General features: G+C 47.8%; 4 protein-coding genes across 9 annotated transcripts in view; 1 reads left to right on the plus strand and 3 right to left on the minus strand.

Moving 5' to 3' along the window:
- The first annotated feature begins 9,293 nt into the window (after positions 1–9,293).
- On the plus strand, positions 9,294–74,896 carry Bcorl1 (BCL6 corepressor like 1). 5 transcript variants are annotated; one of them, XM_052170889.1, is made up of 15 exons: positions 9,294–9,414; positions 10,723–10,807; positions 30,524–30,653; positions 36,134–36,224; positions 36,482–39,763; positions 44,144–44,309; positions 45,747–45,827; positions 47,719–48,105; positions 53,259–53,482; positions 58,188–58,409; positions 60,919–61,085; positions 62,163–62,308; positions 67,492–67,569; positions 68,611–68,761; positions 72,760–74,896. In XM_052170889.1, the coding sequence occupies exons 3-15, from the start codon at positions 30,568–30,570 to the stop codon at positions 73,040–73,042; spliced, it is 5,364 nt and encodes a 1,787-aa protein (XP_052026849.1). In that variant the 5' UTR covers positions 9,294–9,414; positions 10,723–10,807; positions 30,524–30,567; the 3' UTR covers positions 73,043–74,896. The 5 variants fall into 5 exon arrangements, with proteins under 5 accessions (XP_052026849.1, XP_052026850.1, XP_052026851.1 ...); XM_052170890.1 differs by lacking the exon at positions 9,294–9,414 and adding an exon at positions 10,037–10,173; XM_052170891.1 differs by lacking the exons at positions 9,294–9,414; positions 10,723–10,807 and adding an exon at positions 11,672–11,835.
- Positions 13,075–13,677, minus strand: LOC127674675 (proline-rich protein 2-like). Its single transcript, XM_052170333.1, has one exon. The coding sequence runs from the start codon at positions 13,675–13,677 to the stop codon at positions 13,075–13,077; it is 603 nt and encodes a 200-aa protein (XP_052026293.1).
- Positions 74,897–77,692: 2,796 nt separating the features above from the next.
- On the minus strand, positions 77,693–120,159 carry Elf4 (E74 like ETS transcription factor 4). Of its 2 annotated transcripts, none has more exons than XM_052170419.1 (9): positions 119,718–120,159; positions 90,555–90,828; positions 87,423–87,594; positions 86,995–87,087; positions 85,387–85,581; positions 84,580–84,663; positions 84,302–84,494; positions 83,322–83,699; positions 77,693–82,104 (listed from the first exon to the last, which is right to left on the minus strand). In XM_052170419.1, the coding sequence occupies exons 2-9, from the start codon at positions 90,624–90,626 to the stop codon at positions 81,321–81,323; spliced, it is 1,971 nt and encodes a 656-aa protein (XP_052026379.1). In that variant the 5' UTR covers positions 90,627–90,828; positions 119,718–120,159; the 3' UTR covers positions 77,693–81,320. The 2 variants fall into 2 exon arrangements, with proteins under 2 accessions (XP_052026379.1, XP_052026380.1); XM_052170420.1 differs by lacking the exon at positions 119,718–120,159 and adding an exon at positions 119,387–119,603.
- Positions 120,160–138,964: 18,805 nt separating this feature from the next.
- Positions 138,965–141,769, minus strand: part of Aifm1 (apoptosis inducing factor mitochondria associated 1) — a 39,703-nt gene continuing 36,898 nt past the window's right edge. The window contains exons 15-16 of the mRNA XM_052170742.1: positions 139,555–139,751; positions 138,965–139,214 (exon numbers count right to left, since the gene is read on the minus strand). Coding sequence (XP_052026702.1) covers positions 139,143–139,214; positions 139,555–139,751 — 269 coding nt within the window. The 3' untranslated portion in view covers positions 138,965–139,142. The remainder of the gene's footprint in view (positions 139,215–139,554; positions 139,752–141,769) is intronic.

Consider the following 141,769-nt stretch of genomic DNA (forward strand, 5'->3'; position numbering starts at 1 on the left):
GAGTAGAGGCGGAGAATCATGAGTTTGAAGCCATTCTCTGCTACATAGAAAGTTCCAGCAGGTCAGCTTAGGATACTGGAAGTTAAGACTGTCTCAGACAACAGCAGCAGCAGCAGCAGCACCTCCCAAACCTAGATAGAACCATTGCCACAAAAAGAAAAATGGAAGCACTTAAACATATGGAAGTTGAAGATTCACTTTCTTACATACACTCTCAATACAATGCTTTTGTCAATATTTTTTAGTACCTTTATGGGAAAGAGGTAGTAATTTTGGAATTTACCAAGTAGATCAAGTTGGCCTCGAACTGATAGATCTGTTTACCTATCTCTACCTTCTCAGTGTTAGGATTAAAGTTGTGTGCCACCACATTTGATTAAATAGTATTTTTGATTAAAAAGTCTTGGTCAGTTTTATTTCATTTCTACTGCCAAAAAAATTACCTTTCTTATTTAAAAAAAAAAATGAGTCAGAGAGATGGTTCAACGGTTAAGAATACTTCCTAACCTCTCAGAGTACCCAGTATCTGAGGCAGGTGGCTCAAAATTGCCCATGACTCCAGCTCCAGGGGATCGTATTGAATGACCTCTTCTAGGTATTTGTGCACGTGTGTGTGCATGCATGTGTGCATACACACACATACACACTCAAATATAAAAATAAATCTGAATAAAACAAATTTTATTATTGTTACTATTATTATTTTTCTTTTTTGTTTTGTATTATTATTATTATTATTAGTAGTAGTAGTAGTATGTGGGGGTGTGTGGGGTGTATGTGTGTGTGTGAATGCAGGTGCATGTGGACCTCAGAGCATAACATTTGGGAGTCTGCCCTCCTGGGGCTCAAACTCAGGTCATCATGCTTCATGCACCTGTCATCTTGACAATCCCACTGTTCTGTTCTTTTTCTTCTTTCTTTCTAAGAAAATTTTACTTTTATTTTTAATTGTGTGCATGTGTGTGGGTATGTGCATGTGAGTGTAAGTGCCAGTGGAGTCCAGGCGAAGGTGCTGGATCCTTTGGAGCTTGGAGGTAGGTGTGAGCAGCCTGGTATGGTTGTGGGCTCTGGGAACCCAACTTTCCAACTTTGAGCCTTTGCAAGAGCAAAAGATCATAAGCACTGCTATCCTCTGAGCTATTTCTCTTTTTTTGTTTTGTTTTGTTTTGGAGACAGGGTTTCTCTGTGTAGCCCCGGCTGTCCTGAAACTCACTCTGTAGACCAGGCTGGCCTCGAACTCAGAAATCTGTCTGCCTCTGCCTCCCAAGTGCTGGATTACAGGCGTGCGCCACAACTGCCCGGCCTGAGCTATTTCTCTAACTCCTCCTTTCTTTGGCTTTTTTATTCTTGAGACAGAGTCTCACTATCTAGTCCTGGCTGGCTTGGCTTGGAACTTACTATGTAGACCAGGCTGGCCTAGAATTCATGAAGAGCTGATCACCTGTTTCCTGAGTAATGGGATAAAAGATGTGTACCACTACATGCAGCACATCTTTTCCTTTATGTCCAGGCTGTGTCTATCCCTATGCTCAAATAAAGCATAAGTTCTACATTATGAGCACCTTAGTATTTCATGTATATGAGTGTTGTGCTTGAATGTGTGTGAGTCACATTCATGACTGGTGGCTAGAACAGGATGTGGCATTCCCTGGCATTGGAGTTACAGACTGTTGTGAACCACTGTATGGATGCTGGGAATCGAACCCCAGTCCTCTGGAAGAGCAACCAGAGCTCTTAATGGCTGAGCCAATTCTCTAGTTCTCCATGACTCCCTGTTCTTGTAGAGTACCTGGGTTTGAATCCCAGCATAAACATGGCTGATTATAACTATTCCTATCCCCTCTTCCAGGGAATTTGACCCACTCTTTCTGACCTCCTTGGGCATTAGGAAAGCATGTTGTGCACATACATACATTTCTCACACACATATTAAATAAAATAATTATCTATTTTTTAAAGACAGGGTCTCTCTTTGTAGCCATGGTTGTCCTGGAACTTGCTCCATAGACCAGGCTAGCTTCAAACTCATAGATCTGCCTACCTCTGTCTCCTGAGTGCTGAGATAAAAGGTGTGTGCCCGCCCCATTTTTTTTTTTTACAAGAATATCATGGGCCAGTTGTGGTGGTATAGGACTTTAATCCCAGCACTCAGGAGGCAGAGGCAGGCGGAGCTTTTTGTGTTAAAGATGAGTCTGATCGGGCTGGAGAGATGGCTCAGAGGTTAAGAGCACTGACTCCTCTTCCTGAGGTCCTGAGTTCAAATCCCAGCAACCATATGGTGGCTCACAACCATCTGTTTAATGAGATCTGACACCCTCTTCTGATGTGTCTGGAGACAGCTACAGTGTACTCACATACATACAATAAATAAATAAATCTAAAAAAAAAAAAAGATGAGTCTGATCTACAGGGAAAGTTCCAGTCTAGCCAAGGCAACATAGTAAGACTATATCACAAAACTATCATGGGATGTCTAGTGCCTTCCAGCCTATGTTTTCAGTGCTTGAAGACCAAAACCACATTTGATTCTTATTAGTTTACATTGTCAAGATGAGGGAACTGAGGCTTAGAGAAGAGTTCAATATTCAAGATGTTATCGCCAATGAACGGCAGAGTTAAAATTCAAAAACATACCTGTATTGTTGTTTAAGGTCAGAGATTGAGTGTGTAATCACTAACAGGAAGAGAAAGCCTCAAAGAGACTCAGTGAATAAGTGTACTTCCTGTTCATTCCAGAGGATCTGGGTTTGGTTTCCAGCATCCACATAAGGTGTTCACAACCACCTGTAACTCCAGTTCTAGGAGATCCAATTCCATTTTCTGAACTTGAGCATGTGCGCACGCGCGCGCACACACATCTTTTAAAAAAGAAACAGACACAGAGCAAGATGGAAGCAGGATTGCATTCAGGAGTCTTCAGGGAAGTGGTGCTGACTGCATACCTTTAATTCCCTTTAATTTGGGAAGCAGAAGCAGGAGGATCTCTGTAAGTTTGAGGCCAGCATGGTCTACAGAGTGAGTTCCAGGACACCCGGGGCTACACAGAGAAACCCTTTACCCAAAAACCTTTATAAAAAGAGTTCAGAGGTTATTTTCAGCCTGGGTATTGTAAGACCCTGTTTCAAAACAAATTAAAACAACAGAACAAACAAACAAGCAAAACCCTAAAAGAGCCCAACCTTTAAAAAGGGAGGCCTGGTGTAGAAGTCAGCTCTCTCGCTCTAAGGCAGGGAAATGAACTAGGTCTCACCCATTCATCTACTTAACAAGCATGAGTTAGTTAAAGTCTCATTGCCAAAGCAAGAGCTGGTGAGGGGAGAGGAAGAGAGCCGATACCCAAATGAGAAATGCTGGTGCTTCTTCATTCAAAGACTTTGTTTTTATTTTTTTGGATTTACAGGCGTGCGCCACCACCGCCCGGCTTGTTTTTATTTTTTAATTTTACTGTTTCACTTTACATCCGGCTCACTGCCCCACTCCTGGTCTCCTGCTCCAACAATCCATCCCCCCTCCCCCTCCACTTCTCTGAGCAGGTGGAAGCCCCCTGGATATCCCCCCACCTTCCCACAAAGTCTCTGCAAGGCTAGGTGCTTCCTCTCCCACTGAGGATAGACAAGGCAGCCCAGCTAGAAAAACATATTCCACAGATAGGCAACAGTTTTTGCGATAGCCACTCCCCGTTCCTGCTCCAGTTGTTCAGGACCCACACGAAGACCAAGCTTCACATCTGCTACGTGTATGTGGGGAGGCCTAGGTCCAGCCTGTGTTTGCTCTTTGGTTGGTGGTTCAGACTCTGAGAGCCCTGAGGGTCCGGGTTAGTTGAGTCTGTTGATCTTCCTGTGGAGTTCCTATCCCCTTCAGGGCTGCAATCCTTCCCCCTACTCTTCCAAAAGAGTCCCCAAGCTCAGTCCACTGTTTGGCTGTAGGTGTCTGCATCTGTCCAAGTCAGCTGCTGGGTGGAGCCTCTCAGAGGACAGCCACGCTAGCCAAAGACTTTTCAGACTTATTTGGAAAAATAAGCATAGACAAGGGCTAACCAAGAGGACAAGGTAGGAATGGTGGCAGCGGCCTATCAGGGGCAGCTCTTGGAAGAGCAGTGTGAAAGAGAGCCTGAGAGAAATTGCAAGAAGCCAAACACAAGTGCATGATCAGCCTAAGGGGTGCCAAGAAGTCCAGGTTTGCTCCAAATGGGGGGCTTGGGAGGAATATGGGAAGGAAACCAGAAGCTAGTTAAGAGAACTAGCCAGGTGAAGGCTCATAGACTTTGTCTTGGGAGTAGGCAGGACTAGCGTTTGCAGAGCATCCATCATTTCTTCCCCCCCCCAAGATTTATTTAATTTTTTAAAATTCTATCTATATGTATATGACTCTGAGCATGTGGGTGCTGGTGCCAGAAGAGATCAGAAGACAGGGTTTGATCCTCTGGAGCTGGAGTCGTAGAAGGTTGTAACCGCCTGCGTGGTTGTTGGAGGCTGAATTTGGGTCCTCTGCAAAAGTAGCATGCACTCCTAATTGCTGAGCCATCACTCTAAGCCCCATCTTTTATCTTTAGCACTATGTGTTTTTAGGTGTGTTTTGTGAGTTTTTAATTTTTTTGTTTGTTTGCTTGTTTATGTTTGGAGACAGGGTTTCTCCGTGCAGCCCAGGCTGTTCTGTCAACTTTGTAGACCAGACTGGCCTTGAATTCAGAAATCCACCTGCTTCTTTCTGCCTCTGAGTGCTGAGATCAAAGAAAGAAAGGTATGTACCACTAAGCCCAGCAGGTGTTTTTTTTTTCTGACACTATCTCTAGCTCAGATGGGGGCAATACATTCCTGCTTCAACCTCCTGAATGTTGGGATCACAAAGCTGCGCTACAAGGTTTAGCTTGATTAAGAACCATGTTAAATCTGGATTAAATGTACATGCCTTTAACCAGACCACTTGGGAGGCAGAGGCAGGAGGTTCTCTGTGAGTTAGAAGCCAGCCTGTTCTACACACTGAGTTCAAGACCAAGCAGGATGACACAATGAGACTTTATTTCAACAGCAACAATAAAAACAAACGAACAAACAAGACCCATTTTGTTAATCTAGTTTTAGGGAAGATGGGGAATGCTTTAATCTCTGCATTTGGAGGGCAGAGGCAGGCAGGTCTGTGAGTTCGAGGCCAGCCTAGCCTACACAGTGGCCAAACAGGACCTGTACAGTGAGATTGTCTCAAAACAAACAAACAAAACCAACAAAATAAAACAAAAAACAAAGAACCCACAACTTGTTTTAGGGGTAATGGGGAGTGGTAAGTGGATTGCTTGCTTGCCCTGGCAAGGCCTCTGAGGTGATCTTAGCCTTCTTCCCCATTTTCCCCACTGTGGTAACAAAATCTAGAAAGTTGGTTACAGAGCTAACTTTAACCAGACATGCTGTCTCACTGTTTCGGCTAGGGGCGCTGAGAGGGTAGAGGCCAGGCCTTCCTCAGGCGGGTTCCAGGTTTGTCCATTCCATGCAGCCCTCGGGGCCTGCTCCTGGAGGAAGTCTGCAAGCCTTAAGCTTGCTTGCACCTGGCTTTGTTATTTGTTACTTGCCGAGATTTGCAAATGACAAATAGGGTAAGGAAGCCTCCCCAATCCCACCGGCCCCTGGAACATAAAACAGACCGGGATGGAATGCTGGATGAGAACGAATGTGAAACATGGGCAGAACATACTTTGGAGAGAAAGGAGGACGAAGAGAAGGAAGAGTGAAATACTGAAGAACACTGATACATCAACACCCACTAAGGCTTCTTCTGTCCCTTTCCCTTCCTTGATCCCCTTCAACCAGGGTGACTTAGAATGAACTGTTGTGCTGTCCTGAGACACCGCTTTTTGCACTGGACTCCATCTTCAATTGGCTGAGGTGCTCAACAGGAAGGGGCAACCAGAAGCTCCCGTTTTTGCTTCGTTCTGATAATTCTAAAAATCTCAATCAGTAGGATTCTTTTTTTGTCATATGGCTATGCTGTTTTACTAGAGAGACAAGGCTTTTGATTGCAGAACAAAGCAGAGAATTAACATAATTATCCTTGTGGATTTAGTCCAAGGTTGGTTTGGAGCCTGAATTACCCAGGGACCCTCAGAAGCCCTGCTTTGTCTGCTTAAGCATCAGGAGGGCAGGGCCCAGGCTGGTATTGTTCCTAGGTCTCTGTGCCACACCTAGGTAGCCTGTGGGGGGTCACTGCTGATAATGACTCTTGCATGAGTGCAGCGGCTTACAGTGCCCATAGGTTGTCTCTGTGAAGATAATACAGCATGCACATTGGTTTCTGTATTTTAGAGATGGGGGAAGGGAGACATAATAAAGTACATGAATCAGACTGGGGCTACTTCTTGGTCAAATATTAGGGTTTGCTTGAACCACCGCTACTTATCAACCAGCTAGGGCTTGGCTCTGGTTTTTAGACTTCTCCTAAACAATCTTCTTTATATTGTACCCACATCTCTGAGTGTCCTGACCCTCTCCGAGTGTCTGGTTCAGTAGATGTTAGGCATGGCAGAATTGAGAAAGTCAATTTTCCCGAAAAAGGCTGTTTTGGCATTTAACAAAAGTGTTGTAATATACTGAACAGAACTATGGATGTGGGGTCAGGACTATTGGAATTCCTGGCTCCGAAACTCACTCTGTGACCTTGAGCAAGCCACTAGTAGAGGCTTAAGAGACTCAGTTTCCTCAATAACAGAACCAAGAACTGTAGTGAGAAACAAATAGAATCACATAAGGGCATTGTAAACAGTCTGATGCTATACAAAGGTAAGGTATTTTTATTATGGTTATGTTATGGTGCTAGCCTCAAATAAAATAATCATTGTTATCTACCTTTAAAGGTTTCCCACAGCTCTCCCCACACTGATCCTTGGTTCCCCATCATCTCCTGTAGGGCAGGAAGTCTGGCCTCCAACAGGAAAGGACTCAAAAAAAAAAAAAAAAAAGCTCCAGGTTTACCCAGGGAACAACCGTCTTTCCCCCAAACTTTATTCCGCCAGATAAATGATGCAGCCAAATGGTAAGAGACAGACTAGTGAAAACTGATGTGTTTAAAAATCCATTTCAGAGCCGGGTGGTGGCGGCGCACGCCTTTAACCCCAGCACTCTGGGAGGTAGAGGCAGGCAGATTTCTGATTTCGAGGCCAGCCTGGTCTACAGAGTGAGTTCCAGGACAGCCAGGGCTACACAGAGAAACCCTGTCTCTAAAAAACCAAAAAAAAAAAAAAAAAAAAAAAAAAAAATCCATTTCCGTTTCAAAATGAGTAACCCTAAGGTCCTAAGTAAGGCCTTAAGAGTAGTACCAATTTAGTAATTACCAGAATAATTAAAATCAGCAAAGACAGGCAACTTAAAGCAGGGTCTGCAATAGCAAGCCACATGGAGGTGATTTCCCTGTTAAGCAACGTATATTGAGTTCATATGTTGATTAATTCAAACATATTTCTGAATCGTCATTTTTGCTTGATGCAAAACATTTTTTAAATGTGTGTGTGTGTGTGTGTGTGTATATACATTGGAGGGTAGTGTGGCCAAGCAAAATAACTAGTAAGGAGATGCCCAAAGCAAACTAATAGGATGACCCTACTGTATCTACATTGCTCAGTGTTGAGAGTGTGGAGGACAGGCGATCGGGGTACTAACACTAACAGCAGATCTCGACAATAGCAAAACCAATCGAGCCTTAGCTGCTCTCATACACAGACTGGGTGAGGGAAACAACAGGCAGGTCTCAACTGCCATCCATGAAGACTTCACAAAGAAGAAGAAACACCTCCTCCGTCTCTCTCTCTCTCTTTCTTGTTGATTTTTTGGATTTGTTTTTTTTTTTTGTTTTTTGTTTTTTGTTTTTTTTGAGACAGGGTTTCTCTGTGTAGCCCTGGCTGTCCTGGAGCTCACTCTGTAGACCAGGCTGGCCTCGAACTCAGAAATCTGCCTGCCTCTGTCTCCCAGAGTGCTGGGATTACAGGCGTGCACCCTGCTAACACTCCCTATCTCAAAGATGGAACCTCTGGGCCTAGAGGGGTGAGAACGGGAGTTAGAGGTGGGGTAGGGTGAAGAGAAAGACATTAATCCTGTAGGGTTTCCTTCTAGTTCCAATGACCCTCTCTGGCTTCCTTAGCATAGATAAATATATACTAAATAATATCAATATGTCTGGACATAGAGATTATTTTTCCAAGTTCCTGTTATTTCACATTCTGTTTAGAATCCTCTAGGAACTGTTGGGCATGTCTCCTGATATCCTCTGGGTAGAGACAATACCTTGGAAGTCCTCACCACCAGATCAGGATTGGAGCTGCTAAGAAACAACCCAAGAGTGAGGGCGAGTCAGCCAGCAGCTTCACCTCCGCAAAGCCTCTCTCCTTGAAGTTAATGTAAAGTCATCAGAGTTTTCGAACGTGGACCACAAGCTTCTAAGCCCTTCAAGTCCCTGGGATGGCCGGCGATATAAACACAGGAAGGATTTATTCCCTTGGCCTGGCAGGCGGTCGTTAGGGTAAAGGGGAAGGGTCAGGGGACTCAGATTGGTGTCTCAAGAGCCCAGAGGAAAAGCAGGCAGAAACCAAGCCCTCGGTCCTTCTAGGCAGGTTTTCCTCTGCAAAGTCTTGCAAGCTTCCCTCTTTATAGACCTTTCGTTCCTTCCTCCCTCCGGTCTCCCCGCCAACCCAGATGCCTCCACACCCAAGCAAGTGATATCCACTGAGGGTGACCCAAGGTTTTGGCAGCCTAGGAGGTTTGCCACGAAGAGTGGGCCGAGCGGGAGTCGCAAGGCGAGGCGGTGAGGACCTGGCATTTTTTTTCTTGCCCTAGCACCTGTCCCACTTCAGCGCCCGGGCTAGGGCTGCGCCTGAGCGCGGCCTCGGTGCTGGAGCGCCAGAACCACGCGCGGAGGTCGCCAAGGGTGGGGAAGTGGGGGGGCCCCGGAGGAAGGGCGGGGTGTCTGGCGGGGGGCGTTCCCCTCAGGCGAGACCCCCGCCCTCCTACATAGACCGAGTCAAAAAAAAAAAAAAGAAAGAAAAGAAAAAAAAACCGGGGAGAGCGTGTTACACATCAACCAGGAGCGAAAACGATCGCTCTCCGACCCCGAACGGCGTTGCAGCACCCCCCCTCCTGGAGCGGAGGGCTGGCTGGGGAAGGTGGCTCCGTTCTTCCCCCGTGGCCAGTGCGGGGTCTGCGGCTGCCCAACGAGGTTCCGGCTTCCCCGGGGCTGGTAGGGGGGAGCCCCGAGAACTGCAGGCCCGCCCCCTTCTTCCTCCTCCTTCCCCTCCTCCCCCACGTGTCCTCCGGGAGCCCAGCGGCCTGATCCCAGCACCCCCCTCCCTGCCACCTCCCTCCTACTCCCGCTTCGCCCGCTTCCCGGGCGGTGTGGAGAAGAGCAAAGTTGCGACAGCAGCCAGGGGGCTCTGCCCAGGTGAAGGGGGCGCTGTGACGGGGGCGGGAACGGCGTGGCCCTGCGGCGGGGGTTGGGGGGGGAGGATAAAGAAACTTGCTTTTCGCAGCCCCCACCCTGCGCGGGTTCGGGTCTTGCGTGAACCGAGCCCTCGTGGAGACGCTGCAACGTCGCCAGGACCGAGGCCGGCACCCAGAGCCGGACCCAGATCTGGACCGCGCGCTCCGGCGAGCTGCCGAGGGCAGGCAGGCCGGCACCCGGGCAAGGGCGGGGTGGGTGACCGTGCACCGGACCGAACCGCGGACTCCGGCGGCGTGGGCGCGGGACGAACCGGGACCGGGCCGAGTTGGGTGGCGAAGTAGGACGTGGATTCGGGGGGCGGGGCGCAGCGGGAGGGGGGAGAGCAGGCCCGGCCCGGCTGGCCTGGGCGTGGGGGCGGGGGGCGAGTTCGGGGCACTTGCTGGGCTCTGGACCGAGCGCTAGGGCGGGGCGGCGCTAGGGGCTGGGCCCGGTCGGGAGGAGAGGGCGAGGGGAGGGAGGGCAGGGGGTGGAGTAGGGGCGTGGAGTTGCAAGCGGGGTCTGGCCTCGGCCGGGGGCGAAGGTAGATCTGCGGGGCCGAAAGCGGAGGAGGGAGGGAGGCCCGAGGCAGCGCGGCGGCGGCGGCAGCGGCGGCGGCGGCGGCGGCGGCGGCGAAGGCCAGCTTCCGCGGAGTTTGTGCCCGGGCTTCCTAGCTGGGCTCCGGTCGCCTCTCGCGCACAAATGGGGTTAGGGGACTGACTGGTAAGCAACTCCCAGTGTTGGACGGGCTTCCCTGGCGATTCCCGGAAAACCGAGGGAAGTCGCCGTCTGCAATATGCCGCACCCCCCCCCCCCCACCTCTTAGCATCTGGATTCTGATCTTCGGGGACGACGGACCCTTCCCCACCACAATCCTTCCACTCTTCTAGCACCCCTTCCGTTTCCCTCTTTTCCTTGGCATAGTGGTATGCTTTTGAGGGGTGGAAGGCGTCGAGGGTTGCACTTTCCTTCCCTTGGGGACAGCCTAGTTTGTGTTTTATTCCTGCCAGGTAACGTTGCCTGGAATGGTGTGGACCTTGGGGTTTAGATAATTTAAGCCTCCCCCCCCCCCCAAGCTCTTTCGATGACTTTTAAGAAAAGGGACGGATCCCCTGGATTTTCATGACCAGAACGGGGTTTGAGGACTGGGACTTACTCTTCCGCTTACTTCCAGAACCAACCTCGTTCCTATGAACCATTTCTGTGGGGACTCGAACGTGGAGGGTGGGATACGGGAGCATTAATGTGCATTGCTTCTCTGTCTTCCCACAGGACCAGCGTGGCGAAGGACAGCTAGTGTAGTGTCAGAGGAAAAGTAGACACTAGTCCAACTACGGCCGCCCCCACTAATACTTCGGTAAGGGAGACACCACTAAGGGGGATGCTGGTGTGTTGGGGCCCAGTATAAGAGTACGGGTAGGTAGTCACCCCCAGAGGACTCTTTCCTGGTGGGGAAAGGCGAGCCCCTGCTTCAGGGAGGGGAAGGGTTCTGGGGAAGGAGATGGAGGGTGGCGACGACGGAGGGGGGGTGCGGGAAGAATGGAAGAGTCACACCCTGCTTGCAAGGGGAGCCTCCCTTAGGCTCCTGGGAAAAGGGACTGAATACGTGTGCTCTGTGGTACCAGGGCAGGGGAGATCTGGGGATGGTTCAAAGAGTGATTTGCACACTGGTCTGGCACTAGTGGCCTGAGAAAGTCAAGTCGGGGCATAAGGTGGAGAACGTTGGAAGGAACGTAGACAACCAACCCTCTGGCCTCAGTGCCCAGATCATTTCCCTTCCTCAACCTCCCTCCTAAGGGGCATGGGGTGAGGGGCGTGGAGCTCTTGGAGCCCCATGGATTGAATGCCTCCGCCTTTCTTGGGAGTCTATCATTTTTGCCCAGCTTGCTACAGCTACCACTGCCTCCTTCTCTGGAATCTGCTCGGTTCTCTCTGCGATCCCCTCCTCCTCCTCCCCCTCCCTCCTCCTCCTCCTTCCCCCTCCCCTCCCAGTGTCACCGGGGCTGCTTGGCTCTGCCCCCTTCGCCGCCGCTTGCTCCCAGCTTTAGTCCCTCCTTCTCTTGCTTGCTCCCTCCCTTCGCCTCCTCCTCCCCATCCCCCCCCTCGCCTAGGCCGCATTCTGGGAGTTGTAGTCTCTTGCAGCGCCGGCTGGCGCCGCCCGCGAACAAGGCTGGACTCGACTTCCCGTCGAGCTCTGCGACCGGCACCCACTCCACCAGGCTTCGCTCACACACACAGACACACACACACCGCTCTCCCCCTCACTCTTTCGCTCGCCGCGGCGCTGCCAGTGTGTGGCTCTGTCTCTCCTCCGCTTTGCTGAGCCCTCCCTTCTTCCTCTCAGTTCCTAGAGTCCGACCGCCGCCGCCTTGAGAGGAGAAGGAGGTCGGTAGCGATAAGGGGCGGAGGGGGGCATCGGATGCCGGCAGTGTTAGGCGGGTGGTGGTTCTAAGAGGGTGAGAGGGAGCTCGGGTGGCGGCCTTAGCCTCCCTGCGGAGCCGACCCGGGAACAGGTGCGTCTTTTTTCTCTCTTCCCCAGCCCCTCCACCCCTTTCGACTCCCCGGCTTTTTCCTATTCCCCCACCCGCTTCTTTCTATCCTAAGCCTTTCCCCAACCCTGTCCGTCCCTCTTCCTTTAGCTTCTCAGCTTGCCCCCCGGGGGCGCCGTCCTCTTCGTGTCCCCGGACGTAGAGCTCTCAGGAGCTCTCTCTGTCCTCGCCCCTCCCTTCGGGACAGCTCCCCTCCACGTCTCACCTTCGTACCCCATCCCAGACCTGCCCTATCCCCCTTCTCGACCTCCTTCTCTTTTAGCCAGGTGAGACTTGTTCACCAGGATCCAAGACAGTCTTCCCCTCGGCTGGGCGGGGGTCTCCATGGAAACGGGGGTCTGTAGATCCTGGGTGGGGGGGGGAACCCTAGGAATTACCCCTCTACAGAAAAGGAGGTGGAGGCTATGGTCTTGGAAGTACCTGGCCCCAAACCCTGATCCGAGGATCCGACGATCCGAAGGGAACCTGGCCAACAGGGCAGGGCGAAAAGGGGCTTGTTATTTTGGGGGGGGGGGTGTCCGTGACGAAGTGTTGAAGAGACCGGGAGAAAATGCCCTCCAACCTTAGAGGTGGAGGTGCGACGGGTGCTCTCTCAGGGGTGCTTTCTCCTCTTTTCTGGGGTGCAGGAACCGTGGGGTAAGGGGTACCCCTAGGTGGCGGTGGGGCCTGGGTTCGGGAGTGGGAGTGCTGTGATGGGGGCAGGGGTAATTATCCGAGTCCCTGGAAAAAAGGCGGGGGATGACTTCGGAGCTCCCAGGCTCCGCTGCCCTCGCTGTAGGGGCGGGGGCTACCGGGGCTAGGCGAGGCGGGGAAGGTGCTCAAATTGAAGAAGGATGAGATGGGGGCAATTCATACTGGCCCCGGCAAGCCTGGTGGGAGACCCAGCTGGCTTGTAAGCCCTCAACCCGCTTCGCGCCAGGCCTGGAGACTAGGGGTCTGGGAGGAAAGCAGAGGGCTGGAAAGGAGGGAGGCTCCGGTTACGGGGCCGGATTTCGGGATCAGGGGCAATCCCCTGGCCCTTGGAAAGGGAGGGAGAGGGATGGCCGCGAACCCCACAGGGTTCCCCCACCCTGCTTCATAAGGGGCGTGAGGAATGGACAGCAGGCCCCGCGGAGGTGGATTCAAGCGGATCGTGGCCAGGGAGTGGGGGGGGGTTAGTGGTGGTCTTCGGGGGGAGTAGTCCGGCGGCGGGGCGGGCGGGCGGGGCGTGGGGCTCCGGCGGGCGGCGGGGCGGGGCCCGGGCGGCGCTGCTGCCGCTGCCGCCGCCGCCGCCGCTGCTGCTCCTGCTGGGGCCGCCGCCACCGTTGCTGCCGCCGTCGCCGCCGCGGCTTCTGGGCGGGGAACCGAGGCCAAAGAGAGTCCCGTGCCGGGGCAGAGGGCGCAGGCAGCGCACGGTGGGGAGGGGGGCTTTCTGCGGGCGGGGGCAGGCTGGGGGTGGAGTCCCCGACGGGGGGCGGTACGAGCTAGGACGACGAAGAAGAGGAGCCCCGGGGGCCCGGTGCGTGGAGGACGAGGTGCTGGGAGAAGGAAGGGGGGGTGGGTCCCGCGACGGGCCTCGTGGGCTTGGCTCCCGGAGGTTCTGCTTCGGGACGAAGCCTTGCGGGGGCGCCCAGAGGCCAGGAAAGGGATAGAGGGGTGAACTGGACGGTGGAGGGGGCCCTCCTCGCTGGGGTCCCATGGAGAGGAAGGCTGGGCCAGAGGGACGTCCGGGCAAGGCTGGGAGGAGTCGGCCGCGCCAAGGCTGGGGTTTTCGTGTTCTACGGGTGCAGGAGATTGTTGTATCGAAAGATGTGGTCGAGGGGAAAGGCGGGAGGGAAGCACGCTGCAAACCCAGGAGGCCCAACACCACAGGCCGTTGGGGGTGCCCTTCTGTTCCGCTCAAGCTTCCCCTCTCCTCCCCATTAGAAGCACTGTGTTTTTGTTGCATTGTTTTGAAAATTTCAAGGTTGCCTGATCAAACTGTCGACGTGGTGATACTTTCTTCTTCTCGCTGTTTTCTCGAGTAGACAGTAAGGGCAGGCTTCACTTGACGAGCATTCTTCTAGCCCAGCGTTTTGGGGGCTCTGTGCATGCATGTGCGAAGGGGGCTTGTAAAGCAAGGCACAGACGAATATTCTCAAGGCGATTTGGAGGTCGTCCCTATGACACTGGGTAGAGGGCAGTTGCAGATAGCTTTGGTCAGACTTCTGGGGTACACTTGAAGCCTTCAAGTGTTAGTCCCATGCCTCTTTCAACTTAGAAGACTGTTTCTCAGAATTACACTGCAGAAACGTTTCATGGGGAAAGAAATGGGGCATGAATTTGGAGTTGGGAGTTGATTAGGTTCATAATAAAATTCTAAGCATGGATGGGAGTTACCATTTTAATGGTCAGCTAGTGCTGTTCTGTTTAGTATGTCTTGTCCTTGAATGTTGGTAGCAAGGGGAGACTGTGGGTGGCATAGTTAAAGCTAAGTTTGGGCAGAGTTTTAGAGTTGAGTGGGATGTCACCTGGTGGTACTGAAGATGACAGTCTGTAGGAAAGAAACTTACAAGATTCCACTGGGGATTAAAGGAGATAATCCCATTCCAAGAATCACCCAGAGGCTCCAAAAGGAAGTGAAAGGTTGAGAAGGAACCTGTAAAATTTTGACAGAAGCAAAAGTAGCAAGCCAAATGGAGGCAGCCACAGGGGATGCCATGAGCCAAGTTAAAAGAATCCAAAGTTCCATTATGCACTTGAGGATTGTCGTGGGCATCTTGAGTAGTTCATTTGGATATTGGTAGCAGGTAGTCTTTGCACCTGAGGAGATTATCTTGCGGTGGATCTGGGAGACAGGAGCCACAGGGCTAGACACAAAAGCTCACTAAAATGGACTTTGTTAGCGGATTTTTACGCTAACACACTTAAGTGCAGGCATTAATGAAGAGAGGCACTCGGAAGAAATAAAATATACTCTTGTGGGTATGGACTAATCAAGGGAAAGTCACTCTTAAACTGACTTTTGAAAGTCTGACTCTTGATGAGCACAGACCTTTAATCCCAGTACTCAGTGGGCAGAGGCAGGTGAATCTCTTGAGTTAAAGCCCAGCTTGGTCTACAGAGTAAGTTCCAGGATGGCTAGGGCTACACAGAGAAACCCTGTCTTGAAACCCTCTGAATCTCTTACTAGCTTTGCAGGGACAGTATGTAGGTTCCTTTTCATTCTGACTCTGAGATGAAGAGAGCCTAGGTGATACAGGAAGGGAAGGGATGCAGAAGTCTGGCTTGGATAGACTAGTTCTGTAAAACAGCAACAAGGAAGGGATGACTAATTGTTGGGATAGGGCAGGAGAAAGCTAAGTGAGTCCTAGCCAGCTTTGCTGTTGGAGTCAAGTTTTCAAAGTAGGGAGAAGTTGTAGGAGAAATAGGGCTGTAGCAAGGGCACTCTTCTGGATCTGGCTTTTTTTTTTTTTTTTTTTTATTTGCCAGGACTGGTAGAGAGGATGTGTGGTATCCTGGAGATTCCTTCCTTCCTTCCTTCCTTTTCCTTTTTTGTTTTTTTTTTCTTTGTCTTTGAGACAGGGTTTCTCTGTGTGGCCCTGGCTGTCCTGGAACTCACTCTGTAGATCAGGCTGGCCTCCAACTCAGAAATCTACCTGCCTCTGCCTCCCAAGTGCTGGGATTAAAGGTGTGTGCCACCAACTCCCGGCTTGTTTTGCTTTTTGTGTGCGTGTGTGTGTGTGTGTGTGTGTGTGTGTGTGTGTGTGTGTGTGTGATATCTCCTTTGGTTTCTTTCTTTTTTTTTTTCTTTTTTTTATTCGATATATTTTTTATTTACATTTCAAATGATTTCCCCTTTTCTAGCCCCCCACTCCCCGAAAGTCCCGTAAGCCCCCTTCTCTCCCCCTGTTCTCCCACCCACCCCTTCCCACTTCCCCGTTCTGGTATTGCCGAATACTGCTTCACTGAGTCTTTCCAGAACAAGGGGCCACTCCTCTTTTCTTCTTGTACCTCATTTGATGTGTGGATTATGTTTTGGGTATTCCAGTTTTCTACGTTAATGTCCACTTATTAGTGAGTGCATACCATGATTGATCTTTTGAGACTGGGTTACCTCACTTAGAATGATGTTCTCTAGCTCCATCCATTTGCCTAAGAATTTCATGAATGAGACAGGGTTTCTCCTTGTAGCTGTCCTGGAACTCAGTCTGTAGATCAGGCTTGCCTCAACTCAGAAATCCACCTACCTCTACCTCCTAAGTGCTGGGATTAAAGGCCTTGTGGTGTGTCACCACTGCCCAGCTAGATCCCTTTCTTTCTTACTGGCTTAGACGCTCTTGGGAAGCAAAGGAGGTTTCTCTGGGGGTGTATATCTGAGCCGTGTTCATGATGCAGTTCACTACCCAGGCAAGTAAATGCTTGGTGAAGGTGGCAGAGGATCTCAAGCCATGATTAATCTGTGCTGTGAGCTTTAGGGAGGAGCTTTGCTGAGAGAAACAGAATCATAGGGCAAAGGAGTTTTACCACCAGAAAGAAGGAAAGCAAAAGAAGTCAGGAGGAGGGGACCATTGGGCAGTGAATGGGGGAACATGAAGATGAGCATCATTGTTCCCATGTGAGGTCTAAGGAGAAAGCAGTAAGTTGAAACCTCCAGGGTAATGTTTTCCAAAGAAAGTTTGAAGAACCCTTGGGGCTCTTTACAGTTCAGTACTGGAATTGCTAAGGCTGGAGTAAAAAAGAAGATCTTGGATAGAAATAGGCTAGGAAGAAACTGGCATTTAGAAAGAAATATAAATATATTTATCCATAAAGAAGGAGAAGTAGTATCCATATTAAGAATTTAAAATGTACAATATGGACTGGGCCTGTAAAATGCTTGCCTGGAACATGTGATGGCCTGAGTTGAAGCCTTAGCATTGAAACAGAAAAAAAAAATACCTAGCTGGGCAGTGGTGGCACACACCTGTGATCCCACTACTTTGGGAGGCAGAGGCAGGCGGATTTCTGAGTTCGAGGTCAGCCTCGTCTACAGAGTGAGTTCCAGGACAGCCAGGTCTATACAGAGAAACCCTGTCTTGAAAAAAACCAAATCCAAAAAACAAAACAAAACAAAAAACAAACAAACAAAAAAAAAAAAACCAACCCTACATTGTAAAAGAAAAGGAGACAAAGAATTACAGTAGAGAGGCATTTAGATGCTGGTCAAATCTGGGATTGAGGAGTGTAAAGATTAATTTTTGATAGCCACTACTGTGGGAGGATCCAAGAAACAGAATAGCTGGAATTAAACTGAAACATTTCTTAGGCAATCCGGATGAATATAAAGATTCTGAATGGGAAAGGGGAGTCTGTCCCAAATGAATGGAGAATAGGAGAAAGTGGGAATACACCAGTTTTTCCAGTCTGTAAGCTAGAGGAATCCTAGATATAAGGAGGTAAGCGATAGGAATTCCAGAGCAAACAAACAGGTTAAAGAACAGGAACCTGAGAGCCTTGGGCCAGAACTGAACGATCCAGTTAAGGGCACCAAAAAGAGACTAATCAGGATTTGACTGGACTACGCTTACACTGGTTTGTGAATTCTAGGTGGAGCTATCTGGGATGAATTGGGTCGGCTGTTAGATGTATAGAGCTTTCCTGGGGTCAACTAGCCTCTGCGAAGCCATGCAGGACTTCCGTGTTAAATTTGGATGGGAACATGAACACTAGAGGGGAATGGAGAAACTAGGGAGAATGAAACTTGTTACTAATTGGACAGGAAGGGGGTGAAAACACTGATGTCTGTGTGGAGGAAGGGAGGGCACTTCGATCAGAGGTAGGTTATTAGAAAGGAAATTTCTTAATGTTAGCATTGGAAGTCAGTCCGAGTTTGTGTCTGCTTGAATCTTTAGTGCCAAGATAGCTAAAGAGGGAGGAAATAAGTAATCTACCTTTCTGTCACTAGGGGATTCTAGGGCAGTATTTTATATGAGCTCTTTATATGAGCCAGGCATTATTCATGCCAGTCTGTAAAATGTAGGAAATCATCCTCTTTCTAAATAATATCCTTTCCTGCTGTTCATAACTTTAAAATGGTCTTTTATGTTAAAAATGTTCTCTTAGTGAACTAAAGTTGTGTTCTGGTCAAGACCAAAACCTAACGCTGTTTCTGCCTCCAAAATTCCAGTAAGCTCTTGCAGTATTTTTTTTTTTTAAAGCAGAAGCAACTCTTTCCTCATAAAGCATATAACAATTGATCATTTTTTTAGCAGAGTAAGTGTAGATTTGTTAAGGAACAATGAGAAAAACTTCGGAGTATGTGTATATGGGGGGAGGGGCAGGGAACAATACCCTGGTAGGTTGACTATTTATTCTGGTGTGTGTATGTATATGTTTGGGGGGGGGGCGGAGGAAGGCTATACAGATCAGACTGGCCTTGAACTCACAGAGATCTGCCTGCTTCTGCCTCTGCCTTCCAAGTGCTTGGATAAGAATGGGTGCTACTATGCCTACCCCCTTTTTAAAGAAAACTGCAGGTCTAGTGTCAAGGTTGTGTTTTCCCCTTTGTTGGTAGATGAATTGTGATGAAGTCGGAAGATGTGGCTTGTTATTTGTAAAATGCAGTGATTTTCAGATTTCCCCAGTAGAGGTAAATAAGGCAAGATGTGGCTTTATTTGGATTTAAGGATTTTTAACTTGGGCTAAAGATTTGGGAAGGACTGAATTCTCTGTACCAGCAGCTTTGGGTTTGAGGCATTGTTACTATCTTCTAAGAAACAAAATTTGCTTACCTCATTACTAAGATATATCTTAGTGTTGATTTCATTTAAAGGTACAGTGGAATTTTGCCAATGCAAGGGTATGAGGACACCAAGGAGATCTTTATTTTTCTGAGTTCTGTGAAATGTATAATACACAGATATGATCCCAGGGAGGAGAGTGACTGAGTGCTTGGATCTCTGAGACGGTTGAATATATTTTCACATGAAGAGTCTTCACTCAGTTGAACTTGGTTCTGCCCAGGTGGGCTTGCAGCCTAACTAATCTCCTTTGGAGACAGAGCTGTATCCAGTCCTTGTTCTTCAACTTCCTAATAGTATGGCAGGAAAAAAAGTCACTAACTTTCTTGAGCCTCAGTGTTCTCATCTAGACTAGGGAGATGATACTAATATCATGGGATGGTTAGAATTCTATAAAATAAAATGAATATAGGAACTGCTAAGGTATTTAACAAATGGAATATATTTTTAGAACTAAAATTTCTTGTGTCTTATGACATTACTTACTATATACAAAGCAGAATGAAACCAAAAATTCATTCTGCTACCCACCCCTCACATCTTAGCCCTTTGTGTTTTTTCTCTATAATTCTTTTTTTATTAGTAGACATTCAGGGTTTATTGCATGGTAGGAAGTAATACCTTAACACAATGCTGCATCTGCCTCATGTGGATTTGGTAGCTGGCTTTTACAGTTGTGCCATGACACTGCCCATTCTTTCTGGACAGAAACTGAAGTCTGCATATCCCATTGAACCCTTAAGGGATCTTTTGCACCAGAGGTATCAAGTTCCCTGAAGCTGCGTGATGTGGGTGCTGGGAACTTAGCTAGGGTTCTCTGTAAGGACAATATATACTTTTAACCACCGAGCCATGTCTCCAGCCCCAAATATTGCTTTCAGTAAAGGACTGCTGTGTTGGTGTTTTATGGCTAGTTAAGCTTTCTAGCTATCTCTGGCAATGCTACGGAAGCTGATAGAACCTGGAGCTGATGTGCTTCGATGATAAAGATACTCATCAATGATTGAATGAGAGAGAATAATACTGAAGAAACCTCTGGGTTCCCCAAACCAAACTTTCTGGGCAAAGGAAAAACAGTGGCCTTCAAAGTAGATCTCTTCTCTGCAGCTGGAGTGGACTTTGGTGTCAACAGTTTGGGTCTCTGTTGCCAATACAGGGAGAGACTGAGGACAGGCCACTTGAAAACAGCAGATTGGCTGACAAATTATCAGTTTTCTGTTTGACTTAGAAAATGCATTATTATCTACCTGTCCTCTACTCCTGAGATTTACCTGCCTATTTTTATTCTGTTTAGGCAAATATTATGGCTGTTCCCTGAGCACACATCTACTGGTAGTCCATAAGTCACCTGGGTTTTAAAGGTAGCTGTGGATGCAGCACACAGAGATAGTCGGGAGTCGATTTTATTATTTTGCTTGGCGCAATTTTCGTTGAGTTCTGTGTTTCTCCTTATAGTAGAAATAAAGCAGGAATAGAGTTGAAGTGAGAGCAAGCCAGTAAAAGAAAGACTTGCATGCAGTGCTGTTTTGTTTTGTTTATTTGGTGTGTGTGCGTGCACGTGAATGAACATGTGTGTACACGTGCATGACAGCTTGCAGGAGTTGGCGCTCTCCTCCCACCATGTGGGTCCCAGAGATTAAATTCAGGTCATGAGGCTTGGTTGCAAGTGCATCTCACTGGCCATGTTTTGTTTTGCTTTTGAGACAAGGTCTCATTGTATTGCTCAGGCTAGTCTTGAACTTGTGGGTTCAAGTGATCTTCCTGCCTCAGTCTCCTGAGTGACTGGGACTGCAGGTATGCAGCATTGCGCCAGACTTAAATATTTCTACTTGGGTACCTGGTCTCTGTATGATATAGAAAAAGGGTGGATTTCTCTAGTAGTTTATTTTAGCAAGCTATTTATTGAGCCTACATTGTGTGCCTTATATTATGCTCGACCTTATTGGAAGGGGGCTAGTAAATCTATGGATGGGTAGTAGAATGAGTCATATGGAGTTTGCATACTGTGTAATGAGAGGGATAAAAATAAAATAATAGCTTCAAATGAATTATATCCATAATCTATGTAGTCATAGCAGAGTCTCATCTTCAGATAAAAGAACAGAAAAAGTAATCTGATAATGGTGTCTCCAAATATTCATGTGCATTTATGATCTAGGAGAGGTTTACAGAAGCAAAACTTAGATGAGGAGGAATCTTCTTTACATGGAAAAGTCCATATCATAAGTACAGTATACTAAATGTTTTCAGGGTCCTGCTGAAGACCAAGATGGAGGAAAGCCAGCTCTTATTTTTGGATTAACAGAAATTAGAAATCTCACAAAATGTTTCTATCTACGGAGACGCCTTGCTGAAGTTAGCTTTGCTGATTGATTTCATAATACTGTAATACTGACTTAAGTTTTGTAGGTATCTGTGACATGTAGAAATTGCACAAAAACTTTTAAAGGATTTATCCCCTCTCTTTCTCTCTGTCTCTGTTTGCCTCTGTATGTGTATATATGAGTGCAATGGTGTGTGTGTGTGTGTGCATGTGTGTGTACATGTGTGCAGTGCCTACAGAGAACAGAAAAATCGTTGGACTCCCTTGAGATGTAGTTACCAGGCAGTTGTGAGCCACTTGACATAGGTACTGAGAACCAAACTCCAGTCCTCTGGAAGAGCAGAGCAGGGAGTATTCTTAACTGCTAAGTCATCTTTCTAGCCCCAGCTGTATAAAATCTTATAGCTGGATCCTAACTATAGTATAAAGTTATTAATACAATGACATTTTTTTCTTAATATAATGATATATTTTTTGTAAATAGAGCAAATCAGTTTCTTTTACTATGGGAAAAGAAAATGAATAATATTTGAATAGTAAGGGGAAAAATCAAAGCAGAGTATAGATAAACTAAAGCAATCTGATGGCATGAAAATGTAAGTAAACCATGAAAACTTTTCTTTTGGTTCACTTCATCCTCAAAATATATTACCTCTGGTCTCTGCAAGTGCTTCTGTGTTATACTCAGTTCTCAATTGGCAATACATTCTTGAGGTGGCTGGGAAATGGAGAAGGGCAGTGTTTTTTTTGTTTTTTTGAGATAGGGTTTCTCTGTAAGTTCCGGCTGTGCTGGAACTTAGTCTCTAGACCAGGCTGGCCTCGAACTCAGATATCCACCTGCCTCTGCCTCTCAAGTGCTGGGATTAAAGGCGTGCACCGCCACTGCCCAGCTTGGAGAAAGGCAGTGTGCTCTTAAGGTTTCTACCACAGATTAGGCTGAGGGTCCTGTAATACATCACTGTTCCAGGTGATGGAACAGTGGTTAGAGGGCTCTAATACTGCTGTTATCTGATTACATTCATCTTCTTTCTCCTCTTCTTCCACTTTTCCTTTTTGAGACGGGGTCTCACTATGTGTTACAAGCTGTCTCTGAACCAACTGCATAGCCCAGGCTAGCATGAAACTAAGGATCCCCCTGCCTAACCTTCCTAAGTTCTAGGTTTATACTTTCACACCTACGTCATGAATAGATTATGGATGTTACTAAATATCAAGTCACCTCTAAAAACATGGTGTTTAGCACCTACAGTAGTGAAGAGATCAAAAGGGTGTATACAATAGTTAGAATTCCATGTTAGTGTTCTCAGGAGCTCTGTGGAAAATCGTAAGCCTTGACCATCTAGTTACTGAGGTGACTGTCCAGCCTCCCAAGGTAACTACTTTGGAGGTAACTAAATTCATCAAATGAGTAAGCTCTCATGTGTTTAATAGACAGTTAACATTCCTTTGTATCCAGTCTCATAAATGTTTATAGGCACATGTTTTAAGCATGGTAGTAACCAAGGAGTCTATGAAGATATCCATGCTAGAATCATATACAGGTAATTTCTTAGTCTTCTTGTTAAATACAAGAATTATATCTTGGAAGAGAATGGAGTATCCCTTAAGTCTGATCTTGTATGATAAACACTAGTGGAAATATTCAGAGTAAGAGAAAGAAAAAACAAACTTAAGTGAGCCAGAAAATGTTAGAATAGATTTAGTTAGATAAAATGGACAGTAAAAAAAAAGGTGTTACATTCTTGAGTAGATTGTTTCTGGTTGATCCTTGTGGTGTGTGTGTGTGCGCGCGCACGCTATCACATGGTGGTAGAAGAACCTGGTCTGTATGATGGAAAGCACAGAAAAGCAATTGGGACATTTCCATGTCACTCAAATTTCAGGGATGATAGGTGATTAGTAGCTACAGAAGATGAGGGGATATAGGTATGGGGGGGGGGCAGGTAGCAGAATACAAGAATGTTCATCCATGGGAAATCACTAAACCAGAACATTTTCAATGAAGGAAAACATTCTCATTGGGGTTAAAGTTTGGGGTATGTAATTAAATAGGGGAACACAAGTGTTAATATCCTGTTCAATACACAAAGAAGGAGGCAGAAAAGTGATGCTGCTTTTCCCAAAGTGAGCTGGTAGGGTAACCTTTCCTTTGCCTTTTTAAAGTTTGCTTCTTATAGGAGTATTACCCAAAGTTCTGCATTTCTATCAGAACAGTAGGACCCAAAGTTTCTTCATTAGTCACCACTGGCCCAACCCTCCTCCTTAAACTGTCTACTGGCCACACCTATAATCTCAAGGACAGATTTAGGGCCAGACTTCAAGATGAATATTTTCTGGTTGTTTCTTTTTTTTTTTAAGTCATAATTGCTTCCAGGTCACAGGTCACTAAGCAATGTGGGCCAAAAGGAGTCTAAAAGAGTACTGTCAGACTTTTTACCTGAGACCCTGTCCTGATGGTGTTATGCAATGGTTAAAGAGTCTGTTTATGGCCTGTGTGTCTACTGCCACCTTTGCTCATCACTAATTGGGTCTTTGGTCACAAAGGGAGGGAATGAAGATTTCGATAGTTTCGAGGTTAGAAACTTTAAAAACACCATCTATGCTGGGTATGGTGGATTGTGTTTGTAACCAAAGCACATTGAAAGCTAAGAAATGAAGATTGCTGTGAGACCAGCCTGGGCTACATAGTATGGATAACAAGCTAAACTTGAATCCATATCAAAATGCTGTTTCCAAAATCAACAAGCAAGCCAGGTGAGGTGGTGCATACCTGCAATGCTAACACTCCTAGTAATTCAGGGCCAGAGTCAGCTCTATATTTTGGGGCCAGCCTGAGTATTGTGAAACTCCATCTCAAAACAAAACAAAAAAAGACCTCAAGTCGGTAAACAAGCAAAAACCCATTATCTACTTTCCTGTAAAATATTTGTCAGATTCTTGCTCTGTTACTTTTCTCTTTTGCTTTTTCGTTTATTTGTTTTGTTTTTGAAACAGGGTTTCTCTATATAGCCCTCGCTGTCCTGGCACTTAAGCTGTAGACCAGGCTGGCCTTGAATTTAGAGGTCCCTATCACTGCCTCCCAAATGCTGGGATTAAAAGTGCTGAACACCATAGCTTGGCTGTCCTTTGGCTTTTAATTGTTGTGGAATCTACTTTTGTCATCTTCCTTTCAAAACAGAATTCTTCCCTTTTGTAAAATCTTTGTATTTTAGGGCTGCTTATCTCTTGTTAGCGATGCTCCCAACTTGGGGCATAACCCGTTATATAGAACCTCTTCTTCCATGTTTTGATAACTATTCTTTTTAAGCTTTTCTAAAATGCTGCAGTGCTTCCCCACAGTATTTCAGTTTGGCCCACGATGGTGACATCTTTCAGGTTCCCCTATTTCATTTTTCCCATTTGGTTGCTGTGTGTCATGTTGTGGGCCTCTCTTTCAGTCCTTCTTTCCATGCTCTAGCGTCTAGCACATTGTCATTGCTTTCACAGTTCTTTCTTTTCTTTTCTTTTCTTTTCTTTTCTTTTCTTTTCTTTTCTTTTCTTTTCTTTTCTTTTCCTTTCTTTCTTTCTTTCTTTCTTTCTTTCTTTCTTTCTTTCTTTCTTTCTTTCTTTCTTTCTTTCTTTCTTTCTTTCTTTCTTTCTTTGTTTTCAGCTCTCTACATCGCGGATTTCCTTCTACCCATTCAGTTTCAGCTTAGCTGTTCTTTTCACCATTTTAACCATGTTACTGGTTTTCCCTGTTCTAGTGCGGTCATTATGGCAGACCATGCACGCCATTCAGCCTTCTTGCTAGACACTTTCCTAGGATCTCAGTCCGTCTCTGCTGCTGTCTACACAAGCATCCTGAAAGGCTAAGTTCTATTTTTCCTCAGGCACACTCACTGCTTTGAGCGTGTGGAACATGTGTTCTTCTTTGTCCTTACCATGAGTTAGATGAGACTTTTTGAGTGACTTCGACCAAAGTGAAGATAGTTTACAGTGGTCCCACTCATTGCTTTCCAAGCAGTGACAGCATTTGAGTCTTGGGTCACGCAGCTTATTCCTAACAATCACATTGTTGCGACACCTGGGAAAACCCTTTGAGGTATTTCATATCCCTGTGCCTGTGATTTCTGGGTCACTTGGGATTACCAGGTTTCTTCCAAGTTCCTTTTCAGAACTCTACCTTCACTTGTGGGCAGAGAAAGAGCGAAGTAGGAAGAGAATGACAATCTCATTGTGGGTATACCGAGTGGAAGTGCGTGCATCGTGTGTTCATAAGGTTTTTCTTTTCTGCTCACCTCCCCTGTCTACCCCATAGTGAGCTAGATAATGAGTGATTGCTACCTGGATTGGACGGGATGAAACAAAACAAAATCCTAGGCTTACTGAATCAGAATGTGTGGAGCTGAGACCTAAGATATTATTTGGAAGCAGCTCTTCAGGGATCTTGGCTTGGGAAACACTGGTTTGCATTGACTGTTCTGGTCCCGACTACTCCTTTGCCAGCGGAAGCCTGTTTTCTAGTGCAGCGTTGGATGCTCCCATTGGCTTTTTCTCTTGCTACATGAATCTTGCCTTCTTATGTAGGCCACTTAGTTCAGTGTCCTGCTTGTGTGTCTGCTGTTTTCTACCCCTTGAGCACAAAGACTACTGTTAATTAGCAACAGTGGACTTCAGATGGTCAGGAGTACCGCTCTGATAAAATCATGAAAAAAGTTACAAGGCCAAGATTTAACAGGATGCTCAATTTTCAAGATTTCATGAGGGCTAGAGTGAAGGTTCAGTGGTCAAGAGGAACGTTACTATTCTTACAGAGGACAGAATTTGATTTCCAGCACCCAAATCAGGTGGCCTATAGTGACTTTTCTAACTCCAGCTTCAGGGATCCAACACCTTCTGGTGTCTGCACACACACACACACACACACACACACACACACACACGCACACACACACACACGCACACACACACACTTAGAAATAGTGAAAGTAAATTTTAAAAAAGATTTTCGGAAAGCAAAGGCATCTCTAGGTTGTTACACACTACATCACGAACGTGTTTGACTTTAGCTTCCGTTTTATTTGTTTTGCTTCTACCTTTCCTTTCATGTTTTGTTGGGCCTAAAAGCTCTTTATCTAGGGGATGTTTGGTCTATTGCTGTTTCCAAACACTGAGAATCCCCCTTTGACTTCTGTCCTGGACCTGCAAACAACTTATCTCTTCAACACAGAACAGAAATAATTCTGAGTGAAAAATCATGTGGTTGGACTGGGTCCTGGTGGTGCAAACCTTTAATCCCAGCAGTAGGGAGGTAGAGGCAGTTGGATCTCTAAGAGAAGGTTTTCTGTGTAGTCCTGGTTGTTCTGGAACTTGCTTTATAGACCAGGCTGGTTTTGAATTCAAAGAGATCTGCCTGCCTCTGCCTCCTGAGTGCTGGGATTAAAGCCATGTACTACATCATGTCCTTATGTAGCCCATCAGTGTCCTTATGTAGCCTGAGCTGGCCTTGAACTCTCAGTCCCTTTTGAATTACATGTACCACTAAGCCTAGTGAATAGGGTCTTTGTTAAAAACATTTCTAAAGCTGGGCAGTGGTGATGCGTGACTCTCCAAATACTGAAAAGTGACCACATAGTAAGGATCTTACTTTTCTTCCTAATAAACGAGAAAGCTAGACATGTTATAGCCACTGAAAAGAAAAAGTCAAAAATCAAACATATATGTAGAGTCAAGGAATTGGATGTCAATGGAAGTAAAACTGATTTTTCCATAGTGAGGTGGAGGTGGGGGCAGGAGGTCAATCGCAACTTTATGACACCATGGCAGGATTTGTATGTCCACCAGTTCCTTGCCGTTTACAGAGGGGTAAAGTAGGGCAAAGATGGTGAACGGAGGTGGAATTCAGCAACTTTGAGCAAAGTGCACTATATAGATGTGTGGATTTTTTTTTTAATAGTAAGCAAGCATGGTAGGTACTTCTTCATTTTGGTTCATTTTGCTTCTGATGATTTCTCAGGGTCATCACCTCAGTTCTCATCAAGAATTCAGTCCCATATGACATGTATTTACTGAGTCCTTACTATGTGTAAAGTATTACAGAGGAGCCAGAGACCAGGAAAAAAAAAGAATGTTATTCCTTAACCTCAGTAGCTGATCCTGTACTGGAGAGACACATGTGCCAGGTCCCCAGCTAACTCACAGCAGAGGATAGCCAGTGCTAGGCTAGAGGAAAGAAGGAAGAAAAGAGAAGGCAGAGGAGAAAAACGGATGAAAGAGGAGAAGCAGAAAGGGAGGGGTTAACGGTTCTTGGGCTGAGGATAGGGGAATGACACAATGACATTTGAGCTATGCACAGGGATGGTAGCTGGGGAAGAAGGGATGGGGGGGGGGAGGGGGGAACTATCTCAGAGTGAAGAAGTAGCAGAGTCCTGAAAGTAGGTGGCCAGGAATTGGGGGTGACACAGATGGCAGGCAAAGGGCCAGATGTAGCAGAAGAGAAGCTTGCAGTGGAGGTTTGAGGCAAGAACCTGAGGGCCCTGAAGGCTGTCCTAAGAATTCTACCTTGACTGCTACCTTGATTCTGATGGCTTTTGACGGGAATAGGGAGGTCTGATCAAAGCAGTGTTTCAGAAGATGAATTGGCCGTGGAATCAAGCGATGGGAGGCTAAGAGAGTAGTTAAGAGACCAGTATAATGTTCCTGGGGTGAGATGATGAAGACCTGTACCAGGGCAGTGGCACGAGGGGCAGAAAGAGAGAAGGAATTGGCTTTATCAAGACTTGACTCCTGATTTCTTCTGGGTAATGGGGAGAGGAGTTGAAGAAATTTCAAGTGAGGGGACAGTAGTGCTGGCAACTGAGGAAGCACGCTGTGGCTGGGCATGGCAGAGGGGCTGCAGAGTACATTTATGGGGACAGATAATGAGTCCACTCTGAGATCTCTTGGATCTGAGAGGCTTGGTGGACATCCAGGTAACTGCAAGTTGCTGGCATCTGAAATTCTACTCTGGGCCTATGGAGAGAAGTCAGGGTTAGGGATGTACATATGAGAGTGACCAGTTCATCTAGGGGTGAACTGACTTTGTGAGAGCTAAGAGATGCAGAGGGTAAGGGTTGCATACACAGCAGGGAGCGACACGGAAAGAGACCCAGAAGGAAGCAAGCAAGATGGGCAGAAAGATGGCAGAGGGAGATGGAGGCAGGGGCTTGATGGAGAAGTGAGGGTGGGAAAGACTGGAAGGGGAAGCAAGAGGGAGGCAAGAATGAGAGAGAGAGACTGAAGAGGAACCAGGGAAGTGAGGAGGGGAAGACACAGGAAGGGGGGCCTGGAAGAGAGGCAGGAAGGGAAATTGGAAGAGGCTGTGCTCAGAGCGTTCCCAGAAAAGGGAAGGGAGCACAAGACACCCGAGAGAAGGATTGGCCAGAGAAATGAGGAGAGGGAGAAAGAGAGCACGGAGAGAGGAGAGATCGAGAGAGAAGAATAAGAAAAGAGGAAGGAGGGAGAGGTGGTAAGAGAAGGAAGGATTAAGGTGAAGGCTCATTTTCAGTGAACACCCAGGTTTCTCGGGGAGATAACAGGAGGACCATGTACAGAGGAACCAGGCAGCACTAAGCCAGGAAAGGCTGGAGAAGGGATGTATAAAGCAAAGGGGTGAGCGGCAGCTGACTGTCACCATGCAGAGACCCACAGCCAGACAGTAGACCAAGCTCCAGAAGTCTTGGGGATGAGTTGGGGAAAGGGTTGGGGGGATGGGGAGCCCCGAATCTGCTGGGCTGCTTTGTTTTGCCTCAGCAGGAGAAGAGGCACCTATTCCTTCAATGACTTGATGTGCCAGGGTTGGGTGATCCCCAGGGGGAACCTCCCCATTCTCAGAGATGAAGGCGAGGGGGCAACATGAAGGGGGACTGGGAGGAGGTGGCTGCGATTGGGATGTAAAGTGAATAAAGTAATTAATGGAAAAATACAAATAATTTCAATTAAAAAAGAAAAAGAAAAAAGAAAACAAAGAAGGGTAAGGACAAGAGAGCCTGTTGGCTGCCACAGAGATGGGGTTGATTCCTCTCTGCTTGCTGCTCTTCCTTTGCCACCTTCCCTGAATCCAGCCAGGATGACCTCCTGGCTCTTCCTTGATCTGAGCAGGCAGCCTCCTCCTGCTTTGAGAACTTTTCTTTCTTTCTAGACATGTAGACCTCTCATTCCTTCACACCCTTTAGGATGTTGAAATGATTCCCTCTTGGGGAGGCCTGTGTTGATCGCCTGATTGTGAATCATAGCGCCTCCACTCTTCCCCTCCCCCCTCACACACACTGTCCCAGGCTCTTTAGTGTGCCCTGTGTAGCTTGGAATGTCCTATAACACAGACCACTCTAATGTGCTTGTTGCCCTTGTTACTGTCTCTAGAATGCAAGTGCTGTGCAGGTACAAATTTTGTTAGGTTTTGTTAGTTCTTGAATTCCTAGGACAAATGTTTGTTGAGTAAGTAAGTGAATTATGTTGAGTATGAACAATTTGTGAAAATTGAAAGGCTAAATGGAGCAAATCTCTGATGTGACTGTACCTTACTTACTATGACTTCTTTGGAACACAGAACAGCAGACAAGTCTGGTCACCATAGGGTTTTGTTCAGTTAAAATTGATTGGCTGAATGATGATTTTAGCTAATAGGCTAACACAACAGGCTCACTGGATAAAGCTGTTTCTCCTGCTCTCTTTTTCTGTCGAAGATGAAGTGGTTGTGTGATGATTGTCAGTAGCAAGAACTGGACATTGGCTCATGAAGGGCTCAGTAAGTCATGATGGGAACAGACAGATTAATAGGAAAGGACAAGGACAGAAATGTGTGTTTCTTGATGGAGGCTTGCTTTTGTTCATTTGTTTGTAGCCAGAGTACAAAGGGTATGGCACCTAATTTGGCGGGAACTTTCTACACCTTCCATACAACCAACTTGGAAGCAGAGCAGAGTACTTCAGAAAGGCTTATAAAGAAAATGTGTGCTTCGTCTGGGGAGCTTAACTCGGCCGTGGAACTCAGATCCTCCCTACCCGTGCATTAGCGAGCAGGAGCAGAAGAAGACCCCTAGTTGTCTTTTACTTTACTTGCTGCTCAGGTGTGGACGCAGCACTCTAACTGGACTTGCTTAGGCTAAATGTATATAGAAAATACACTGTCCCTCAACTGCACGCAGCGGGTTAAACTTCCTCAAACCTTCAAGCATATGTGTCTCTGACGATAATTTAAAAATCACTCAGAGTGATTGACAGTGTCCTCATCTCCATCCTGAAATGTGGGTTCCTAGAAAGCTGCTGTGAACTTCTCCTTATTTGGACCTCCATTCACCATAGCAGGCTGGCTTGTGAGAGCGAGCACTTTAGCACTTTGACGCAATGATTCCCTTCATTTAAATGGTTTGGCGTAAAAGATGGTTAAGGCAGCTAGTTGTACTTGTTCTCAGCTGTAACTTTTTGGTACTCTTTTCCCCCAGGGGGAGTGGCCACAGCAGATCCTATCTGGTGGTGAGTGGCTGTCATGATCTCTACAGCACCGCTCTACAGCGGCGTGCACAACTGGACCAGTTCTGACCGGATTCGCATGTGTGGCATCAACGAGGAGAGGTAAGGTTATAAAGGTGGCATCCTTAGGTAAGCTGTACCTAGTCCCAGGTTAGGAGTTGGACCTGGGGACAAGATTCTTGTTTGTTTCTGATTTTCCTAAAATATGGGGTCACCTGCTCTATCACACTGTCCCTGTTCCACTGAAGATGAAGAAGCTATCAGATGACGTTTGCCACCTAGTATTATCTGTCTAGTGATAAATACCTCTAACATTGTAGAATGAAGAAAAGCTCTGATGCTTGTAATTTCTGTTTCTTATGAAGTTTGGTGTTCAAAAGTTCGTGTAAGATGTTTTCAGTTCTTGTCTACGGCTAAGAAGAAAGTTGGTCGCATCATGTAACTTTATGGTGGGGCTGGTCATCAGGAAGCTGTCAAAACATGTCAGGAAGTCTTAGGACATATCAAAGGAAAATGAGATTTCTGGTCATAACTTTAAAATTCAGAGTTAGTGATGCCTGCCTGGTTTGTGTGTGTCTGTGTGTGTGTGTGTGTGTGTTTCAGTTTTCTGATATTTGTTGTCCAAGAGAGGCCTTTTTAAAATTTTATATCATACCAAGGCTGTCCAGTTGCCCTTCAGAGTTTGTATTTTCCTCTTACACTCCTTGGCCAACTTTCTCTGTATGGCTGTTATGAGGTATCTTCAAACTTCAAGAGATTGTTCTGCCATCCTATTGGTGTTTTAATTCATTTAAACTCAAACATGCCAGAGGAATTCCGATTGGACTCTCCCCTCCAATTTAAGATTGGCAGTCTTTAAAAAGAAAAAAAAAAGACCCTGGTTTAGGTCTGTTAAGATGGTTCACTGGATAAAATTGTTTGCCTCAAAGCCTGACAACCGGAGTTAGGTCCCCAGAACCCACTAAGTGTAAGAGGAGAAATGAGTCCCACAGCTGTCCTCTGCTGTCCACAATCACACATAACAGTGCCACCTTACACCCAAAATAAGCAAATGAAAGTAAAAAAAAAAAAAGATCCACAGTTTCTCAAGTAATTCTTAAACATATTCGTATGTCGGGAGAGGTAATGTCGATAGTTTTGAAGAGAAAAAGAAACTCTTTGTTTTTATATTCTGTGTGTGTGTGTGTGTGTGTGTGTGTGTGTCACTAGGGATAGAATACTGGGACTCATGAGTGCTAAGTATGTTCTATACCTCTGAGCTACACCTTCAGCTTCATGTTTTTATAAAAGTCATTTTTTCTTTCCCTAGCTAGAGACGTGTTTAATTGTCTGAGGTGAAGGTTAGGAGAATAGACTTTTTTATTTTCTTAATCCATTATCATGTGATAGATTAATGGTCCGTGTACTAAGGAATGTGTTAGAGGTGGACTTAAAAATGGAATTTAAGTTTAGAATACAAACATCAAAACTAATGAAAAGAAGATGAAATTCTTCTGACATACAGCAGAAAAAAAGTATTTTCCTTTGTATGTGAGGTCTGTTCTTAGAACATTGTAGGAGATGATCTTGGCAAGGTAGGGCGGTCAGTGGACATGGTTTGTGAGCATGCACTGACAGGCTGTCTGACAGTTTCAAGAAGTTGAGGCTGATGTAGATCTGTGGGCCCAAGCCTTCAGGAGGCTAGTGCACAGGCAAACCGTGCTTACTCACATGTATAATCCCAGTACTCAGGAGCTAACAGCAGAAGGACCTGGGATTTGAGACCAACCCTGGGTGCCTATTAAGTTTTTGGCTAGCCTTGTCTACCAAAGTGAGACCCTGTCTCTCCATAAGTCAAGACTAACCTGAGAAATTAAAAAAACAGAAAACAAAACAAAACATTGGAGATATTACCTTGTTCCCTGACTGTGCTAAATTCCTTACAAGATGGGAATCAGAGGTAGATGTGAAATCTGATTTTCTCTTTTTACAGACCTTTCTTGGGATACTAAATTACCCAATATTCCCAGTGGTTTAAGATGACTTTTTAAGCATTGTCAATTCTGATCCCATCCATCCTTTGTCTAAGCTTACCACAGTCTAAGCTATGTTACGGCTGATTTCCAAATGTAATCTCACCCTACATGCTTTTATTTTTTTCTTTTTGAAACAGAGTCTCTTTCTGTCTGTTGCCCAGGCTAGCCTGGAACTTACTATTATAGCTCAGGGAGACCTCAAACTTGTAGCTACCCTTCTGCTTCAGACTATGTGTTAGATGTCGTGTATGAGCTACCATGCCTATCATAATATATATATAATATACACTCTACACACATATTTCTGTGTGTGCGTATGTTTCATCCCCATGTATGTCTCTACACCATGTGCATGCCTTAGGCCCATAGAAATAAAAAAGAGGGGGTATCAGATCTCCTGGAACTGGACTTACAGATGGTTGTGAGGGTCCATGTGGGTGTTGGGAATTAAACCCAGGTCCCTTTGAAGAGTACTAAATGCTCATAACTGCGGAACCATCCCTCCATTCCCCCAGTCCCACCCCAATTTTAAAGACAGGGTCTTGCTATGTAGCACAGGAAGAAAATCTTCCTGCCTTAGCCTCTCAAGTACTGTGATTACATGCATATTCCACCAAGCCCAGCTTTACCCTATGTAAAAACCATCTTCCCCTACCCTTTCCAACTTGTGGCTCTTACAAATTTGAGGTATAATAAAGCTGTTTTTAGGGATAAACTTAAAATTATGTTGTAGGAGTCTGCCAGGTTTATTAAAAATGGTTGGGGAATATAGAATAGAAGGCATAAGCCTTTCTGACTGCTCTAGGTGGTCTGTCAGCTTTAGTCAAACCTCTCCCTAGATCATCTTGTTTGCCTCTAGCATTAATTCATTCCTTCATTCAATAAGCATATATTCAATACAAGAGCAAACTGGTAGTACATCTTCTTACATTGCTGGCGAATGCTATGGACTGGTGTGAACAGGTCCTATGGAGTCTAGCTGGAAGAATGATGTATTTCCTTGGGAATATCAGAGGACAGTGTCACCTGAGCACAGGCTAGAGGGGCGATTAGGAGTTTGAGGTGAGGGCCAATACCCATACATCCTTGAATGTTTGGGGAAGGCCTTGGCTGCGGTGAAGGGGGTCCTGGTCAAAAGTCTCAGGGGCTGGTAGGTAGGTAAGGTGCCTCATGCATTCTGGGTTGGATATTTCTCACAGGTATTGTCCCAGGCTCAACAGAAACTGAAGAAGTCCAGTGTGGCAGGTCCAGGTGTTAATCTTTACTAATTAGGAAACCAGCCCTGAGAGAAGGTGGCTGGCTTTGGTTAAGTTCAACCAAGCCTCGAGCATTCCAGCTGTCTTCTAGTGAGAAGAAAACAGTGGAACTGATTTCCAGTTCTGACTGGAGCCTCTTTTGGCCTAAGTTTCCCCCCTCACCTGTATCCCCATAGCCTTGCTCTGTTGACCCGCCTCCCTCCCCTGCCTTTCTGATCTCGGCTCCTCTGTCAGTGGAGCGTTTTGTTTTTTTAAATATTTGCTCAGCTTTGCATCCCTGTCCGAGGCTTTGAAACTTCATCACACAGTTTCCTCGAGCTTGGGGGCTGGAGCTGAGGCTGAGGCATGGCTGGAGCAGCCGGAGGTGCTGCCTCTGCCGCCAGCATCTCTGCCTGGCTCCAGGCTTCCCTGGGAACCACAGCCTGGGAGCACATAGCTTCTATTTCTTCTTCTTTCTGCCCAAGGAGGAGCCCACCAAGCAGGAGGGAGCGTGGTCAGGAGGAGAAAGAATGTCAACAAATAGTGCCTTCCATGTGGAGTTGTGGAGGGGAGGGGCTACCGCTCCCTCACTACCAGGCCCTCCCCCCTAAACCTTCCCTGGAGAGTCTAGTTGGAACACGCTTCTTCAGCCCAAGGCTGGCTACATATAGGTCCTGCTTTTCTGGTCTCTCAGGAGCTGATGTGAAAGTGTGTTTTCCCTTCCCCCGGGGGCCCTCCGTCTCTCCTCTTCCTTAAGACCCCTGACTGCCCCCAAAGCCCTTGCCTCACAGTGTTACCAGCAGTCACTTCCAGCAGTGGGAACCCTCCCACTTCTGCCACCCTAGCTGCTTCTTAAAAGGGACAAGCCTTTCCCCCTTGATTAGCCCCTTCTGGAGCCTGGAACAGATAAAGGCATGCTCTGATCCCCACTGCCATTCTTGCTTCTCTTGCCCCAGGTACACTTTGGGAGTCAGTGTTTCAGTCGGAGGGAGGGAGTTACTTGCAGGGGTGCTCCTCCGTGCTGGAGTTGACTGCAGGCACCCCAAATACCCTTTAGACTAGAGCGTGGTCGGTAAGGCAGCTGCTGACTTCTCTTTCCAGGCTGTATTGGATCTCTGGCAGGGCTCCAAAGATGGCAGGCAAACCCAAACAAAGAGCAGGCAGAACAGCCCTGTGCTCTGCCCACCCAGAAACCTTGCTGCAGCTTTGTTCTTTGACCCCCTACCTCCTCTGCAGCCACTCCCACCCTGGCGGCTACCCTATTGATATGCTCCTGAGCACAGGGGCCGGTCCTGCTGCACTTAAAGCGGCCAGCAGCCAGTGTGGGGCCACCACTCGCCACTCGTTATCGACTTTCCTTTAGCAGTGTGATCCTTTTATTTGTTCATTTTGGCAAATGTAACATTTTTTTTTTTCAGATTCTTACCTGAAGTTTAGAGAATTCTTCTTGAGCAGTTTTGGGGTGGGGGATATGGTTGAATTTTTCTTCGTTGACACCCAGCTTTCTGGCCTTTAGCCTGTACTTATGGTACACACCAATAGGAATACGGAGTCTGTGGCTTTGAGGGGCTCCCTTTCGGGGGTAGAGAGGATGTGGTGATGCAGAGAGGACGAAAGGAAGGTGCTCCTCAGATCCTATAAGAAGAGACTATGCCGGCTGGAGCCAGGTTGAGTTTGGAAATGCTCCTTTGGAGAAAAAAAAAAAGAAGTGCTTGTTTTGCTGTCTTTTTAATAAAGACAGGGTCTTACTCTATAGCCTTGCTGGATTGAAATTCCTTATGTAGACAGAGTCTAAGCTGGTCTTGAACTCAAAGAGATCTACCTGCCTCTGCCTCCTGAGTGCCAGGATTGAAAAAGCTATGTATTGCCAGTCCACTGCATCGCTGTTGTTGGAGACAGGGTCTCCTGCGGCCCAACTGACTGAACTCCTTACCTTCCTGTGTCTCTTTCCTAAGCACTCAAATTACAGACAGGACACGTGCTCAGCTAAACATAGTATTTTGAAAGAGCCTCTCTGTGTCAGTGACCAGATAGGCTCCAATCAGGGTGCTCAGGTGGGCTCATCGGCACTTTTTGTGAGAACACTAGAAAGCAGACTTAGCAGCCCCTGACTTCTGCTCAGACCAGGCTCCTGTTCAGGAACTTGCAGAGCTGCATGTGGCGACTCTGCTTCGCCTCCTTCAGCTCCTAGTACTCTGCTGTCCCCTGAAGTCACCGTGGGAAGTGAGACAGGAGGCTTTGCAGGGAAGCTACAGGCAGGACCTTCTAGAGGAAGTCTAGGTGCTCTAAGTCCGGGCCTTATCTCCCTTGTCTGCTGTGTCTTCCCTGCCAGAAGAGCACCCCTTTCTGATGAGGAGTCCACGACAGGTGACTGCCAGCACTTTGGATCTCAGGAGTTTTGTGTCAGCAGCAGTTTTTCCAAGGTAAGGAGCTATGTGCTGTCACATGCTACCCATCAAAGGGTGAGCTTCTTGGATCATGTGCCTAGTTTGGCCTTCCTGAGAATGGGAGCAAGAAGACCAAAGTTGCTGTAGGTGAGACACAATCGGCTTTGCAAGTGCCCTGTACTTTGTAGTAGGTTGAGTTGTCGAGAGGACCAGCAGGTACTTCTCAAGGGCCTCGCTTCCTGCAGCAGTTCTGGGGACTTTGCTAACGTGGGCATGCTATTCTTTCATTGTAGGTGGAGCTCACGGCAGTTGGAGGTGGCAGCAATGCCCGTGGGACAAACCCAGATGGCAGTATCACAGAAAAACTTGGGCACAGGTCAGAAGATCAGCCTGATGATCCTCAGCCAAAAATGGACTATGTTGGGAATACAGCAGAGGCTGAGGGCCTCCTGGTGCCACTGAGCAGCCCTGGAGACGGGCTCAAACTGCCCACTGCTGACAGCACTGAGGCCAGCCACAGCAGGGCCAACTGCTCCTGGACTCCCCTAAGCTCCCAAATGAGCAAACGGGCTGACTGCTCGCCAGCCGGGGGAAAGGCTTTGGACTCTCGGCACGGTGTTGGGGAGAAGAACACTTTCATTTTGGCAACTCTGGGAACTGGAGTCCCTGTGGAGGGTACCCTGCCTCTAGTTAGCACTAACTTCAGTCAGCTGCCGGCACCTATCTGCCCTCCTGCCCCTGGGTCGGCCTCTGGGACCCCCTCGGTTCCCGATCCATTCCAAGTTCCCCTTTCTGTCCCAGCTCCGGTGCCCCACTCGGGACTAGTTCCAGTCCAAGTTGCCACATCGGCTTCAGCTCCTTCCCCTCCCCTCGCACCAGTGCCCTCTCTAGCCCCAGCAGCACCCTCGGTGCCTACTCTCATCTCCGATTCAAACCCTCTGTCCGTGTCAGCCTCTGTCTTGGTGCCTGTGCCAGTGTCTGCTCCCCACTCAGTCCCTGTGCCCTTGTCGGCTCCTGCTCCTACTCCTCTCACAGTCTCTGTGTCCGCACCTCCCTTGGCTCTAATCCAGGCTCCCGTGCCTCCTCCGGCTCCCACTTTGGTCCTTGCTTCTGTCCCAACTCCAGTTCTAGCTCCCATGCCAGCATCCACACCTCCAGCAGCTCCTGCCCCTCCATCTGTACCAATGCCCACTCCCACCCCATCCTCTGGCCCACCTTCTACCCCCACCCTCATTCCTGCTTTTGCTCCTACACCTGTGCCTGCGCCTACCCCAGCCCCAATCTTTACCCCAGCCCCTACGCCCATGCCGGCTGCCACCCCGGCTGCCACCCCCACCTCAGCACCCATTCCGGCCTCCTTCAGTTTGAGTCGAGTGTGTTTTCCTGCAGCTCAGGCACCAGCTATGCAAAAAGTCCCCCTGTCTTTTCAGCCAGGGACAGTGCTGACCCCTAACCAGCCGCTGGTATACATCCCACCTCCGAGTTGTGGCCAGCCACTCAGTGTGGCTACACTGCCCACCACTCTGGGAGTCTCTTCCACACTCACACTCCCAGTCCTTCCATCTTACCTGCAGGACCGGTGTCTCCCAGGTGTGTTGGCCTCTCCAGAGCTCCGCTCTTATCCATATGCATTTTCTGTGGCCCGGCCTTTGGCTTCAGATTCTAAGTTGGTCTCTTTAGAGGTGAACAGGCTCTCCTGTACTTCCCCGCCCAGCAGCACTAACAGCCAGTCTGCTCCTGATGGGGTCCCTGGACCTTTGGCAGATACCTCCCTGACCACCGCTTCTGCCAAGGTGCTTCCAACTTCACAGCCTTTGCTGCCAGCCCCCAGTGGGAGCTCAGTCCCACCACACCCTTCCAAGATGCCAGGTGGCACCGATCAACAAACAGAAGGGACTTCTGTCACCTTCTCGCCTCTCAAGTCACCTCCACAGCTGGAGCGAGAGATGGCCTCTCCACCTGAGTGCAGTGAGATGCCTCTTGACCTCTCTTCCAAGTCCAACCGCCAGAAGCTTCCATTGCCGAACCAGCGTAAAACGCCTCCCATGCCTGTGTTGACCCCTGTGCACACCAGCAGCAAGGCCCTCCTTTCCACAGTCCTGTCTAGGTCTCAGCGCACAACCCAGGCTGCCGGCAGCAGCGTTACTTCCTGCCTAGGCTCCACCTCTTCACCTTTTGTTATCTTTCCTGAGATGGTAAGGAATGGAGACCCAAGCACCTGGGTAAAGAACTCAACTGCTCTGATCAGCACCATCCCTGGCACATACGTGGGAGTGGCCAACCCAGTGCCTGCATCCCTGCTGTTGAACAAGGACCCTAACCTGGGCCTTAACCGAGATCCTCGACATCTCCCCAAGCAGGAGCCCATCTCCATCATTGATCAAGGAGAACCTAAGAGCACTGGTGCCACTTGTGGCAAGAAAGGCAGCCAGGCTGGTGCTGAGGGACAGCCAAGCACAGTCAAATCCCGTTATACCCCAGCCCGCATTGCCCCTGGGCTACCGGGGTGCCAAACCAAGGAACTGTCTTTATGGAAGCCTACAGGGCTAACAAATATGTACCCACGGTGTTCCGTCAACGGGAAGCCCACTAGCACCCAGGTTCTGCCTGTTGGCTGGTCACCATACCACCAAGCATCTCTGCTTTCTATTGGCATTTCTAGTGCTGGGCAACTAACCCCCAGTCAGGGAGTGCCTATCAGGCCCACCAGCATTGTTTCTGAGTTTTCTGGTGTGTCACCTCTTGGTTCCAGTGAAACTGTTCATGGACTTCCCGAGGGGCAGCCACGGCCTGGGGGCCCCTTTGCTCCAGAGCAGGATGCTGTTACAAAGAACAAAACTTGCCGAATTGCTGCCAAGCCTTATGAAGAACAAGTCAATCCTGTCCTCTTGACTCTCAGCCCTCAGTCGGGGACCCTGGCACTGTCTGTTCAGCCTAGCAGTGGGGACACTGGAGGAAATCAGGGATCCGAGGAATCTGAGAGCCACCTCTGCTCCGATAGTACTCCGAAGATGGAAAGCCCGCAGGCAGCCTGTGGCCTGAAGTTGGCAGGAGACACAAAGCCTAAAAACCAAGTGCTGGCTACCTATATGTCCCACGAGCTGGCCCTGGCCAATCCCCAGAACTTGTGCAAGATGCCTGAGCTGCCTTTGCTACCTCATGACAGCCACTCTAAGGAACTCATTTTAGACGTGGTCCCCAGCAGCGAGAGGGGGCCCAGCACAGACCTTTTGCAGCTTGGAAGTCAGGTGGATCTGGGGCGGGTGAAAATGGAGAAAGGGGATGGTGATGTGGTCTTCAACTTAGCCAACTGCTTCCGAGCTGATGGTCTTCCAGCAGTTCCTCAGAGAGGCCAGGCTGAAGCCCGGGCTAACGCTGGGCAAGCTCGAGTGAAACGGGAAGGCGTTGGGGTCTTTACTTGCAAGAACAGTTGGCAACCAGATGAAGACACAGAATCTCTGCCCCCCAAGAAGGTCAAGTGTAACAAAGAAAAGGAAATCGAGGAAGAACCACAGCAGCCGCCGCCAGCACAGCCACACGATAAGCCCATGGTCCGGAGTTCCTTGGGGTCCAAGGTGAGTACCAGTAGATGGCCTAGAGCCCCTGATGGCCTGCTTCACTTGGGGGTCTCTACGGCATCTGACCCACCTCCTTCCATACAGTACTCTTGATCAGCTTAGCTATGTGAACGGAGCCGATGAATCGGAGATTTTCCCTTTTTAACTCAAGCTCTCTGGACACGATATTTTTACCTGGAAAGGGCCTAGCTCATTACATAGGATGTAGGAAATGATGTCATCTTGGGGCCAGGGAAGCCATTGTCCTAGATAACGTTGGAAAGCCTGAGAAGGTATCGGTGAAGGAAATCACTTAATCACAGGCTCTTCCCCAAGGAACACTTCTTCCTGGTTCTTTAAAGATGATGGACCACTGGCCTTGGCAGTTTGGGGCCCAGGGAGGAAAGGAAACTTTGATAGGGCCATTTTGGCCCCACTTCTTCATAGCTCTGTGACGCTGATTAATCTCTCTTACCCTCAGTTCCGTCATCTCAGCAATGACACATATAATACTTATTTAGAGAGTTGTTGGAAAGATTAAATGAGATGTTGATATGAAATATCCAGAATAGACAAATTGATAGGGTAAGAAATAGCCTGATAAAAGTTTCCATTCAGGGTGATGAAAAAGTTTCGGTACCAGACAAATGCTGATAGTTACACAATTCAGTGTTTCTGCTGAAAACAATTGCATTGTACATGTAAGTTAGTGAATTCTTAGAGCTCAGTAAAGCTATTACAATTAATGAGATAGCATATAAGTGCTTAAAATAGCACTTGGCACATAATTAAGTGCTCGGGTGGTGTTAGAGGCTGCTTTTGTTTTTAGTATCACAAACAGAATAGACCCTGCCCTCATGGAGCTTATGTCTTGGCATATTGACTTAATGGCAAGTGGGTATAGCCCTTCCGGTATGTGATGGATAGTTCAGTAGGCCAATTGAAAGATGTGGGGATGGGGTGGAACAGCTGGAGACATGGCTCAGTGGTTAAGAGCACTGACTATTCTTCCAGAGGTCCTTAGTTCAAATCCCAGCAACCACATGGTGGCTCACAACCATCTGTAATGAGATCTGACGCCCTCTTCTGGTGTGGCTGAAGACAGCTACAGTGTACTTACATATAATAAATAAATAAATCTTTTAAAAAAAGAAAGATGTCAGGGTGGGGGGGGCAGAATAAAGTTACCGGAGAAGGAGAGGCAACCAACACTTACAGGCTTTTCCTTTGGAAACCAGATAATCTAAGTGTTTTGTCAGATCCCATTTTCTTGAGGAACATGTGACCGATAACCCAGCTAAGGTGAGGAGTTCATAATTCCAAACAGCCCATTGCTGCGGATGGCCAAGATGCAGAATAAGCTCTGCTTACTTGCTTGAATTATTTGTCTTTCAATTTTTAAAATACATTTGTATGTGTTTTCTGTGCTCATGTGTGTGTGGGTGTGTGGGTGTGTGGTGCACGCATGCTGTAGCATCTATGGCAGATCGTAGGCCAGTTTTCAGCAGCTTTCTACCTTAGATTGTCACATGTAGCAGCAAGCACCTTTACCTGCGAATCCCTCTTGCCTGCCAAAGAATGATGTTTCATTTGATGCTGGCTATACTTTATTCTTGTCCCTTCAAATATATTTCAAACATTTCTTAATCCGAGCACTGATCTTGGTGTCCCCATCCTCCCAACTTCTCATATAGTTTTACTTTCTTTCGGTTGTTTTTTTTTTGTTTTTTTTTTTTATTTGTTTGTTTTGTTTTGTTTTGTTTTGTTTTCTGAGACAGGGTTCTCTGTGTAGCCCTGGCTGTCCTGGAACTCACTTTGTAGACCAGGCTGGTCTCGAACTCAGAAGTCTGCCTGCCTCTGCCTCCCAAGTGCTGGGATTAAAGGCGTGCACCACCATCACCCGGCTTAGTTTTACTTTCTTTCATGGTTGCCCCAGCAGGAGATACAAACAGAAATCTCTTCTAGATGTTCTGTTTTCCTTTTTTTTTTTTTTTTTTTTTTTTTGTTCTACCTTAGGAAGTAAAAGTTAATGGTCTATACTCAAAAGAGACAGCTAAAAACATATAAACATATTTAGAAATAAGTCAGAGATGTTCAAATCGATGTGCATTTAGCTTTCTTTCCCCTGCCTTAAAATGCTTTTTGTTTGGCTGTACCTGAAGTTCAGATTTTAAGCAGTCATCTCCGCCTTCCTCTTTTCTCCCTAGTTCTTTGTTTTCTAACACCTTGGTTCATAGGAACTGGCAGTAACTTGCTTTTCGTTGTGCTTAGGGGAAAACCATGTGTCAGTCGTTCATCCCAGTGACTTAAGTATCTGAGAAAACAATGAGAGAGGAATGGGTTGTTTTGGCTTATGGATTCAGAGATGTCAGTCCCTCATGGAGGGAAGAGTGTAGTGGAGCAGAACTGCAGCTCATGGCAACGGGAGGGAGGGATGGAGGGAGGGAATAGGAATGAGTGCAGTACCGGGCTCTCCTTTTTCTATTGTGTTTGGGTGTACTCATGTGCATGGGTGTTTGTGTATACAGGTACCTGTGCAGACCAGAGGTCACTCTTAGATGTGATTCCTCATTAGCTGTCCACTTTGTGTTATGAGACAGAGTCTTTCTCTGGAACCAGGAGCTCATTAGTTATACTAGAGGGATCCACCTAGCTTTGCCACTCCAGTGCTGATAGCAAAAGCGTGCACCACCGCACTTGACTTTTTCTGGTGATGAACCTCAGATCTTCGTGTCTTGTAGAAGTATTTGACCTACTGAACTACTTCCCTCCCCCCACCGCCCGCCCATCAATTTTTTGATTTCCATCTGGGTCCTCAGCCTACTGTAGGATGCTCCACAGCTTTAGAACAGCTCTTCTTCCATCCTTAGCTAATTCTCTCTAGAAAACAAAACAAAACACAGATACACCCAGAGGTATGCTGTACTAGGAACTTGTCAATCCAGCCAAATTAATGAATCAAGATTAACTTCAAGTAGGTTTGTTGTTTTTATTGTTTTGAGACAAGGTTCCTCTGGCTGTCCTGGAACTTGCTCTGTAGACCAGGCTGGCCTCACACTCACACACATCTTCCTACCTCTGCCTCCTGAACGGTGGGATTAAAGGCATGAGCCACCATGCCTAGCTGACTGCGAATATGTTTAACTCTATCTTCTTAAAACCTAACTTCGCGTGCCCAGATCCACAGTACTAGAAACACCTACCTTTCCGTTTCTTGTTTAGTGGCATGGAGAAACCTCACAGCTTGTGAAAATCTGTGGCTTTGAGGCAGAGTTCCTACAATGTATATGTAAGCTGATAATCCAGTCTTAGGTGGAAATGGGACTGGACAGAAACAGTGGACAAAGACAACAAATAGGGAAGGAGATCACTGAAAGCTGATGAGAAGAGGCTCGGATGTGGAGACCAGGAGCACCAGGGCCTAGTTCCAGCTCCATCTTTCTTACTGGAGATGTAAATGAGCTACCTTGCAGGGTGACCTGGTAAGAGGCATCCTTTCAAGCCGGGCGGTGGTGGCGCACGCCTGTAATCCCAGCACTCTGGGAGGCAGAGGCAGGCAGATTTCTGAGTTCCAGGACAGCCAGGGCTACACAGAGAAACCCTTTCTCAAAAAAACCAAAAATCAAAAAAACAAACCCCCAAAAAGGCATCTTTTCAGTTACTGTGAATGCTGACTGTGTGTGACCCAGGAAAGTTGACCTCTCATCTGAGTCTCCGTTTCTTCATCTGTTTGGTGAAGTGGTTGTTAGGATAAAGCAAATGGGAGAGTTAAAAGGGGTACAGAGGGTAAAGCATCCTTTAAATATATGCAGCTTCACTGTGAATGGTGTACCAGACCTGTTCCTGTCCACTGTGTTCATAGGGAGGTGGGTCGTATCTCCTCTGTAATTGTCCTCTTGCTGTAGTTGAGTACATTTCCTGGTATTAACTGACACACAAGAAAAGGTTTTCTTGACTTGCCTGTTCTCAGAATTATTATCAATTGATAAGCAATGCCATCCACAATGAAGTTATTTGAGCCATGTAGTTACCTAACTTACAGAAAAGGCATTTTTGTTTAATGTCTATTTCTACTTGTGTTTGGTTGTGTGCACAGTATGGGTCTCAAGTTTGGACCATTTTAAAAAAAAAAAAAACACTGGATGTGTGTTGAGGGGTCATGAATACAGATTCTATAGACCTCTGGTACAGATCACTGAAGGAACCAGCAAGGACACTTGACTAAGTCCAAGAGAGCCTTTCTGTCCTATAATACTAGGACATACACAGCCGCAGTCCTATCTGTGGTAGCTCATGTCCATGTGTAAGCAGCAGGCACATGACAGGACCCTTCCTCAGAATGGAGACCGTTCTCAAGGAAAACTGACCTCCGACCTGACTTGTCCTACCTTAACACAGTGCCGGAAGCTGCCTGGAGACCCCCAGGAACCCACCAAGAAAAGCCCCAGAGTGGCTTTAGATTCAGGAAAAGAGCACAATGGAGTCAGGGGAAAGCACAAGCACCGGAAGCCAACAAAGCCTGAGTCCCAACCTCCAGGAAAACGAGCAGATGGTCATGAGGAAGGTAGGTCCCAAAGGCCGTGCATGGCCTTCCAGCCTGAGCTCCAGAGGAATCAGTGGAGTTTTGGTGGGGAGAGAGTAATTTAGAGATTGAGTGGAAAATGGATCCTTCTCTGCTGTGGAATAGAGAGAGAATTGGAACTCTGAGGTGAACAGCCAGGGAGGATGGGTGTGCTCTGAGCTCATGAATTAGAGTACCACACACTCTATAGTCTGTTATAACAATGAACAAGGTGATTTGCAAATGGATACAGAGCAGTCCTACAAAAGAGTCACCAACCCATTTCTATGAGGTGGGATCTAGGCTCAAAGAAAAAGCAGCTGTAATAATATTTATTCAAGGGGCTAGAGAGATGGCTCACAGGTTAAGAGCACTGACTGCTCTTCAAGAGGGCCTGAGTTCAAATCCCAGCAACCATTTGGTGGCTCACAACCATCTGTAATGAGATCTGACACTCTCTTCTGAAGTGTCTGAAGACAGCTACAGTGTACTTACATATAATAAATAGATAAATCTTTAAGAAAAAAATTAGCTGGGCGTGGTGGCGCACGCCTGTAATCCCAGCACTTGGGAGGCAGAGGCAGGTGGATTTCTGAGTTCCAGGCCAGCCTGGTCTACAGAGTGAGTTCCAGGACAGCCAGGACTACACAGAGAAACCCTGCCTCAAAAAACCAAAAGAAAAAAATGTATAAAAAAGAAAAAAATATTTATTAAAAAACAGCAAAATTGTTCTCTTCTCTGTTTTCTCTGCCGTTCAGTATGTTGGAAAACTTCAATTCTAAAACCTGAAACAAATAGCTGACTAGCTAGCTAGCTAGCTAGAAAGGGTAAACAATGTCTCAAACTCTTTTTATTGGTTAAGGATACCCAGAATGTTTGGGTTGAGTATAGGGTATACTTGATCTGTATACAGATGGTCCCTCAGTGCCTTCCTGGGAGATAATCCAGGCATTCCTGGCTACAGTAATCCATGTTCATGATCTTGCTCATTGGACAAGACATACCACTTCTATTTACTCTTTACACATACCTGTTTCTATGTGTCCAGCACTTCCAGCCTTACCTTATTAAGGTCCATAAAGGTTGCACTTCTTTGGGATAGCTATAGCTCGCTTACAGCTTCATGAACACACACCAACCTTTACGTTATATAGTCAGAGATTATACTTTGGGGCATGCTGTTAAATGGATTCTGTGTATTGCTTTTATTGGTGTCAGCAAAAATGACCCAGCCCCCAGTTCTGAAGAATCACCTTTCCCAAAAGGAGCTGGGTAGTGATAGCAGCATAAGGAGAGTCAGTTGGGTTAAGCCAAGGTAACTGCAGGCTCGATACAAACCTTTCGCTTTCCTCATTTGAGCATCCCATGTGGGCTTTCTGGTTTATAGATTTCTAATTGTGATATTTCTGCCTTCTGCCCCTAAACCACACATCACTCCAGGTTCCTTGGAAAAGAAAGCCAAGAGCAGTTTCCGGGACTTCATCCCTGTGGTTTTGAGCACTCGGACGCGCAGTCAGTCTGGTAAGACCAATAAGAAAGGGTAAGACCTTGCTTTGGTACCTTTGAAAAGGTACACATGAAGTTTGAATGATTTTGTCATTGGTGTAAATCATTTTGTTTCCCTGCGGCAAAATGACAGGCATTTTGCAGGGACAACAGAGTCCTGGGTTAGGTCAGAAGAATTGCCTGAAATTTTAGGACAGTTTGTTTAACTATGTTAGATTAGAGATCATCTCTTGCTAAGAGCCAGCGAAGAAAGAAGAAAGGCGCCTGCCACTCAGGAAATTTGTGCTCATAATCATTGAGGACCATTTGAAGTTCTCCAACTTTCAACCTTTAGGCTTTAATCTCGTCACCTTATGCAACAGGCATTATCCAAATTGGAAGGGTCATTGAATTGTATGGGCTGGCACAATTTCTTTTGCTCCACAGAACTTATTAGTTTAGGTCTAAAGAAGATAGTTGTTTCTAGTTTGTGCTCTTTTCTGCTGGCTCTCTGTTGGTACACAGGACAGAGCTGGTTGCCTTCATTCACCCAGATTCCCATGCAAATTGGAAGGAATAGAGATGCATAGTCCAAAGAAAAGTCACTGGTCTGATGTCCTGTTAACTGGCGCCTCAGCACATGGCAAGCTCTATGGTAATTGGGGCTTATAATGATGACTTGAAGTGTCTTCTGAATCATCAAAGAGTGATTACATTATGGCCAGTCCCATTTTTGTGTTAAACACATTGTGCTGAATTTGATTCTTTGGAAATTGGTGATTTCTGTGTGATCTCTAGGGTGATTCTGTATTAAGGAGAATATTAGATTAACTAGAACATTCTGGTTCTATGTTATGCCTGGTCCATATAATGCAGTTTAGTGGGATAGTTGTTGTCTTTAAGCACTTGGCCAATGTGAAGCTTTGGTCTAGGGTGGAGTTTTTGTTTGTTTGTTGGTTTGTTTGTTTGTTTGGTTGGTTGTTTTTTTCCCCTCCAAAGATTTTTTTCCTTCTACTGACCTTACTAGAGTCTAGATATTGCTGAGTTAACAGCTGGACTTTTGAGAGAAACATAGTAGTGTTGCTTCTGAGAAAGGTGTGAGATCGCCTGTGGTGTAAAACCAGGCCAATTTAGGATTGTGCTTTTATTGTTAGCAGAGTTAAGGGTAAGTGGGGAGAGAGAAAATAGACTCTTGGCAAGGTGACCCAAGAGGATAGGAAAGATGTTGTTTGTCCTGGGGTGATCAGGCTTGTACTGGTCCAGCAGCAAGGAACAGCTGCAGTAGATGGGCAGACAGACTAGAGAGAAAACTCCCCTCTTGAACTTCCGCAACTCTGTAGGAGGTAGGATTAGTTTAATGGAAGCGGGCCTGCTGTGTTCCACTGAGACATGCCTGAATCAGACTATGGCTTAGGAAAGGGACTCCTTGCCTCTTCTCTCTGTCAGAAACACTCTTCTTTTATGACAGTTCTGCTTTGCCAAGGTAGCGAGCTCTCTTGGCCACCGTGGTGGGAGCACGGGGTTATTAGGACCTAAGTTGCCACACCAGGCTTCCTTACACACTTTCTCCTGTTTATCAACCAGCATAGAACTGTAGCTCTCTCCTGCCTTTATGCAATGCTTGGCTCCTGATCATCACTGAGTTTGTGAGTGGAATTGAAGGTAACACTGCACCATGGATGAACTAGGATGGTTCTTAGTACTTCATGGTTATATATGGTATTTTGGACTCTAAAGTACGTACTTAAGAGTGAAAGACTTCATTTGAGCCCCCAGAACAGTCCTTCCGAGATAAGTGTTCCCCTAATAACTGACAGCCTGATCTTGAACTCAGTTCTACAAATTTCTACTCCAGGGAAGTTGTGTCAGTATCTTCCGTAATCCCTTGAAGAAGAACCTGAATGTCTTCTGTATATCTCATCCATAGGAAGTATCTGTAGCTCCTTTGCTGGTATGGCAGACGGTGACATGGGAAGCCAGGAGGTTTTTCCTACAGAGGAAGAGGAGGAGGTGGCTCCCACCCCAGCTAAGAGGAGAAAAGTCAGAAAGACCCAAAGGGATACCCAGTACCGCAGCCATCATGCCCAGGACAAGACCCTACTAAGCCAAGGCCGCAGGCATCTGTGGCGAGCCCGAGAGATGCCCTGGAGGACAGAGGCTGCCCGGCAAATGTGGGACACCAATGAAGAGGAGGAAGATGATGAGGAAGAGGGCCTTGTGAAGAGAAAGAAACGGAGACGACAGAAGAGCCGAAAATACCAGACTGGGGAGTACCTGACTGACCAAGAGGAGCAGAGGCGGAAAGGGAGAGCAGGTAAGGCTGGCTCTAGGCTCTGATTCCTGTTGTGACGTTAGCTGGGAAACATCCGGCTTGCAGACCCACTCTGAGTATGTGCCTTTGAATCTAGAATGAATGAACTCAAACTAGTCTACAATCTAGCCTTCTAAAAAATGGACATCTGAACCTGTGGTCCAAGCCATTGTGATATTCTTGGCTTGGGCCAGTATCATACTAGGGAGTTCTGATTGGCTTGACAGAATTCTTTCTTCTGTAATATTCAGTTTAAAAATAAGACAAGCCAGGTGTGGTGTATAAGTCTGTCCTCCAAGCAGTCAGGAGGATGAGGTAAGAGGCCAGTGAGTTTGAGGACGGCCTGGGTGCTAAGAGGTAGGGAGGGCATTGGCTGCTGTGCCTGCCAAGCCTGGCATGCCTCTGCTCACAAACTAAAATGATAGTGATTCTAAAAGCAATGGAAAATCTGAAATATGTAAAACTCTCGTTTGCTCAGTTAAAGCCACAAGGGGGTTTTTTAAGAGTTAAAGTTTTGAGGTGACAGAGGTAGCCCTGAGCTGTGAAAGCAGGCAGTTCAAAAACAAAACTTTCTATGGCTGTCTCATGCTTTAAATATCATCATGGACAGATGGACAGTCATAAAAAAGCTTGTTCATACGGGTGTACCTCATTAAGTGCAGCTCAGAACTGTTCCCATGGTGGATTTCTAATTGAGTAAAAAAGCCCCTCTCTGGATTCCATAGCAATACATTTGTCTCTTCTTATTCTCTGACCTCTCCCCTTGAAACAACAATCGATTGTCTCTTACAGTGCATTCACTTTGAGCTGCTGATAAATATGTATAGTCGCCTTATTACCTAAAACAAAACAAGCTCACATTCAGGAGGCTGTAGATCCTGGGCGTACTATATAATGCAAAGAAGGCTTAACCTCATTTCTGACTCTGTTGAAGTGGAGATATATATGATACCTGTCCCCACGCTCAAGAGTAATTGAGCTCATTTTCATCAACTGTCTGAACAAGTGGGGCAATTTTCCCCTTCTTTTGCCGGAACTGTAATGGATTGGTCATGAATGAATTGTCAAACCATTGGCCTCTGCCTCTTGTTAGGATGCAGAGATGCTTTTGTATTACCCAGTCCTCTCTAATGAAGGCTGCTTTTCTAGCTCGGGAGCTTCTCCTGGAGTTATCAGCTCGCTTTTTCTTCTTTTTTAAAATTTCCTTTCCTTTCCTTTCCTTTCCTTTCCTTTCCTTTCCTTTCCTTTCCTTTCCTTTCCTTTCCTTTCCTTTCCTTTCCTTTCCTTCCTTCCTTTCTTTTCTTTTCTTTTAATTTTTTCTTTCCTTTAATACAGAGTCTCTCTATTATAAAGCTCTGGCTGTCCTGAAAATAACTATGCTGGCCTCAAACTGACAGTGATCCATCTGCCTCTGCCTCTCAAGTATTAGGATTATTAAAGGCACATGATATTCACTACTCTACTACAGCTTGGGTTATCAGCTCTGTCAGTCAGAAGGACCTCTTTGGGGTTGCCTAGTTCCGTTTGCTAGCTAGTCCATAACCTTGAGACAGAAGTTGCCACAGCACACATGATGGGCTTAACTAACCTTTGCTAGACCATCCACAGTAACATGCAGAACACAAGTAATCAAGGTATCTTGCTTGTTTAGGGGCAGCCCAGACTATTGAGAAGTAGGTCATTCTCCTTCTCTGAGTATGTCTGGGAGCTTTGCACTGAATCCACTGGCATTAGCAAATTTTTTCATTCAGAAATTTCTTTTTAAAATATATTTTTATTGATTTTTTTCATATTTATGGGTGCTTTTCCTATCTGTATGCCTGTGCACCACATGCAGGTAATTCCTGAGGAGGCTAGAACAGGGCATCAGGACCTCTGGAACTGCAGTACAGATAGTTGTGAATCAGTGTGAGTGCTTGGAATCAAATCTGTGTCCTCATGAAGAACACCTAGTGCTCTTACCCACTGAGGCATCTCTCTAGCTTGTGTGGGAAGTTTTTTGGTTTGTTTGTTTTGGTTTGGTTTGGTTTGGTTTTTTGGATTTAGAGACAGGGTTTCTCTGTATGGCCCTGGCTGTCCTGGAACTCACTCTGTAGACCAGGCTGGCCTCGAACTCAGGAATCTGCCTTCCTCTGCCTCCCTGAGTGCAGGCATGGGATTACAGGCGTGCGCAGCCACCACCTGGCTATGCAGGAAGTTTTTAACTAGCATGTCCCTCCTCAGAAAGCCTCAGTCTCCCTTACCTACACTATTTGGCTTTCAGGCCAGGGTCAGAAAAGTAGGAAATGGACAAGCCAGGCAGATGACCCTACTCCTGTCTAACTCTCACGACCTTTCCTTCCATCCTGTGCTTGGCCAGCTTCCTTCTCATTCTATGAAAGAGGTAGAAACACCTCTTTCCATGCGCCTACCTATCCCCTTCACACATGCGCTTTTGTAGGCTAGCACAAAGCTCTGGTTCTTCTGTGATTGAATATACTCCAGAGTTTGCCCTGCCTTTGGGTACATGGAGTAGATGCCTGTTTCTTTTCTTCTTTATTGAACTCTGATGTGACTTCCCCATGCTTCCCACAGTTTTCACAAAGAAAAGTTCTGTTTCTTCCTTTTACTTTAACCCTCTTGTTGGGGTAGAAGCCCTGGATTAAAACTTCACATGGTGGGTGTATGCCTTTAATTATAGCACTCAAGTAGAAGTAGGTGAATCTCTATGAGTTCTAGACTAACCTGGTCTACATAGTGAGTTTTAGGTCAAAGCCAGGCAGTGGTGGTACACGCCTTTAATCCTAGCACATGGGAGGCAGAGGCAGGCGGATGTCTGAGTTCATTGTCAGCCTGCTCTACAAAGTGAGTTCCAGGACTGCCAAGGTTACACAGAGAAGTCTCCAAAAATAAAATAAAATAATAAAATAAAATAAAATAAAATAAAATAAAATAAAATAAAATGGAATGAAATAAGCAGTACAGAATCCCGGGCACTCAGGGTACATACAGAAGCAGGTGGTTCTGCAGGCAGCCAGGGTTTTACAGAGAAACCCTGTCTCAGAACAAAAGGAGGCATGGATACGTGCTGGGCAAGTGAGAATCAGGTTTGTTCAATGAGTGCCGCTGGGTATATCAATCACACACCAGCCTAGGTCACATACACGCAGTAGTTGGCTATCACAAAACATACTCCATGTTTTTTTTTAATGGGCTTTTTTTGTTTTGTTTTCATATTTTTTTTGATCTTGTTGAATTTTTTTTTTTTCATGTTTGTGTTTTGAGTTTTTGGAGAGAGGGAAAATATTTAAAAAAAAAATCCAGGCCAGGCAGTGGTGGCACACTCCTGAGGCAGGCAGATTTCTGAGTGCAAGGCCAGTCTGGTCTACTGAGTGAGTTCCAGGACAGCCAGGGCTACACAGAGAAACCGTGTCTCGAAAAACACCAAATAAATAAATAAATACATAAACAAACAAACAATCATTAGGGGGAAAGACCTGAGTTTGAGTGTTCTTTCTAGAAGTGTCAGAGACCATGTAGCTCAGCGTTTCTTGGCCATATTGTGAGGACCCACTAACACACTAGGTGGAAGAAAAGGACAGTATGATAGCTAGGGCTTCTTTTGTCAATTTATAAGCTACAGCCAGTTGTCCAGTTCCTTTTTGTTGTTGTTGTTATTGTTTGGGGACAAGTTCTCTCTGCGTAGTCCTTGTGCTCCTGGAACCCACTGCATAGAGCAGGCTGTCCTCCCGCTCACAGATCCATCTGCTTTTGCCTCCCGAATGCTGAGATTCAAGGCTGGAGCCACCTCCCACACCAGACAGTTCTCTTGTCTTTAATGGAGACTCCGACATCTGCATCTGCCTCTGGCAGTTTTGCAAATGAGAGTCCATTTCAAGTTTGGGGTGGCCGTGAGTTGTGAACTCTGGGATTCCAATCTCTTCATTTCACAAATGGTCGAACCTGAGGTTGCAATTACTTCATAGCCCTATTGATCTGTTGTGTGCTAGGTTTGGTGCTCAGTCTTGTGACAGAGATACCCCTCCCCATAGAGCTTGCACTGAAGTCATATAATATTGATGCCTTAATCTTTATAACACTTTATAGAAGATTTTGCTTGTATAACCTCAATTAATTCTGCTACTACTTTGGGGACTTGAATTATATTCTCCCCATTTATAATATGGAAGCCAAGGTTCAAAGATTATAGATTGTTTCTATCCCATTGTATAGTTAATGGTAAGCCAGGGATAAGAACGTAGTTTTTAGCTGATTGTGATGCTTGTGTATAATGCATAGTCAAATCATAGATTTGATTCCCAGGACTTTATAAACTAGCTAAAGTAGAATATACCCATAACCCTAACACTTGGGAGGTGGAGGCAGGAGATTGAGAAAATCAGAGCCATTAGTTTCATGTTGAGTTTAAGGCTGACTTGTTATATAGTGCAGCAACAAATAAGAGAGACCCTCCATCAATACAAGGTGGGGGGAGGGGACCGACACCCGATGTTGGCCTCCGTAACCACTCATTACAGCACCTACAACGATGTACATATATAGCCACACATACAAGCCATGCGTCTCCATTGCCAATAGATACAAGTGAAGGTTTATGCCACCTACACAAGAGGTTTAGGGCAGACCTTAACAGGTGAGGCTCTTGTTTGCGGAGTTCACAGTAGAACTTTTTGAAATTACAATTCTAGACACATGTTGTTGCCCTGTGATACCAATGACCTGATTCCTAATCATAGAAGGCAGTATCTTTCTGCCATTACACATAACTAGGCCTATGCTAGACTAGGGAGTTTCTGTTGCATTGATCTTGGTATCTTCAGACAGTGACTGACAGGCAATTGGGGGTCAGGAGACCTGAGCTCATAAAGTTAGCCCTTCACGCTATGCTTGAATCCCACTGTACTTGATACCTGAGCAAAACTGCTAAGTTGCTTTTGATTTTGGAGAAGGAGGGGTGGAGAAAGGCTGAAAGGAGATTCTGGTTTGCTCTGAGCTATGGGGAGAGCCTTTATTTGGGGGGCCAGTTTGATGGGCTGCCTCCTGCTGGCAGGGCTGGGAAGCACCTCCTGTGGCTAGAGGCAGGGATTTGTTTGGTGAAGCATTGAAGGACAGGGTTCCATTTCTGTTACAGTCATGCTTTCCTGTTTCTTGTTCAGATTCAAAGGCCCGTAAGCAGAAGACTTCCTCCCAAAGTTCAGAGCACTGCCTCAGGAACAGGAACCTTCTCTTGTCCAGCAAAGCCCAGGGGATCACGGACTCACCAAACGGTTTCCTTCCAAATAACCTAGAGGAGCCAGCCTGCCTTGAAAATTCAGAAAAGCCATCAGGAAAACGAAAGTGCAAAACCAAGCACATGGCAAACGTCTCAGAAGACGCAAGGGTATGTGGTCACCAAAGGAACCAATATGAGGGCCATTGGCTAGAGGGGCAGACTTCCTACCAAGTCCGTCTAGCAGTAATCCTCTCAGAGAAGGCAAAAGGAACAGTAGATGGGGGAAGGGTCTACTGATCTGTATGAAAGTATTCTAAACTCGTTCTAGAAGCTTGGACACATTCAAACAGTGGAAACTGTTTGTTTACGTTATAGTTAACTACAGGATTTGACCCCTAATTTCTTTCTCGTAACAATCCTTGTATGTTGTTTGAATTAAAAAAAAATATATATATATATATATGGCAGGGTATTAGTCTGAACAAACTGTTACCATGTAATGAAGAAGCTTCTGTCTGAGCTTAACTCACCAGAAACCAGTAAAGGAACTTTCTGAGACAACTGAGAGTATAACTTGTCGAAGCCAGGATTTTGTTATCTAGACCAGGGCTTGAGGGTCCATCCAGGTTAGCTGCTTTCTCCACCATGTCCCCTGTTCCTTTGCCTCTGGAGGAAGCCTACCAGCGAATGAATCGGGTACTTAGCAGTTAGCCAGGCAAGCATTCTTTGAACACTTTTCAAAATTACCAGTTCATATGCTTCTGAGGTTCAGAGACTTGTATTGGTCCTCGTGTTGGGACATTTGAAGGAAGTGAATTGAAGGGCCAGCATGTACCTGTCATAGGTGTCTGCCATTGACAAGAGAAAATCGATTGACCACGTTGGGCTGGTTAGGTTAGTTGTGACTCTTACTTTTCTGCAGAATTCCCAAATGGTCCAAGTGAAGGGAGGGTGCTTGTCCTTGCCCACCTCTTGCTCCCCCATGAATTCTTGTTGCAGCTTAGATGAGACACTCAAGTCTGTTTGCTCTTCTTTAAAAATGGAGCTGCTGCTCCCTGCCCCTTCCATCTCACAGGGGGACTTGGGGGAACAAAGGAGGCAACCTCTGTGACAGGCTTGTGTTCTCTGAGGGTGGGCGTGCAGCCTTACACTGCAGGCAGAGACAGGAATGAGAGAACTAGAGGTCTAGCATGACGAACTGTGATCTGGCATGGCAGGGTATCCCTTGTCCCAGCCCATAGATAGGAGCCGCTGGGAGAGTGCAGACACATGCTTGGCACTGGCCGCCTCGTTCCCGTTGTCACTTTTTATTTATTTAATGTATGTGTTTCTCTCGTGTGCAGAGGTGAGAGGACAGGCTGGGGTGTAGGTCTTTACCTTCTCTCTTGTTTGAGACAGTCTCTTTGTTTTTCTGGTCCATGCAATGGGTAAGCAGGAATGACATTTTTTTCTGCGGCTTTTTCTGGCTCCACCTCCCGTCTGCCCATTGAGTATTGGGTTTATAGGCACTTGTCTTACAAGTCCAGCTTTTGTATGTGTTCTGGGGATTCGAACTCATATCCTCATGCTTGTATGGCAGTTGCTTTTACCCAAGCTCGCCTGTTGGTGCTCTTCATTCCCAAGTCCTTCTTGGAGGTAGGCACTTATAGTCCAGTCATTTTACAGTGAGGACTTGTGAGAGGCGACTCAGCGATCCTGCTTGCCAGAATCAGGACATGAAACAAATTTGTCTGCCTCAGGAAGAGTACTGGTTCGTCAGTGTGTCTTGCAGTCTCTGAATAACTGCTTTCTGCCCATTTCTGGGCATCCCTGGGAAGTATGTGAGTAGGCAGAAAACACTGCTACCTTTAAACAGTTCTGAGACAGGTAGGGGTCCCAGGGTCCCGCCCTCCTTGCTATCTTCCCTGGGTCCTCAGATGGCCCCATCCCACACAAAGGTAGCTTGATGCACAGCCCAGCGGCACACTCATGCTTCTGTTCTGTCTGCTTGTTCTGTCTGGCAACATGTCTGCTAAAATGTTCTCCTGGAGAGGGTTTTCTGTCTCTCTGGGGCCTCCCTTCCTCCCTCCCGCCTTTCTTTCTCTCACAGTCATCACCACCTGCTCCAGTTGCCCCCATGGCACGGGGCTTTGTAGTAGGAAGCAAGCAGGGGGAGGGTGGGGGATGCTCCTGCCACACTAAAGCGCAAGCGTTGGACAAGAGCTTCTTCCCACAGCGGCTCAGAGCCAGGAGGAAGAAGAGAGGGGGAGGGGTCCCCTTACACGTTCTCACTCCTCCCCCTCTCAGGCAGCCTTCTTGCCTACTCTCTGGCAGCCTGGCCTTCAGAAAGAAACTTCCCCACTGGAGCCTGGCTTAGCTTCACAAAACCTGGATACATTTCCCGCAGTCTTCCAGTCCTGATGTTATATTGTCCGTCTTCCTAGAAACAAAGCAACATCATTTAGTTGCTGATTTCCTGCTAGGGTTTGTACCTCCACCCCTGTGCCTTGGAAACTGATCAAGACTTGATGAGATTTACCAGAGGGCACAGAGTCCCTGGTCCTGCATCTTTGATCTCTTAGTGTTCCTTTTTTGACTTTAGGTAACTTTCTAGATAACTTTTTTTTCTTTGACTACCCTGGGCTTTGTACACGGATAGCTTGAATCAAGCCAGCACATAATTGTGATTGATAATGCACCCAGCTCTGACGCCAGAGCTGTAAGCAACAAGAGCAAAGGTGACAGTGCGACCTGCACCCCTAAGGAACTTAAGGACTAGCCAGAGAGCTACAATTGCCTCATCCTGGAGCTGAAGGTTAGCTTAAGCAAAGTAGTGAGACAGATCCTAATGGAAATTAAGAACAAAAACCTTCCTAGGGGATTCAAGACTTACCCATGGAAAACAGCAAGAAAATAAGGTGTCAGTATAAACTCTGAGTAGACTTTGGACTTGCAGAAAGGGCAGTGGGACCAGAGGACAGGAGAACCGTGTAGAGGACAGGATTGGAGTGAGATCGGGATGCTCGGATGGCTTTGAGTAAATGCTCATGTCAGCTGCACTGGAGCCTAAAAATTCACTCTAAAATCTAGTGGCTCTATATTCCAAGAAGCATGTATCCATGTACCATCTCAGTTTCTGGAGCTCAGGAATTCAGGAGCAGCTTAGCTGAGCCCTAAGGGTTTTTCGTGAGATCGCAGTCAGGGTGTTAGGCAGGACTGCATTGTGTGTTTTGGTGTATGTAGTTCATGCACATGGCTGGCAAAATGATGGTGGCCATTGGGAGGAAGCCTCTATTCCCTTCCTCACGGCTCTCCTCAAAGAGCTTTCCTCACAGAAAATTATTTGAGAGAAGAACCAAGAAGGAGCTACACTATCTTTTGGGCCCTGGCCTTGAAAGTCCCACCCTATTCCCTTTGTAGTCTTTCCTGGGTGAGCCTTTTTGGTTTTTTGAGACAGGGTTTCTCTGTGTAGCCCTGGCTGTCCTGGAAGTCACTCTGTAGACCAGGCTGGCCTCGAACTCAGAAATCCACCTGCCTCTGCCTCCCAAGTGCTGGGATTACAGGTGTGTGCCACCACTGCCCTGCTTCCTGGGTGAGCCTTATCCCAGCGTGGGAAGGGAGCTACACAAGAGCTTGACTGTCATGGGTAGGGTCCTCAGGGTCCATTACCCTTCTATCTGCTTTCTAGTGGATTCATGTCTCTCTTACATGGAGGGTATGAAATCCTGCTAACATGCTTCGGGTGTCCTTCGGTTCGTATCTTTGACTTGGAGCCAGGTGCGGCAAAGGCTGCTCCCATCTTTGAATGCAGTAGTTCTCTGACTACAGTTACAGCAACACAGTTATTCCTCACCTGGAACCTGAGTTTGAGATGCAAGTGACTTGTGCCCCTACAGACCAAGGAAGGCACAGTAGAGTAAGCACAGGAACCTTTTATGTACCTTCAATTCAAAGGGGGGCAAAGGGAAGCACCTATGGGTCACTTCTGAGGACAGACCTCCCAGAACATTTGGAGTCCACAGCCTTTGTAGTATTTCGTTATTTCAAAAGGGCTTTACTTCAGGGTTTGTTTGTTCTTTTAAGATTTATTTATTTATTTTATGTATGTGAGTACACTGTCGCTGTCTTCAGACACACCAGAAGAGGGCATCAGATCCCCATTACAGATGGTTGTGAGCCACCATGTGGTTGCTGGGAATTGAACTCAGGACCTCTGGAAGAGCAGTCAGTGCTCTTAACTGCTGAGCCATCTCTCCAGCCCTACTTCAGGGGTTTTAACTAGTCGATGGCAGAGGCAAATGTCAAACCCAGCCCTGTCTGGCTCCAAAGCCTCACAGTCCACTGCCTAGGATGGGCCTGAATATCATCTTAGGCCATGGTATGAAAAAAGATGAGGAAAACTTGTGAGGTTAGCTATGGGGGTGGGTTTCTATATGAGTGAAGGTACTGAGAATTGGGACCAGTCAGACCGCTGCCTCTGTGTGTCTCTTCTCATTACCTAGAGAAATGGCTTGTCCAAAATTTCAACAAGTGGACATTGAGGCCAGATAGAAAAGGCATACTAAGTGCTTGAGAGGCTGGGCTGTCTCTTCCCAAGTTTCAGTCCTCCTGCTGTGCCATGGTTTATGGGGCTAAGGATCTGATATTTTTAACATCTGTCCACCCATGGAAAATGCAGAACTTTCCTTGTTTTGAAAATAAGCTCACGTGACTAGTGACTAAGCTAGCCGCCAGTCTCCCAAGCTGACAGTAGACTGGGCCACTTGGCATACTCTCAATAAAGTAAAACACGAGTGCCGGATGTAACGAGGTGGCTTTGGCAGCCAGATGGCATGGCCGTGATGAATTGGATATGTTGCCTGCCCTGACCCAGGACTTCGTTTCTATTTTCCAGAGCAAAGGTCGTTGGAGCCAGCAGAAGACACGATCTTCTAAATCCCCCACTCCTGTGAAGCCCACAGAACCTTGTACACCCTCTAAGTACCGAAGTGCTGGCCCAGAAGAGGCCTCAGAGTCACCCACTGCCCGACAGATTCCCCCAGAGGCACGGAGACTGATAGTGAATAAGAATGCTGGAGAGACCCTGCTGCAGCGAGCAGCTCGGCTCGGTTATAAGGTGAGTAAGCTCTCCCTGAGCAGGAAATGACAGGATGACGTTGGCCTGGACCTTAGAGAACAGCTATGCCATTGGTTCCTCTGGGGCCTGCGGCTGGATGGTCTCCCTCTGCTGTGCACGCAGCCTTTGAGGCTGCCTTGTTCCTTACGTGTGTTCCTCTTTGACATGTCAATTCAGGAGAAATGCAGTTGAAAAAAATAGCACAAGGGGGCTGGAGAGATGGCTCAGTGGGTAAGAGCACTGACTGCTCTTCCAAAGGACCTGAGTTCAAATCCCAGCACCCACATGGTGGCTCACAACCATCTGTCATGGGATCTGATGTCCTCTTCTGGTGTCTGAAGACAGCTACAGTGTACTCACATATCATAAATAAATAAAGCTTTAAAAAAAAGGAAAAAAAGAAAAAGTAGCACAATATCATCTACTATATTCCTAGGCTAGGAAAGGGATTTGGAATTCGCTTTATCTTAGGTTACCTCCAGGAGAGCAGTGGCTCCCCCAACCACATGGGGCGGGGCGATGACTACTGGTCACTCTTTTTTATCTCCTGGAGTTTCTCCTCATTTTGGCTTTCAGGTAGGTAGAAAGGGCAAGAGCATGTTCAATAATCCTGAGCTAACCCACCTGTGCTACATTCTTAAACTACAAGGCAGGCTTCCTTCCTTCCTTCCTTTCTTTCCTTCCTTCCTTCCTTCCTTCCTTCCTTCCTTTCTTCCTTCCTTCCTTCCTTCCTTTCTTCCTTCCTTTCTTCCTTCCTTCTTTCCTTTTTTGTTTTGTTTTACAAGACAGGGTTTCTCTGTGTAACAGTCCTGGCTATCCTTAAGCCCACTCTATAAACCAGGCTGACCTTGAACTCAGATCTCCTGACCTCTGCCTTCCAAGTGCTGGCTGCGGTTAAAGGTGTGTGCCACCATGCTTGGCAAAAAGCAGCATTCCTTGAGCACTTCTTTTTATCATATTAAGGCCTTTGATTATAGTAAGCCTGTTGAGGTAGGTCTTATTCCAAAGAAAAACCTAGAGTTAGCAGTATGAAATGATATGGCAAGATGAATGTGGTAATCCCTAATCCCTGGGAGGGAAAGGTAGGCAAATCAGCAATAGAAGGCTAGCCTCAGCTACATAACAAATTCAAATCTAGCCTGGGCTACCAACAAAAGAAAATAAAATGTGTCCAGTATCATTTACGACAGTACTTTTGTCTGAGTTCAAACAAACCCTGTGATTTCTATGTGCTGAGGAGTGGACGGACTCCCTCATTTAGCCTGGTGAGATTTACCTGAGGCTAGATGTTGGTGCCTAGTTTTATCGTTTCTGCTCTTTGTTGAAACACATACCTTTGGCTCTGTATCTTTGCCGGACTCCATGATGATGTCCTCGGGATTTGCTTGTGGGTGTGGCCTTACCCACATTGCAGAGTTTACCTTCTTTATTGGGCTTTCTGTACCTGTAAGTGGACAGTCTGGTCTACACAGCTTTCATGGTGTCCCCAGCAAGCAGCCAATTTACCTTTCTCGAGTATTTAGTATGGATGTCTGCATGGCTCTCAGGGAGACCTCAAGATGCATTGAAATCCAGAAACAGCAAACGGGAGAAAATTGGGGTAAGACTAGAACAGAGCTGGAACTTGGTATGGGGAAGAGTGGGCATCGTATTAGTGAGATTTGACACCCGCAGCTCAGGCACAGAGTAGCTATCTCCAGACATCCTCTCATGCTGTCTCCTGGGCTTCCTGAGAGCATTGATAGCAGGACTAGTGGGCACCATGTTCTGGGAGCCAGTCACCCAGTGGCACTGCCTGCCAATCTCTATCCCTGTTTATTGTTTATTCATAGCTTTGTCCCACAGTAGCAAGAATGCTTCAAGTTACTTGGGTTCTACCTCTGGTCCTGCCAACTCAGCTCCAGGAAGAGTTGAGCCATTACCTGAGGCTGAATGACAGAAATGCATGTGGGTACAGTTGCTTTGCCTAGCAGGCACAGAGCCCTGGTCTCAATTCTTAGCACTTCATAAATTGGGCTGAATGGTACATACATACTTTTAATCCAATTCAGGAGGCAGAGATAGGAAGATCATAGGAAGTATAAGAGCTACAACGAGACCCTGTCTGAAAGCAAAAAACAAAACTGAGTTGTGTTTAGTGGGGTAAGTGGAATTTACGAGCCTGTCAAGAACAGAGCTCCCACATCTATCTTATAGCACTTAGAAAGGTGATTGCTGGGCAGCAGGGGAGCCTCTCTGAGGACTTTACCCCGTGGTCACCACCCAGGTGAGTGCTCTTGGCCATAAGAAAGGTCTTCCTCCTGCCAAGGGAACAGCTCAGGCCTGGGGCCCCGGCAGTGGAGGCTGAGAATAAACTTTGTTCACAGAAGATTTTGAATTGTGCCTTTTGGTTTCTCATAGAAACAACAGGCTGGGAAACGTGTCAGCCACTTGTGGAGTGGCAAGTCTGACAGGGAGAATTCCAAACGTAGATGTCTCTTTGCTCACAGAGCTGTCTCCATCCCCACAGGATGTTGTTCTCTACTGCCTGCAAAAGCACAGTGAGGATGTGAACCACCGTGACAACGCGGGCTACACAGCCCTGCACGAAGCCTGTTCCCGGGGCTGGACTGACATCCTAAACATCCTATTGCAACATGGGGCTAATGTGAACTGCAGCTCGCAGGATGGCACAAGGCAAGAAGGCTGCCCCTCTGCCAAGTCTCAGACCTCAGTTCAGTCGTCCGCTTCAGAGCTTTACTCCAACCAGGATATTTGCAGTGTCCAGCTGCTGGTGTCAAAAAGGCCTGAACCAGGAAGCCTTTTGAAAGGATTTCTGTGGGCTGAAGGGAGCCAGCTTAGGGGCAGGAGCTGATGAGTTCCTCAGTGGCTAGTCTGTACTGGGCCAAGGAAAGGCTGAGGTTGTCCAGGGTTCACCCTATCCCATGCCAAGTCCACTCAACCTTCCTGAACATCATCATCGTGGGCCATTTGTCTCGTTTGTGGAATTGAGGCCTTAGGTTCCAAGCAGAAAACTTATCTATGGGATGACATTCCAGATTGGTTTTTTTGTAATTTAGTCTCTATACACTTAAAAAATTAACTTCCTGGGCCTGTGAGATGGAAGAAGAGAACCGATTCCTGCAAGTTGTCTCCTGACTTCTGCACACATATTCACACACACACACACACACACACACTCACACACACACTCACACACACACTCTCACACACTTACACACACACAGCCTAAGTAAATGCACTACCATATTAGTATGCATACATATACAAACATAAAACCTTTCATTGTCTCAGAGAAGTCACAGCCATCTCCTCTGCTGGAAGGGTCCCGGGGGACCTACATACGAAGTAGAAAGACCCAGATCGAAATGTCCAGGCTCTGCTTGGCTGCCACCTGGTGTGGAGCCTCCCTACCTACCCCTGCCCTTGAGCAGTCACCTGGGCCCTTCCTCTTCAACAACCACCCACACCTGCTTTAATTTTAACTTCCACCAGGGACCTGTTCTCCGCTGAAGTACTAGTAGATCTACATTGTGCTCTAGATACTGTCCAAAGATGCAGGGGAACACAAAGGAGAGATAGAGATGAGAAAGAAAAAAAGGTGCACAGACGGAACTCTCACCCATGTTACATTGGGGCTACCCCGAGGTCACCATGCTAGCTATCATCTTCCTCCCGCTTCTTCCCCCTAATATGGTAGCCTGGAAGTTCTCCCTTAAGTCCTGCAGCCCTGACTCTATTTGACCTCCACAGGCCAGTTCATGATGCTGTGCTCAACGACAACCTGGAAACCATCTGGCTCTTGCTATCCTACGGAGCTGATCCTACACTGGCTACCTACTCGGGTCAGACAGCCATGAAGCTGGCCAGCAGTGATACCATGAAGCGCTTCCTTAGTGGTAAGCATTAAAAAGTCCCTTGCTGTGAGTGTCCACATCACTACCTCAGTAAGGCCCTCACCTCCTACAGGGATTCATTTCACCACTAGGTATCTGGTAGCAGGCCTCCTCATGGGACACGGGCTATACTCTAAGCTGAAAGCAAGATATGTTGATCTGTGCTATGAATGGAATGTCGGTGGTAGAGAATGAATAATCCCCATTTTGCCATTGTTGCAATCTCTCCGTGATTGTAATTAAAGCGGGACCTCTGGGACCCTTGCTGATGTTTTATTCTTCATGACTCTTCTGCCATGGTAGCTTTGACACTTCCTGTATATCCCAGTAGTCCCCTTTTCTCCATTTCTGTCTCTTCTCCACCCTCTACCTTCTAGTGACGTGTCATGTTCAGGTCCACAGCCAGGGCCACAAGCCACCTTATTGCTTTTTCTCTCTAGTACATAACACTGTGTATCTGCAGGTGGGCAGGCTGCTCTGAGGTGGGCAGCTAGGATGGCAATGAAAGAAGGGAATCTCCTTTGAGCATGCTCAGAGTTAGCTCCTTCTGCCATTATCTCAGGGTATTGGACCTTCAACTATTTGTGACATCATGGTTTAGTCCTTCAGATTGCCTGAGTGATGGATGCTGCAGTTGGGAGTGGCAGCCATGACCCTTCATAGGTTTCAGTTGTGATAGAACAGTCTGTACCCCCCTCTTATCCAGACTTTGGCCCATTGGCCACCAACTACACCTGCCAAGGATGCAGCACTGGGTTCGCAGGTTGGGAGTCATGCTTGCTTTACAGAGCTTCGCTGAGTAGCTGATAATGGTGGGAGAAAGGGAAGCTATACTAAAAGTTCTCATGGGAGGGTAGAGAGGTGGGGATATTGTAGAGGCTGCAGGGAGGCAAGGGGATGACAGATTGCCTAGGAAGGGTTTAGCATGTGCTCATCCACCCTCTGGACAGTGAACCTAACTAACCCCTGAAGCATAGGCCTCAGAGCGGTCCTTTTTCATTTTCTTCCATTTGACTCTGGGTCCTTGAGCATCTGCTCATCATGAGACATAGCCACTTAGGGATTTCTTTTCATCAGTCACTTGGTGTAGGCCAGTAGTGACTGGTTATCAATCCTTTTAGCAGAGCCACTCCACGGGGGCAACATCTGTAGCATCCTCCCACGGGCGCAAGCCATGTGTGTTCTGTCTTAGATACCTGCATGGCTCTGCACTCTGGCTTCCCAGGACCATGTGTGAACCAACAACTGTAGAGTATGCCAGTACAATGAACCTCTTTGTCTTTCAGTACTTGTCTAATGGGGGGGGGGGGGGCAAGGCCAGTAGCGCCTCTAGGTGCTTTATTGAGTGAGTGCAGGCTTTTCCTCCCTGGTTCATCTCTAAATCTCCAAAGGACTTTAAATGTTGACACTTTATTGTTTTTGAGGCAGAATCTCTCTATGTACTCCTGGCTGTTCTGGGACTTGCTATGTAGACAAGACTAGCAGAGCTCCATCTCTCTCTTCCTTGTAAGTGCTAGGAGTAAAGGCATGACCACCATACCAGGCCAACACTATTTTTTTAATGCCTAAAAATGAGAAATAAGAACTCATTCTCATATCTTTAAAATTTTTAAAGATAGGGTCTTAGTATGGGGCTCTAATTGGAACTTGTTGCGTATATCAGGCCAGTTGAGTATATTCAAACTCAGAGGTCTGAAGTTTTGTCTTAGATAACATGTTTGCCTCTGTTTCCTGAATTAAAGGTGTGTGCAACTACACCCAGCCAAAAAGATTTTTAAAACATGTATTATGTGTGCGTGCGTGTGTGCGTGCGTGCGTGCTTCTGTGTATCTGCACATGCGTGCGCGTGGTATGTGTGTGTGTGGTGTGTGCATGCCTGAATCCCACAGCCTTTATGTGGAGGTCAGTGGGCAGCTTTCAGGAGACTAAACTCAGGTCATGAGGCCTGTGCGGCATGCACTTTTACCTACGCTACCCACGGAGACACCTTGCTGACACAAAGCTGGCCTTTTGACACTCCCTTTCCTAACTAGCATGGTGTTGCAGAATCCAGAGGCTTTGTTTCTAAACTCTAGTACTGTGTGTGTGTGTGTGTGTGTGTGTTATCTGTTCATGCATAGCCATTTGTGTGGTGTCCATCTTTTAGTGTTTCCACAGTACAGCTTTGGCTATACATGCACAAATACTTGTTTTGTCAGTTCTGTTGCATTTTGTATGTAGAAGGGGAATGTTTAGGCTCAGGGTACTTTCTCACACAAAGGATAAAATCTTGGAAGTTTGCTGGGGGGTGGAGGAAGAATCCAAGAAAATGAAGGTCCCTCATGTTGACAATAGTCCTATGTGAGGGGTGTGCCTTAGTGCTATACCATCAAGTGACTCCGCCCATGTGTTTGTCACTCATGGCTCTGTTCCAACTTCAGCATCTTTGCTCATGCCAGCGAACATTGGGTTATCTCCAAAGGCAAGTTCTCCTGTCCACCTGTCCATGACAAAGCTTTGCAGGCGGTGTAGGGAATTAGAGGAAGTGTGTGGTGGGCTCTGAAAGCGATTCCTAGTGAGCAGCGGCAGGGATGTGATGAACTTAGCCTGCTCGGATGGAATCCTAGTGTGGCTGCGGCTAGGGGACAGGGGCAGCAGAGTGCATGTATTTCCGCACGCTGTTTAAGCATGCCCTTGGCTGTCTGACTGTACTGTGATTCTCTCCTTCTCCCTCCTTCCTTTTCCCTCTTCCCTAGTATGTTTATTAAGCTCTTCTTAGGGTCCAGACTCCAGAGTTCCAGCATAGGAGAGGCAGTAGTTAACAAAGTAGACCCCGTTCCTTCCTTTTTCAGAAATAAGGGCCCCCTTCCTTTATTTTCCCTGATACAAAGCATAGGACTAGACTCAGAATAGACTAGACACCTACCCAACAGACGCTTCTGGAAGGAAGTCCTTGTGATTTGGGCTGTACAGTGTACTGGAGTGTGGAGGCTGTCAGCAGGGCCTCAGGTTTTATGTGGGGTGTACAGAGGTCTAACCCATACAACTTAAGGTACCTCACTCTGCTATTACTTTGAAAGCTGGTCCCTGGTACCTTCCCAGCGGGAGCTGCAACTCTTCATGTCTTAGAAGATGGCTAAGAAGGGGAGTGGCTTTGGAAGCTTACATTAACAGACAGTTCTTGCTGCAGGATTGGCCCAGAGGGGAGGCATTGGTGGCAGTGGTACTTTCAGAGGAGGAAGCAAGCTGCATTCCATGGGCAAATAACTCCCAATGTCATTCTGGGACCAGCTTCGCAGGTGGCCACCCTTCTCCTTGTGTTCTGTGGGTTCTCTGCTTTCCTGTTGCCTAGGTGCTACTTGAGAGCTAGTGGCAATCCCCCGTAGCTCAGCCTACTAATTGTACGAGTTGGCACACTGGCAACTTCCTAGCCTTGCGCTCACAGGTGGCACACGCAACTTGGTCAGGAAAGCCTGCTTTGTATCTGGGTGATAATAAGAGGTGAGCCTGTTCACTGACTGATGCTAGGAGACTGAGGCCGGGGGCCACCTGAGGTCTGTCTTTAGAGCTAGGAAATGAAAAGGTAGGTTGTAAACGCCTTTAATTGTGGGAGTAGATACATAGAGGAAGTTAGCTACTTGAGACAGCTGCATGCTGGAGTGTCGTAGGGTCACAGTGCTGTGCTACAGTCACCACTATCTGGTTTCAGAACTTTTTAATCATTGCAGAGGGAAACCCCAGCTCTATTCTTAGTCACTGCCCTCCCCCTCCCCCTCCCCCTCCCCCTCCCCCAACACCATCATCCTCAGTCTGCTTTCTGTCTTACTGGCCTGGCCTAGTATGGAGATTTCATTGGAAATATATATATATATATATATATATATATATTCATTCTTTGTAACTAATTCTAACATTTAAGCATCATGTGTTATCACAATATCAGACCCCCTCCTCCCAGTACCCCTTCCTCCTAGTACCCCCTCCTCCTAGTACCCCCTTCTCTTTTCTTTATATGACGCTTTGTATCTGGCTTCTTTCAGTTACCGTCTATGTTGTTCCTTTTTATGGCTTAGTAATATTCTTCTGTGGACATTACCTCATTTTGTCTATCCATTCATCCCTTGATGGACATTTGGGCTGTCTCTGACTCTTGACCATTGTGAATGGAGCCACGTCAGTTCATGTGTACACACTTTTGTTTGAACACCTGTGTTTAGTTCTTTATTGTGTGTGCATACCCATTTGTGTGTGCGTGTGTGTGTGTGTGTGTGTGTGTGTGTGTAGCCCTTGTGTGTGTAGCAGCCATTGGGCAAATTTTGGGGTGATAGTCCTCTTATAGCACCTTGTTTTAAAGCAGAATCTACTTTTGGTGTGATGTACTCCAACCTAGTTGAGCTTTTAGTTGATTCTGTTTCTACTTCAAGTCTTGCTGTTGGAGTTCTGGGACTATAAATACTACCATGGCCAGCTTTTGCCATGCCTCCAAGAATGAAACTCATGTTCCCAGGCTCGGGAAGCAGGCACTATTACCTGCTGAGCCATTTTCTAGCACCTCTTCTCAAGCTCTCTTGGGTAGAAGCAAAGGAGTTTATGTTTTTGGCTTTGTTTTGTTTCTTCTAGTGTCCCGGGCTGACCTCAAAGCCAGTTTTCTTCCCTAAGCCTTCTGAGTAGTAGGGAGTGTGTGTGTGTGTGTGCGCGTGCTGCGTGCACGCACGTGCCGCCACACCTAGCTTTACAGTTATTTATGTATTTTCGAGCTATGAATAAACTTCACCTCTTGCACATGCTAAGCATGCATTACCACTGTGCTGGCCCCAGAGCTACTTAAGTTCCTTTAAAGAAGCTAGATCATGACTGGACATATTACGTTGTCTTAGGCGTCAGATTCTGCTTGTAGAGGAATGCCCTGTGTCCTTTGAAACTGAGGTCCCCAAGCAACACGCTTGAAGGCTGATGTGTAAAAGCAAGAGGCCCAGTGGGGACTGGAGACTGTCAGTGTGTGTCACAGCTTCCTCCAGATGACTGGTGATAGATATACAGGAACGCAGAGGCAGTGCTGCCACATCTTCAAATTTTTATCTTTTTTTTTTTATAAAAGATGTTAGAAATCTAATTTTTAATTTAAATCCCTGTTTTAAAATACTAATGCTAGAGGGTAATTTTCCTTTTATTAAAAACTAGGTCTCACACCTCACTTCTCTCTTCAGATCACCTCTCGGATCTTCAGGGCAGGGCAGAGGGCGATCCTCGTGCCTCCTGGGATTTTTACAGCAGTTCTGTGCTGGGTAAGTTCTAAGTGGGAAGAAACTGGGGGACTGGGTAGGTCTCAGAGGTAGGCGCCCCTGTGGAGGCAGCCTTTCCTCACCTGGTGGTAGCTTTACTGGCCCTTTCAGCCCTTCCCCCTCTGACTCAAGAGTCACTAGTCTGAAGCCTGAGATGCCAGAAGGATTTGCATAATGTCATCCTCTCCTGCCTGTCTCTTTCCCCACTCAGGGTGCTTTGTAAATCCTAGTTTACCTCAGCCTTTAGGAGCGTTAGCCCCTTAGCAGGCAGCTTTCATTGTGACGTAGCCCTCATTCATTTGTTTTATTTTCTTCTCAGGGTTTGGTTTGATTTTCTTGTTTGCTGCTCTGTTTTTTTTTTTTTGGAGACAGAGTGTTACTCTGTAACTCTGGCTGGCCTGACACTCAAAAGGTGCTTCTGCCTCTGCCTCCCCAGAACAGGGATTTAAAGGTGTAGGCCGACAACATGCTGGGCTCAGCTCTTATTTTTTGAGATTGCTGCTGTCCTGAGCCCTTAACCCTCTGTCCCAAGCATCACACAGCAGTCAGCACACCGGTGTCTGCGATCATCCAGCATTTGTCTAATGAGCTGGGGCCTGAAGAGTAAGAGCAGAAGGTTGAGTTGATATACAGTGGGCCACACCCAAAAGATCTGTTGGAGAAGGGAACCTTCTGAGTCCCTGGACCTCAGGATCAGGCAGTGAGGTGGTTTGAGAAACCTAGAGCCAGAGCACAGGTGTACTAGGCCTTAGCGGCTGCTAGTGTCCTCTGTCTTCATCTGGGACAGCTGAGCTGTCACCCTGCAGAGCCATTTGCTTTTACCAACCAGAGGGTGGAGGATAATGGACTCTGGCCACAACATAGTTCCTTCCAAGACTACAACTTTCATGTGCCCTGTCAAGAATGCGAGGCCATAGTCAATCCAGCCAGAGGCCTGTGGCCTTGTATTTATCTCCTAAGTGATCCCTTCATGTTTCTTCATGGAGTCTTTTCTTTCCATCAGTTTTGTGCTTGTAGCTGATGTCCCATGTTCTCATCTTTCAGAGAAAAAAGACGGGTTTGCCTGTGACCTCCTCCATAATCCTCCCGGGAGTGCCGAGCAGGGAGATGATTCAGAACAGGATGACTTCATGTTTGAACTCTCAGACAAGCCTCTTCTCCCTTGTTACAACCTCCAAGTGTCAGTGTCCCGTGGGTAAGTGTCTGGGAAGTCTATCGGGACTGTGTGACAGTGTCCTGGCAACCCGCGGCCTGCCGAGGGAAGGAGGAGGCAAAGGCTGTCTGGGGAATGAGTGCTGGAGCAGAAGAAAAGACACACCCTTCTTCCAGTCCAGATGGACTGGAGTTCACATCCAGACTCAAGCTTCACAGACCTCGAGAGCTACAAATTGGCTATCAACTCGATGCATTTCCAGGCCCCCAAATCTGAAGACTTTTGTGCACTCTTACTATATGTGTAGGAGATAATCTGGGAAATATCTGGGATGATGAACTATTAGAATATCTGGAATATTTTTGTGGTTTCTGGGGACAGTTACAGGGAACACTTACAACTGAAATTCTTGGAGAAGCCGAGACATATGGTCGCCATAGCTTTGGCTCCACCAGGATTCTTAGCAGTCCACAGCACGGGCTGCCACAGCCTGTGATCAGAAAGGTGATGACCTCTGCTGCCTCAGATGCCTCTGCCAGCTACCTGGGAACACCCTTGCTTTGGAGACTAGAGTAAACCTCACACCTGGTAGCAGACTGAGCCTGCCTGACTCTTTGCTGAGGGGAGTTTGTCAGCCTTCAGGACCGTGGCTTGTGATTGCTTTTCCAGCACATTATGTGGAAGTGTAGATGGACGAACACAAATCAGGACACTAGAGAGATGGCTCAGCAACTTAGAGCACATGGAAAGGGCCCAGGTTTAGTTCCCAGCACCGACATGGCAGTCAGAACCATATAGAACTCCACTTCAAGGGATCTGATGCCCTCTCTTGGCCTCCACAGACACCAGTTACACATGTGGTACATACACATACATACAGGAAAACCCTCATATAAAATAAATATATCTTTTTAAATGCAGGATCAGTTAAATATAATTTTTTAATGTAGGACCTTTTTGTTCTTGAACTGGGCAGAAGCTGATCCCAGGGGGTGAGGCTGGGCCTCTGGGATATAGTATTGTACAGTTAATTAATTCCTTCAAAGTATTCAGCACCTCCTTCTGTGAAACAGGATCCCGGGCCACAAGGCAGGAAAAGGACCAGAGTAGTTTTGTCCAGGTACAGACAGAACATGGGCAACCAAGGACCATGAAGCCATGCGTGTGTACCTCTGAGCCACATCTGTACCTGCCGCCTGCGAAGGCCAGATGAGGGCGCTGGATTTATTAGAACTGGAGCTACAAACAGTCGTCAGCAGAGCCACCACCTGAGTGCTAGGAATGGAAGTCAGGTCCCCTGGAAGAGCAGACAGTGCTCTTAACCACGGAGCCATCTCTCCAGCCCCTTTATCTTCAGGCTTTGAAAGAGGTCCAGCTCGATGGCCTGACTGTCACATTCTCTTAACTTACAGTGCTCTATTCCCTGATTTTATGATGTGACAGACTTTGCCATGGAAGAAATGATGAATTTTAGGGAAAAGGACTGAGTCTAAATAGATGAGGGTGTTTTTGTTTATTAATACAGGATCTATATGTAGCCCTGGCTAGCCTAGAATTCACTAGGTAGACCAGGCTGACCTCAAGCCACCTGCCTCTGCCTTCCAAGTTCTGTAATTAACGACTTGAGCCACCAGGCCCAACTAGGTAGGTGTTTTAGATATCATGTGGAATGATTGATTTCACAAACATGCTTTATGCTCTGAATCAAACCTTGTGATCCATAGTACAGACAACTCTGGCCTCCAGAAAAGCCCGGCTGAGTCAGGCAGTGGTGGCGCACGCCTGTAATCCCAGCACTCTGGGAGGCAGAGGCTGGCGGATTTCTGAGTTCGAGGCCAGCCTGGTCTACAGAGTGAGTTCCAGGACAGCCAGAGCTATACAGAGAAACCCTGTCTCGAAAAACAAAACAAAACAAAACAAAACAAAAGAATAAAAGCAAAAATCCCAGCTGAGAATAGTAGACAGATAAGTGTGCCGTGAACTTTAATAAAAGACCGGATGTTCTAAGCAGGTTCATTACTATAAAAAGAATGTCAGGTAAAAAATAAAAAGTTCAGTACATCTTGAGCTCTGTTCCTTGGCACCAGAGAAGACCAGAATTTGTGTTGGTTTTGTAGCCTTTTGGAAATGGCTGTCGGAAGTACCAGAACAGGGCTGAATGTCACAAGACCAGAGAAGATGTATTGAACACTCAGTTACTTTGAGGTTTTGTAAAATGGCATCTGAGCTGGGCTAAAAGAAGGAGAGGAGAGGCACAGGGAAGGCATGAGCAAAGGCATTACCACAGACAAACTCACGTAGTTCAGGCAGCAAAAGTCAGATGGTGTGGCTCATGCCCAGCACTTGGAGACAGAGGCAGGTGGATCTCTGTGAGTTTGAGGCCAGCCTGGTCTACAGAGTGCATCACCGGTTAGCTGAGGTTATATCATGAGATCCTCTGTCTCAAAAGAAGGGCCTGGAGAGATGGCCCAGAGGTTAAGAGCACTGGTCTGTTTCTCACACCTATACAGGAGATCCAACATTCTTTTCAGCGGGCACCAGGGGTGTGTACAAGAAGCATACAGATCCATCAGGCAAAGTTCTATACACATAATGTTTGTAAAACTAAGTGTTGCTGGTAGGACAGGGGGTACAGTGCAGTGAGTGGGTGTGGGAGCTGGAGATTGCGTGGAAGAAATTGAGTCGGGGTCATCTTTTGGAGGTCTGGCTTAATATTGCACTAAAGAATTAGAACTTGCTGTGTGACCTGGAACTTACTCTGTAGAACAGACTGGACCCGGGTTCACTGAGAGCTCTGTCTGCCTCTGCTTCCCAAGGGCTGGCATTGAAGGCAGGTGCCTCTATGACTGGCTCTTATTGTATTTTTAATTACGCATAGATGTGTGAATTTGCATGTGAGTGTGTAGACATGAGCGGAGGGTACCCAAGGAGACTGGAGGTGCCTGATCTGGAGCTGGGGTCACAGTAATGAGGCAGCTCACATGGGTCCTGACAATTGAATCTGAGCACTAGATCATCAGTTTATGCTCCTGAGGGTTGGGCCCCAAGTTGGTTGCTTGCTGGAGTATGAGAGTCACTACAAGCTATTTAATGAGGGAGGGGATGGAGGGTCATATTTTCTTTTAAGAAAAGAGGAGCCAAGGGGCTGAGAAACCTGGCATGTCTTTCTTTCTGTTCAGCACCTTTTGTTTTAAACCTATGTACTTAAGTCTATATTAAAATAGCTTTATTAGGTTGGTCCCCCATTAAGAAAAAGGATTCAACAGAAACAGAGCAAGTGTAAGGCTGGTGCGTTGCAGCCCAGACTAGAAGTGGCAAAGGCTGCAAATGAGGCACAACTGGAAAGTGGGGCAAGGGAAGAAGGCAGCACTCCTTCCTGGTTTAAGTTCCTGGACGTGCTTGGCTAGTAAGCGGCCTCCGCAGCGCCCCTCCCAGCTGTCCCTAGGCTGCTGCCCAGCCTCAGATGTGCTCCATAAGGGCGGACTGGCTGTAATGTGAGCCCCGGGCCTGTAGAAACATTGGTGCTGCGGCTGCTGGAGGGAAAAAAAGTCATCTAATACATTCCAGAGCCAAAGACAAATGCCTTTTGGATTACCCACAGTTTAGGCCTTTCTCCACAGCTCCACCTCCACCAGGGAAGATCTAGAACAAGGGAGCAGGAGTCAGGTCAGGAGAGGGAGGCCAGGCAGGGTTGCCTGGAGTGGGGGTCAGGAAGAAGTGACCCCAGCAGATAGTAAATGCCAGGCCCTGGGGTAGCAGGCTAAGCCCAGTTTGCCCCTGGCTTGCCCTCTGTGGAAGAGCTAGCCTGTGGGGTGAGTGCTCACTGATGTTCAGCTAGAAGCTGGGGCAGGTATTGTGCTATCCCAGCCTCAGTCCAGAAACTCGTGGTTTCCTGAGAGGTGGCAATAAGTCTCAATAAGAAGTAAGGCTGTGTGTGTGTGTGTGGGGGGGGTCACTTGGTCTCCTAGCCTTCTCTGGTGCTTTGGGGGCTCCACTCTTTCTCCTGAGCCTGCTTCCCTAACTTATCTTTCTCTTTCCAGACCCTGCAACTGGTTCCTCTTCAGCGATGTCCTGAAGAGGCTGAAGCTTTCCTCAAGGATCTTTCAGGCCCGCTTCCCACACCTGGAAATCACCACCCTGCCCAAGGCTGAGTTCTACAGGCAGGTGGCCTCCAGTCAGCTGCTGACCCCTGCTGAAAGGCCTGGGGGCTTGGAGGACAGATCGCCCCCGGGCGCTTCTGAGACTGTGGAGCTCGTGCAGTATGAGGCAGAGCTGCTGCGGCTCCTAGGGTCTGAGGTGGAATACCAGTCTTGGAGCAGTTGACGGAGATGGCCCCTCCTCCCCGGCTTCTTTCTCCTTCGAGTTCACCCTTCCCCCACCGCTCATGTCTCCCCCACCGAGCACCAGACTGCAGAAAGAGGCAATAATACGGACCAACAAGAAGCCGCCTTATCAATGCCAGCATTAGTGACTGGATTTCTTTCTTTTTTGGGGGGGGGTACAGTTAGTTCTCATCTCCCTGTTGTGGTTGTTGTGGTTGGTGATGGGGTGGAAAGTTGAACTCCACTTCTGAAGACAAGAGATCTGGAGATGGTGGGAGGTGGCACCAGGGTCCCTTGGACTGGTTTCTATGTTTATGACCAAGACCAAACATGGGCCTGGGTGGCTGTGGCCTGTCCTAAGGAGAAATGAGAAAAACCCGAATCTCTCGAGTGCCCCTTTTTGTCTCCCTGTGCTCTTCTGTCTTCCATAGTATTTATTTTATTAGTATTTAATTTGTGTTGTTGCATTGGTTTCTGATAAGTCTGTATCACTGTGATGATCTGAGACAACTTGTTGTATTGAGGGACTTTCTTTACCTCCTTCCCTTTTCTTTCTGCATAAGCTTTGGGGATGCTCCCTCCCTCTGAGAAAAGTATTCCCAGGTTGTCTTTCTCCATTTGGGGAGGGAGCAGGGTGAGGAGGGATAGGGGACACCATCATATGACTAACCGACCTAGCTGCTACTGGTGCAGAGCTGGGGGGGCTGGGGGCAAATCCCTGGCCTTTGGTGCTCCCCCACCCCTGCCAGCTCTGCCCCACCCCTGCCCTTTGAAGCAGCACCTGCATCTTGAGACGGCTGTTTACTAGGGAGCGGGGTTCCTGAGGTACTCTGATCAAGGCAGGCTGACATGGGCCTGAGGCAAGGGCGCTCCTCTTGCACTGTTCTGCTCAGTGCACAGTATGAACTTGGTCCGCCATCTTTTGCCCAGCACCCCCCCCCCTTGGCTCCCCCTACCCTGGGCTCCTCCCCGACTTGAGATACTGAGCCTTTGCCTTGCCATCCCTGCCGCAGACTTACAGCATCCTCTGTCCCCCTCTCTCCTCCACCTGCCCCCCCACCCCCATTCTCCTTTGGAATCTGCAAAGGGCCCTGGGACTAACTAGTCTCTAGCCTGGCTCCACATCTACTGGGAACTGCGTGAGTGGCTCCTAAACCATCAGATGCCTAGTTAGACCTGACACCAGAGGGAGGGGGGAGGAGCTTGGGTTCTTCCCCTGGCCCCGCCCCTCCTGGCATTGTCTCTCCCCGCCCCCTTCTTATTTTTCTACCGATTGCTATTTTTCCGAACAATCCTTGTAGAGAGTATGTACCATCCAAAGGCAGGAGGGCCTTGCTGTGGTTGGCTCTGGATGGAGATGGTACAGTTTTATTGTACAGGTGCTAAACAACAAAAGACGAAAATGGAAAAAAAGACAAAAAAAAGGAAAAAAAAAAAGCCAGTTTGGGGATGGGACAATCTGTTCTCTGGACGCTCCTGACCATTTAGGAGCACTATTTCTTTTAATTGTGTGTGTTTTTTGTTCCCATGGGAATTTCTGAGTCCCCTTCAGTAGGACAGCCCCATCATCCTACCCAATTGGTTTTGAACAATTGTTTTCCCTTTTTAACAGCAGAAAAAAATTATATATATAGATATACATATATATATATATATATATATGAAGTTGAGGGGGTTTGGATTTCAATTTTCTTTGTTTTGTTGGAAATTATGATACTGTGTGGTTTGTTTTCTGGTTTTTTTGGTTTGTTTGGTTTTTTTCTTTTTTGTTTTGCATTTCGGTGTGTACTCTGGCTGCCCTTTATGTTTCGTTGTTAGCAACTGGCTGTGGAGTCAAAAACACTTGCAGACTGAAAAACCTGTGTCAGGCCTTTGTCTCCTGTCCTCACTTTTCCCATTTGTGGTCCCTAGAGATACGGTGGGGGAAAGCGAGTCAAATTAGAGCTTTGCTCATGAGCTCTGGGTGGGACTCTGGAAGGAACACGAGGGGGAAATTGCCCAACTTCGGTTGCTTTGATTTGGAAAATGGAAGGGGCATTCTTGGCAAGTGGAGTAACTGGAATAGAGGAGGGACTCTTCGGCTGCTGGGTGGTATGGTCCCCCAATTCAGTCAGAAGTCATCTGCTAATTCCTCCCCAGGCTGGGACTAGGCCCCTGGCTATACTGTGGAGTCCCCGCCTGCCCCTTACCACCACCACCTCACGGATGAGCCTGCGCTTCCCTGTCCACCTGTCTAGCTGGCTGTCCATGCTTCTAGGTTCCAATGATCTAACTATAAGGCAAGACACCTGTCCCTAGTTTTACGATTATTCCTCCCTCTTTAAGATCAACTGTGGCAGGAGGTCTGTCTGCAGGCCCCAGAATGTGTCTTGCTACTGTTTGAGAGACTTTGTGAGAGTCTGGATCCTATGAATTCTAAGTTCTGTATCTTTGAGCCTCTTACTGTGGCTTGAGTGGGCAGGTCACGAGAATGATGTGTCCGGCTTCTTAAGTGTCCAGACATTCCCCAAGACTGAATTTCAGCCGCACCCCTTACCCGTTCTTCAGAAACTTGCTTCCACCCGAGTTTGCCCAGATAGTTAGCATCATCCTTTTAGAGGGTACAACACTATAAACTGCCTTCCTGCTTTCCAAACACCCCTTAGTGTTCCTAAGTTCAGGTCCATCCTGTAGTTAAAACCTGCAGTCAGAAGGCAAGCAAACATGGTGGCACATGCCCATAGTCCCGAGCACGTGGGGAAGGGAGGCACAATGGTCAGCCAGGGTTATATGACAAGACTCTGCCGCCAAACAAGGTGTCATAACACATGTCTGTAGTTGTACTTCTCTGAAGAACAGAGACCGGGTGTTGAGGTCAGCCCGGGCTATATAGGTGAGACCTTGTCCCAAAACAACAAAAAGAAAATGCAGTTCAGAAGTCAGACATGTCAGGAGGTGACAGAAGCCATGTTGTGATTAACAGTATTCAGGCCCCAAATGCGGTGCCGGCTCAGTGGCCTGGGCGAGGGCACCTGGGTGCTTGGAACAGATGGCACGGGAGAGGTAGTGAACGGCGCATACTTAAATAGAAATAGACGCCAGGGAATGATGTTTGGAATGAGGGCACAATCTGAGCAGGGGCTTGGAGGAGAGGAGACTCAACAACAGCACTTTCATATTTTCCTGCTTATGTGTTCTTTCAGCCACATATTAGCTGGAGACTACTGTCAGGTTATAAAGATCAAGGCAGACAAGGAAGGACTTCATCCTACCTGTTGGCAAACATTCTTCCAGTCCTTTCCTTTGTTGTGTTGAGTAGGGAAGAGCTACCAAATGTTCAGGCCTGCTAGATTAAGAAGGGGGGCAGGCCTAGTCCTACGTGTCCCCCCTTACAGTGGCAGTTTCCTCTATCCGGGGCTGGCCACTGTGTGCGTGCTCCTCCCGGGCTCGGTGTGTGTGGGGGCGGGGGTGGGGATGCTCCTCCAGGAGCTTGGGTTCAAGCTGCAGGCAAATGGTTGTAACAGATGCCTCGATCATTCTCCCGTTTTAAAGGAGAAAGCGGTGGCGTGTGAAAGTGTCGCTAAAGGCTGGCTAGGGAGAGGAGCATCAGATCCGGGACCTGTCTAGGGGTTGGCGATAGCCTGGAGCTTGCTTTTGTGGCTTTAGGGAGTCCGCAGCGATCCAGGGAGCCCAGTCGCTTCTAGCTCACCTGCGTGATCTAGAAACCGGGGGGCGGGGCCAGGGAACGGTTGGCCAATGAAAAGGCGACGTTCCGCGGACTGCTGAACTCCCCTTGGAGAGGGAAAAGGACAGAGGGGAAAGTTCGAAGCTTCAGAGCCAGGGAGGTTGTCGGCGGGAACCAAAGCCGCCCAGAAGTTGAGAATCAGGGAACACTTCCAAGGGACAGGGAAACGCCCGCTTAGTCTGCTCTTCTGGGAGCGGTGAGCCACGCCCTGGCCGCCCCTCCCTCCCGGGCTCCGCCTGGCTGGCTCGCCATCGCCGGCACCACAGCGCCACCTGCTGGATGTTGGCTTCCATACCCGGCGTCCTGCTGGCTGTAACTGGGAGCCCAAAGAGCTTGCTCACCCTGGGTCCAGGGTCCCCAAAGTCCTAGGTACTGTACAGTCAGCAAGCTTGTGACAGTCAGAAAAACTTGACTGTTCCCGCCCAGGGGGGGTCTAACATTTCTACCTCAGTCCCACGGAGGGATAAGGAAATAGTGCTGAGGCAGTCAGTGGAAGGGAGTTGTTTGGTCAGCACAGCATAGTTGAAGCTGAAAGCAGCTCTAGGCTCCTGGTGAACCCAACGGTAGATAAACACGTGGGTAAATGGAGTTACTGCCTGAAATGTTAGGATGGATCAAAATGCTGGGAATGTAGGTCAGTTGATAGAGTATCCAGCATACAGGAAGCCCGGGGTTCCATCTTCAAGAGCCTGGAATAAGGCACACGGGGACGCAGCAATGAATGTCTGTCATCTCAGAATGGGGGAGGCCATGCTTGGTCACATGGTCAGCCTGGGCTACATGACATTGTCCACAGCACGACCAAAGAAAAAAATGATAGCAAAATTGCCAAACCACCACGCTTAGCTCCCGAGCATGGAACGACCTGCTCGGTCTCTTCCTGCTCCCATGGTAGGCAGAAGGTCCCACAACTGGAATCTGAACTCATTCAGTCTTTCAATAAACATTTATTGAGCACCTACTGTGTATCAGGCACTGAGGCTAGGTGCTGGGGACACATCACTGACTAGCACACAGCTCCCGTCCTGGAGGGGCTCACAGTCTATTGGGGGGAAAACATACATGAACACAATCAAAGAACTACATACAATGTGCTACAATAAGAGGTATATACAAAGTGCTGTGGGAGCCAGGAGGGGGGGATCACAGATCAGCTGCTGGGAGGTGAGGACCGTCACTTGATTCCTGACTCCATTAGGCAGGCCATCACAAAAGCAGGGGCATTGCTGCCTCCGCCTGACGCTGGTTAAAGTCAATCTGTCTCCTGAGGTTCTCCTGTAAGCCCCTTCCAGAACGCTTGTTGGCAAGGGTTAGTTAACCGCTTAGCTAGTTTAACACTCTGTGTAGGGAAGAAACTGAACAGGAAGGTGTCTTTAGGATCAGAGGGTGTTAAAAGTAATACAGATCTTGGATGTTAAGACAGGGGGTGAGGTGATACCGTGGGGGCACTGGGCCAGGAATGGCAGGTCCTGGGCAGTGGAGCACCTGGAGAAATTGAGCCTGAGGAGAGGGGGGACAGAGGTCAGCTACCTCAAAGTTTGGTACCCAGCTCTCATCAGATCAATCTGGAACTATTCCTTGATGCCCATCTGCTTTAGAGTAGGCCCAGTTTTGTGGGTGACACAGTGGTGCCTACCCCTCAGGAGGTAACACACACGGAGATGAAAGGTACACATCTAAACGTCAGCTCTAAGTAACAGTTCGTGGTTACGATAAAGATGTTGCAGGCTGTTTCTAATCCCCTGCCCATCGAGTGGCAGTTACAAGTTGAAGAATTAAAGTTAGGAACTGGCTGTTCCCACTGAACTCCATCTTGAGACACACTTCTTTCGTTGTTAGTGAGAGAGGATAGAGCACATTGCTTAAATGAAACCCAGCCATCGGTGGGAACAAGTCCAAAACGCATGGAATCCTTTTGGAAGTACCTTGGCACGGGGTGGGGGGGGGGGGAAGGGCAGAGAGGACCCACTAGTGAAGTGTCAGCGACGTGGAGCTCTTTTCCCTGATGGGGCTGATAGCAAACTTCAAATCTTTCGAGAATTACTCTCCAAGTGCTCCCCACTTCTATGGACCCAGTCACGGTTCAGGAACTAAAGGGTTAATGCTAGGCCCAGGTTGGCTAGAAAAGCCTGGGGGGGAAGGGGGTCACTGAAGGCTTTTTAGCAGAGGAAGGCCAAAGCAAGTAAGCTCCCAGATGAGATGTGCTCAGAAGTCCCATTGGACAGGGTGCTCGCTGATACATAACGGGATGGGAAAAGCTGGGCGGCCTGAACTAGGCTCTGGGAATGAAGACAGGTCGGATAACAGATGAGGGAGCCAGGCAGGGTCAAGTGCACATAGCCCATCGGTCAGCGCAGATCACCAGAGCCGTGAGCCAGGGACTTAGAGAAGCGGGTTCTGGATTGAACTCAATCTTAAAGAACAAAAGCGGGGGCCCTCGGAGAACATCCACACAGAAAGAGATGAAGACGAGCCCACACAGACACAGAAAGCACAACGGTGTAGAAGGGCTCAGCCAGTGTGGGATGACAAGGCCCAAGAAGCATGGAGGCAATGATTTGACCATGACAGTGCTGATAGCTTCAGGAGACTGAATTGCCTTGGTGTTAGGAAGCGTATGCAGGTATTAGGTCCCAGGCTGAAGCAGGGCCACCCCCAACTCACGCTGTCCCTTTGTGCTCCTTAAAATGGATGGAACTTGGAAGGTAGCACAGTTGCTAGTACTCGTCAAGCCTGCAGAGTCCTGGCGTTGGTCCATAGAACCGCATAGTGATACAACACACGAGAACAAAATAGGGGCAAGAGAACCGGAAGTTCAAAGTCACCTTCACCAACAGAGCAAGTTCAAAACCCAAAACCCTAAAGCCCAAATACAACAAGAACAGCAACACTAACAGCAACAATGGTGACCTTTCCTCGAGATGCTTCCTTCCATCCATCAAGAGATTGTCACCATAAGCCAATTTTATCAGAACAGACATTCCAGCGCCAACTGCTGGGAATATAGCAAACGCACATATACATAGAGCCACGGGTGGCTCCTTCCCCCCAGGGAAGGAGAGAGAACAGCAGGAGACAACAATGACCAGCCAGGGAGGTAGTTAGGTCAAGTGGGTGTTTTGGCATAGAGGACATAGCAACGGAGGGCTGATTACCATGAGTCAAAGTCACCAGAGGCTAGACTTGCTTCTGAGCCTGACGTCTCTCTATCCGTTGCCCCTAAACCTGGTAGGAAAGAGGCAAGCAGACTCAAGGAAGGGAGATGGAGACCCTCCCCTGAGACACTAAGAGCAATCAGGAGAACTCTTTCCAGAAACAGAAAAGAGAGAAGCAGAGTGACGTGCTGACAGGAGCTATAGGAACCCATCTGTGCTCGCTCCCGTCTTCTTGGTGAAGCCAAGAATTGGGTTAGGTGTCATGATGGCCGGAAATGAAAAGCAACCGTCCTGCTGAAGTCTTTCAGAGCCACTGTGAGAGGGAGAGGGTGGGTGAGAGAGTGGGACTGTATGGCTGGGGTCTTGCCACCCCACTAGCCTCAGCCACTGATGACAGGTGGAATTGGTCAGGGCGGATAGAATGAAGAGGGAACCCAAGGTGGGGAAGAGCGCTGGATCACAAAGGGTCATTATTATTGTCATGCAGAGGGCTGATTTTATACAAACAGCCCAAAGCCCTAGCCACATTCAGTCCACTCAGGCCTGGCCGAGGCCTTTATAATTGAGGCTGACTATACTTAAGTGCTCTGCCTCACAACTTTTAGCAGAGTGCTCCAGGTACCAGCCTGATAGCAAGGTGACTCTAACAAGCAAGCGCCCCAGGACTGTGTCCCTTTCCCCTCTCACTGTGGTTTTAGCATAGGTGGCCTCTTAGCCCTTGGCAATGCCCTCTCAGCAAGTACACCCATTGAAGCTCTCCTACCTAGACCTGTTCCGGCTCTGTGACATCTCTCTAGACTGGGAGAAGGGACATCCAACCAGTACCTTCCAGTCTCAGAAGGGCATTGTTGCTTGCAAAAAAAAGTTACAGAGTGCTTTCTCTTCAAACTGCCTCATGTCTGTGGCTGACCTAGGAATGGACGCATGCACAGATACACACACAGACACACACAGAGACAGAGACACACACACACAGACAGACACACACGAAGACCTGACATCTACACCCCATCTTCCACAAAGAAAGGAAGATACAGACCCACAAGTGCACACAAATGCACACAAAGATATTCACATATTGGATGGTAAGTTCCCTCTGTAAGGAATATAGATAACAAAGTATGACCAGGCCTAACTCTTGTTGTAAAGCCTATGACTGGCTATGGATTGCCCTCCGTCACCAAGTCAGCTCATTACTGTTGCAAGAGCATATGTACTCCCTAGTGCTCCTGAAGGCCATGGTCTGATGCCAGAGACTTGAGCCGGGCATACTTTGGTCATAGCGATGTCAAACAGGCCTGGGGAACTTGGAATCAAATTTTCTCACACCCCACTAGATGGAAGGGCGGGTACTCTACTTCAGTCCACATGAAAAGGCTTCACAACATTGATCCCTTTGTTTATATGTCATGGGGCTCCATCTTAATGAGGGAAGTGGGGTTGAAGGGGGAGAACGGGGCCTGGGTCGGGGATCGGGTCACACTAGGCTCAGCTACAAACAGCGGCCCTGAGCCAGATGAGAGCTCAAGTTCAGCCACCGGGGTTAGCCCAACAGTGGGTTGGCTAGGGGGAGAGAGAGTCTGGCTCCCCACAAGGCTCAGGTTATGGGAACCCCTTGAGAGCACCTGAGTCTGAAGTGGCTGAAGATGAGCCTGATCTCTCAGGAGCTCTCTCAGGGTTTCTTCAGGAACCAACAGCCCCTCTACGGGTGTCCCAGTAACCACACCCTGCACGTATGAAGAGGATCTCAGGGGCCCCTCCTTTACCACAGGCACTGACGTGCCACCGGAAGTCCTGATAAAGGCAGCAATGACAGTCCCAGGGGGCTGAGAGCTAGGCCCTGCCGATCCGGCGCCTATGACCTGGGATGGTACTGGGTTGCTCTGATGGTTGGCCCCGGCCAGAAGTTGGGGGAGGCCACTGAGGATCAGTGGGGCCCCTTGGGTTGCCACCTGGCTCTCTTGCAAATTGGTGTTCAGGGGGAAGGAGGTCTGCAAAGTGAAGGTGTCCTTGAACGTTGACCCCTGTGGGACACTCTGGAGAACGAGTTGAGTTGGAGCAGTAGTGCTGGCAGCAGGCCCATTGCTCAGCACCGTAGTCAGCGGGATGGTCTGCAGGGTGAGAGTGGAGCCGGGCCCCACAGGGGCTACTCCTACCTGGATGTTACTGGGCGCTGAAGAAGTACTGAGAAGAGACAGAAAACAGAGCTGGTTAAGGCCGAAGGCACCCTAACTGTCTAGGAAGGAGGGCGTAAGAGAAATGGAGTTGTACCTTTGTTGTGTCTTTATGGGACACAACTAGCTAGTATGTATTAATTTGTATAGGTCAGAGACTATTCTAGAAGTCTGACACTATTCAAGCTTCGAAACTGAGTAAGAATCATAGACTTGGACAGTTTGAGGAAACTGAGGCCCAGGGCCCACAGAACTAGCATAGCTGGCAGTGGGGACTTTGCATGCAGGCCTTGTGAAGCCTAGAGCTCGTGTTCCTCGCCGTTCTTCAACTCTTCCCCCTCCTCTGAAGAGTGTCCCTGGGACCCAAGTCAATGTAGTAGGATGTGCTGACATGACCCCAAACCCTATCTTTTCAGAGAAAACTGCAGGTCCCTTAGCATCAAAGAGTAGAGAGTATTTCCCAAGAAGGCTGGAAGTCAGTGTTATGTCTGCAACATAAGTTACTCTGTTGTGAAGTCCAAGGAACTTAGTGGTATGGGCCCAGATGTACAAGACCCAGATGGCCCCGGAGGACAGGCTCTGGGATCATAGGGACGAACAGCTGTATCTTGTAGGAGAACGCCACACCCCCGCCAGGTGAAGTGCCGGCTTATTCTAGTGTGTGGCCTCAGGCAAGTCACATTTCTCATTTTTGAAGAGATGTAATTTTTTAGTTCCATTTTTTCAGATTTTTTTTTTTTTTTTTTTTTGGTTTTTAGATGTTTTTTTTTTTTTTTTTTTTTTTTTTTTTTTCCGAGACAGGGTTTCTCTGTGTAGCCCTGGCTGTACTGGAGCTCACTCTGTAGACCAGGCTGGCCTCGAACTCAGAAATCCACCTGCCTCTGCCTCTGCCTCCCAAGTGCTGGGATTACAGGTGTGCGCCACCACCGCCCGGCTTTTTCAGATTTTGTGTGTGTGTGTGTGTGTGTGTGTGTGTGTGTGTGTGAGACAGAGAGAGAGAGAGAAAGAGAGAGAGAGAGAGATCCTCTGGAACTGAAGTTACAGGTGGTTGTAAAGCTGCCCAATTTATGTGCTGGGGACCAACCCAGGTCTTCTGCATGGGCAAGCCATGCTCTTTAACCACGGAGCCATTTCTCCAGCCCCATCTTTCACAGGAACCTGACAACTGACCCCCTACACTCAACAGGAGGGACTAAAGGAAGACTCTGATTACTAGGGTGCCCTTACCTCACAGTCTTGGTGAGCTTGGCCTGGCTCTGTAGTGGGGTGGCAAGCATGGTGGAGGTAGTGGGGACCTCCTCATCCACAGACAATTCTAACTCCAGACTTGCAGATGGCTGGAGACCAGTGTGTTCAACCTTTGGCTTCTCCCAGGGAGGGCTATCCTTGTCCTCAGGGGAGGCTTTGGTTACAACCCTGGAGCTGGCTCTCCGGATGGTACTGGTAGAGGGTGTGGAGGAAGTAGAGGCCTGGGGAGAGTCTTCTGGTGTTTCAGGGCTCTCTTCTTCATCTTCAATCACCACCAAGTCCTTAGGCATCTCCTTGAACTGGTATACCAGCCTCTGCCCTTCCACTTTGGCCAGGATTCCTCTTTGGTAGTAGTATCTGAAAGGACAAGAAGGGAACTGGTAAGTTTATCAGAGGTTGCATAAGGAGGTCCTGTCTTTCCATCTGTTCATACTCTCTAAGATGGGGTGAGTATGGGACTCAGGTGGACTGGACAGAGACAGTCCAGGAGAGGGTGGGACTGGGAAAGAATAGCTGACTCTTGGACACAAAGGGCAATTAGTGACATTTTAAATTTTTCTACAGTCTAACAGGTGTACAAAAAAGGGGTCTTCAGGGTCAACGTCCATACTGCTTTGGGGATGAGGACAATGGGTACTACTACTGAAGTGTGAATAGGACGAATGGCAGAGGCCCAACAATTCTCCGGCCCAAGGATACATCTTGGGGATAACTCAAAGTCATCTCTGGCTTCCAAAATGTGACAAAAGCCCTTGTAGAAATGCTTTGGGCGTCTGTGGAGCTAAACTACCCTTCAACACAGAGATGCTAAAGAGGGCTTGTGAAAGAAAAGGGAAGTGTTAGGTCCACTTCCTAGAGGAGACCGATCACATCTTCCTTCAAGTGGGAGAGCCTCTTTGGGCACAGGAAGAGCTTAGCGATCCCTCAGGGAAGAAAATCTGTGTCCCAGCAGCTCTTACCTTAGGGCCCGCCCCATGGTCTCATAGTTCATGTCAGGTTTGTTTTTCTGCTTGCCCCACAGCTTGGACACAGCCTTGGAGTCCACCAACTTGAAGATGCCTTTCTCCCTCTGTGTCCACTTGATGTACTTGGGGCAGGTGTTTCTGTCCTGCAGAAGGGCCAGGAGGAACTCCCACAGATAAATGGTGTTACCTGCAGAGGGATAGGCAATGAGGAACCGCTTAAGCTTGGGACATTAAGGGGCACCCTGCCTACCTCAGCTGAGAGCCTGCTATACCTTTGCCATCCTTGGATTTCTTCCGTATGGGGACGCTGGGATCAGTGACAGGTGAGGTACTCCGGTTGTTCTTGGTCTTTCGGTCTGTGAAGAAAAGGCAGGTAAGCAGAGAGCTGAGGCCAGCGTTAGCTAGGTGAGCCAGATCACTGAAGCTGGGAGTCCAATCCCTCCACACAGCAAGAGCCAAGAAGTGTCTGCACCACATCAAGGTTACCACATGAGGAGATTCAAGATTTGTAAATGAGAGACCTTTAGATTCCAAAGTTCAGAAGAGCCACTAGGCCAGACAGACACTCCTGACCTAAGTTTTGAAACGGGAGATTAGGCAGCCTAAAGGTGTTGCTGTGGAGAGGTCAGTGTGGTACTGACCTGGGATATGAGGTAGTATCAAACAGCCATCCCCTAAAGTAAATCAATAACACAGGGGCTTGGGAAAGTCCAAAGTCCTTGCATAGATGGCCTTTTTCATAACTGCAATAGAAGCTAGATAACCACACAGCATGACTCATTTTTTATAAGGGAAGGCCCCCAAAGTCCAGGAACCAGCCAGGAGTCTAGGCCTGCTGTCCCAACACCTACCCAAATAGCTAGAGGAATTTATGAATGCCCTGGATAGATAAAAGCGTGGTGAGAGAAAGGCTGCCTTTGGGAAGAACACCTAATGAAGCCAAGACGTTCAGAAGAGGCACCTTTAGTCCATCCTGGACCAAAGAGATAGCAAGCGTCCAAGCACTCAGTCCTTGGGGCTTCCCAGTCCCCCAAGGCTCCCCACACCAAAGATGTGCGTATACTCGGCCTCATCCTTACTTCTCTTCCGTGACTTCCCAATCTTCTGAAGACTTTCTTCTCTGGAGACCTTCTCCTCCTGAGGATGCTCCTTCTGCTCATCGGCATCACTTGTCTTCTTTGGGTCCTCAGGTTCAGGTGCAGAAAGCAGGAGGTTGGGTAGATTGATGGCCTGAACTGAGCTGGAGTCTGGAAGCACCTCCGGAGATGTGCTGACTGCAAGAAGAAAAACCCGTGGTGGGCAGGGCCCAGGACAAGGGCAGCCATCCTCTTCTCTCTAGTGCTCCAGAGGTTAGCATGCAGCGAGGGCGGGGATGCCGTTCTCGAAAGCCACACACACAGGATACATCTAAAGCTGCCTCGGGGGTCTTGTCCCACAAGGGGAGGAAACATCTGCAGAGCTATAGGTATGATCAGCCCTAACCACAATGGCTACATTTATCACTCACTACTGGTGGTGGGGAAGGGCCAGGTTGCATTTGAATAAAGGACTTGAATGATTCAGTCATTAACGCATCTAACAACTCAAAAGGACTCCAGAAATCATTAATCCCAATTCCTCTGCTTTCCTGATAAGGAAACTGAAAAATGGCCAGTCATGTGCCATGGGCACACAGCAACATTGTTGGCACTCGGTCAATATTTGTTGAATATTAGTGAGAGGCAAGGGGAGACATTTCTTTTAGCCTCAGAGAGTTTTTTTTTTCTTTAATATGTCATAGGTAAGGGCAGTTGATTGGGGGGGCGGTCTTGAAGCAGTACAGTTCCTTCTGGAGAAGGACCTGAGAGGAGCTACCTTGGGTGTCTTCTAAGGGGCTTGGAGCCATGGCAGACCACCAGACATCAGCGCCCTCTTACAATCTGGCCCTCAAGAACAGACAACAGGGACTGTGAGCTGGTTCTGTGAGCAAGGCATCTGCTACCAAGTTTTATGACCCAAGTTCCATCCCCAGGATCAACATGGTGAGAGGACAGAATCAACTCCCAAACACTGCCCTCTGACTGCCACAGTTATGGTATGGCGTGCCACACCCACACTCACGAAATAGAACTTAGAATTTAATAAAAATATTTTTAAAAGGGCAGGAAATGGATTATTCAGCCAGCTTTATCAGATGGAAGGGGCTCAAGATGGCAGAAATAGCTGCTTAACAATGTGCAACTACTTACTACTGCTGAGTTCTACCCTTCAGGTGACTAAGGTGACCTGTTTTTGTTATATGTAAATTTGTCACTGTTTAAAAATTGGTGAAATAGCTGGGCGGTGGTGGCACATGCCTGTAATCCTAGCACTCTGGGAGGCAGAGGCAGGCGGATTTCTGAGTTCGAGGCCAGCCTGGTCTACAGAGTAAGTTCCAGGACAGCCAGGGCTATACAGAGAAACCCTGTCTCAAAAATTAAATAAATTAAAAAAAAAAAAAGAAAAAAAATTGGTGAAATAACCCTAAACCTTTCCTGGTCTCTGGGGCCTTTCTGACCTTCTCCTGTCAGTCCAGGTTCGACTCTTCACCTGTCCACTGGGGGATGTGAGGATGGAGACCTAATGCACATGCGCCTGAGAATCCAGCATGTGGATGCAACGTGGACCGTTTTACCACCTTGAATTCAGGTACTCAAGTTCAAACTTACAGATCTGCTTCTCATCCAGGACATCATTGGGAGTTGCCACATTGAACAGGACTTCAGTGGATGACACATTATTTGAGGTGGACCCATTGTCATCTGGTTCCAGGTTCCATGAAGTAGGAGGAGAAAGGAAAATTTCGTCAGGCTTTAGAATAGTTAATAATAAGGACCAACCCAAGGGGAGATGGTCTATGGTACAGCTAGGCAGACATCAGAGCTCCTCTCACCAGCTACCCCTCCCCAAACTGGTTTCCATTCTGGGTGCTACCCTGTCTGAGGAGTTTATGAATGGCTTAAGATGATTCCCTCCTCTTTTGTGGGAAGCATTGGTTCTTATGTGGGGTTACTAGCAGCCACAGTGAGCTTCTGTTCCCTGAAGGCTGACGCCACTTCTCTACCATACACCTTACCCGACCAGAAAAAGAACAGACCTGTCAGCAAAATACTGCCTTCTAAAATCTGATCCTGTGTCATGCACAACGTTCTGTCCCTTATGATGCCATTGTGGACCTCATCCAGATCCAGTCCTGAGTACAGATGCACTAATTCAGGATAGGGGACCTGTTCCACGATCACAGCTGGGAACACGGAAGGGTCTTCCAGCTAAGGAGAAGAAAGAGATCTGGGTCAGGACTAATCTACTTCTGAGAAGCCCACCCCACCAGATGCCATGGCCAACCTCACTAGGTGATGCTTTTTTAAATTACATTTTTTTTTAAACTCTTAAGTCATTTTTGATGTGGGGCATACCACAGCATGAGTGTGGTGGTAGAGGACAACTTGCTAGAGCTGGTTTTCTTCTTCAATCATGTGGCCCCTGGGGATTGGAACTCAGGTCATCAGGCTTTGCAGCAGGCACTTTACTTGCTCAGCCCCCCCCCACTCCCTCCCCACCCCCACCCTGTGATGCTCTAAGTGAGATCTTGATGAACAGAGAAGGCTTAGCTCAGCAGGGCTTGTACTCAGCCACACCGGCTTTGTATTTGCACAGTCCTAGGGAGGGAACTCACAGCCTTGCACATGCTAAACACGTACTCCACCACTGACCTATAACCCCAACCTGGGCAAACAGTTTTGATTTGTTGGATTAGTCCATGGTCTGAGGTTAGAGCTGAGTCTATAAGAAGAGTCACTAATTCGAAGGGATTGATTGATGGCAACAGTGACGGCTCCAGGTGTAGCCATTTCGCAAGGGCTCCAAAGCTGCATGTGACTAGTGGTCCTCCACTGCACTAGACAAATAGAACATTCTAGCATTCCATAAAATGTGACTGAATTGGACTGACTGATCTAGAGCCAGATTGCCTGTTTTTTAAACTAATATCTGCTAGTTCCTAGCACTGTGACCCTAGGAAAGCGTCCCAATATTTCTGTGTGTCAGTTTCCTTATTCATAAAACCAGGTTATTCATATTGTGGATCCCATAGATCATGTAAACAGATAGGTAAGCATAACACATTCACAACAGGACCTGGCCTAGACGTTATCATTAGGTATCTGGAGCTTCTGAGAAACAAATGTTGGGTTTTTTTTTTTTTTCCTTTTTAAAATGTCAGGGCTTTTTGCCTACGTATCTATGGTAAAACGTAAGTGTCTGTCTGGTACCTACAGATGTCAGAAGAGGGTTGACTGGAGCTGGAGTTATAACAGTTGTAACTGTCAGAAGTGGGTACTGGACACAACCTGGCTCCTCTACAAGAGCAAGAAGTGTTCCTAGCTGCTGAGCCATCTTTCAAGTCCGTGTTTTCTTACTCAGCTGGAGCACACTCACACTCCTTCCTCATCTATCTATCTATCTATCTATCTATCTATCTATCTATCTATCTACCTATCTATCTATCTATCTATCTATCTATCTAACCATCTATGATTTATGAGTTCTTTTATATTTGTGGCATTTAACAGCAAAGACTGTTTTCTATGGAGAGGGAAAGGCAGCTGAGAATGGAAAAAGCACGGGGTGGAAAGTGGTCTGTGGGGAAGGCAACAAGCCGGTATTCTGAAGTAGGAAGGCAGAAGGAAGGGAAGGCTTACTTTTAGGGCTAGGGACACCTTAGGAGTTATAGCTGAGAGATGTGAAAGGGATGTGTGTGTGTGTGTATGTGTGTGCGTGTAAGAGAGAGACACAGACAGACAGACGGAGACTAGAGGGATGGAGGGGGCAGAAAAATAGAAGAAAGCAGAAAGTGAGGGAAAATGGAGAAAAGGTAGGAAAGAAAAGGTGATTTTTTTTTTTGAGATCTCGAAGGAAGTAGGTGAGATCAGAATCTCTGAAAAGGTAGGAGTTACCTTCTCTTCTTTCTCCTAAGTCAGTGGGAAAGGAATAAGAACAGGAGATGTTAGAGATAAATGGGAGAAGACAGGGAAGTTGCGGGCAGCCTTGGCTTAGAGTGTCCCTCGATCACAGAAGCAGTGTGCTGAGGGTACAGAGATGCTGGGGAGTAAAAAACAACAACAAAAAAAGGAATAGCTGCTGGAGGACTGGAAACAAGTGAAAGATGACAAATTAGCACTGAGAATCCAGGTAAGGTTCATCCTTTCTTTCCTTCTTATCTGATGCCGTCCATGAGGCTTTATGCCCTGGGACAGACAACCAAGCCGACTTTGTCCAAGAACCAGCAAGCCTGACTGCAATGCGCTCAATGTACACTAGAGGGAAGCCTTTGGTAGGACCAGTAAGAGGATTTTCTACCCTCCCACAGATAGAGCATCTAGCTAACTTCCTCAGAGAAGGTTTTGGAAATATTCAGCTGGTTCTTCTCTTGGACAAGCTTTGGAAGATAGCAGCCAGATAGGTTAGGGGAAAGACTTGGCTAGGTGACATCGTGTCTCAACTGAGATTAAAACCCAGCAGTTTAATTTCTCCTCTCGCTTTCCTCCTTCCACACTTGCCTGCCTCGCCTTTCTCCTTTCTGTGAAGGAGCAGAGCGGAAAGCTGTGGAACACTCACCAGCACGGAAAAGGCCTTTTCTCCTGACTTCAGAGTAACACAATGGATAGATATAGCAAAGGTGACCAGAGGACCAAGATCTGATCCTACCCTATTTTCCAACGTCCTCCTGCCCAAAGACCCCGTGCCTGGCATGTCCTGAATCCTTAGACTGAGAAGACATTTATGGGTGAGCCCATCAACTGGTTTGGAGCGCTGAGTCTGAAGATGCTAAGACTCCGGCTCTGTGCTTTAAGTTCAGCTGGTGATGTCCTCTTTGCTCTGGAGTTGTCCCAGCAGTTTTCTTACTGTGACACTGGAGCTGAAGGGAAGTAGCGGACATCCTACATGGTATTCAGTTGTATGCCACTGTCCATTTAGTTCCATTTGCCAGTTGACTCACAGCCCAGCTGGTTTGCTTGGCTAGCCTAGTGACTGCATGTATTATAATGGCATGTAGCCAACCAGCTCCCTAAGTGACCATCCAGTGACTCTTAGGGAGTGGCTGGTGCCTGATAGGTATTTGCTGACTAGTTATCTGTCAAGCCCCACCTAGACTTACAGGCTAGCCATTCGCATCTCTGTCTCCCTAACTGCCCATATTGACTGACTGTTTTATTCCCAGAGGCCATACCTGGTGGATATCATCCATCCCGTTGCTTGCAAACTCGAAGACTAGATCACTGGGCTGCAGGGCAACAGCCATACTGGCTTCTGCCAGAGCTGACGACGAGACTCCCCCCGGCTCCCTGGAGCTGCCGGGGTTATTGAACAGACGTTATTCGGGTATGCTAGGATCAATCTAGTGCCTTCTCTGAGCCTCCGGTGAGGATATCCAGAGGTGGAGTGGGCGTGGCCTATGCCAGGCTCAAGACTGCATGCTGGGCTTCGCCGACCACAAGAGCAACCTACAGAAAGGGGAGAGATGGAGAGAGTAAGCCAATGTCCTTGAGCTCCGTGGCCAAATCAACTGATGAAGCCAAGAGGCTCTGCTGTGCCTAGACAGACTTCCAGCAGAGAGAGAGAGAGAGAGAGAGAGAGAGAGAGAGAGAAGGAAGGAAGGAAGGGACCAGGCCTGACACGGGGCAGTAGGAGGAAAAAAATCTCTGTAACCATCCTGGCTTGAGAAAGACTCATGTACTTGTGCGTTAGAGGGGACACAGGGTGTTCATGGCTTGGTTTACCTTAGTAGTGAGGACTAGCTGACACGAGGCAGTCTAGAGAGGAAGAAATATCTTGCTTGGGGTTGGGGGAGGGGTGTCTGGGCTGGGAGGTCATATGCCTTACACGCTCCTTAGCAACCCTCCCCCCACTGCCTCCCCTCCCCCCTCCCCCTCACACACAGTGGCCTCCGTGCTGTGCTGTGCTGTGCTGTGCTGCCTGCGGGTTTGTGTTCTTTGCTTGGCTTTGCTTTCAGTTTCAAGACTGAGCTATCGCCCTGGGAACTTGTGAGGAGAGCCCTGGCTGGGCTGGGGGAGGAGCCAGAAGAACCTTCCTCATCTTCTACGGCTGGCTCATCCCCCATATTCCAGGAAGTCTCAGGCGGCTGAAGCCCACACTAGTCTTTGCCCAGGGCGTCCTGAGCTAGCCAGGCATTGCAGTGGCCTGCTGTTCCTCCTGTATCTACTCCTCCATTCCCAGAGCCCCAGGCCGCTTCTAGCAGGATCACCTGGAGCCAACTCCCAAAGGCCTGGTCTGCAGACTCTCTGTCTCCAGCATTCTCTGGTCTTTCCACCTGGCCTCTGCACCTGTCCAGGGAACAGGTCTTCTGCCCTTCAGGTTCCTGAACACGCAATGTGTTTTCAATGTGTGCTTAACAACAAGCAGGCTGATTCAACCATCAGAGCCAGGAGGGAACCCACTAGAGCACACATCGAAATGCCCTATGTAGCGCCAGGGTGACAAACTCTTATCCTGGTTGGGAAATAAACGAGGGGCTCCGGATGGGAGGCAAAGAGGAAGGGGTAAAAGAAAGATGCCACCAGTGACCTCTCTGATGACCGCTCTCCTCCACTGGAGACACCCAAGCCTCTCCCACTTCCTTTCCGTTAGCCCACAGGGTTAGCCCCGCCCAGTCTCCACCCCCACACCTTTCCACCTACTCCATCAAACTGCCTGGAGAACAGGCTCAGCTTTACCCATCAGAGTTGAATTTTCCTTTGGATGGAAGAGAGAACTCTGCGAGGTCCAACGTTTGTGGAGCTGCAGGGAACGGACAGGTGGTAGGGCTAACAGCCTTGTTCTGGTTCCAGCAGTTCATCTTGCCCCACCCAACCCTGCATGTGACCTTATCCCTTGTGACCTACAAAACCTTGTAGGACCACTTGCATCTGGCTCCCCTAGCCTAAGTGCCCTTAAGGCCAACATTCCATGGTTCCTGCTCTCCCAGCAGCCAGTGTGTCTGCCCTTGGGAAACATTCTCCTGCGACTTATATGAAAGGCGATCACTTTCATCTAAACCCACTAGGTCCAAGAGTGAACCGTCCGCATCTGCTCCCGCCCCAGGTCATTCACTGGGGCCCTTCTGTTCAAGGCGTCTATCTTCTTGCTTTCTCTTCTTAAGCCAGAGTTTCATTTTCAAAAGTTCTACTGGGACTATTTTGCTTAGGACACAATCTATGCATCTTCCCGATCTCCTCGTCAGACCCCGGCTTCCTTGACTTTATGACTGCGGATCATTGATAAGACATTGACACCCTGCCTTGTGCTAGGTTTATGGAATAAATGCAAGAAAAAAGGAGCAACAATGGCCGTGGTGGTTGATGCCTGCAATCGCAGGATTTGAGAGTTGGGGGTGGACAGATCACTGTGGTGTCGAGGTTAGCTTGGGCTATAAAAACCAGGTTTGGGGAGACACCTCAGTCTTTAAAGTACTTTCCATTAAAACATGAGCCCCTGAGTTCAGTGCCTAAAAACATGGGGGGGGTTGTTTATGTTTTTGTTTTTTAGAAAGCCAAACACACGGCCGGGCAGTGCTGTCGCACGCCTTCAATCCCAGCACTTGGGAGGCAGAGGCAGGCAGATTTACAGAGTGAGTTCCAGGACAGCCAGGGCTATACAGAGAAACCCTGTCTCAGAAAAAAACAAAATCCAAAAAAACAAACAAAAGAAAAAGTGTGTCAGGCACAATGAAGCATATAATTCCAGGGCCGGGGCAGTATGTCAGGCAGATTTGTGAGATCTGCTAGTTTGCTAGCCTAGTCTGTGAGCTTTAGGGTCACAAGAGACCCACGCTCCAACAAACACCAAGGTGGACAATTCCTGAGAGGTTGGCCTCTGGATCTCCATAGGCATGAGATCGTATGCATCCATATGCATGGCTTATGCACTTGAGTCAGTACATATCTGCGCCCACATGAACACACACCCTCCCACGCGTACACATAAAACCAAACTAAACAAAATATATTTTAAAAAAAAGAAAAGGAACTAATGAATGAGTGAATGATACAGGTCTATGGGCATCTCTGATTTTTCTTTTTTGAGCAGTATATAGCTAAGTGTGCACTGACTACGTGTGAGGAGGAATGTGCAAACTCAGAGGTTGCATTGATATTATTCTTTACATTGCTAGTTACATATCTGTCTGCTGTGAGTGTGCAAACAGACCACAGGTATATATGCATACCCAGGGTGTGTGCATGTGTGCCAAGTGTGGGGACATGTTCGTGAGAGCCTCTGTGTGTCAAAGGGCTACCCTGGTCTGGCCAGCTTGCAAAGCCACAAGCTCAATCATAGGTTCCTCCTCCTGCTCCTTCAGGGCAGGCAGACTGAGCTGCCTTGGTCCGAGTGCTGTGGAGACAATGGGGGAGGGCTGAGCAGGCCAGGGTTCAGCTGGGCAAAAAGGATGTTTGACTGTGTGCTCCCCAGCGGGGAAAAAACCAACTCCAACATAGGTGAGACTTATGAGTCCTCAAGTGAGTGATCCCCTACCCTCAGTCCACTCTGCTAAGGAACTGGGAGGTAAGAAAGCTCTCCCAGATCTGTGTTGGACTGCACTGAACCTTTAGCCATCCGCGTCAAAGGCGGAAAGGACTCATTTCAGTAGCGTTCTTCTATGTGCTCCCATGTTCAGTATCTAAGCTCTGTTTAGCTGGGAGACCTTCGAAAACTGTCTCCAGTGATCTGGTTCTGCCTGAAGCTAAAGCAAAGGAGTGGAGAGGTGGGGATGTGGCTGCCCCACTCTCTTGGTAGGGCTTAAGAAAACTACTGCGCAACTTTTCAGTCCAGAACTTTTCCCCTCCCCCTTCCAAAGTTTGAGGATTTGAAAGTGAGAGGTGGAGAAAGGCTCATTTGCATGTTCACTTACTCTCCTCCAGTCCCTCAAAATAACCTCCCTCTCCCAGGAACTTGAAACCAAAGAAGCCACCACCACAGAAGGCACACCCTATGAGAGGTAGGCGAGAAACACACGGAAGGCTGTTCTCTCCAGGGTCCTCTCAAAGCCCTTTGGCCAGGCCACAGCTTCAGTGGCCTCTTGTGCCCCTGGACACTGCCTTGCTAGTGAGGAAAGGTCAGAGGACACACATGTCTCCAGACAAAGTCCATTCCCAAGTCTCTCTTACTGGGATGGGAACCGATGCCGGGTCGGTCTATACACTGAAGCACATTGGCAAGGCAGGAGTGTGGACCACAAGAGGGAGCACCGCGGCCCGGCTGCCTGTGAACACACCTCGGGCTCAGAGGCTCTGAGTGCGCTTTCCAAACCAAGGCAGTATAGAGGTATATTTGGACTGATCCTGCATCACCACAACTAGGCTCCCCATCAGAGCTACAGACCCTTCCTTCCTGGGACTCTTACTGGGGCCCACCATGCAACATCAAGCACCGGCCCATACAGGCGCCCCCTACTGGAGGCAGCTTTGATGGGAGAGCCAGGTCCACAATCTCTACCGAGTGAGTCTAAATGTAGGCTTCATCAGCTGAGTCCAGGGCTCTCAGAATTGCTGGTTAAGACCCAAGGCATTTTCGCACATGCCAAAAAGTATGGGGGCCAGATGGTCATCTGGGCCACCCGGCCCAGCTCTCCAGTTCCCCATCCTCTCAGAGGCGACTGTCACTCCCGAAAGACCTCGTTCTCCATGAAACCTTTCTGGAATTGTTTGGAAAGGAAATGACAATTTCCTTCATGTCATTTCCCACTCCTGCACCACCCCTCCCCCAACAGCCACAGACAAAATGGAAGCTGCCCCAGGAACAGAACAGCTGTCCCCTCTACGCAAAAAAAAAAAAAAAAAAAAAAAAAAAAAAAAAAAAAAAAAAAAAAAAAGGCTTTCCTCCTCTGGCTAAGTGTTGAGTCAGGCTTGCTGTACCATGTGACCAGTAGCCTGAAGGCCAGAGTCAGGATGGGCTCTACAGTCCTGGACAGAGCAGAGCTAAGCCGTGTGCAGAACTCAAACCCAGAGCCTTGTCCCGGTTAAGGCTGAACTCCAATCAGTCAGGCAAATCCTCCTCCTCGAGCAAAAATGCCCAGTAAAGTGACTCCAGCCATAGCTATTGTCAACTCCTTCTCCTTTGCTCCTTTCTGTCCCCTGTCCCCTCCACTGGAGATGAAATCAGGAAGAGGGGCGGTTTTGCAAAGCTGGGGTTTCTTTTTTTTTTTCTTTTCTTTTTTCTTTTTCTTTCTGAGACAGGGTTTCTCTGTGTAGCCCTGGCTGTCCAGGAACTCACTTTGTAGACCAGGCTGGCCTTGAACTCAGAAATCTGCCTGCCTCTGCCTCCCAAGTGCTGGGATTAAAGGCTTGCACCACCACCACCAGGCTAAGGCTGGGGTTTCTCCATTCTTATTTGCAAAACAAACAAACAAAAAAATCTAGGTTCCTAAACAGGGTGTTGTGGGCTGTGCCTTTAATCCCCATACTTAGGAGGTTGAGTCTTGAGGGTCCCCAGAATTAACCAGCCTGGGCTACATAGCAAGGTCTTGCCTTAAAAAACAAACAAAAAACAAAACAAAGCAAAAAACAAGAGCTAGAGATGTACTTCAGTTGGTCCAGTGTTTGCCTAGCATGCAAGCTGGGTTAAACTGGGTATGGGGAGAAACACCTTTAATCCCAGCACTTGGGAGGCAGAGGGAGGTGGAAGTCCAGGCTAGCCTGGTCTACACAGTGATTTCCAGGACCCCAGTGTTGAATAAAAACAGACAAGCTGACTCGTTTACTCCCTGCACAGGGGAGGCTGAGATAGAAAAATCAGAAGTTCAAAGTCTAGCTAAAGCTGCCTCAAAAAGACAAAGAAACCAACAAATCAAAAAAAAAAAAAAACAATGAAGGAGAGACATATTAAAAAACACAAACAAGAAAACCCAGGGAGGAAGTAAGTATGAAAACTAGAAAGCACTCGCACAGAACATAAGCTTCAGGTGACTTCCCACAGGGCAGGGGTGTGGGGGAGTGGGGGTGTCTCCCACAAAGCCCTCCACACCTCAGGATTGTGGGAGCTGGAGGGTTCCAGTGACTGGCTGAGAAGAAAGTCCTCTCTTGGACTGGGGGGCCCCGTGGGGTGGAGTGTTTGTCCCCCACCGTGTTACCCCGCCCAGCCCTTTGGGTTGTGGTTATATAGCAAGAAAAGCACCAGAGAAGCCCTAATATAGGAGAGGAAGAGAAGAGGCAGAAGGGGGGGCGGGGGGGGGGCTTACAAAAGGAACCGATTTCTTCAGTCACGCTGAGAAAGCTCACTGAGCACCCTCTGGAGGGGCCTGGGGCCACCACATCCTCTTCCCTAGTGCCTCAGGGAAAAAGAGACAGTGAAGGGAGAACACGGGAGAACACACGCGCGTGCAACAGGGAAGGAGCAGGGCTCAGGGCTCGGCCCAGGTAGCTCCGGAGCTAGCTTCAGAGCATGGCCCCATCGCCAATTACAACCTTGAAGGTTTGTGCACTGGGGGCCCCTCCAGACCCCGAGAGCGTGGACCTTACAGGGAGAAGACCTAGATCTAAGCCTTGGAGCTTAGGCAAGTCACTACCCTATACAAAATGGGCCCCTCTGACCAGTTCTAGGGGGCGTCGCCAAGGCCTAAACGAGTTAATGTAGGCAAAAGCTCCCTGGTATGTCTTAAAAGCACATCTATCATTTTTTCCGCTTTTCTTTCTCTTTTTTCCCCCTCCCTTTCATTTGAATTTTTGATACGAGGGATCACTGTGTAGTCCAGGTGGGCCTCATATTCAAATCAATCCTCCCGCTTTAGCTTCCTGAGGACTAGAATTACAGGCATGGGCATAACACCTGGCTTTAGATATATTTTTCAATTTTCTGGTCTGATTTATTATTTGTGGGCCTTGGCCATTCTGCCTGTTAAGTATTCAGAATGTTTCACCTAGATGGAGAGAAAGGAAGGGAAATGAAGGCCAAGGGGCCAAAAACCATCAACTACTAAATGCATGGAAAAGCCAGGCACAGTGACATAGCTACCTGTGGCCCCTGCTACTTGGGAAGTGGAGGGAGGAAGGTGTGAGTCGAGGAATTCAGAAATGTCAGCAAGATCTTGTTGACCCCCCAAATAAAAAATAAGAAAGAAAATATATGATTGGGCCAGGCCATGGTGGCGCCACACGCCTTTAATCCCAGCACTCCGGAAACAGAGGCAGGTGAATCTCTGTGAGTTTAAGGTCAGCCTGGTCTACAAAGAGTTCCAGAACAGCCAAGGCTACACAAAGAAATCTTGACTGGAAAACAAAAAATAAAAATAAAAATGTAAAGTAAGTAGTTTGACCTGGGAGAAGGTGGGGGTGGGTGGGGGTGGAGATTGGTTGGAAGCGGGGGTGGGGAGGTAGGGGGATGGGAGAGGATATTGGTTGGAAGAGGGTGGGGGAAGAACAAGATGCCAGAGCCACCGGGGTGGCAGGGGAAGAGTGACAGGTTGAGGGGACCAGGGAGATGGCTCAGGAGGATAAAAGCTTTCGCCATGAAAGTCTGTGTCCCATCCATGGAAGTCACGATTGCAAGGAAAAGTGAGTTCCAAAAGTTGTCCTCTGGCCTCCATACATGGGTCATGGCCCATGCATGCCTAGACATACTCGGACACACAGTAATAGTAACAATAATAACAAATATTATTCAAAGATATGGAGTGATCAGAGCAAGAAATAAGGCTGGATGGACAAGGAATTCAGCCTGGAGCCTTTGAAACAGGGATTGGTTTGGAAAAAAGACCAATGTTAATGGGAGACAAGATGCAGATGAACATTTTCGAAGCTTTTGTCTGTCTGGGGTTTTTTTGTTTGGTTGCTTTTTGACTCTGAATTTTGCTTTGGAGTCCAGGCTACAAACTGACCATCCTCCTGCCTCACCTTCCACTTAATGCCAGCAAGGGTTTCACAACATCTCTGAAATTCTCTCTTGCCTGCAGGGCAAAAGGAGCCCATGCAGGTGCTCAGCGGTTATCTGTGTATCTGGTGCAGAGGACCAGGTGGCAGGGAGTCACACGCACTGAATGGATGGTAACTTAGTTCACAGGGCCCAGTCCCTAGAAAGTCATGCTTGCTTCCATTGTTGGGGGGAGGGAGGAGGACGGGAGGAAGAGAAGCAACGGGCCAAAGACTAATTAAATTCATTAGTGGATTTTTTCGAAGCTGGGGCAATCTGTGACTCGGTACCAACAGGATATTAAGTCAGATAACTTTTTATTGAAGGGTCAGTGTTCTCTGTCAAGGCCCCTGGCAGTGTGTGTCCTAGAAACTGATCCGGAGGCTCCTGGCTCAGCTCTGAGGCTCCCCTGAGTGAGAGAGGCTGCGGGGAGTATCCTTCCTAGATGAGCCCTTCCTCTATTGACCATCCAAAACAAAGTGTGGAGTGTAGGAACCCAAGCAGAAGCCGGTGCACTAGAGTCCCTACCCGGAAGGGATGATGCCACAGAGGCTGGGGTAAGAAGCAAGCCCTCAAGGCCTGGGCAGATCGCACACAGGAGCTTTGGCTTCAGAAATCACGGAGAACACCTACCCTGGGTTTTGCCTTTCTCCTCCTCTCCCTCCTGGCATTATTGAAACATCTCCAGAAACCAGAAAGTTAAAAAGAACTTAAAAGGTCCCTCCTGCCTCTCTTTACTGAGTTCCTGAGGGGCAGGGAGGGTTGACTTACTCAAGCTCTCACTGCCCTAAGCCTCCTCCTCCTCTCCTCATGGTCTCTCTGCATCCTCAACAAAGCTAACCCTTACCTCTGGTGAGAACAGTGGTGACATCATTAGGGGCATCTTGAACCCCAGCACTGGAGAGGCCGAGGCTAGGCAGCCTGGTTTACATAGGGCATACCAGGCCAGCCAGGGCTACACAGTGAGACCCTGTCTCAAATAAATAAATAAATAAATAAATAAATAAATAAATAAATAAAGCAACAGTGGCTGGCAAATAAGAATGAAGCCACACATGTGCAGAACATGGTTAACTTTTGCTGAGTCCCCAGTGTCACACTATTCTTTACACTGTCCATAGGCTAGCCACGCCTTTTTTTTTTTTTTTTTTTTTTTTTTTTTTGGTTTTTCGAGACAGGGTTTCTCTGTGAAGCCCTGGCTGTCCTGGAACTTACTCTGTAGACCAGGCTGGCCTCGAACTCAGAAATCTGCCTGCCTCTGCCTCCCAAGTGGCCACCACTGCCCAGCAAGCAGCCTCTGCTCTTGACAGCCTGGTTTTCCTTCTTAGCTCTCAGTAGGGCTTGAAGAACTTATCAAAGAAGGGCTACAGGGATGGACGTTTATGACACATGGCAATGTTCTGAAATTCGGGTTTCAGAGTTGTATTCGAACCTAGCAATGCTAATCAGTTTGCACACCATGGTGGCTGCTTTGGGCCTGAGGGCTCATCGGCCCCAGAGCCCGAAATATTTGCTATCTGGTCCTTTTACAGAAACCTTTGCTGATCCCTGGACAAAATATTCCACCTCCCTTCGGTGTGAATCAATTCATCAAGCTCATTTCGGAGAAGAATGTTCCAGAACCCTGTTGGGGGCAGCGCCTGGGGGAGGTGTGGGATGCTGAACACACACTCAGCAGATTTTCATCAGAAAGAGAGCCTCTGGATTAGAGCCCCGAGTCTAGGCCTCGGCTCTGCCCATGATGTGACCTCAAACAAGGCATGTGTGCTTTCGGTGCCCCTCAGCTGCACAGCGAGGGGTTCGAGCTGCTCATCTGGGGCCATTGCTGTCTGTGAGCTAGGAGTCAGGGGTCCACTGATTCCAACCTGCTGCTCAGCAGGCCTGGTCCTAATCACTCGCTCTCAGAACAAGGACTCAAGGGACAAAGGGTTCCTCTGCCCAGCTGTGGTTTTCTGCTGTCCTGCCAGGTGGGGCAGGTGCCTCACCGGACACTCACCCTCTCCTGCTGAAGTCACCCCTGGTCTCTAATTCCTTCTCTTGCTAAGTGATGAGCTTCTGAAGAAACTCTCTCCTTTACCCACCTCCCCCTCTCCAGTGGGCTGCATGAAAAAAACAGTATCTTTTGGAGAGAAGGGTGGTCGGGAAAAGGACTGTCACTTCTCCTTAGCCTCCCAGGGATCACAGTAGTCAGGCAGGGGCCAGGACACAGGCCTCTCTCTCTCTCTCTCTCTCTCTCTCTCTCTCTCTCTCTCTCTCTCTCTCTCTCTCTCTCTCTCGGCTGCACCCATGCTCTGTGAGAGGAAGCAGCCCCTCTCTACCACTTCCTGTCTCAGGGGTTTCAGCAGTTTCCCCTTCAGGGCCTGGAGGCCCTCGCAGCCCCGCCCCTGCTCTGCACAGGTCAGAAAGTGCATAGGGAGGATCCCTCACAGGAAGGCAGAGGAGACAGCTGTCTACACAAGGGGGCCGCCCAGCAGCAATTCCACCAGCCTGCCTTGCGGTGGGAGGGGGCCAGACAGAGGAGTGCTACCTGATGAAGGGACAGCTGTTTCCACAACCTCTCTCAGTACCTAGACTACCCTTCAGAGACCAGTAGGGCAGGCCTGGTCTTTAAGAACCTGGATTAAACCCTGGACCATGAGTGCCGAGTGGGGCCAATGCCTAGACTAGTAACAGTGGCTACAAATGGAGGGACAGGTTGAAACGAGAAAATCTTAGGAAACTAGATCAAGGAGTGGGGGTTGGGTTCATTTAGAAGAACAGGTGACACTGAAATCAATGTGACGTCATGATGTGTCAGGGGCGTATCCTTAGTGCCAATGGGCAGAGGTAATGATGAAGAAATATTGCACTGTCTTTGGGTCAAAGGGCAGCAACCTTTTCTGGGATAAGGAACAGTGGACTCTAGAATTCCGTGGTGACTGCTGCTTTACTGGTAACTTACACCTAAGTACCTCCCAGGAGTCCATGCAAGGTGGGGCTCCTAGTAATAGAGTTGGGTACCTATAGTCAATCTTTCAAGTGTATGACCCACTCCGTGAGATATGCCCAAGGCTGTGGGTCAGAAAAACATTAGCAGCCCAAGGTCCTGGATTCTGCACAGCTGCCAGACCTTCAGGTCTCAGGCTAGTAATGGAGTCTGATGGTCCCAGAAGCACTGGCGCCTGGTGGGAGTGCCTAGCAGTGGGTGGATACCACTACCTGAATCTTCCCAGGATAACAGTGCTCAGGGAGGTTTAAGTAGCAGTGAGAAAAGCTTTGGAGGCCCCTAAAGGTGATGCTTATCAATGACCAGCAAAGCACACAAAGGGACAATCCTGAATCCCCGCTCGGCTCTGACAGGGCATCTTCCTCCACTGTGTGTGTGCCAAGAACCCTACCCAGGCCAGGCCTCTTGTCAAAAGAACAGGGCCCTTTGGACCCAGGAGAGGGTGCAGCAGGTAAAGACACCTGTCCCCAGCACTGATGACTTGAATTCTGTCCCTGAAGTCCTGAAACAACATGGTATCAGTTGTCTTCTGATGACCCACAGTGTGCACCCTGCCACACACATGCCCACACACATGCATACACGTATGACATTAAAAGTAAGTGGCTCAGTGGTTAGGGACATGTACTGATCTTGCAGAGGATCAGAGTCTGGGTCCCAGCACCCATGCTGGGCAGCTCAGAAATGACTGCCTACAGCTCCAAGACGACCAGGCACCTCTGGCCTCTACAGGTTCCAGTGCTCATGTGCACAAACCCACACCCAAACCCATACACACACAGAGAATTAAACATTAAAGTCTAGGGAGGGGGGGGGAGGGGAGGGATGACTCAGAGGTTAAGAGTACAGGCTGCGGCGGACATAGGTTTGATTCCCAGCACCCACACGGCAGTTTGCCAATGCTGCCTTCTGACCCCTTCACACCCCAGGCCTGCAAGTAATACACAGTCGGCCATGCAAAACACAGATACCCATTACATAAACAGATACATCTTTCTAATATTAAAAGCTAAGATAAACAAATGTAATTTTTAAAAATAATTTATAGGGAGCGGGAGCCTGCTTTTCTTCTCCATGTACTCCCTGAGACCAAGCGCAACTAATTCCCTCAAGACACTACTAAGCCATTATCCTGTGGGAGGGGGTGGGGGGGACGTCGCAGCAAATGCTTCTTCATTCCTGTGTTTTTCAGTGACTACTACTTCACAGCTGGCTTGGGGATGCCAAGAAAGTCTCAGAGGCAACATCTGGATGTGCACCTGGGCCCCTGCCAGCCCCGCCCTCCATCTGCAGGGCCAGGGTTTGGTTAGGAGCCGACTTGAAACTGGAGGGCTGGAGGACTGTGTGTGTGTGTGTGTGTGTGTGTGTGTGTGTGTGTGTGTGTGTGTGCTTTTGGAGAGCCTGCATGGAGGAGAATGGTGGAAGCAACTGAGGCCAATGTCAGCTCAAGGCGAGCGCTTGTGGAGTTGGCGGGTGAGCAAGTCCTCAGGCCTGGGCTGCTGCAGGCGTGGCCGCTGTGGCCTCAGTCATGGCCTGTTGGAGGAGGGGCAGAGGGGTGTGGGCGCTTGTTTAAATGTGGGCAAGATTTTCTTCTGCACTCTGTGATAGCACTTTCAACTTCTTTCCCCTGCTTCTGGGGAAAGGGGCCAGACTTAAGTAAAGACTACAGAATGACAGGTTGGGACGCAATGGCAGGTAGCAGAGATTTACAGTTCTGGGCTCTGGGCTCTGGGGCTGCTGTCACACTGAGCAATCTATGAACACTACATCCTTCCATTCCTTTCTTCTCCCTTTGCAGTGCTTCCTACTGAACCCAGGGCTGTCCTCGTCCTAGGTAAGTAAGTGCTCTTCTAGGCCAGCCTCAAACATACAGAGATCTGCCTTCCAAGTGCTCAGAGTTAAAGATGTGCTCTGCCACGCCTGGCTGTGCTTGGTTTCACGAGAGAGAGACTCCATATGTAGCTCAGGCTGGTCTAGATCTAAGGATTCTCCAGCATTGGCCTCTCCAGTGCTTGCTTTGAAATTCAGGGGTGTGTCACCATACCCAGCCTCTTCTTTACATTCTTTGCTCCTTCATTCTTACTAAGTAGCTAGGCAGTGGCAGGGTTAGAAGTGGAAACCAAGTTCCTTTTACAGCTGCTATTCTGTTTGAACTTTGCTTTTAGTGAAATCTCTTTGGGTGATAATCCTACTTTAACAATCATATTTATTTATGTATACAAGGTCTGACATTGCATGCCTGACCTCGAGCTCACTACATTATCCAAGCTAGTCTCAAACTTGGGGTAATCCTCTCTGCCCTCTCCTTCCTGAGTGCTGGGACTACAGGCCTGCGCCATCAACCTGCCTAACAGATCCACTTTACAAACTAGAGAAAAGCTCCGAAGAGATTAGGTAACGAGACCAAGATCATATTACATGGCAAGAAGAGAGGCAGGACTCAAATCCAGGCTTATGTGACCTTGATCCCAAAGTCTGTAGTGTTTCCTCTACACATATTGTGGGCCATCGGTTGCAACTGAAGGCTCAGAGTCCATGGGGTCCCTTCTACGGAAGCCGCCCAGGCCCAGGCCCAGGTCCAATACCTCTTAAGGCCTCAATTTCAACTGGAGATCATTCTAATAAACCAATCCTTAACTTCCCAGGCCAAATCTCTATCAAAATGGTGGCACTCTGAGCTTCGATGGCTTGCTTCAAGCTCAAGCTCTGCTCAGTTTTTGTATCTCAGTGACCTGCTCTTACCAAAGAATTCGGGCTCTAGACCTAGAGAAGTCATGGCATGGTCCCTGCCCCATAAATATACAGTTACTCTCAGCTTACACATACTGTGAAGTGAAGGTTCTTATCTTAGGGTGTTGGTTCATGTGTTTATTCAAATATTTATGGAAAACCAGCTCTATGTACCTCACATATGCCAGGTCCACAGCCAGGGGCTTGATCATCAGGCCTGCCCTGGTTTTGGTTGTTTGTTTGTTTGTTTGTTTTTCTAGTAGGGTCTCTGGATATAAGTAAACTGAGCTTGCATACCTTGATCAATAAGGGTGGACTTTCACCGCAAAACACTAATAGCATCTGCAGGAAGAATCCCTTTAGAACTGAGGCCCTGGGGCTGGAGGGAAATTGGGAATGGCTCTAAGGGATGTGGTATTTGGTATTTCTTTGGAGGAAGATGAAAATACTCTAAAGTGGATCCTACTGTAAGCTGTGTAATTCTGTGAATGCTAAAAAATAAAAATAAAAAACCCACCGAAATAGACGTTTCTAGTGGGTGAATTTTATTATTTCTTAAAATAGCGAAATATTATTTTCTGTTATCATTTTTGAAAAAAATTTTCCTTATTGTGATGTGAGGGTGGAGGGTAAAGGACAACTCTGTAAGCCTTGTCTTCTTTACCCAGAGTTCAGGGATATAACAACAACCTGGGTCTCCAGCCTTCCATGACAACTGCTTTAATGCTGATCCCCCTCACAAAGCCAAGATGTATTTTAATTGTTTTTTTTAAACTGTTATCGATCTGTTTTGATCATAATGATCCCTACCCAACTCTCCCCAGATCTACTACCATTCACCCAGCTTTGTCTTTTTTTTTTTTTTTTAAACCCATCGAAACCAATTTATGCTGCCCAAATATTCTTGGATGTGTGGTCCACTACCAGGGTTAACACTCTTAGAAAATTGTTTTCCTTTGTCTTCTGTTTGATTTGAAAGAGGGTTACGTGTTTCAGGTCGGCCTCAAACTCACTACGTAGCTCACTCTTAATATTCTTCTGCTTCTACCTCCCAAATGCTGAGATTACAGGTACACATCACCATGCCTGCTGAAAACTATTACCTTTCTAAATGTTTTAGGAATCTCTGTGGCCTATTGAGGGTCTACTCAAGGCCACGCACAAGTAAGGGACTTTTGATTTATGACCCTGAGGCTCTTTCCTCCTTTCAGGCCTGTAGTCTTCACCAAGGTTACGTACATACAGATCCAGTGAGTATGCAGAGCACATCCAGGCCTCTGTGGGAGGGCTGGGCACTGGTGGGGGACCTCCCACACCAGGGAAGATGGTGGGAAGCTTTTCAGAGCAAGGGCTTCAATTTCCGGTCTCCTGTGTAGGTGACCCAGCAGCCCCTGTGCCTCTGATTCCCAGTTTCCCCACCTGTAAAGTGAAATGGACAGCTCTGCTGATCTCTGCTACAGGCTGCACCAGATCCGACCCTCTGAGGTTCTAATTAAAAGGCACCACAAGACAGAGCTGAAAGAGCATCAGCCTTGTGACTGTTGTTCGCGGAGGGCTGCAGGAGGCCTTTGACACAATTGACACAATCCTGTGTTCCAATCAATGTTCCTCACAGACAGCAAAGGCGATGATTTTTCCCGTAAGAAACAAATTCTCTCAGACAATCATACTGGAGAGTTTCTCCATGGGGGTAGTTTGGCTCTAAACTACCTCCCCCGCCTTCTCAGCAGTGGTAGATGGTACAGCAACCCATAACAGAGACCCATGAGCAACCCATAACAGAGACTGATTGATCATGTCCCTTTGAGATGCCAGGAACCAAGATGCTGGCCTGCTGCCCAGGCCAGCAGCCCCACCTTGAATTTGCCTCCATACTGGAGGGAGCAATAACGAGTGGCCACCTCTCTAGCCCCTGCTGGACAGGATGTTTCTACATCAAGCCCTACTTCCTGTAGCTAGGCCTGAGCTCCAGTTTCCCTCCGTCTCTTGCCATCTGGTAGCCTGCCCTCTGCCCCCCTCCAACTTGCTGGGTGTTTACAGACTGCTTTATCAGCTTGGGGAATCTGGGCCTCACCCAACCAGGGCCCCGCCCAGCCCAGACAGCCTGCCCAGAGCCCTACCTGCTCTTTCTCCTGCCCCAAGCCCCCTGGAAGGCAAGGGGTGTGGAGGAAGGCTTGCTGCCTGGCACAGGCCCTTGGTGCCTGGGGCCCTGCCTGGTGGGTTAAAACCTGACTATTCATAGTACTTTATCCAGCTTGACCAGGTTGGGGAGGGCAAGCATTCTTTCTTCAGTTGGCATTGCCATCTGTAGGCTATGGGGACATAATCAAAAGCCCGGAGTGCTGAGGAGATTCACATCAGCCTTCAGTGCCTTAGTCACCAAAAGGTAAGCCAGAGCAGCACTAGACTTGAAGGCTCTGAGAAGTCCAGCCAGACTGCTTTGAAACTGGAATGATACTAACGCTCTACTATGAATAATCAAAACCAAAGATGGAGCCAAATGAAAGGCCACAGGTATGGGATGGGATGGAAGCAGAGGGAAAGTCCAGTAATCCTTTTGAACAGTCTTGATTTACACCCAGGCTCCAGAGCCTCACAGGTCTCTTCAGACCGAAGTCAAGATCTGTTCACACCCAAAAACTTGAAGATGAGACAGGGCCAGCCACTGAGCAAAGCAAAGGACCTCTCCCCAGAACAAAAGGACCTAGCAACTTGTTGGCAGATGGATTCTAAGGCACGGAGAAAGGCGTGGGGTGGCAAGCAAATGAAGATGCTCCTGCAGGTGATAAGATTTCCCTTCCAGCCCCCTTTTTTAAAAATCTCAAAAGTTAGGTTCAGACCTACCAGTAGAGAGGCCCTGCGAGGGCAGGGCCTTTTCACTAAATCTAACCAGGCCTCAGACTAGGAGTCAAAAGTACAGTTCAAACCCCACTCGCCTTTTTGTTTTATTTATTTTTGTCTGGACAAATTAGTCAAAATGTATTCTAGGTAATGAATGAAAACAGTCCCACTTAAAAGCGAATACTAGACAGGCGTGACACACTTTGGCACCCGGGAGGCAGAGAGAACTCTTTGAGTTCTAGGCCAGCCAATGCTACAAAGAGAGTTTGTGTCTCTAAACGAGTGATTGCTATACTTCAGAGCTGGGATTATTGTTGACTTGAGAGAATGTTTGTCCAGCATTCACGGAGCCTTGAGTTCCACTCCAAGCATCACATAAGCTATGCTGTGATGCATATATGTAATCAATCCAAAGTAGGGTAGAAGCAGGGGTGGGGGGAATCGGAAGTTCAAACCCATTCTGTTACATAATGAATTTGAAACCAATTTGGGTCACATGAGACTCTGTTTCAAAAAAAAAGAGCTGCAGACAGACAACAAATGTTACACTGGAAAGAAATGTTATCAGAGGAAGCCTTCTAGCTCAATAATCCAATGTAAGCCTTTACTTTACCATGGCGTACTTGGAGGTTTTAGTCTCAGCATTTGAGGGGGCAGAGGCAGGTGGACACCTGTTGAGTTCAAGGTCAGCCAGGACTACATAATCAGACCCTGTCTCAACAAAAAAAGAATATAATTTGCTGGGTGGTGGTGGCGCACGCCTGTAATCCCAGCACTCTGGGAGGCAGAGGCAGGTGGATTTCTGAGTTCGAGGCCAGCCTGGTCTACAGAGTGAGTTCCAGGACAGCCAGGGGTATACAGAGAAACCCTGTCTCAAAAATCCAAAAACCAAAAACCAAAAAAAAATAAAAAAATAAAATAAAATAAAAATGGGGGACTTGGGTGGTAACAGAAAAAGTCTGCTAAAACAATTTTGCTATTAATGTCACCCGGTTCTTGACCTCCCAGGTCCCCATTCTCTCCCGAAGTAGCCTTTCCTATCAGTCAGAAGTAGACAGAGGAAACTGCAGTTAGAGAGTACTCTATGAGACAAGACTAAGTAAAAACAAAAAACAAAACAAAAAATAGTGACATATAAAAATTAATTAAATTTAAAAAAAGGAAAAATCATAAACCAATTGGCGTGGATATGTTGATAGCTTATATTGGGTTAAAGGGTCATTTCTCTCCTTAACACATTGCTTTTTTCCTTTTCTTGTTTCTTTTAAAGGTTTATTTATTTATTATATGTGAGTACACTGTATCTGTCTTCAGACACACCAGAAGAGGGCATCAGATCCCATTACAGATGGTTGTGAGCCACCGTGTGATTGCTGGGATTTGAACTCAGGACCTCTGGAAGAACAGTCAGTGCTCTTAACCGCTGAGGCATCTCTCCAGGCCCACATTGTTTTTTTTTCTTGACAAGGTGTCTTACTATGGAGCCCAGGCTGGCTTTGAACTTGCAATCCTCCTGCCTCAGCTTCCCAGGGGAAAAGATTGTCAGTACTGCCATGCTTGCTTTTCTCTTTTGTCTTTTTTTCTTTGTTCTTTTGAGAGAGCATCCAGTGTTGTTGCCCACACTGGCCTCAATCTCCTGGAGCGAGGCACAAACAAACCTCCCTTCTCAGCCTCCTGCATAGCCAGACACATAGGCATGCCCCGCTGCACTCAACCTGCATTTTCACTTTCAGACACCATCCAGAGCTACTAGGATTTCACCTAAGCTGTCAGGGTAAGTAGTGGGGTGGAACGGTCAGTAGGTGAGTTAGAAAGTGCTCGTTGCTCGTCTCTTGTTCCATCATCAACTCCCCTTGCCAAAGATGTTATGATGCTGTAAGGAAGGAGTGTGAAAGTGCCAGAAAAAGCGGGAAAAAAAAAACTGTGCTCCTTTTTACTGGGAGTAAGAAAGTTCAAGTTCCAGCCATGGTCCTGCCTCCACCTAACTCCTCCCTCAGCTTCTGAGCTGGTGCCAACTTCTTCAGGACACACATTGAGATCTGACTCGCCAGAGCCCTAGAGTCGCAACTCATCGCACTCGGTTTCTGAAGGTCCTCAGCAGTCTGACCCCACCCTACCTACTCAGCCTCGTTCCCATGATTTCCCAACTCAAGCTGGGCTTCAAGCCCAGTGGTCTCCTCATGGTCCCCTGAGGGAACATTCCAGCCTCATTCATGGAATTTCTCAGGCTTGCCATCCCTTTGCGATCTTTTTTGTCTAATCAGACTGTACCCAGCGAGCAAGGTCTCCAACAAGTCCCTTAACCTCACAGAGCTGTTTATGTTCTAGTAATTACAGTTCATATCCACAGAGCCCCACCCCCTTAAACTCCCCAGAGCCTTTCAATCCTGTCACAGGATCTTTTGGCACATATGGTCTTGAACTGCTGCTCTTTTTCAGTCCTATCTCTTCTTTCTCCAACAGGCAGTAAAATCCATGAACTCTACTCCCTTCTGTTTCCAACCTATAGCTGAGCATCCATGAATTAAACCCCTGGAAACTGTCAACTTACAGGTTCGAACAGGTCTTACCATTACAGTCCAGCAGTATGGCTGGGCTGCAGTTGGGAGACAAAGGGTTCTAGGATGTCTAGGTATTACTTTTCCTCCCTTACTGCAAGCCCCTGGCAGAGCCGACAAATGCCAGGGCGAGTTCTCCCCCCAAGGAGCATTGAGGAGACAGGTGATAATCAAGTTATCATCAGAAGCATTAACATTTTGCACAAAGCCACAGTCCCGTCCTGGGAATATTGGGTTCTAGTCACGTCACTGTACCCTTGGAATGCTGTCATGATGCTGTAGCAGGTATAAGATACAAAATGACTTGAGAGAATGAGATTGGCGAAAACCTGTCTGAGGTCAAATGGTTTTGTTTTGTTTTTTGTTTTTGTAGAGGGAGGGGGTAACAAGGTCTTGCTCTATAGCTCAGGCTGACCTCAGACTCCTCATCCTCTGCCTTAGTAGACAAATAGTTGGAACAACAAGCATGTGCCACCATGCCCAGCTAAACTTTGGTTAAAGAGATCTGTTATCTTGGCAGACGTGGTTGAAAGGGGATGGGTGAGGCATGCACACAGGGATTTATTCACTACAAGTGAAGGGCAAAACCAATGTCCTATTCTACTAATGCACAGTACATTTAAGGTACCCTTTAGCCATAAAACAACAATCCAAAGCATCATCTAAAATAACAGTAATATCAATCACACACCTGATTATAAGATTCAAAAACAAAGTCAGGAATAACCGTTTTAATGATTGATGCGAATAGGGTATATCTAAGTATTAAAAGAAAATTATACAAACAGTTTTAAATGTCATATGATGTTGCAAAGAACTTAAAGTATCCAAAATCTGGACTAGCAAGATGGTAGAGCAGCTGAAAGGTCATTCAATGGAACCTATGGTGGAAGGAGAGAACTAACTCCCAAAAGTTGCCCTTTGACCTCCACATGTATGTGTGGTGTGTCTTCATGCCCACACTCACATCTGTATCACACACACACACACACACACACACTCATGCACATTTGGACACACTAAAAATTTTAGATGACTTGGTAAAATAAGGCTAGACAAGTACACGCTTAGCCCACACAAAGCTCTGGACCTCTATACTGAAAAATTAATGAGTAGACATTTCACTTTAAAAAAGGATATATAGATAACAAATAAGCACATGGAAAAAATGATTAAAATAGTGAGTCATTAAGGGAAACGCAAACTGAAATTACAGTATAAAACAACAGGAAAATGTATCACAGACCATAATGCAAAGGCTAAAATTATAAAAGAAAACATATGATGAAATAGTTATGATCTAGGCCTAGGCAAAGATTCCTTAGATGTAGTACTGAAAGCTTGATCTATAAAAGGAAAAATGAAGGTCTAGGACATAGCTCAATGGTAAGGCACTTGCTTAGTAGGCAAAAGGTCTGAGGTTCAAACCCCAGCTCAACAGAGAGCGACACACAGTGATTATTTACATTTTCTTGCAACTAATTGAATGAAAAACTAAAACTTCTAGAACTAGACACTGGCTTGCAACTGTAATCCTAGCACTTGCAAGGTAGAGGCTGAAGGACCAGGAAAGAAACAATGTTCATCAAGCAGGACTATGATAGAGGTCTTATATCTAGAGTCTATAAAGGACTCTCTGGGCAATAGACTTGAGCAGATATTTCACAAAAAGAAAGATCTACAGATAACAAATAAACACATGGGAAAATGATTAAGACAGTGAGTCATTAAGGGAAACGCAAGTACAATGTAACACCAATGTGCACCAATAAGAATGGCCACCCATCCTTACGCACCAGTGCTAGTGCAAATGAGCAAACAACTTGGAATTTTTATCCTTTACAGGGAGCAGACATAATGGTAAAGGCATTTTGAAAACACTGTAACAGTTTCTTTAAAAGTTGAACCTTCAATATTGTTAGGACCCAGTTATTTCTCTTTCAGATATTTAACCAAGAGAAAAGGAAACATAGCCATAAAAAGATTTGCACACAGATGTTCAGAGAAGCTTTGTTTGCAGCAGTTTAAAATAAATTAAAAAAAAACTGGACAAAAAACATCAAATGTCCACAGGCTGATGAACAGATAAACAACGGGTGTTTTGTCCATACAGTGGAAAGCTACTTTGTAATAAAAAAGATTGAAACATCTGCCAGGCATGATGGCGCACGCTTTTTAATCTCAGACATCTCGAGGCAGAAGTAAGCAGATATCAGTGGCTAAGAGCGGTGTGGTCTACATAGTTGTGCAGCAGGACCAACCAGAGCTACAATGTGAGACCCTGTCTCAAAAGAGGAAGTGAGGGAGAGAGGGAGAGGGAGTGAGGGAGAAGAAACACTGATATATACAAAAACAAGGAAGAGTTTTAACATAAATATCCAGAGAGAAGCCAGGCCGGACAGGACTGCATGATTCCAATTATACGAAACTTTAGAAAATGCAAACTAATCTATAGTGACAGAAACCAGAGCAGCGGCTGCCTTAGGATGGGAGGTGGAATTGCCAAAGGGAGCAAGGAAACTTCCCAGAAGCTCCGCATATGCTAGCTGTCTCTTGAATGTGGTGGTTTCACGGGATATATACATATGTCAAATAGGACCAAACTGTGCACTTAAAAATATGTGCCATTTATTGTACATTGATATGACTTTAGTAAAGCTATTAAGTCACACGAAAGAAAGCAAAGGGGCCCTGGATCGTACAAAATAACAACCACTGACTGTGGTTTTGGCATTACATGGCATTACTGTGTGAGTTTACTGTGTCTTATTGCTTTGCAGTAGTAGTAAATGCAAAAAATGTAATAATGTCATGCTTCCCTAGAATACACATTCGTTGATGCTACAGTAGGGTCAGATTCTGAACCTGGGACTTATTACACATGCCACTTGTGGGGGACTTATGCTATTGTACCTCTGGCTTTGTCATGCCAATGTGACTTTATCACCCAGTCTGGAATGCCCCTAGAACATGGCCAATAGTCTCTCTTTCCTCTTTTGAAAGGCCATCTGTCCTCTCCAGAAAGCCTTCCTTAATGAAGCCAAGGAAGAAAAACAAATTTTCTCAGTGTAAGCCATTGGCTCCACATCATGCAATTTAGAACTATGAAGAGCTGCTAACAGATAAATACATATATGTCCCTTGCACTCTAGAATGCAGCTTAGAGTCTCCAAGAATAGATATGGGGGTCTCTTTTCCTTCTTTCTTTTTTTCAGATCACTGTGGTATTAAGAAACTGGTCACCTTTTTGCTTTCTGCATGTTGATTTTTATACTCAGAATAGTTGGGACTAATGACTATTATCCTAGGAAACATTGGAAAAGCACAGAGTATACTACCTCAGTCCACACTTGAGTACCTCCCTGGTGTCAGATATTTAGGGAGATTAAGACTAATTGTCCACTCTCCCATTGCTCAAGGCCTAGCTTTCTTAACCTGCCGGGTAAGGATCAAGTGATCCAGTAGCACTGTGCATTTAGGCGTAGTCCACACGGAGTACCTCTTATATTGGGCTCACCTAAATACAACTGCCACTACAGCAGATGGGACCTCAAAATCTTCTGAGGAGCCTTTGGGAAAGGTTCCCCCAACAGCCCCTGAGATCTGCTGGCCAAAGGCAGTGGATCAGCCTCAAACAAAAGCCTGTGGGCATTTACCCACAGGCAGCCAACATCTCCCCTAAACTGAAAGGACCCAAAAAGCAAGCCAAGCGGTGATGAGCACAGAGTTAGCCAACTGGCTTCCAGAGTTCTGCCCTCAGGAGGCAAACGGCAAACTGATGATTGCTAAATAGTCCCCAGGGTAGAATGTTATGCCCTCTCTCAAAGGAACAAACTTCCTCTGATTTCTTCCTCTTCAAAAAAAAAAAAAAAAAAAAAAAAAAAAAAAAGACAAGGTTTCGCTTGTAGCCTGGGCTGACCTGGAACTTGCTATGTTGGCCAGGCAAGCCTAGAACTCTCCATCTTCCAGACTCAGACACCAATGTGCTAAAAACGACAGCTCACTTCTGATTTCTTCAGTGGATATTCAAAGTGAAAATAATGAAGACCCCCCCCAAAAGAAAAACCCATGGTAACATTAATATAAATATTAAAAACTTAACCTCACCTCTAAACTGTTTTATATTTTTACTTGTGTGCGTGTACACACACACACACACACACACACACACACACACACACGCTCAACAAATATGTGAGGGCTGGGGGAGGGAGCCACATGTGGAGGTCAGAGGGTAACTTGCAAGGACAGTTTTCTTTCCCCCATGTGGGCTCCAGGGACTGAGGTTGTCATGCTGGGCAGAAGCACCTTCACCCACTGAACTACCTTGATGGCTCAGGCTCCGGTCTTTAAAAAAAGATTTATTAGTCATGTCTGTGTGCTGTGTGCGTGCTTATGTGCATGTGTCGGGGGAGGGTGCCTGCAGAGCCAGAAGAAGATGTCAGATCCCCTCAAGCTGGAGTCACAGGCAGATGTAAGCTGCCCAACATGAGTTCTGGGGACTGCAGCTTTCGGCCACCTCAAAGAGCAAGGAAGCTCTTATCCACGGAGCCATCTCTCCAGCCCCTCAAGCTCCTCTATTAACTCCAGAACTGTCTACCACTCAGAATGGCTTTGTAGATAACACACAGACCATGCACGTACGCACATGTGCGCTGTAGAAGCCACCCAGGGATTTTCAGGAATGGGCTGGCATGCCCTGCCTGCACTGCTGGCAAGGCGTTTAATTCTGGGATCTTGGCACAGCCTAGGGTAGATGAATGGCGAAAAGACGATCTGACCAGCCACAATCTCAGCCCAGGACTAAAACTAATCAAGGGAACACTTACTGGGTGGGTACACTGCAAAAAGCCCCATACTCAATGTTTTACACACATTATCTCATTTGTCACTCCATCCCTGTAAAGCACACAGTGAGACCCAGAGAGGTTAAGCCAATGAGTCCATTGTCACACCGCCGCCGGAACCAGGTAGGTCTGAGATCCGAACGCAGACAGACTGTGTTTCCTTCCTACCTTCTTCTACTCTGAAGCTTTTCTGTCTTGAGAAGGATATTGGGTCACACTAGAAGAAGACAGGAAGCTTCCAGAATGGCAGGTAGAAGACAAAGACGCATGAAGTATTAGCACTGGGAAAGAAACAGCCCATCCAAAATTAAGAACTTAAGGCAAAGCTTGCTCAACTCAGACCAGCTACTTAAAGCCTCCCCTGTCTCTCTGCCTCTCTCTGGAGACAGTGTTTCTCTGTGTAGCTCTGGTTGGCCTCAAACTTTTTTGTTTTGGTTTGGTTTTGGTTTTTTTTTTTTTTTTTTTTGAGGCAGGGTAGACCTTTTTTGAGGCACTCTATAGACCAGGCTGGCCTTGAAACTCAGAAATCTGCCTGCCTCTGCCTCCTAAGTGTTGGCGTCCGCCACCGCTGCCCTGCTGGCTTCAAATTTAAAGAGATCCACCTACCTCTGCCTCCTGAGCGCCTGTGTTAAAGGTCCGAGGCCAGGGCTACTTTGTTTCTTGTTAGCTGCTTTGAGAAATGTTCCAGAACTTTCCTTGAAACACTCGTCTCTGCTGCCTGAGCCTCTTCATTCCTCTGGGAACAGGCTCTTTGTCAAGAAATTCACCATAAGACAGTTTCTCAGCCCAAGTCAGGACATTCTAGTATGCTCCTTAGGTGTTTAAATGCTCCGAGGAGACAAAGCCGAAAGAAAAATAGCAGAGAGCTGGGGGAGGGGTGGGGTGGGGGAGTCCAGGTGTTTGTTTGTATCCAATGGAACTGAACAAGAGCCTTTCAAAAGCTTGCTTCCCATCCAGCCATGGAAGACTCAGAAGTAGAACAAACACATGGTGATTTTCTCTGTGTCCAGGCAGAAATGTGGGACTCTCTAGACTTCAAGTCGCAGCTGGCTGGGTGGTGGGCTGTGATGAAAATCTCTGCTCTGGACCACCAGGGTCCTACAGAAATCTCAAAGCCCTGGGGAGGGGGGGAAAGGTGGGACCTAGGCAGCAGATATCTCCAGGGAACAATTGTGACATGTCAGCTTTGATGTCCTCTACCTCTCTCTTCCCCCACTTCACTCCCCCCTCCCTCCCTCTCTCCCTCCCTCCTCTCCTAGCTGGCCTGTGCTGGAGGGTACAGTCCATAATGAAATCCTCTCAGCTTGGGTGGCGGTGGCGGGGGAAGCCTGACTACCCTTTGTGTATTCTCAATACAGGCTGGGCTCACTGTCTAGGCCTTGCATTTTGTACGTCCTGAAGTGGAGATCGAGGTTTGCATGAAGCCACCCACACTCAGTGACCTGCTCTTTTATGTGACATGCATTTACCAAACAATCATCCAGGCTTCGAAGGTCAGTCCGTAGCCAGGGAATAGAGAGAAAGGCGTCTTTTCTCCCTTTTCTGCCGAGCCACATCTCCCCCTCGCTGCCCCCGCCCCCTTTCAAGGTCTAGCTCTCACCCGAATCCCTCACAAAGCCTTCCCTCCCTCCTCTAGCTGCTGCTGACCTCAGAGTCCTGGCCGCGCTGGCCTCTGCTCCAAGAAGTACAATTAGCACCTGACCAGCCCCTGGCCTGGCTGCTTGTCCTCGCCTCTGATTGTTTCAGTGTCTTAGTCATCTCTGCCCCACCACCTCCTTCCCTCGGCTCCCCCACAGCTCATAGCACAGGTTGGGCACACAGTAGGTGTTAATAAATGTCTGCTGAATTGAAACTCAGCAGCCCCTATGAGGTCAGAACCCTCATAAGCACCCCGACTAGCAGTTTCTTGGCAACCAGCGCTGGGGCCCAAGCTACAGGGCATTAACAGCGCAGCCGCTATTACAGGACACACGAGGCTCAGCAGCCGGAGATTTGCAGGCAGGTTGGTGTTGATGAGAAAAGCCCCTGACCCCTAGGAAAGCGCCCATGGGATTCTGGGTACCTTTCATGGGTTTCTTTTCTCCCCTGCCGAACTAGTTTTCAGTCTGAGAACCACAAAGGGAATAAATTGGCAGTGAAGCCAGAAACCTTTTTGCAGTTCAGAAAACCAGGAGTGATATAACCAAGGCCAGGTTGGGGTCAGATCCAAAACAGAGGAGCAAGGGTTGCCCAAGGCTCTTCCTAAGTCAGCGGGAATCCAGGGATGTGGAGGACCAGGGCCAGGTGTGATCTCTGCCATTTCGGATGGCTTTAGGAGAGTTTGGGAGGGGCCATAAGTAATGTTGCCCTGCCCCTGGCAGGCAGAAAATCACAGTCCAAAATGCCTGTCACTTTCAGCCTGCTCACGAGCCTACTTTCCCTACCTACCTTCTCCTTCACCAAAATCTTAGGGCAAACTTGAGAGACAGATAACATTCAGACCAGAGCCTAGCCACCATCTCCAAACAGAGAGAAGCCTTCAGTTTGGGGCACCTGGCTCCCCATCCTAGCCCAAGCATTTGAGTTTTGTTTTATTTTATTTTATTATTTTGTAAATTTATTTTGTGTATGTGTGTTTGGACTGCATGTATGTCTGTGCATCACATGCATACCCGGTGCCCAAGGAGGTCAGAAGAGGATGTTAGAATCTCGGGGACTGGAGTGACAGATGGTTGTAAGCCACCATGTGGGTGCAAGGACTCAAACCCAGGCTCTCTGCTAAAGCAGGCAGTGCTCTTAACTGCTGAGCCACCTCTTCAAGTCCTCAAGGTTGGTTTTAAACTCTATTATTTATACAGACAACATATCCAATCTCCCCAGACTCCACCTACATCCTACCACCCATTTTGGCCAACATACAACCCTGGAAGGCCAGTGCTGTCTTCTTCATCCTCGTATTTTCTCAATCAACACTTCACTGGGGCCAGCCTGGTACTAGTACCAGCTCCCAGGCCATTTTTGCATTCGCTGAGTTGAACTTGAGTTTTAGGTACTGTATTAGACAATATCACAATGACAGTTCCACGTGGGTCCTGTACCACACAGTCTTCTAATTGGCATCCTATAAGTAAGAATGTACTTATTCCTCTCCAGCTTTATAACTTGATTCTTTTGCCACTTAGTGAGACTCACGCCTACAACTGACTGGGACCATATAACTAGTAAATGACAAAGCTGGGCTCTCAACCCAGACAGGCTGGCTCTTGTGACTGGGAGCAAATGAAAAAGTTGGGGAGACCAAGGCCAGGAAGGAGTAAAGGGCTCCCTAGAAAAGCCACACTCTCAGCAAGTGGCTGGTTTGGGCCTTTCTGGGGCCAAAGCCCTAAATGTTTGCAGCATGAGAGGCATTTTGAGTATGTTACCAATCAGTCCCATGATGGGCCACGGGGGCCTTATTTTTAGGTCCCAATATAATAGCAGAGAAGGCTGAAGCTATTGCCCTGTCACTCGGTACTATGTGAAGAAGACCGGATCGGGGTCCCCCCAGCTTGACCAGGGGTGGGCACTGTTTCTGAGTAGCCAGCAAACAGTACCATGCAGGGAGGAATGCCAGGCATAGTTGCAAACAAACCACTCCTTTGGCTTGCACAGAGAGGCCAGGGTGAGGGTGGCAAATGGTGGTGTCTGCTTCATAGCCGCCCCACCCCCACCCCCACCCCACAAGAGATCATGGGCTTTGAACCCAGTTCCAGAGACCCCCATATGCACTGCAGCTTCTTATAGCTCAGGTTTGCTGTTGATTGTCTTCACACACCTAGCAAGAGCCCCTGCCTGCTTACTTACATTTTTTTTCTGCACTGGGTCAAGGAAGCACTTTTTAACTGGGGAAATACTGGGACCAATTGCCATTCTTACTTGGTCTACAAGTTTCCTGGGCATTTTCAATGCCAAAGAATCCTGTTCCCTCCCCCCCCCCCAAAAAAAAAAACGAGGGAGAGAAAGACAGGTTCCTTTCACCTTTCATCCTGGCATGCTCAGGCCAAGCTAGGGTCAGCTCACAGGAGTTGAGTCCCTAATGGGTGTGCCCACCAGCTGTTGGAGCCAGCTGTGGTGGCTCAGGCCAGAGGTGGTGACCTCACTTCCGCTCTTACCTCCTCAAAACTCCTCCCATTTGAGGCCCCACCAGGCCAAAATCGAGAAGTCCAAGGTTAACTGTTACTCCCCACTTTAAGAGCTAATTAAAATGATTAGCTACAATGAACTGTCAAACATTAACTAGAAGAAGCTGCAGGACCAGACAGGCCTCTATCTCAAGCAGAGGGATGAGGGGCAGAAATCAAAGGGCTATCAAATCCCCCGAGCTCCTCAGCTGGGGTGCGGTGGTGGTTGGGGGTACCCGAGGGAGCACCACTAAGCTGAGGTGCCAAGGGGTCAGGAGGGAACTCTTCCATCAGGACGTCTAAGTCCCAGGCCTACTCTCAACTAAAGGGTATCAAAGTTTAGGGGTACCGTGGAGGGGGGCAGGAATTCATAAAGCGGTTGCCAGCTCAGCAGCTCTGAACCACCAAAGGCGGACTCTGGCATTGGGGGGTGGGGGACCTTTGCGCTGTGCGGTTGCTGGGTCCCCTCAGAAGTAGCATGGGAGGAAGCCAAGAGGCGGGGGAACCGTGGAGAGCGGGAACGCGGGAGCGGGAAGCCTGGAGGCTGGCTGACACGGAAACTCCAGCCCCTGCCAAGAGGTCTCTATTTTGGCAGTTCAGGTCTCCAAGTCCTAGGTTTACTTGCGGGCGGGCGTGTGTGTGTGTGTGTGTGTGTGTGTGTGTGTGATCGCGAATGTGTGTGTACGCGTGTCTCCAGTGCCTGGCTGTGGAAGCCTTAGGGGCCACCGGTTCAACCTGGCTGGAGTCGCCCGAGTCCGCTGAGCCTCCTGCCTTCGGGCGTTGCGAGCGGCGAGCGGCGAGCGGCACGGGGTGGGGGCGGCGCCGCAGCCACTAACGGCCTTTCCATAGAACCACCGCGGACGGAAAGCGCCTTCCCGCCCGGCCCGCCGGCCAGCCGCCGCTGCTGCTCACTTCTGCTTGTTACCTCTGGAGCCCGGGCTCCTCACAGTCCCCAAGCTGAGGCACACGCACCCTTTCCCGGTCCCCACCGCCCTCGATGCCTCACACGGGCAAACTTTGCGAGGTCTCGCCCCGCGTCCGGAGAAACGGCGCCATCGACGTACCTGAGGTCCGGTGCTCGTCCGGCCGCCCGGGCGGGTCTGGTGACCCGGGCTCCTCCGATCACGGCCGGAGGGTGGGCCCCTCACCTCCCCAGGGCCCGAGACACGGGTCCCCAAGGGCCGCCGGGCCGCCTCCTCCTCCCCCCAATCTCGAAATCGGGGCCCCCCGGCCGGCGGCGCCGGGAGCTGGGCGCCGTGGAAAGGAGAAGTGGCGGCTGAGCGCGGCGCCGGGTCCGTCCTCGCGGCTGCCGGGGGCCGCCCGCCCTCCCGCCCTCCCGCCCTCCTGCTCTCCTCGGGGCCCGCCTGCCCCCGCCGGCCCGCGCCCGTGACTCACCTCGGCGCCGGGGCAGGCTGGTCCGGGCGGGCGGGCGGGCGGGCGAGGCGCTGGGCTTCTCCCACACGTCCCGCCGCCGCCGCCGCCGCCGCCACCACCAATGGCAAAGTTGGAGGGCGAGCGAGATGCGAACCCCAGGTGAGACGACGGCGCCCCTGCTGCAGAGGGATCGGGGTGCCGGCGCTGCGACGGGAGTCCCGAGGTTCCCGGGAGGCCGCGCCGAGGGAAGGGCGGCGGGGGGCGCCCGCTGACGGGGAGGGGGACGCGATCCGCTGGAGAGCTGCGCCGAGGCTAGCGAGAGAAAGGGGAAATCGCACTGGAGACACACACAGCACACACGCGCGCACGCACGCACACACACACACACAGACACACACACACTCACACACACACACACAAGTCCCCGCGGGCGGAGGCTGGGCTGGGCGCGCGGGAGGCAGGGCGAGGAGGGACTGAAGAGCCGGAGGGAGGGACCGACGGGAGGGACCACGGGCGAGCGGGCGGGGTGGAGAAGGGAGGCTGGGAGGGACCAGGCACCAGGGTGGAAACAGCGCCCCTCCACCCCAACCCTGCCACGGTCGCCAGCACGGCAGGGGGAGCCTTGCCAGGGGCCCGCGCAGGCTCTCCTGCCCCGCGAGCTTCGCGGCCCCCCACCTCGGCGGGGAGGTCAGAGAAGGCAGAGCCCCTCCCAAGCTCACGTCGCACGAGCTGCTTCCCTAGCGCGCACCCCCCTCCCACACTCTGCTCATAATTGGCGGGGCCCGGGGCCCTGGGCTCTGACTGGGCGCTTCTCGGCGGGAAGTCCCACACAATATCCCGTGGAGCTATCCTGGGGATTCTGGAAGGCGGTGCTCCGATGGCTGGATACCTCGGCTGGCCGCCCCACGCCACCAGCCCTCCACACTACCAAGCGTCTTGTGTAGCAACCAGGCAGCCAAGCCATGATGGAAAGAGATGGACAGAGGGTACATTTTGCAGACAATGTCCACGCACCCCTCCACCCCACCCCGTGGAGTCTCTGAACAGAGATTTCCCGGATTGGTGTGATCGGACAGTTGCAGGGACGTCTGACCTGCAGCACTTGGAGAGGGGGGGGGGACCAACACAGCAGGTGTACAGTCAGCCAGAATTGGGGTTCAGGGATAGAGCCTACGCCCCACATGTTTTCGAAATAAAGTCAAGCAATGGCTGTCCTTGAGCTGCCTACTTCAACCCATTTTCTGTTTTGCTTCCCTTTGCCCCTTTTCTTCTCCGTAGCCACACCAGGCCCCATCTGGTACCACAACCACAACTACGGTCCTGGGAAGGTGTCTTCTGGAAATTGTCATTTCTCGCAGCTCTATGCTGACTAACTAAAGGGAGTGTGGGGAGGGCTGCGGGAGAGGCACGCAGGGGCGTGGCGTGGTGGAAAAGCAGGGAGACATGACCTTGGCAGAACTCTGCTGTTGGGGGCTCCAGGGGAGGAGGGCCCGCTGAGACGTGGCCAAAGGGGCTTCAGTCAGGATCAACTCAACCACCTCCAAAAGCCTGCTTTATCAGCTCTGGAAAAGATGATCCCCGGCACAAGGCTTGGGTAGTGGGTGGCATCATCAAAAAATGGTTGTGCATCACCAGTTAACAGTAAAAGATCTAGAGGCTGCACTAGGGTTGCTGGTTCTTGAAACCTCCCCGTTACCCATACAAACACAAGTCCTCTGAGCAAGGACCAAGAGCAAATTTCCACTTCTTTTTCTTTTACAAATGAGCACATTCTCTTTAGGGGATTCTAGATTCTGGAAAAACACAGTTTTCTGTTGGACTCCTGCCGGTGAAGTTCTCCTTCTTAGTTTGGGGCAGGTCTCCGACAGCTTCAAAGCTCGCTAAGGCCAAAGTGGGTACAAAAATTAAAACAGTAAGCCCCATGTGGTGCTTCAGGTCTTTAATTCCAGAACTGGGGAGGCAGAGGCAGGTGGATATCTGTGAGTAAGGCCTGCCAGGTTTACAGTCAGAGTAAATTCCAGCCAGCCAGGGCTGCATAGTGAGACATTCCCATCCCACTACCCTGTCTCAAAAACAAAACAAAACAAAACAAAACCACTAACTGGCTGGAGAGATGGCTCAATAGTTAAGAGCCCTTAATTGTTCTTGTGGAGGACCCAGATTTGGTTCCCAGCACCAATAATGGCGGCCCACAACAGTCTCAGTGGATCTGATTGCTTTTTGTGACCTCTAAGGGCACTAGGCTCACATCTGGTACACAGTATTGCAGGCAAAACATTTCTACACAAAAAGTAATACAATTTAAAAACAAAACAAAACAAAACAAAACATTGACGATGAATTGCGTGTGGTCCAGGCCTTTAATTCTAACATTCGGGAGGCAGAAAAAGAAGGCTCTCTGAGTTCAAGGCCAGGCTGATCTAAATGGCAATTTCAGGTCAGTCAGAGCTAAGCAGTGAGACCCTACTTTTAAAGTACAGGAGAGGATGCCTGGGGCGCTGGAGAGATGGCTAGAAGCTAAGAGTACTTGTTGCTCTCGCAAACCAAGCAGGTTCAATTCCCTGCACCCACATGGGGGTTCACAACCATCTGTAACTGCAGTTTCAGCGGGTCCTATGCCTTCTTCTGACCTGTGAAGGCCCCAGTCACCCACGTGCCGCACAAACATACATGCAGGCAAAACATTCACACATAAAAATAAAACAAATCTTTAAAGTGTTAATTGAGACTGCTAAGAGCCACCCCCACAACACCTGGGCATGAGGACCGAGTGATGTTTATGACAGGGCCTGGTGCCTAGTAAACACTCCATAAGCGTTAGCTATTGCCAACCTACCTCCTCTTGCTTTCTCAAAGCAGAACCAAGGCAGAAGCCGTTGAGGGCTTAGGGTGGATTCCTTCTGAAAATATATGTGGTGTCAACCGAGGCTGGTGCCTAATGGCAGAGAACATGTCTTGAGGACAGGGAAAGAGGACAATACTGTGGACCACTTAAAATGTCTGGCTGTATTGCCTGCTGGTGACCTACAGCCCACAGCTTGTGGGAATCCCAGAAGTTCCCACCTTCTCCCAGCCACTCAGAACTAACCACAGCCCCACACCCTTCTAGTTGAAGTCACAGCAAACCCTACCCCGCCCCCAATGTGATGAAAACCCTGGGCTGATCTCACCCTGTCTGTGTATCACATGGGCGACCAGGAGCAGCCTGAAGAACATTTCTGCCTGCCTAGCCGAATAGCTCTGGCCTGCCAGCCCTTACCCACTTGCCTCCCATGTCCCGTGTACCTACTGGGTAAGCCCCCACCAGGTGGGGCCAGCCAGGCTGATTTTACCATCTCCTGGGGATAGCCACTGTCTCTGGCATTGGCTCATTCTCTCACTTGGCAGGAATTCCCCTTCTCATATTGCCTGTAGATGGCCAGGAAGCGCCATCCGGCAGTCCCCTCTCAGTCCTCCCTGGTCCCTGACTGCCTTGCCCTAACTGTCTCTCAAGCCTCAGAACCTCCCAATGCCCTAGTCTGTATAGGACCCCTCCTCCCCCTTGCTCTCATTTTGACAGCCTCCATTGCTTCCTCTCTGTGCCTCCAAAGAGTGTTTTTCTTTTCTGCAGATCACCACAGGCTGTTTAGAGACAGGACTATTTCTTATCACCCTCCCCCCAACTTAAACTCATCGGCCTCAACAAATTCTGTTAAGATTCATGGCCAGAACAAAATACTACAGTGCCAGCTTCCGGGGCCCCTTGTTTTGCATCACAGAAATACGGTAGAAAATGTGTAGATCCATCAGATTTTTTTTTTAAAGGAAAAGCACATTCAGAATCAGGGAGAGAAATCAGTTTCAAAGGAATCCTCCCACTCTAAACCTGAGAAACTCCATTAGCCTTAGCAAGCCACCATTTTCCAGTTGTGTTTAGTAACCGCATGCTTGTAGTCATGGGCTTTCCAGAAAGGCCTAGGTATCCAAATGACATGCAGAAATCTTGATGCTTCACATTATAGCTAATCAGCACAGGCAATTTGTTCTAAAAAGCTTGTTGATGACTTGACAAGATGGTTCAAAGGGGAAAGGCACCTACTCGCCATTAACCCTAAGCACCTGAGCTTGATCTCCAGGATTCACACTGTGGACGAGGAGAGAAGCAATCCCCAAAACTTTCCCTGATTGCACTCATGTGCCTTATAGAATGTTCATACCACACACATCCATTCACACCCACATTTTATTTTGTTTACGAAGTGAATTGCTTTTTTTTTTTAAAGGAAGTTTTCTTGATTAGCACCAAAACTGAGACTCTTGGGAGAGAGATGATACAAAAATACATCAGTTTTTCATTCTTAAAATGGAGATTCCTAGCATGCTGCAGTGCCTTGCTACTGTAATCTTTGCATTCAGGAGGCTGAGATAGGAGCACTGCTATGGGTTTAAGGATAGCCTTGGCTACAGAGTAATACCTTTCTTTTTTCTTCTTCTTTTTTTTAAAGTAACAATAAATCAACCAAAAAAGGGGCTGGGTGGGAGAATGGCACAGAAGGGAGGGAAAGGTCTTACCATGCAAGCCTAAACACCTAGGTTCAATCCTGAGGGTCCACAGAAAACGTCCAAAATGGGTGGTACACATCTATAATCCCTTGTGGAGATGGGGGAGGGCAGGTGCCTGAGTTGGTTGAGAGCCCCAGGGCACCTGGAGTAAGATTAGCAGTGACAGAGCAACCAGACTGACCCTGCTTCAAAACAAGTAGAAGACAAAAATTGACTCATAAATGTTGCCCTCTAATTTTCAAAGATGTATCAAGGCCACACACATAAATACATATATACTTATAATTGGGGAGGGGAGTTCTTTTGTGATTTTTGTCACAACTGATCTTTATTGAATTGCTCCATTTGAACATGAAAAAAAAATAGCCATCTAAAATCATTTTCAATTTTACGGAAAAAAATAAAATGGATATAATGTTATTACTTGAGCGCTCAGATGATCTGTAGGGGAAATTAGTGGTGTAGTAACTCCAATAGTAACTCTAATTTCTAAGGCACTGGAAGAAGAAGATCAGAGAGAGAATATTTATGTATCTTTAAAGATTAAAAAGTTCTTTAAAAGGATTACATGTTTGCTCTCCTGAGAATCCCTGGGACACTCAGGAAAGCCTCTACAAAACGTCAGGGGAATGTGTGTCTTATGTCTTGGACAGCCGCTCAAGAGGCCACTGAAGGGAGTTGGCAGCCTGATAGCAGATGCTCTGAGCCTTGAGCTGGCACTCAGCATGTTGACCGTAGAGTCAGTGGCTACCAGCAAGTGCTGTCCCTGCCATACATCCAGGAGCCTGGCTGGTGTTTAGGAAAACACACTCATTTTCCATGGCTCCTCAGGTGGCAGGGAGGTTTGGGGACTGGGGAGAGGGAGAGTAGACACACCTCGGATTCACTTGAAAGAAGCAAAATTGGCCTCAGGTAGAGCTGAATAAATTAGAGCACCACCCTCCCCCAGTCTCAAATACAGCCAGCCCTTACTTCCTGCTCTGGGAATCTACCAGAGATAGCATAGCACCTAAGGGCCCAGGGCATCTGAGCAAGGAAACCGGAGTTCACCCTTTACTCCTCAGCCGTTTCTGGCTTAAAACTTGTCTGTGTCATCTTTTTAGAGAAAATTATAATTTTGTGTCTGTGCATGGTATATGGGTACTCATGAACATCTGCACAAATGCGCTCATTTACATTGTGCTATGTATCCCTTTGACTCCTGATGTGTCCTTCGCATGAAACTAGAGAGGCTTGGGCCTGACTAACCTGCCCACAACACAGTGTGAGTGGATCAGAATATCAAAACATGGAAAGGTTGGTTTTTTCGCTTTGCTGGTTTGGCCAGAGGAATGCTCTGGAGGCTTAAGAGATACAGCAGCCAAGAAGTTGGTTTTCCCTCCTGTGATGGAGAAGAGTATCTAGGAAGAGGAAAGGGCTTCAGCCATATATGAGACTGTGCATGTTTTATAAGGCGAACGGCGCCCTCCGCCAAGCTGTGCAAAGTAACGGTAACAGTAAAGACAGATGTAGCAAAGTTGGGGAGAGAACCCCGGATAGGAACAGAGATTAACAAAAGCACCAACTGGATACCATGTAAGGGATGGGCCCATTTCCCAGGGATCCAGCACAGGGGATGGGGAGGGAAAAGAGGCCGGCTGGCTGGCCGGGGTACCATTAGACTCTGCAGCATATCCTGCTCCTGCCGACGGGCAGGTCCAGGTTGGGGATAGTACCAGGAGGTGAATAACTCTGTTCTCTTTGGATTATCCCCATCATACAGAAAATCTAAGACAAGCCTGAGACATTTGCCAGACAGAGGCAAAAACAGCCCACGGAGCCACTCCTCGGTTTCCCTCCCCTGACACCACATCAGGCTTTGAGTGTTGTTGTTGTTTAATGCAATATTTAATATCTATAAAGGTGCACTATGAGTCATTTCATGGAATGTCTAGGCCCCTTTTTTGGCAGAAAACAAATTTCCCAGCCCTCTTTTGAGGAACCCATCCAACTCGGCTGCTCTGCTGCTGGTTTGTGTGTGAGAGAATGAATGGGTGGCATGGGTCTCAGCTAGAGGGTTGCTTCCTTTAAGTGTGCCTCTGTGTGGGTCTCAAGGCTCTCTCTCTCTCTCTCTCTCTCTCTGTGTGTGTGTGTGTGTGTGTGTGTGTGTGTGTGTGTGTGTGCAGGCCATGCGCATGCGCATGTCTGCTAGGCAATGTGGTATGTGAGCCTGTGCATCTGAGGGTGACTACGTGTACATTCCGCCCCCCCCCCCACTGCTGGCAAATTATCTTCCCATCTCTTGCTCTTTACAAAGTGAAGGGCCGACAGAGGGAAGGAAGCAGTCCAAAAGTGGGGTAGCAGGGGAGGGGAGAGGGGCTGGAGGAAACCCAAAGCAGTTCCACTGGACAGAGGAAAGTGTCAGCCAAGGATGAAACCAGACCCGAGGCAGCAGCTTTAATGCACTAGCACCCGGGGATCGTCCCTGGCCTCCGCTTCCTCCCACTCCCCCACTCCCCCAGCCGGTAGTGGAGATAAGCCAGCCGAAGAAGATTCCCAGATTCCAGTCCCCAAAGCCTGGACTTGATATTGAAGCAAAGAAGCTAGGCTAGAGTTTAGTCCATGGTTAGCACGTGACCCCCATTAAGCACCCATTATCACACTAACACAAATTAGTCTATCAGATTGTCTCCCAGTCACCTCACAGGGCACAGCGCCAGATAGGAGCCAACACGGGGTGATAGCAGTGGGCTGAGAACTGGAAGTCAAGTCTGGGCAGACTCTAGAGGTAGAAAAGGGAGGGGCATTGATCCTTTTTAGTCACTCTGGCCTCTGGGAGGGGCACCTTGGAGGAGGGGGCTAGTGGAAGGGAGGTGCTTCCAGGAATAGTTTAGCTAGGCACCAACCCTAGGAAAGAGGCCGGGGTTCTGAGGTCTGGGCAAGAGACAGACTGTATTTCTCCTGGCACACAGTAAAACCTGGGAACGGTTAGGATCTTTTCAGTTTTTTTTTTCCTCTTTCCTCTTCTTTATGGAAAAATCTTTAGATAACTTTCTCAGATGACTGAACACCCTGAAAGCACAGAGCTGGAAAGACTGGCAGAGGAGAAGAAGCACCCAGAAAGCTGGGACAGGGTCTGCATATATTTATCTACTTATTTAGATTCAGCAGAGAGGGAGTTACTCTGCCCATATATTTTATCTGTAAAGTTGTAGCATGGAAACTGGCCCACTAGTCTTTGGAAAGGATTAGGTTGGAGTCCTCAGTTGTTCCCTCTCGGCTCAAAGGTGTCTGGCCACAGGTTATTTTGGGGCCCCCATGTGTTACCTCAACAGTCACCGTATAGCCATAAACTACACACAATAGGAGGTCTAACTAGCGCCATGGCTCCTAGTTCCAGACTGGTGAAGAGTTAGGAGAAATGGATTAGCGGTAAAGTATACTTACTGCTTTAGAAGACCAGAGTTCAGTTCCCAGCACCCACAGTAAGGGTGGGCACTCAAAACCCACTGTAACACCAGCTCCAGTGGATGTGATACCCTCCGCTGGACTCCACTGGTAACTAAATTCACACACACAAACCCTTATAGACATAATAGAAAGAATAATAAATCTTTGAGAAGTTAAACCAGCGAGCAAAGCTGGTTTGTGCCCCAGGATGAGCCTCAGCGTTTTCTTCCTATGTAACTGCAGAAGATTGAACTGACAAGCACGTAACCCCTAATGGTCGCCCCAGATTCAGTCCCAGGCTGAACCCTCATCTAGGTTAAGCCTTGATCCCAGCCTGTGCCTCAGTCCTGACCACAATCTGGAGCTCTGTACTGGAGCCCTGTGGTCTCCAGGGAGCCTGGCTAGAGAGTTGCTTTTCAGGGAAACCCACCCCCAGCGTCCAAGACGCGACTCAAAGTTTCCATTCTACTGCCCACAGGTCAAGAGCACCATCCCCAGATTGCAAAGAGGCTCTGAAAAGGCAGTGCCTGGGCTGAAGTGAGCAGCCTGGCCTTGAGCTCAGCAAGGGTCTGAGAGGTGGCCCAAGGGATTAAGGGAAAAATCTAGCACTTTCCCTCTATGGCGGAAGCAGTTCTGCTACTTGGAAAGGGAGAGGCCTTCTTTTGAGACGGAATGAACATCAGGATGGATGAGTGGTGGGGCTCTGACTGCCCGCCACGTCTTTCCTCGCCATCCTTTTTCTAGGAGCCAGGACCTCCCCATCCGGAGATCACCCCCTGCGCGGCCGCGGCCGAGCGCTCCCACCTACCCTCCCAGAGCGCGCAGGACGCCTCTGCAGCGCCACCTACAGGCAATGCGCATGGCGCAGCGATTCTGACTGCTGTAGTTCCAAACGGGCATCTCCCAGAGAACAGGAGAGGTCTGCTCTCCTGCCCGCCCGCCCCACCACCACCACCACCACCACCACCACCACCACCACCACACCCCGGCCCCTCCAACTTTCCTGGATGGCGCATGGCCTTCCATAGCCGCTCCTGCCCATAAGTGTCCTAGCCAGCTTGGCCCCAAGCCCGACTGCTCTGCGTGGCTCGAGCAGCCTGTGCTCTAACCTTTCCAGTCCTGCAGCTGCACTTTAAGCGGCCTTCTGCCCTGGGGCGCCTCTTCCTAGGAAGCAGTGAAGTCACGCTGGGCCCCCGATCCGCTGACTCAAGAGAACGAGAATCCGCCTTGCTGGGCACACCCCTTGAAACTTTGCCTCAATTCCTTCTTTCTTGCTCCCGCCCTTCCATCTCCTTCCTTTAGTTCCCCCAGGCTATAGCAGGAGCGTCTGCTGGCTCCCGGGGAAATGATTCCGTGGGGCAGCTGGGAGGGAAGGGTGGCATGGGTCCACGTGGAGACCTCCCGCACAGTGTTCTACCCTACCAAGCTGCAAATTCAGAGGCTCACAAGGTTCCCAGGCTGAGAACAACAAATTGTTTGCAACTTTAGGCAACACTCCCTTTAGGTATCCTTTTCCAGTTAGCCACCCCCTAAGGGAAGGTTCTGCTTAGAGGATTGCTTGGAAGTCCTCTTCCCTCTCCAGGGATTGCTGGAAAGCCCTCGTCCCTCTCCAGGGTCTCAGGAAATCCCGAGGCAATTCCATTGCCTAGGAAATCAAAAAAGCTGAGATCTTGTCTTTGGAAACCCCTGTACTATATTATAGAACATGGCTTGCTGGGGTAGGGGTGGCTCACTGAGACTTGTGCTACCAAGGGGACCAGTTTGGAGTGCTCTGACCTTTGAACTGCCCTGGACCCAATAATCAAGTGGAGATGATTACCTGATGTGTCATCGTGACTGTTCCTTCTGGAACTTGGTACTGGACAGGTTCAGGTTGGGGTGGAGGGGACTTAGAGGTGGTTTTCACCACATCCTTTTGTACGATTATATCAGGACAGTGGAAGGCCAGGACAATTGGCTCGAGTCTTTCGGGGTGGAAGCCAGAATTCCCCATGTGTTTCTTGGAATATTCTTTCAGCAAGGTACCTGCAGGCCTCAGGCCCAGGTAGGATGTGGAGAGCAGCTTTAAGCTGGACCTCTGATGTCCTAAACACAAAACCTGTCCTTTCCTTCTTTTTTTTTTAAATATTTATTTACTCTATATATGTGAGTACATTGTGGTTCTCCTCAAACACACCAGAGGAGGCCATCAGATCCTACTACAGATGCCTGTGAGCCACCATGTGGTTGCTGGGAATTGAACTCAGAACCTTTGGAAGAGCAGTCAGTGCTCTTACCCACTGAGCCATCTCTCCAGCCCTGTCCTTTCCTTCTTGAGGGCCATGATGTCTTTTTCATTTAGATTTCATTTATGTTACATGTATGATAACTGAGAACAACCATGTGGGTGCTGGGAATGGAACCCTGGTCTTCTACAAGGGCAACAACTGTTCCTAACATGGAAACCTCTCTCTGGTCCCAAGGGGCATGATCCTTAAAACATAATTTTTTACCTAGCAAAATATGGAACTAGAATGTACACCCCCGTACCCTGCACACAGTTAACTTTTGTACATGTGTATGGATAACAGCTCAGTGCAGAAGTTCACAAGCTTCCTGGTTCATTTACCACACTGTATGTCAGGGCCTGGTGCTGCCAAGGCCATGGCCAGTGTGGAATTGACCATGGACTAACTAACAGTAAGGGAGTGGTATAAAGCTTTGGGCTTGTATGGCATGGGGGAGTCTTTCTGAAATGCTATATTCACATCGAATTGAGAACCATCTTGGGTTATGGTAGCTTTCCACCTATCAGCTGTGCTCTCAAATGGCTGGGTAGGAATTTGTACAGAGAAGGATGACACTGAGCGTTCTTGAGGGTAGGGGGAGTGGATTCTGGGTTTAAAGCTAAACATTACTTTAGGGGCTAAAAAAAATGTCATTTTTCAGAGACCAGTTTTGAAGATGTTAGGTTCTCCATGAAGGGGAAACCAGGCAGGATACATTGTCTAGGCCTACTGGGTCCATATAACTTGCTAGGTTAAAAAAGAATCAGCTGAGCCGAGCGGTGGTGGCTCACGCCTGTAATCCCAGCACTTGGGAGACAGAGGCAGGCAGATTTCTGAGTTCGAGGCCAGCCTGGTCTACAGAGTGAGTTCCAGGACAGCCAGGGCTACACAGAGAAACCCTGTCTCGGAAAAAAAAAAACAAATCCAAAAACAACAACAACAAACAAACACACACACAAAAGAATCAGCTGAGTGGTCGTGGTGCACAGCCTTAACTTGGGAGGCAGGGGCAGATGGATCTCTGAGTTAAAGCCAGCCTGGTCTACAGTGAGAACCAGGACAGCCAGGGCTACAGAGAGAAACCCTGTTAGGAGGAGAGGTAAACAAAATGAAACCAAACAACCAAAACCAACCAAAACAAAAAGATACATAAGCCATAAAAGCTGACAATAGCCAGGTGTGGTGATATATGCTATACCATTAATGCTAGTAAGGAGTAAAGGTTTCAGTGAGACTCTGGAACAAAACAACAAACCTCTAATCCAGCCAAAGGGGGAGCAGGGTCATGGTGAGGAGACATTTTCCAAAGACTTCAGGTTCTCTTAGCATCTGCTCTAGGGCTCAGAAATGGCAGGTGATGGAAACCATGGGCAGATAAAACACAAAAGACATTTAAAACACATACACACACATATGCCACCCCCACGATGTTAGAGCAAAGGTAGAGCAAATCTGTTACCCTCGTGTTATGGATGGGAAGGCTGGTGCCTAGGACAGTGGTCACCCAAGGCCAGGCAAGTAGTGGGTAGCAGAACACTCACATGCATGCACTCGCTCCACTGTGCTCCACTGCCTCAGAAGAAAACATAGAGGCAGAGAGGTAGCTGCTGCAACCAGAGGAAGAAACACATTGAGAATGTGAGCCAGTGTATGGTGGCAGGAGGAAAGCAAGAGAGTGAAAGACTTGAAGAAAACGGAAGAGAGATGTGGAACCAGGCCGGGCAAAAGGACTTCAGATTCTATCTTCCACTAAGCATAGTTTATTCCATGTTTTGTTCATAGTGAATGACAGAGCAAATGTAATCAGAAAATGGTTTGGTCAGGGAAGTAGAAGGGAGACAATAAAGCAATACGAGAGGCCATCAAGTTTCATTTGACATTCACCCAGTATACTCCCAGCACTTGTGTCGCACTGACAGTCTCCTTTGGCGTGTCTATGTCTGCCACCAGGTTATAAAGCCACTGAAGGAAGGGCCTTTATATGACTCATCTCCTTATCTCCAGGACTTTAACAGGATATGCAGGAGTTGTCAGAAAGGGCTTAACAATTGTTACACAAATGAATAAATCTCTGCATGCATTTTCAAATTCGACACCCATATTATCTGCTCCCCATGCAGAGATCTCGGTGGGAACTTGCCTGGAGATGTGACTCCTGAGCTTTCCTCAATTCACATGCAGACCTAGACTATGAAAGGTGAATTCAGAAAGGGCAAGACTGGCAATGGACCTGCTGAGGAGTTCACTTTTGTCTCCAAATTGTCAGCATTTCCTAGCCAAGGCCCGGGAGAATAGCCTTATGGTGGGATGGGTTGTGTTTATTGCTAATTGCAACCAGGAAGGTGGCACACCATGGGAGCCAAGAGAGTGCTATAAAGGATTAGGAGGAGGATGCTTGGAGGAAGGTTTAAGGAAGCTGGGCTTTTCTCTGGACTAGCTGCTGCCAGGAGCAAGGAGTCATCCCATGATTGGTTTGACTTTATTTATTTATATTTATATTTGAGACAGGATCTCATTAGTAGCTCTTGCTGTCCTGGAACTCACTAGTTCAGAACACAGAGATCCGCCTGCCTCTGCCTCCCAAGTGCCGAGGTTAAGGGTCTAGATTACCACACCCTTCCTGGATTGGCTACTTAACAAATCTCATCCAATAGCAGGGTAGAGTAGAGCAAGACTAAAGCTATGTATGATTGGTAATGAAGTAGCAGTCACTTAGATTAGCCAGGCTCATGGATCTTTTAGTCATTTCCTGTGGTTTCCATGATGCTCATGTTTTCGCCTGCAGGCACATAATATAGAAGTCTTCTTTTTGTCTAGATTCATCATGGTCACACAGAGCCTTGCGTGATGCCAATGTTCTGTGACTTTATGTTCAAAACAGTACTTGAACCTATGAATGGTGGGTCAGTTACTAGCCATAACCAGGCCTTCCAGATAGTCCCAAGTCAGCTTCTGTGTGTCAGGGGTATTTTCCCTTCTCAAACTGTTTGTTTTGAGACGATCTCTGGTTTACAACCAGAGTTTGGCAGTCTGGTATCTAAGTATTTAGATCCTCCCTGTACTGTGAACCCAGTCACACCCATATGTAGAACCAGCCAGGCTGGGAGACGTCATTACTGGCTTGCTCTGTATCTGTGTGTGGTATTGTGTATATGTTGTCTGTGATCACTAGAAATTCTTTGATAAGATAGGGATGAAGCCAGAGGTAGACCTACTTCTACTCTAGTCCCAGCAGGACTTTCTTTCTGCCCAGAGAGTGAGGTGTTAGGATGGAATCACAACAATCTCCTGGAAAGCAAGGGCACTCGGCTTTGGGTGGAGTCAGTGAAGGATGGATGGAAGGGATATTGCAGCAGCCAAATTTGAGAGGACCGGGAAAGGGAAGAGGTAGCTGTGGAAGGGAGGGGAGAGTTCCTTTGTACAAATGGGTCTCTAGAGAAGCTGCTGGTTTTCCTTCAAGGAAGCAGCCCGCAGTAGGTCACTGCGTGTTCCCAGCCTCATCCCTGTCTGATGTAAGTCTCCTGTCTCCAAAACAGGCCTTGTTGATTACAACAAAAAATAAAAATAAACCACATGTGTTGACCTCATCCTTCAGAGAGGCTTAATCTGACCCCTTTCAAATCAAGTGAACCTCATCTTAGTTACATCTTGCCAGGCTTAAAATATTAGGACATCTTGTGTCATGCCTTATGGGTAGCCAAGCAGCGATAAGAGTACCATCTGATAGGACTTGGAAAATAGCAAAAGCAACAGGGTTGAATTCAAGAGGGTGGGCTCCAAATACTTGGTATTCTGGCAGAGCTCTGACTTTTCATCCCAGGGCATGTCCTACCCTGTCCTGCATTGTGGTATGGCCCTGCTAATGATAGAGATGCTTCTTGAGGCTAAACCTCAATTGGCACTGCATTTTTTTTGTGATGTTAGAAATCAGACTCCGTGGTCTTCTGTGGCCTAGGCTGATTAAATGTATCCTGGGTAAATGGCAGCTTATGGTAGTAGGTGATGTGATAAGGGTTGAACATCCTTTCATAAACAATCTGACTTACAAAGATCAGAGCTTGTAAGAGGCTCATTTTACAATCAAACCTGCTGCCTAATATCATTCAATCAACCGAGCAAGGACCCTTTCAATACTCTGCCTCAATTTTCTAGGATAGGGCATATGGTCAACATCTTTGAGTGGAGGGGGACAGTTTGTGCTATGGGACAGCCCGCAATCCCTTTAGAATGACCAGTGGCTATGAGTTGAGGTTATGGATCAATCAACAGCAGCCAAAGCTCTGGGCTCTGTATCTAGCATGAGAGGTGAGGAGAGGAATCTTTACCCTGATTTGAAATTTCTAGACTGTATATACATAAACCAAAATTAAAACATCACAAATCACTATTTTTGTTTTGATGTATCAGCCTTAAAAAACAATTTAAGAAAATTTAAAAGAGCAATTAATTTGTTCTCTTTTTTGGTTTTGTTTGGGGTTTTGTTAGTTTGTTTTTGAGACAGGGTCTTAATGAATAGATAGCCCTGCCTATATCCTGGACCTCACTTTGTAGACCAGGCTGGCCTCTAACTCACAAAGATCTGCCTGCCTTTGCCTCCTGATTGCTAGGATTAAGACTATACATTACCATGCCTGGCTATGTTCAATCTCATAGCTGGAAGGAAGCTAAAAATAAATTAGTTGAAAGTAGAATTATTTCTGGAAGCTGGGAAATATGGGAGTGGAGAAAGGAGTTTGGATTTTATCGGTGTGTATCACTGCATACATCTATGGACCATTTTAATATACATAAAACGTGTTAACCAAAAACTAATTAAGAATCAAAAAAGCAAGCCGGGGCAGTGGTGGCGCACGCCTGTAATCCCAGCACTCTGGGAGGCAGAGGCAGGCAGATTTCTGAGTTCGAGCCAGCTTGGTCTACAGAGTGAGTTCCAGGACAGCCAGGGCTACACAGAGAAACCCTGTCTCGAAAAAACCAAATCCAAAAAACCAAAAAACCAAAAAAAAAAAAAAAAAAAAAAAAAAAAAAAGAATCAAAAAAGCAGACCCGGTGAGATGATCAGGAGGTAAAGGTGCTTGCTGTTAAGTCTGACAGCCTCAGTTTGATTCCCACGACACACGTGGTGAACTGACTCCAGAAACGTGCTTTTCTGACCTCACACACAAGCCATGACATTATATGTACAACAAACATATGTAATAAGAATTTTAAGACATTAAAAGTACAATAAAGATTAAGGTAGTAATCGCATTTGGAACTCAGAGAAATTGTACACTAGTGTCCAAGGCACAGTTTAATTTGGGTTGAAAGAGGAAAGGGAAGGAAAAAAAGTTACAAGAAAGGCCAGGGACAGTGGTACATACCTTTACTCCCAGCACTTGAGAGGCAGAGGGCGGTAAATCTCTGAGTTTGAAGCCAGCCTGGCATACATAGAGTCCCAGGCCATCCAGGCCCGTCTCGAAAATAAAAAATAAAGTCACGAGACAGGATGTAGGCAGGAAGAGTGAGCTGAGATCATGGACTGTTATAAGATACTTTGGAATTGATGCGTTGGTGACAAAAAGCCACTTCTCCCCCACCCCCTTTTTTTGAAACGATTGGGTTGTGTAGCCTTCCCTGGCCTAGAATTCACTATTTAGCCCAGGTTGGTTGGTTTCAAACTCAGAAGTGCCTCCTGATGCGGGGAATCAAGGTGTGTACCATTAGGCACATCTCCTTTATTTTCTCAAGTGGATGTGCTATCCATATTTGCATATACATGAGGTATGCCTGTATATGGACATGCATGTGAAGGCCAAGGGCTAAAGTCAGGAGTCTTCCTCAATTTATTTCCATTTCATTCGCTGGGGCAGGGTCTCTCAGGTGAACCTAGAGTTTGCTGATACTTGAGCTTGGGAATCAGCTAATTTGCTCCAGAAATTCTGTCACCACCACAAGAGCACTGGGACTATAGGGTGTCAACACAGCCACCTGGAATTTCCATGGGTTCTGGTGATGATCCAGGTACTCAGGCTTATTGCATGTGTGGCCAGCACTTTATTGACTGATTATTACCCCAGCCCCACTGTATATTTTTTTTAACTGGCTGGTCTAAAACTTTCTACATAGACCAAACTGGCCACAAACTCAGCAGCCTCTGTCTTTGGGTACTGGCATTAAAACCATGTAACACCTTACCCAGTCCTGGTCATATTTTATGCATTTAACAATGATGGCATCTAGAAGGCAATGGACATGGATTAGATGGAATAGGTCACTTAATTTTTAATTCACCGCATTACAGTGACACAAAAACAGCTGCCAGAGAATTAAACTGAACTGTCAATATCATAAAAACAAATCAAAATCTAACTTTCTTTAACAGACAGGTTCACTATGCAGTCCTGGCTGGCATGCATATTGCTATGCAGACCAGGAAGGCCACTAACTCACTGAGATCTGCTTGCTTCTGTCTCCTGAGACAATGCGATTTTAAAAAAATGGAACTCAGTGAATCTTGCTGAAGAGGAAGAGGAAGGATTTAGGAGCCAGAGGGTCAAGAACACCACAGGAAACCCACAGCTTGAACAAACCTGTACTCACAGAGGCTCACAGAGACTGAACTGACAATCAGGTAGGCTGCATGGGTCTAACTTAGGTCTTCTGCATACGTATCATAGTTGGGTTGCTTGGTGTCTCTGTGGGACTCCTAACAGAGGGAGCCTGCTTTTGGGACTCTTTCCTCTTACTGGGTTGCCTTGTCCTGCTGTAATATGAGGGGAGGTGCCTAGTCTTACTACAACTTGATATAACAAGTTTGGTTGATAGCCATTGGATGCTTGCCCTTCTCTGAAGGGAAAGGGAGGAGTGGATATGGGGGGAGGGAAGATATAATATATGAGTATCAATCTATCAATCAATGATTTTGAAACATTGTACCCCATCTATATAAGTATCAGATATTACTGCATAATGATTCCTATTTTATAGGGTACTGAAGACATTTCTATATACCAGGTGGATATGTCATGAATCAGATCATAGTTCACTAACCCTGTCTCCACAGAAGAACCTGTTCTAATGCACATGGTTCGTGTAGTCAAACACGGCCTGATCTGGTATTCAGAAGGGATACAATTGTAAACTAACTAACTAACTTCCTTCCTTCCTTCCTTCCTTCCTTCCTTTTCTTTTTTGTTTTTCCCGAGACAGGGTTTCTCTGTGTAGCCCTGGCTGTCCTGTAACTAACTCTGTAGACCAGGCTGTCCTTGAACTCAGAAATCCGCCTGCCTCTGGCTCCCAAGTGCTGGGATTACACGCGTGCACCTCCACCGCCTGGCTAGTTGTTTTTTTTTTTTTTTTTTTTCAATCTGCCAACTAGGACTGAAGAGATGGTTCAGCAGTTAAGGCTGCTAGGTTCTAAAGGTCTCAGGTTCAATTCCTAGCACTCACATGGCAGCTCACAACTGTCTATAATCCTAGTTTCAGTGACTGTAACACCTTCACATAGACATACATGCAGGCAGAACACCAATAAAACAAAATAAAAACAAATACATCATAAAATATCAGGCAAGTAGAAATGTTCTGTCTACAAGACAGATATTCATAACTATGTTCTCCATTCTGTGCTGTCGAGGACAGAACCTGGGAACTTACACATGCTACACGTGTTCTACCATTGAGCTGATGGACAGAGGACTACTACAAAGTAGTAAAACCATTCTCTTGATGAAAACAGATTTTACAAGTTTTACTTATTTGCTTTCGATGCTGGGGAATGAACAGAGTTCCTCCTGTATTCTAAGCATACATTCTATCACTGGGCTACCACTGAGAAAATGAGATTTGATTTTAGCAGTTACATAGTTTTAGTTTAGTTTTATTTTTTTGTTTTTGTTTTTTGAGACAGGGTTTCTCTGTGTAGCCCTGGCTGTCCTGGAACTCATTCTGTAGACCAGATTGGCTTCGAACTCAGAAATCCGCCTCCCTCTGCCTCCAAAGTACTGGGATTAAAGGTGTGCACCACCACTGCCTGGTACAGTTACATAGTTTAGTTAGGCCTTTTGGTAAGTCCTGTAATCACAGCTACTAAAGAGGCTACAGCAGGAAGTCTACAGGTCCAAGACCTATTTGAGATAGTAAGTTCAAGGTCATCCTGGGCAACTTCATGAGACTGTTTTGAAATAAAAGCAAACAGGGAGACAGGATGTAGCTCGTTGTAGACTATTTGCTTAGAATGCAACACACACAGACACACACACACACACACTCACCTCTTTCTGTCCCCCATAGGAGCGGTTAACTGTTCAATGTAGAGCTGAGTGGTTCACTCTATTTGCTCGCCCAGTCTTGCTTCTATAGTTATTACCATGAGCAAGACTTTAACGTCATGGTGCTTGCTTCCAGAAGGCCATGCATCAGTAATGAGAAAGAAAGAACTAGGGTTGAAAGGTCAATACAATGTTCATAGCAACTGTGAACTTGCATATAGAAGTCGAGCTCAGGCTGGACATGGTAGTGCACACCTGTAATGCCAGGACTCGGGAAACAGAGGCAGACATTTCATGGAGCCGACATGTTCTACACAGCTATTCTAGGCCAGAAGAGCTACAGTGAGACCCTACTTTAAAAAATAGAAAAGAGAAACCACAGCTAAACCCTTCTCTTCTTTGCTCATGGGGCTAGAGAGACAGCTCAGCAGTTAAGAGCATTGGTTGCTGCTGTAGGGGACCACTGTTCAATTCCCAGCACCTAGGTTGCAGCTCAGAACAGGATGTAACTCCAGTCCAAGGGGATCTACCACCCATTTCTGGCTTCCACAGGCACCAGGCACACAAGTTATACACATATACACACAGGCTAAACACCCATATACATAAAATAAAATCTACGCTGTGGGCTGAGAGATATGGTGGGCCAAGATTCGGGAGCTGACAGTAGTTTAGTGTCGATTGTTAAACACATGGCTGAGAAAAATCATACACTTGCTAGTAGCTGCTGCCAGCTTGCTGGCATGCATACATTTCCCCCTTAAATAAAACAACCAAATAAAAGAATCAGATTTTAATTTGTGATGTGCATTTATACAGATGAAAATATTCACAGAGGCTTGTTCGATTCCTGCTCCTACATAAAGAAAAGGTATGCTGAATAAAAAAAATGTTCTTTTATCCACCCATCCCCCTGTCAGGGATGGAAAAGTGCTTGTGTATTCCAAGATAGGGATTCAATCTTCATGAATGTTGAAGAGTTTGGCTACTTCATTGAGATCTTCATGTTGCTCACCGTCCTTAATGATCTGAGGGACAGAGTAACAATAGGTTCTTAACTCATTCCATGTGCACCCTGTCCTGGCCCACACAATGGGGCTGCCTGGCCCACAAACTGGCTAGTCTCCAGTTCCTCATTGGGAGGGGTTGTGGAACAGCTCTCTACTAACCCCAAATGAGCAGCTAGACAACCCCCTGGCAGCCCAGCCAAGTTTCAAGAAATGTTTCTGAGGCAAGGCTATGCTTTTGTTTTGCCTGAGTACAATCTGACCTTGGTGGACAATGCATCTCAGGGTACCTGCTGAGGTCCCAGGAATGGTCGACAGCCCCCACGCTCATTCTCCTCTAAGGGCACTGACAGGCACCTACCTTCCTTGCAATTGGCATTCGGTTAAAGACGTTCCATAGCACGATCCCCACCACAACTTTGTCCCTGAGGTAGAAGATGACACCTTTGCCATAGTCCTCCCCTTCAACAGGGACCTGTGGGACTGCAGGGGCACTGGGAGGAATTGGGATTTCAGAAGCTTCTGACTCCGTCTCACTCTCCGAACGGATACCAGTTCCTGTGGCCAATTCCACAAATACAAAACCAAAGTTCAGTCATGCTGAGTCTGAAAACGTCTAGAAGACAAGTGTCTTTGTATGTATGTGTACAGGTACACACGTATATGTACATGTGAAAACCTCAAGTATCACCTCAGGATTGTTTCTTTTCTTTTTTTAAGAGAGGGTCTTTCTCTGGCTAGAGAGAGATGGTTCAGCAGTTAAGAGCACCGACTGCTCTTCCAGAGGTCCTAAGTTCAAATGTCAGCAACCACATGGTGGCTCACAACCATCTGTAATGGAGTCTGACGCCCTCTTCTGGTGTGTCTGAAGACAGTGACAGTGTACTGAGTGCTCACATAATACAATAAATAAATCTTAAAAAAAAAAAAAAAGAGCGGGTCTTTCTCAATGACCTGGAACTCCCTCAATAGGCGAGTGTGGCTGGCCAGGAGTCCCAGCAGACGGTTCCCGAGTTCCCAGTGTGGGAATTACAGTCATGTGCTACTCTGCCTACCCTTTAAAATATGGTTCCTGGGGATTGACTTAGCTCCTCATATTTGCAAAGCAAGCACTTTTCTCAACTGAGATACTTCCCCAGCCTAGAAAGTTTCTTTTCAAACTGGCTTCAAGCTACTTCTAGATATGTTGTTTTTCTTTTCAAAATTCCTCAGAGTATTCTCTAGCTACTTTTGATTAACAGAGCCAAGGGAAGTTCTTTCTTGCTATCTCCTGGGCATTGCTGAACACCACCTTACACTTTCTGACTTTACTACTTCATTTACATTTTATGCTACAGACATTTGTAAGTATCTGGATCTTTCGAAACTATAAAGTGTTTGAACCCATCTCTCAGAAGCATGACTGTACTGGTCAGGGTTTTTTTTGTCTGTGTCGTGTGTGCGTGTATGAATTTGATACAAGGTAAAGTCATCTGGAAATGTCTGCCTCCATCAGATTGGCCTGTTAGCAAATCTGTGGGCCGTTTTCCTGATTAATGACTGATGTGGGTAGGCACAGCCTACAAGCAAGTATTAAGGGTACCACCCCTGGCTGGTGGTTCTTCCTTGTACCATCAGCTAACTAAGCCTTGGGGAGCACGCCCATAAGCATCTTAGCATCTTTCCTCCATGGATTCTGCTTCAGTGCCTGTGCTGGCTTCACTAAGTGATGAACTGTGACCAGGACATTTAAGCTGAATAAACCCGTCCTTCCAAGTGACATGGTCTCTTACCACAAAAATAGAAAGCAAACTAGGACAATGACTCAGAATAGTAGCCACTAGTCACATGCAGCTATGTAAACAATGAAAGCGTATACACAGATTGGAGAGATGGGTCAGTGGTTAAGAGCACTGACTGCTCTTCCAGAGGTCTTGAGTTCAAATCCCAGCAACCACATGGTGGCTCACAGACATCTGTAATGGGATCCGATGCCCTCTTCTGAGGTGTCTGAAGACAACGACAGTGCACTTAGATATAATAGTAAATAAATCTTTTTTTTTTTTTTTAAAGAGAACTGTTTGTAATTCAATAAACCATGGAATTCAGGGTTTTCTTCTTTTCTGAGACAGGGTCTCATGTAGAGCAGGCTGACCTTGAACTTAACAGATAATGTCTTGCTTTCTCCTTCTTAAAGTGATTTGTCCATGAAACATAGCCAGCAAAAAAAGATGGTTAAATAGCTTAAGCCAAGGTCATGGAATGAAGCCAAGGAGCTCATGAAAGAGATGCCTGTAGGAGGAAAGCCCACTCCGAGAGTGGGGCCTCCTATCTGGAGCAGACCTGGCATCCACATCTGACAACTGGAATTAGAGTCAGCTTAAGAACTCCTTAGCCCAGTTCCTTACTTCCCAGGGTCCAGGGAAAGCAGCAGGCCCTACAATGAGGCTCTGGCCTGGTTCTTGAGATTATTATGAAGCAGGCAATTTAAAGAAAAAAATTCAGGTTTTCTTCCTAACTTAGATTTTCTCAGTCCCAAGAGACAATCCAGAGTCACTGAGCAGGATGCTACTCACTGTTTAGGATGGATAGGATAC

The sequence above is a fragment of the Apodemus sylvaticus genome, chromosome X (assembly GCF_947179515.1).
Source record: "Apodemus sylvaticus chromosome X, mApoSyl1.1, whole genome shotgun sequence".
In the NCBI taxonomy this organism is placed as follows: domain Eukaryota; kingdom Metazoa; phylum Chordata; class Mammalia; order Rodentia; family Muridae; genus Apodemus; species Apodemus sylvaticus.

What these genes read in the sequence shown, in the direction of transcription:
- LOC127674675 (XM_052170333.1), bottom strand. Translation starts at nt 13,677, where the DNA reads ATGGGACCCCAGCGAGGAGGGCCCCCTCCACCGTCCAGTTCACCCCTC.
- Bcorl1 (XM_052170889.1), top strand. Translation starts at nt 30,568, where the DNA reads ATGATCTCTACAGCACCGCTCTACAGCGGCGTGCACAACTGGACCAGT. An exon ending in TGTGGCATCAACGAGGAGAG is followed by an intron (nt 30,654 to 36,133) that starts GTAAGGTTATAA and finishes CTTCCCTGCCAG; the next exon opens with AAGAGCACCCCTTTCTGATG. An exon ending in GGAGTTCCTTGGGGTCCAAG is followed by an intron (nt 39,764 to 44,143) that starts GTGAGTACCAGT and finishes ACCTTAACACAG; the next exon opens with TGCCGGAAGCTGCCTGGAGA.
- Elf4 (XM_052170419.1), bottom strand. Translation starts at nt 90,626, where the DNA reads ATGGCTGTTGCCCTGCAGCCCAGTGATCTAGTCTTCGAGTTTGCAAGC. An exon ending in AGGCAGTATTTTGCTGACAG is followed by an intron (nt 87,088 to 87,422) that starts GTCTGTTCTTTT and finishes ACCTGGAACCAG; the next exon opens with ATGACAATGGGTCCACCTCA. An exon ending in GAAATCCAAGGATGGCAAAG is followed by an intron (nt 84,495 to 84,579) that starts GTATAGCAGGCT and finishes ATCCCTCTGCAG; the next exon opens with GTAACACCATTTATCTGTGG.